At 54.3% G+C, this 141,497-nt stretch overlaps 2 protein-coding genes across 2 annotated transcripts; one reads left to right on the top strand and one right to left on the bottom strand.

Annotated features, from left to right (window-relative positions):
• Positions 1-43,410: 43,410 nt before the first annotated feature.
• Positions 43,411-118,278, bottom strand: RAP1GAP2 (RAP1 GTPase activating protein 2). The gene is made up of 25 exons (XM_050714823.1): positions 118,187-118,278; positions 115,834-115,950; positions 99,967-100,002; positions 66,912-66,996; positions 57,976-58,011; positions 57,719-57,763; positions 57,160-57,192; positions 56,639-56,848; positions 56,288-56,391; positions 55,663-55,741; positions 55,169-55,222; positions 54,121-54,204; positions 53,052-53,152; positions 52,324-52,453; positions 51,937-52,092; positions 51,134-51,205; positions 50,736-50,822; positions 50,331-50,465; positions 46,931-47,068; positions 46,419-46,537; positions 45,976-46,089; positions 45,415-45,532; positions 45,040-45,166; positions 43,826-43,902; positions 43,411-43,419 (listed from the first exon to the last, which is right to left on the bottom strand). Exons 1-25 carry the CDS (start codon positions 118,234-118,236, stop codon positions 43,411-43,413), a joined length of 2,316 nt encoding a protein of 771 aa, XP_050570780.1. The 5' UTR covers positions 118,237-118,278.
• Positions 118,279-121,622: 3,344 nt separating this feature from the next.
• CCDC92B (coiled-coil domain containing 92B) lies at positions 121,623-135,856 on the top strand. Its single transcript, XM_050714822.1, has 4 exons — positions 121,623-121,707; positions 128,065-128,218; positions 132,354-132,401; positions 135,447-135,856. The coding sequence occupies exons 1-4, from the start codon at positions 121,636-121,638 to the stop codon at positions 135,854-135,856; spliced, it is 684 nt and encodes a 227-aa protein (XP_050570779.1). The 5' UTR covers positions 121,623-121,635.
• Positions 135,857-141,497: the final 5,641 nt, after the last annotated feature.

The following is a 141,497-nucleotide window of genomic DNA, read 5'->3' as shown; positions in this document are numbered from 1 at the left end:
GATTTTTTTTTCTTATTTAAAAAAAAAAAAAAGCAATCTGTCCTTCACTGTTCAGAAAGCTGCTTCCTACAAACTGGGTCACGGTTTTGATGAGCCAAACCTGCAGCTGCCCGTCAGCTCCTTGCTCCTCAGCAAAGTTCTCGGTGCAGCACCCAGCGCACCGTGGTCAGGGGTGGCCCTCGGTGCCCTCCAGGGCCAGGCAGGTTTTTCATCTACTCCAGAGCCCATTTCTGGAAAACACGTTTCAGCTTCAAAACCAGATTTTTGGAGCATGAGTCTGTGCACTACCAGTGCCAGTGTCTGTCCTGGGTCCATAACAGTGCAAATTCTTCTGATGATTTGTAATCCCAATTATCTGAAACTAATTCCGTCTGAGAGCCAAGAATACATCTGGAGGAGTTTAGCTCAGGTTCTTAGCCAGACAAACTAATCTCTCCTGAAATCCTGCTGGTTGCCAGGCTCTCTGCAGTGCCGGTACAGACAGAGGTGAGTACTGTTTGACCCACAAAGGAGATTTAGATAGGCTGGACAGAATAGGAGCTTTCTCTTCAGGCTTTGAAACATTTTGGTAGCTTCTAGAGGTGCTCAGGAATGAAAAAGCCGCAAGCTGAAGCTCGTAAGAAAAATGGTCAGCTACCTGTAATTGTCAGTGTCAGCTAAAAAAAATAGAATTGGCTCTTTTTATAGAGCTGTGCAGATCCAGCAGTAATAAATCCCTGCTGCAGACTGGTCCTCGGGATGGTGGTGACCTGTCACCAAGAGTAAGTGACTTTGTGAAAGGATGAGAAGCGAGCAGAAAGTAAACCTGGGGGCTGTTTGGAGGGGTAGCATCCTGCCAGGGGGGCTGACCTCAGCATCCCCCCGTGCCTGTGCAGGAGGCAGCCATCTGCACACAGGAGGAGGAGGTGGCACCTGCCCCGAGAGAGCGTCCTGCACGCACCTTGCAGCTGCTGTGCCCAGCTGCTGGCTGCCGGGGGGGCTAAGGCGAGCTCACACACAGACTAGAAACTGGTTTGGTGAAACAGAGGGCTGAAAAGCTTTGTTTGTTGCCAGATCTGCTAAGATTTCAGTGCTTGCATCACTGACAGAGGCAGGAGCCGTTGGTGGGTCTTGGTGCAAGGATGGCAGGCCTGGTTTTGGATTAGACAAATAAAGGTTTGGATTGGGACTGAATTTTATAAAAGAGAAGCTGAAGTATCCAAGCATTTTGTGCTTTTCAAAGTAGCTGAAACCGTCCTGTCCACTCCAGTGCTTGTCCAGAAGTGGTGGGAACATATGTCATCTAGGGGAGAGAGCAGGGGACCAGGAAGGGTGGGGAGCAGCCGTTCTGAAATGACTATGCCTTAGGTTTTAAAATCACACACACAGTAGTCGTTTCCCACTCAGTTCCAACTGGCTTTAAGCATCAGCTCATCAGGGCAATTCAATTTGATGTAACAAGTAATAAACATGATGTATTCCCTCTTTTATCTGTGGCATAGTCTTTTATGGATGTCCCATGCCTTCATTAAAACGTGTGCTGTGCTCGAGTTGTCCAGCACAACTACGATGGAAATCGTTTTGAAAAGAAAAAAAAGGAAGAGCCCATTAGAAAGAGCCACGGCACCAGAGGCAGAGCGCCGGCAGTCGCACAGGCAGCAGCGTGCCCGGCCCCGTGCTGCTGCGGGGCAGTGGCGCCTCGCACGTCCCAGGCACCTCCTGCCCAGAGAGCTCCGGGCGCACAGCAGCAGTTATTTAAGCGATGGCACCAACACGTCCCTGCCAGGTGGCAGAACAATGACGCTTAGTGCTTCTGGAGCGCATTTTCATCCTACAAGAGTTTTGCAAACAATTGCACCTCACAGATGAGTAAGTGGCAAAATTCCCTTGGACAGGATGATTTTTCCTTTATTTAAGGAAGGCCTGGAGCCCCAGCAGCACACCGGTGCCCACATGCCAGCCTGGCTCCGTGCCCTGCTGTGGCCCCACTCAGTGCCCACATGCCCCCCCTGTGATGGGACGAGCCCGCGGCCACCAGCACCGGCCCGGGGCTGACCGCACGTGGGAGGCAGCTGGGGCTTCGGTGGGGCCGGGATGTCTTGCTGAAACGGCTTCGGTGTTTCCTTCCGAGGGACAATTTTCAGCAGAGGGTGGAAATCCCTGCTTGCCAGAGCCAGCTTTTTATCTCCCTAGTTGATGAAGAAATTACATTTGTTCATATTTTAAAACCGGTCAAAGAATTATGTGTGTATTTTCCACCCGATGGCTTAAAAGCCCTTATCTACATTTTTTTCTGTGCTCATTCTAAAATGTGTTGGCCTTGGCAGTTGATTACTTTAATTTCCCCAGGCAGGCATTCATTATACTGCAGCACTCACATCTTTATGAAATAAGATGTTTTATGCAGCAAAATGACTCTGGTACAATTAGCAAGATATTGTTTCTAAAGAAGCCCTACACTTCTACTTAGGTAAAAGGGCATCCAGGGTAATCATTTAAAATAAAAGCAGATAAATCACTGAGGATTCAGTGCCTTGTCCCATAATATTTGCTTCTTGGCACTGATGATCCCAAGTGTTAAAAAACATGAGTCAGGCTTTAAAGACTAGCCGTGAGCCTTCCTTCACAGCAGTGAGCATGGACAGCCGCCGTCAGCAGTGCCGTGAGCCCCAGCTGGGCTCGGTGCCCTCACCTTGGTGCGCTCAGCCAGGGCCATGGGTTCTGCACCCCCATCGGGCTCCCGGGGAGCCAGCCCTTTGGTTGTCTGCTTGCTACTGAGGAACAGAAAAGGAAGAAAAACCTTTTATTTTTCCTCTTTTTTTTTTTCTGCAAAAGCAAGAGACATTAATCATAGGAATGCTAAATACAGAGGTTGGTCTGTGTCATGCAAGGATTATTATGTAGCAACTGATTAAGGCAAGTCATTTTCTCTTATACAGCCTGTAATGGATAAGGGCCAGCACAGGGCTGTTGCAGCCCCCGTTTTTCAGTGTGTGCAGCCTGTAAGGAAAGCCACCCCACAGGGCTGTCTGCAGGCAGGGACCCGGCATTGCAGCCTCCTGGAGGCGGTGCTTTGTCTGCAGGTGCCCACGCATTTCCCCAGTCGCATTTCTCAGGTGTGACTTGCAGCACCCTCACCCACAGGTGAGGTAGAAAAGTCCAGTTGTTTGATCTTCACTGCTCGAAGCCCACCTGTTGGTGAAAGCTCCCTGTTCACTCTGGCTCGGGGGACGGTGCCCTTTCCCCCCACCCAGGAGGGAAGTGAGCACTGACCGCGGTCACCGACAGCCGCAAGCAGCAGCCGCCACCGTGGTGCTCTGTGAGCTGGGGACAGCCCGCTTCTGAGTCTCTTCTAACAACAGCAACAAAAAGAGGTTTGCAAGTCAAAATAAAAATTCAGAAGCAGGTTTGACAGCTTGTGTCAGCAGTGACTGTGGTGCATGCAAACCAGCAGAAAGTCGCCAGCACCCTGCATGTGTCGCCACGCCAGCACCATCCCTGCTCCCCCCCAGCAGCCAGGGACAAACCCACAGCCCCGCAGGCTGCTGGCAGAGCCCTGTCGCTCCCACCGAGGGGCTCTCTGTGTGCTCTGGGTTGTATATTTAGGATTTTTTCTGCTGATACTGCCGTAACTAAATGTTTGCCAAATGGAAGCTTTTTTTCCCCAATAAAGATTTATTTTCTTACTAGCCGATAAGTGTGCCGTAGCCTTTGTTCTGGTAGTCCCAGTGCTCAAAACCAGTGCCTGCTGCTGGGGCCTGGGGACAAGGAGTGGTGGCTGTGGGGTGAGGGGACAGCTGCCCCAGCTCAGCCACAGGTTTCCCATCTGCTGGGTTTCATGGCAGGGCTCAACAGCAGTGGGGGGGCTTGATCGTGCCAGGCAGTATGTATAACCTGTGTGCATATTTATATAGTGTCTGTGTATACATACACTGTGTGTGAGATGTTTGGTGTATATATAGATGCACGTTTTTGTGTATGTGTATATATTGTGTGCATATATGGTGTGAGCGTACTGTGTGTGTATGTATATATAGTACATGTATACTTACACTGTGAGACTGTGTGTATATGCATGTACATCTGTGCGTACCTGTCTCTGTATATATTGCATATTGTTCGTGTATGTATATACACTATATATAATTTAGACTATATTATATATAACTATATCCATAAAACTATATTTTTTTTAAATATATGTACATTTCTACAGCATATGTAAGCACGTCCGTCTGTCTCTCTGTGTGTACAGAAGTGTAGCTGTACCTGTCTCTGCAGTTGGTGCACGTGCCCGCTCACTCGCCCCGTGCTCGCAGGGCCATGCAGGACACCCGCCGCATGGGAAAACCCACGGCTCGGCACGGCTGGTGCCCGGCCAGCAGCACGCTTCTCGCTGCTGGCTGTCCGCTTGTCCCCGTGCACGGTGACAGTGACAGGACATCACCTCACCACTGCCACGGTGCTGGTGGGGTCGGCAGGCTGGCAAAAACACATATCACTCCTGCAAGACTGTGCTCTCTGGCCTTGTTACGCTACCCTGCTTAAGAAATTTCACATGCTTAGTCATTCTTTTTTGTGTAAATATCATGGTAAAAAGGCATGACATTTTCTGGGCCGTTCTTCAGTATTAATAAGATTCCAAGTAGAGGGTGACCTTTTCACAAAGGATTTGTAAATGCCAAAAACTGCATAAAAATCTCTTTCTGAGGCAGAGTGAGGCTTCATAATTTTGCATTTATTTCTTAAATGGTGTTTTCTTGCCTTTCCCCTTTGGTTTTTATCATCCCTTTCCACCAAATGGCTGTGATGAAACCTGTACCTCCAATAACAGCCACAAAAGACTGAGAAAATCCAGCAGTAAAACAACAGCTCACCAAGGAAATCATTTTGCTGCGGAGCAGAACAAATTAAAGCAAAGAAACGGGAAAAGGACGGGGCGCAGTGGGGAGGGTCCCACGGGGCTGCACGCCCCTGGGGGAGGGACTGAGCACCACACGGTGCAGCAGGGACCAGCGCCACCACAACTCCTGTTGTGCGTTCAGGACTGCATCAGCCGTGCCTGCAGGAGGGAAGATTTGGCTATGGCTTGGGGGAGGTTGGATGCAGCATGCAGCATGTGTAGAAAGAAGGCATATACTGCTTTTTAATCACTGAACTATTTACAGAGAGCACAGAAAACAGGCACAAAGCAAAGACTTGAGGGTTTTGTATTTCACTAAGGATACTTTATTTTTTCCTGCCTTTACAGAACACTTTGTTAATCTCTTTACACATATTTCCAACAGGCCACAGCAGAGCTAAATATGTCTAATTAAAAAAAAGGGTTGGTTTGTATTTCACCAGCAGCCAAGGCCTCACGCCAGCACCATGCAGCGATCTGTGAGCTGTGCTCAACACAGCACAGCCCCAGGACCACAGGGCTGTAGCTGGAGGCTTGGGGTGTTCCTCATTCCAGCAGCCCCGGGAAGACATTTGCAGAGTGCCTCCTTACAGGTTTCATGCCCACATCATCTTTTTTTTTTTTCTGGTACTTGCAGCAAAATACAGACCTTTTTGTAAACCTCAGTTCCTTTGAAGATGGACTCCAGGGGGCAGTCCTCCATGGCCTCTTGGGACAACTTGAGTCAGCCTGGAAATTGTGTGAAGCTGGAGGACATGTGAAGTATCTGTATTGCTATTTTGTAAGTTCAAGACCCTCACATTAGAGCTAGTCTATGCAGCAAACTGAGGGATGAATTTTTCCTTCACATCCACTTTTTTTCTCGAAAAAGAGAATGGGATCTCGAAATCGTTATGTCCCCCCAGCTGGTGTGGCAGCAGGACCACCTAAGCCAAAGCTGCACTGTTGAGAATTTAGCTCTTCTGAAAGGCTGACTCTGTCAGAGAAACGTTTGTAGGTGTCAGCGGGAGCCTATCAAAATGAATTCATTATCAAAGAGGCTATAGCCGTCCCACTGCTTCCTCCTTGCTCAGTGACCCACTGCAGCAAGGATAGCTACAACTACATCGCCTTAATTAACGTGTCATGTAAGTAGGCTTGCCTGCCGTTTTGTTTCAGCTACACTGCCACCTTCCCTGTCCTTTGACTTGTTTCAGCGTTTTTCATTTCATCAAAATGTCACTGAGAAGCCCAACACCAGCACCATCAAATTTATTCTCTTCTCCCTCTTGCAATATCCCAAAGACTTCACTCGTTACTGGCATAGAATCAGGATTTTCATAAGCTACAGCTTAAAAAGGGAAAATTAAGTCTGGATCTGACTCAAATGCAAGTTCCATATTTTAATGTTTTATCACCTCAAAATATCATCCTCCTTTTAATTTCCTGAGTAATTCTTGTGCCCAGCTCACCAAATGCTAATGCACTACATAGGATTCCTACCAAGATCTTCCAAAGGCTTCCACATTTTCACTTCCATTTCAGTGAGATGTCAGGTTTCTGATCAGAAGCAGCAGGAGCAACAGGCTGTAGCTTGGTGTCTAACATGTCACTTGCATGTAATGAGGACGTATACAAGAACAAGAAAAATTTCCATAGTTGAATAGGAATCACCAGGTATACATGAACCCAGCAAAAAATTACCTCTAATGTACTGGTAAATTATCTGGAGTCTGGCCAGATGCTTACATTTTCCAGTTGTCTGAACTTTCCCAGGTTCTTCAGTCAAGGCCACTGAAATCTGAATAGATGCTTGCTTGGTAGGCTTATCATGTAATGATGCTTGGCAGGTTTAATTTTCTTCTTAAAAGCTCCATATTATGGCAAAAGAAACACCATACAGTTGTGACACAAGTTAATTGCTCAGTTATCAGACAACAAAAATGTTCTACTGGTTGGTTTTCAAAGGTGCTAAGGGCATTTTCAGCCCTGCGATGGTCCAGTAGCAGCCAGTCTCGGTATTGCTTAAGGCTCACGTTAGCACTACTTCACTGGGATCCATAGCACGACTTCAGAGGCAGAGCTGGCAGCTCTTCCTCACAGACAGGGTGCCTAGGCACCAGCAGATCCTCTGCTGGCGATGGGAGTTGCCTTCCCACCTAATGCAGCTGCGGGCCTCTGGCAGACTTCATCCTTTCTCCACCGCAGAGCTCACAGCTGCAGAGCAGGACCCACGAAGTGGCCCTTCCTCCCCGAAACTGCCTGACCCGTCTGCACCTGGGCACTGCCAGCCCCTGCGTACTGCAGGTAACGAAGGCAAACAACAAAACTTGAAGCTTTTCTGCACCAGCACTAGGAAAAGAAGGAAAGGGAGCATTTAGCATTCGGAACCACATTTCCAAAATATTCAGCATCAACCTACAGATGCAAGGCCACTCTCTCACATTGGTTTCTGTGCAAGTCGGGCATCCAACATGCATGGCCACCGGAGAGCTCTCCAGGGAATGAGCCACCTCCAGAAAACCTCCTGGTGCAGCCTCAGGGAGGCAGGACCGATAACTCCCCTTGGCAGCTCGTTCTGTGGTGTTATCCTTACAACTTTTCTGTCATAATCTACACTTAGCTTCTGCAGGGTAAACCATTACTTCTCGTTCAGTTCTCATTGACTAATGAAAGTAATTGGTCCCTGTCTTCTTTATTATGTCCCTCTAAGTATTTGTAAAGAGCTATCATGGCTCCCTTTAGTCCTCTTTTCTCTTCACTTGGAGAGTCCCAATTCACTTTAATCTGTCCTCCCTGACCCTCACTCCCACTCCCACCTTATACATCAAATAACAAAGCCTAATTACTTTGCAGATGTGTCACATCAGGATGATAAAATTAAGGGGGGAACAGCAAAGTGCATTGTAAAAACAATCGTTTGTATTCCCTGCAGACCAAGAGCTTTCCCAGAGGGGTAACCACAGCTCGGGTAGGGGCAGTGAAGCTCTGCAGCCATGTTCCACATCCGCCAGATCCCACCCGGGACGGCAGCTTGCGCCAGGCATCGCCCAGCTGCGCCAGGCAGAGACGGGACGTGCCGGGTGGGGGGCGAGGCAGAGATGCAAGCAGAGGCTCAGCGTTCCCTCTCATGCTCTATAGCATTAAGTCAGGGGTTAATTTGGATTTACAAAGTGAAAATGTCAAGCTTCATTTATATTCTGGCACCCAGCATTAATTACCTTTCCCTTTTTTAGCAACCATTCTTGTATTCTGTTTCTTCACTTAAAGCTGATAATAAGCTGTCCGTCTATATAACCATTCTGCTGACACAAATCATGATGGATATGAAAAGCAATAAAAAGCAAGTCTAATGAGACATTGCTCAGAATGAGAGAAAAAAAATTGAACCACGTTCTTTAATCATCAATGTGCAAAGCCAACTGGAATAAATTTGTTTCAAGGAGGCTTCATTTCTATTTAAATGTAAAATACACTGAAGTGTTTTAAGAACCACAGAAAACTATGGATTTCTGATAAAGCATTATCCTTGTAATCCCAGCCAAATCAAAAAGAAAAGACAAACCAAAACAACCCTCCGGGCATTACAAAGAGGCCAGTGGCTTCTCCTGCTTAGAGTTTCCAGAGTGAACCATAGAAAATTGCAGGTAAAATGAGGTCGCTGAAAACTTGAGTCACTCGTTTCCTCTGGAAGACAAAGGAAGCACTTCCTTACCGTGCAGGCGATGGGAGCCCTGGCACAGGTAGTGGAGTCTCCCTCTTCGGAGAGCTCCAAAAGCCACCTGGGCACCCTGCTCTGGTGTTTGGCTGGAGCAGGGCTTGGGCCAGATGGACCCAGAGATCCCTGCCAGCCTCAGCCCGTGATTCTGTGACTCGTAAAACTGCCGGCATCATCACAAACCTTGGTAGAAAAACCCTAGCGCTGAGCTGACATTATAAATACGAATATCACCACATAAAATCACGGAAAGATCACAAGCAGTTCAAAAGGTTCAGTCCTGTGCCCTCCCTCTGCAAAAGCAAACAAAAGATGAGATTTCAAACCACGAGCAAAGGGGGGGGGGCATGAGGAAAGCCCCTCATTAGCCTCCCCCAGGCCCCCTGTGGTCCTGAGCCCCCTGCAGCCCCAGCAGTGACCCCGGGGCAGCTGCAGCCCTTCTCAGAGCCAGGGAGCAGTGGGCGTCAGAGGGAGAGGACGAGCAGCCCTCTGGCAAAATGTTGGGGCAAGGGGAGTGGGGGACTGGTCCTTCTGGCTCGAGGTTCTCTGCCTGCGGTCGTACTCATCTATTTACCTTTGCAAAGACGTTAAGCAGAACTCACGGCACCAGCCTATCCGCACAGCCTTGGAGCCGGCCACCACGACAGATCAAACCCCTGTGCAAAGCCAATGTGATCAGTTCTGCACCTTCCCACAGTGGGTACATGTGAAATGTGTGTATGCCACAGAGCTAGCATGCCCTGAAGATTTCTGCTAGGCCTGCTGGAGGCAGTGAGCAAATTCCTCATGATTTTGGCAATCCAATAAAAACTGATAATGGGCAGCAGTCCAATGTAATGAAGAGGGAGGCTACAGGGACACAGACGAATGTGAGGAGTCTGCTACAGCAGCCAAACCAAAGGATGTGGTAATTCAGTCTCGCTCGAAGCCCCCATCAGCAGTGAGCTCCTCACGAAGAGCACCTTTGCCTTCCCAGAGGCCGCAGCCTGGATTTGGAGCCTGCTTTTTCCTTCCTGGAGCTGTGGCAAAGCCAAGTCATCCCTGTGACTGCAACCAGCTGACAGGGATGGGCTCAGAGCAGCCCATGCTGCAATCTGTCTGCAAACCCCCTTCACCTTCAGCAGCCGCCCAGCCTGCCCCGGCTCCCCGCAGCACGGTGCCAGCAGCTCTGCTTCCCGCACCCTGCCCTGGTGCCTCTGGACCTGGGCACGGCTCCTGCTGAGCTCCAGACCAAGGCCCCAGCTGGAGGCCAAAGCAAAACCCCGCAGTGCCATTGCTGCCAGGCATTGCCCTCCTGAGGCTGCTGCCCGCATGGCTCTTCAGTCCTGCTTGCTGAGTCCTGAAGGGGCTCTGAGCAGCAGCTCGCGCTGCTGTATTGCAGCAAGCACTGTCCTAAAAGCGCCCCAGACAGACAGAACGCCCCATCTGGTGCACTCCAGATTTCATACTGATGAATTAGCCATCAGTCTTTTTCTTCTTAGACAAGCAGGCTCAGCTTCTAGTCAGTACTTTTTCTCTCCTCCCTCTTACCCTCCCAATACTCATATTTTCCCACGTCTAACTCTGAAGCTGTATCTCTAATTGCACCCATTGCAGAGTAAAACATAATGGCTAGCTATAACACCCAGCTCCACTGCAATGATCCAAATGTTTCAGTGCAATATTCCAAATGCTGTGATCTTGAAGTGAGCTGTATATTAGGAAGAATTATGAAATTTAGAGTAATAATGCCGATCTTAGAGAAGAAAAAGTCAATTATACAGCTTAAGGCTTTTCCAATGATACCTTAAAATAAATCAAGATGCCAAAGTTTGTTCTATTTGCTCCTCCCCACACACCCACTCAGCACAGCATATATCAAACCACTTTTACGTATCTGGCACCCGCTTGTGTGGGCTGGGCAGAACTGGAATCTGCCCCTCAGGAGTTTCTCATTGCCATCGCCACAGCGGTCAAAGCACTGTTTGCAAACTGCTGTCACTGCAAGCTGTGCCTTGTGTCAATGTCACCCCTCTAATCTGCGTACTGTTGCAGCTCGGGGTGTGCAGCTACTAAGGTCAGGCCCGTGTAGGAGCAAACAGGTGGGCACTCCCCTCCTGAGCTCCCGCTACCCCAACTTTGTTAGGAACTGTTACACACTTCACCAATATAGAGGAACTGTAATATACATAATAGTTCATAATCCCCCCTTCATACAGAGTTCTCCCGTAACAAGTGACATCCCAAGCTTTTTAAACATGAAGCAGTTGGAACAATCACCAGCCCTACAGTGTGCTTCTGCGCTGGAGCTTAGCAGAGCCCCCACCCTGCTCTACCTCCACTAGCTCTGGTTTACCTTCCACTAAACATGCAGTGCTTCAGTGAACCACTCCCTCCCTGCTGCCAAACTGTGTGAGATTAGCTTAAGAGTTGTAGGACTTGAGAACAGAAATTCACTTGAGAGTCTTTGTTTACCTTCTAGATAGATCTTTTGGAACATGTTCTGATCTCATTCTCACCTGCTTTATGCACTAATAAAACCATTAAGAAAAAGAAACGAGATTCCTGACCAACATCTTCAGAAATCAAGGCATTAATAAGCATCAGATGTTGCAGGAACCTGCAGTGAGATTTTTGGATAAATGGTGTGAAGAAGGTGAGACTACGAATGGCTGTTTCTTATGCTCAGTACAATAGGAACAGGGCACCCAGTTAAATCATCAGGCACTGTGTAATTAAACTGTAAGAGGCATGACAGCCAGAAGGATAAATGGCTTCAAAAAGGGATTCAATTAATTCAGAGAGGAGAAACCTATCTGTGGCTATTAAGCCCCTCAGTCCCAGTGCAACTTCTGGCTCAGGAAGTCACTAATCTGCTAATTACTAGAAACTAGGAGGCTTGTTTGCAGGCAGGGGGGTCACTTGGTATTTGCCCAGTTCCTGCTGGAGACAGGGTACTGGCTAGATGATTTTGGATGCCCCAACATGCTTCGTCTCTCATGTGGGTCTTTTAACACCTTCTCACAAAATGTGCTGTGGTGCCCCCAGCACCCCTCGTCCCAGAGGTGGCACTCGCGGGGAGCTGGGGGCCACCAGCTCGGTGCCAGGGACGCCCCCACGGCCGGGCCCTGCGGCTTCAGCTGCGCTCCCTCGGGGCAGCGGCCGGGCGTGCTGCAGGGCCCAGGCACGGGGTGCTCCGGCAGCCTGGCCCCCGCCGCTGGGCCATCGCTCACAGCCGCCGGCCCTGCAGCAGGCGCGGAGCACGGCCAGCACACCACCCGCAGCGCTGCTCCCCACAGCACTGCAGACTACGGGCAAAGCAGGCGTTTCTGTAGAGCTTTCAGTAGGTCTGCAAGCCCTGTCTCGGGGGGCAGCCCGTGCCTCAGGAGCAGCAGCAGTCAGCACGTCAGAGCCACGATGGGACCGGCGAAGGGCAAGCCCTGGCACTGGCTTCTGTGTCTGATGCCACCAGAGCAGGATGAGAATAACCCCCTCCTGGAAGTGATGGCCTGAAACTCCCTCCGTGCCTGCACCACACTGGGTGCTCCATGTGCCCCAGTTCAGTTCTGAGTGGTTATGAATACAAAGCATCCCATGATGACACCACAGAGACCCCCTGCTCCACTGCAGCCACAGCCACGAACCCACAACCTCCTGTAAAAAGCAGGCATTCGTACTGTGGATACTTGAAATGCCACCCCTGAGCACTGTGCACTTGCAGACCCCCCCAGGAGCCTCCCCAGGACGTCCCCTGCTGCCCACGTCCCCGTGGTGCCACCCCCGCGCCCAGCGTCTGCCCTGCAGACACCCGGAGTATGCCAGCAGCATCCAGCACAGCTGCCCCTTCAGTGCTGTGGGCTCTTTTTCCCTTTGCATTCCTTAAATTTAGGTAATATTTTACTGTTCTAATAAAGTAACTGCATTGGCACAAGAACAACATTAACATTTGCAGTGGGGGTTGAGAAAAAAACACCATCTTTAAACCTCCACACAGAAAATGATCCTGATCAACAAACGGTGGTATCACAGCCACAGTTCCCTCTGCAGCACATATCATTGCTTCTCCTTCAGGTCTTCTGAACTTGAATGCCTCCGCTGCAAACAATAACAAACAACAAAATCAAACATTTTTCCCCAACAAACACCCAGTCTTTGTGATTTCAGATGTTTTTGTTTCCTTGTTTTATCTGCATGAACAGTTTGAATGGTTTTATAATTTGCCTGCACTTCCATTTTATTATATCTGTCTTCCATCTGTTATTTTTATGGCTTATGTTACCATTCTCCTCTCTCTAATGCCAGCGGCTCTACTGTAAAATCGATGTTGCATCCTACAAACTTATCACCTCACTCCAAAAATATATCTTGTGCAAGAACTGCCTGGAGAAAAATGAATGGATCTTTTATTAATGATTTTCTTGTAGGAAGAGTTTATGCAATAGCTGTACTTGGTGCAAATACGTCTTCTCACTGCACTTTGCAAAATTCCCACTGAATGATACAGAGCTCATTCACCAAATGTGAAGAAAAATTCGGCTACATGGGAGTGTCTAGGCTTTAGATGACAATGCTTTCCACATTTTTAGTGTAAGCTCTTCACATGGAGGGAAAACCCTCTCCAAACAACACACCCTGGAAGCCCCAGCATTCCTGACACTGCTGTCACAGCAGGACATGCACACCAATGCCAAGTTAGCATCAGATGGGAGAATCAATATACATATAAATATAGATACCCTTAATATTGCCTCCAGTACTAAAAGTTCTCAACTTCAACGAGATAATACAAGTACCTGCAGTGTCATAGTATATGACCAGTTCAAATTCTCACTTATTTATGGGCAACACACTGTTTTTCTCCTTGTTTCATAATTTTCCAAGCACAGGTATAATTGACTCTGGCTTGCTACCAGGAGGTTTATTAAAACGGCAAAGGATTAAACTAATGATTGTTAGGAAGATCTAATTTCAAGTTGTTCATTACACATTTATGGCTACTAACCAGCAGAGCTCAAATAAAGGCCTGTGGGTTTGTTTACCTTGCCAAGGCACTAAGATGCATCCAGTCATGAGAATTCAAAAGTTGAGAGCTACTACACACCTTGCTATGGAGCTGGAAGAGACTAAAATGACGATGAACCTGCAAGTCCAATAAATACATGCGTAATTTAAAATGTATTAAAAAACAAAAACTACTAAAACATTAATATTTAAATTCCATCCCCTGCAGTGTCACCACAGATCTTGCTGGCAGAGCAGATATTTCTGAAGATGAAAGTGATGAAGTCACAAGAACTGCCTGAAACACTTCTTTGGCCAAATTCCTGACATGGATTGGAATAAAACTGTCACAGGCATAAATCTGGCCCCAGGTGTTCTCTCTCTCTCTCAATGTTAAGAAATACAGCAGTATGAGTTTCTAGACCCCATGCAGGTGAAGTGGAACTCAGATGAATGCAGGGAATTAATTTCCGTTGGAGACCTCAGCAAGCAGTTCATGCTGCTGCAAGCACCAGGAATGGCCTCGGAGCTGCAGCCAGTGGACACGAGGTTGGGTACCGCTTTGTGCTGCTGGATTATGGTCAGATAGGAATATCCTGCAGCAGGTCTTCCAAGCACCCAGCTGTGGGCTGTGGGGCAGAAGACTCAGGATTTAACAGTCAGTGGAGGGAGGCTGATTTGCCCTCTGGAACTTACCTTTTCCAGTGGGACTCCTACTCAGAGCCTGAAGGTGAGGAGGTGAGGGATGCTCAGACCACTTCAAACGCACAAGTCACATCTAAACAGACTCAGGACTAGGTCACCTGAGTGACTCCGGAAGCTCCTGTGCCTGCTGATGGTCATATGTCAGTTCAAACACTGCTGGAGGGAACTGAAGGCTGCTTGAGAGTGGGCTGTCAGTGGTCATTCCTAAATCATTTGCTTTTCAGCGTCACTTCATGCAAATTACTCCAAAACATCAGGATTACTGACAATGCAAAAGAAAATCCTGTGCATGGTCGCACCAGGAAACAGATGCTATGGCTGAGGAGTGTGTAGGGACAGCGTGAGCCTGAGTGCACGCAGAACTCCCACCTGCGATTTAGGGGGAGAGAGGCAGGTTTGCTTCTTATGAGGCTGGTTCACACAGAACAGAGCTCCATGGACAGCAAGGGACTGAGGCTGGTGTTTTACTGACCGAGGACTTGGTTGAGGCATTCTCTGTTTTAGACACTAGAACGCCGATCCTGCATAGCTCCCTAATCACCTCTTCCAAAGCAGTCTTCCCTTCCAAAGGGGCACAGAGACCTCTTCCTAATGCTGCCAGGAAGCACAGGAGGGTCAGCGAGCACAAGTGCAAGCAGCAGAGCTGTATGCAAATGTTTTAACACACACCCCCCCCCCCCCCCCCCCCCAAACACACCAAGTAGCAGCGCTCGTGGAGAACCGGATGCAGCAGTAAGCTTGCCAAGAGCTGGCTCTGCAAAAGTGAAGATCTCAGTTCCCCATCTATTGATGATCCTGGGCTAAAGCACTTAGACACCAAGCACTTGTGCTGCCTCTGGCTAATTTGCACTTTAACTAGCTTACTGTTAGAGCGATCCTTGCATTAGTTAATCCAGAGGCCATCTGCTGAGGATAATGCATTTATTACCAAGAATCTACCTATCTCTGTTGTACTAAGCACGCACATGGTGAACCTCAATCATTTTAACTTAGACACTCTATTATACATACCATGAAATTTAACAAGGTATGTCCTATATGGGGCTGTAACATTGCAGCTGTGTGGACTAATTAGATAACACTCATTATTGTTCATTCAATTTGCGTTTGCAGATGCAGGGAGCTGAGTGCTGACTGCTCTCGAGTCTGATTGATTGCTCCCACTTTGCATTCATTAGGAAGGTGGCCTCAGCACAGTAGTTTTACAACATGTGTTTGCTACCACTTAACTGGTTGTGCCAGTCAAAAGCCTTGAACTGTGTCTCTTGATTAACAATATTTTGCAAATATGGTGCGGTCTATTTTAGCAGCTTGACAGGCAGACAGCGGAGCCAGCGTGCCTGGCGCACGCTACTCCCTGCAAAGCCTTCCCCTTCCCGCACGCCGAGTGGGAAGAAATACAGCTGTGACAGTAAAGGCTCGTGACAGCTAGCCGATACATCAGGTTCATAGGTGGCAGTGTCCATTGCTCATCTCCTCCAGTAGGACGTGAATTAAAGAAATAAATGGGCTTGTCAGAAGGTTTGACTTTGTCAGACAAGTACCAAACCCATAAAACTAGGACAAACATGGTTCACATTGACTGCTGCACCTTTTCCCTGATGTCTCTTCGCAGCCATAGGCTGGGCTTTTTGCTCTGCTTCTTCTCAGCTCCTCCTGGCCGCTGCCAGGCGCTGCTCAGGTGGACCAGCTCTCGCATGGCTCTGGCGCTGGCCAGCCCCACAGCACCCTGTGGTCCCCAGCCCAGGGAGCCTGAACCCAGCCCCAGGGGCTGACAGCCTCCAGCCCTCCCCTGCTCAGCCCTTTGCCTGGCTGGGAGCAGTGCTGTGTCACTGCTGGGAGCAAGGAGCTCCCAGTCCAGGCCTTCCTTCAGATCATATTTTATATCAACCAGGCAACCAAAGCTCTTTATGGAATCCTAAGTGTTCCATAGGGCTGAGATTCAGATTATGCCTAGCTGTAAATTGGTCAAGATTAGACTACATTTTTGTCCAAGCCCATGATAAAGAAACAGTGCAAAAAGCAAATGACATTTGCTGAAAGTAAGTATCGTCAGACTACCCCCACATCCAGGTGAAGCAGCAGACCAAGCAGTCAGACGAGAGCACCCCTGAGTGCCCACCCAGCCAGAAGAGCCCACCTCAGCAGCAGGCTGGCAGCGCTGCCGGAGGTTGCACCAGCCCGCACGGCACCATCAGTGGTGATACCGTGTGCACCCTCCCCTGCCCTTCTGGGAGGCCATGGTGAAGATGCTCCAAACGCAGGCCATCGCTGACTCCGTGCACTGATTCCTTGCAGGAAGCTTTCACAGTTGTGCCTGCCAACCAGCCCTGCAGTGCACGGGGTGAATTCCAGAACAGCCTCAGCACGCAGTGCACAGGAGCAATCGATCTGCTGTTATCCCTCTACTTCTTTTGAAAACATTTATTCCAACTTTGCAGACATTAGTTTAGAGGGTAGAAGAAACTGGTTCAGAAGCATTTCATGCAGCCCAGGGGGCTTGGTTTCCTGGGTATCTCCAGAGCAATTCATCAGCTCCATACACCGGCCCCACTCCAGTGACTTCCAGCACCAGGCATGAGGATCACTGCAGTGTTCTCCCACACATCAGGTGAGGGACTTAGGCATATGGTGGAGCATTGTGAAGTGGTGAATTTAGTGTGCTGCTGAAGAGGTAGGACTGGGTCAGCCCCGTTTCCAACTGGGTCAGCAATGGAGTACACTTCCCCGAGGACCCAGCTCCCCACCGACCTGCTGCACTGCTAGCTCTAAAGCCTAAACCTGCCTTCAGCCCAAGTGTTAAGCCTTGCTGAACATGCAGGCAGTTCTCAGCCCCCAGGGGCCTCATGCTTTCTTTTTCAAAACAATGTAAACCAAAACCCAGGAAATATTTTTTTCTTGCAATAAAAGCTCCCCTGGCCCAGGGAGCTGCACAGCCCGCTGGTGCCTGGCCTCGGGGAACACCACGAGTGCCCTCACCAGAGCTGTTCGTCTAGACGATGCAAGCAAAGCTGGCAAGGTGTCTGTGAGCTGATGCCTCACAGGCGCTAGGAGTGGTAAAAGCACAGGGAGAAGAGAGGAACCCCACTGGGGATGGCTAAGAAACTTTAGCAGCCCTTTGTTAGGACCTTGGATGCCCACACGGAAGGGCACTGGCATCCTCCTGCACCTGCTGTGCCTCCCCCAGCCAGCACACAGCTGGTCACCGCCGTCCCCTAGCTGCACACTCCTGCGCCTGCTCCCAGGAGCTGCTCGGAGCGAGAGGCTTTGGTCCAACCTCACCACACTTCTGCCTCAACCAAGAGACTTGTTCAATGTCACCTCAAAACCAGGCACGGGCTCTAAGTGGCAAGAGCATTGTCACATTTGTTAGCTGCAAAACCTGGATGTGACAGCACCTTTACACTGACGAGGTTTGACTTTACTACCCTTTTCTCTCAATTTACCTAATTAGTAACTAAATTAACTCTTTACCTGTCTTTACCTTGAAGTTTTCTGTCTCTTTTAGATGCTGAAGAATGGCACCTGTCTGACAGCTTGTATTTCTCTTTCATGCATTGTATCAATCTGTCTTAATGTAAAAAAGAAAAGCTTTGCACACCATACACCATCTTCCCTGAAAGCTTGTTTCAACTTCTGAGTGGAATAAAGCCTCCTTGGTGCAAACAAAAGCATTTAAAGATGTTCCTGCAAGAAGTCACATATTACTACGAACAAACACAAGCGATGTCGGGAGATATTGGCATTTCCTCGACCAAATTAAGATTGTGACTATGTGTTTTACAGTCCAAAACGTGCTGCATGTCTCCTTGTATTTACAGCTTTGAAGGAGAGGCGCTTTGTATTTAAGATTTTGGATCAGTGTGTAATGGTCTTGAGTCAACGCCCTCTGAAACAAATTGGGAACTTGTCAACAGAGGTGGGAGGGTGGGCTTGGGATCAGAGCCACGTACCCCAAGCTAACTTCAAGGCTTTCACCGTGGGACCATCTAGGGGAGCAAGACAGACCAAGAACAAGTAGTCCTGCCCAAGGACCACCCCCGCTGCCAGCCCACAGCAGGGCTCTGCCCCAGATCTGCAGAGGAGCGGCACGAGGTGCGGATGGAGGCTGGGGCACTGTGGGGCAGGGATGCTGCACCCCACGCAGGAGAGGGACGGATGCCTGCCAACAAAAGGAGGATGCTCCATTCAGAGGGGAATCTCTCTATTGACACATCCCACATGACGTTTCACAGCTGGCTTCCCAGCCCAGGCAAGTGCACTTTAACAGCAAGATGCTGCCATTCAGAGCTGAACTGATTCCAGAGGATTTTTTCATCAAACTCAGTGTTGCTAGGCTGCTAACACAAGGCAGCTCCGCTGCCATCATGTTAGCCAGATGATCTGTCACTTCAGCTCATTTCAGTGTGAAACACTGTCACTTTTTTCCTCTTTGCATATGCAATACTCACTGGATAGTTCAGGTCTACACATAACATATTTATTCAACAGTAATCGTTGCATTTCTGCAAAGGAAATATGTTCCACTATTCCTGCAGCTGATGGGCTTTGGCATAAGTAGGGAGCCAAGGTTCCAAAAGGAGGGAGAATATGTTTATAGGATGAACCACAGCTGTTTGCAGTATTCTTCTGCCCTAGCAGGTATTTTAATAGGAAGAATTCCTGGAGGGTTATTTGGCTTCTGCACAGCGCATGCTGTGTTCACAGTCTCTAGTTAGGGTATTAGACAAGTGAACCTCTGAAGGCACTCCTGTTCTTGTAAAGCATTTTTAAAAGGGAACAGGGTTCAATTCTGCAGCCTGCTCACACACCAGAAAATACTTGCTCCCATGGTAGCACAAGAAATGGTAGGAAAAATGGTACATTTACATAATCTGCATGATCACAATGCTCTTCATTAGCATTGCTGAACTGCCCCAACTCCCCCAAGGTACAAGAAGAAATTACCGCCCAGCTTAAAGATGCGGAGCAATGTGAGTAAGACACTTTCCTATAGACAGGGTGAATTGTCTGCCTTCATAGGTATTTACCTGAGGATGAAAAGCTGGAACACCTTGATCCCCTTGATCTCCATGTTGCACTGGGACTTTTGTATGTGCATGCTCACACTGAGCCACAGAGCGGTTTCTGGAGGCAGCAGCCCTGGCCAGGCTTTCTGCTGTGGTGCAACAGGGACTGTTTGGTCCATTGCCATACTTCAATAATAAACTGAAGTCTATTAAAAATTCAGCAGCTCCCTGTGAATCTGTTGCTGCTTTGCCTCAGAAATAGTCACTGTCAGGACAGTCCTCAGACAACACTGCTCACTAAATGCAAAACAAAACAAAACAAAAAAAGGACAAAAATTCCTTGCTGATGGGGAAAACCCCCTGGGGACTAGAATTATTTTAGCCTGCTTGTCACCCAAGGGTTTCAGAATGCTTATGAAGCATGTCTCATGACATGCCTATAGAGCAGAGGCTGTGTGTTTACAGAGCAGCAGGTAGCACCAGCACCTGCAGGCCCGTGGGGCTGCTGATGCTTTGGATCAGGTCTCTGTCAGCGCCAGCACAAGAGAGAAGGAAGCCCCCAGACCCCAAGGCTCCTGCAGCAGCCCTGGCTCCAGGCGATGCTGGCAACATGACAGAGCAGTGACAGCCTCATCTGCCAGCAGAGGAGCAGCAGGTCCAGCCCACACTGGCCTCGGCCGCATCCTTGTCACCCAGCCAGAGCCAGGAGCCCCAGCCCGTGCTGCTTTGGTTGGAGCTGGCAAATGTTTGTGTCCGTCCCTGCAAGCCTCTTGCACAGCCATTGTGATTTGCTCTAGGTAGCTTAATGAGAAAATGAGTAAATCCCTCCCTGCATTTTTACTTTCAATTCAGCTGTCCAAAACACTGAATATTTGAATTTCTTATAACTTAAAATGTTATGCTCTCATTTTTATTTTAAGAGGCACATGTGCTTCTATGGCATAGCAAATCTGTAGCAGTGCTTCCACCAAGAGGGCTTTATTCACAAACTTATGAATATGTATCACTGACTATTCATTTGGGGAGACTCATTTAATAGCCCTAGTTAGAAATGAAATCGAAGGGCAACAGAAGGACAGTGTCACGATGCAGCATTTGGCATGGCTCAGGCCTCTGCGGAAGGAGTGGCCCGGCTGCAGCCCCAGCTGAGCAGCCTACCTTGAGCCTGCTCGTCCTGCCTGAAAGATCGGCCTCCAGACCAGCTCCCGCTCAGGGCTGCCGATGGCAAACCATCAGTCTCACCTCACCCAGCCACTGCTGCGTGCCCTATGAAGTTTGTTACTCTTGACCTTTCAGTTAATAATTGGCTATTTTGTAGAGATACTCCCTGTCATTTCTAACAGTTAATATGCTTGGGAAATCCACTACCATGCACAGACATCAAATGGCTTCTCTTATCCCAAAATTGCCCTGCACCCTCCTGTAAGAAAGCCGAGGTAGACAGATGTGGCTTTTTTTTCCACAGACACTGTCGGGCAGTTCCCAACTTTAAGCACCAGCTATGGCATGTTCATCTTCAGCCAGAACCATCAGCTTTGCCACTTTTGCAGAGAATTTGTTTTGCAAAGGTCTAGTTCATTTGCATGACGCAGAGGAAAATCACCTGTTCTCACCCTCTCAAAGACTGCAAACCATTTCATAACCGTGGCAACAATGACACCATGTTCTCAGGATGCTTCTTATCTTCCTTGGGAAGAAAGTGCACATTGCTAACGGGGAAATCACAATGAGAAGAACTCCCCAGACTTTACCCCCCAAATGAAACTTTTAGATTGCCACGCAATGGAAGAAAACAGGTGCAAACACAACCAGGCCTGTAATTATAAACTCTAGATTACTATCTGGATGTTCCTAAATATCATGATTTGTGCATGTCATGTTTAAGAAAGCTTAGAGCATCTGACAAGAGTTAAGTGATTTACACGCCTTGAAAATCTAAGCTTTTATGATCACACAACATAAAAATCAAGTCTCACCTCACATCCAACCCCATTTCTGGAAAAAGGTTGGATCCAACTTTTGACCGTGCTTCATCTCTCCAAAAGTGTTTGCTTGGGTAGATTTGCAAATCACATTCCAGATCAGAGGTTTCAGGTTTGGCACTCTTAGAGCCAGAAACTGCTGAAAAGCATCGCTGCCTGTCAGAGCTGAATTGTGCTGCAAACACGCTGTGCAGTAACCACAGTGCTGCAAGGATCAGCACAGAGACTCAGATCCTCCTAGGTATCCAGACGTGTTATTTCTAGCTGAAAGTAATGGAAAATCAGTGGCCTAAATGAAAGTTAAATGCCTTAATACTTCTGTGGAAAAAGATGTAAGAGACCAAAGCTTCGCTAAATAACATCTGCCAAATCGTGTTTCAGAAAGCTGGCCAGAAAAAAAAAAAAGAAAAACCTAACAAATATCCTGTTACCCACACAGAAAAACAGATAACAGTTTGCTATCACCAAATAATGTTTCTCACACACAGAAATGCCATCTTTTATCTAGATATTTAGATGAGAACAGAACTTCAGTGTTTTTTGTCAGTGCCATTAGTTTCTCTGGAGAGAATATTAGAGTGCTGCTACTGACAGAACATCAATAACATGGAGATAAATTCTTCTGAAGCATTAATTTTCTCAGCATTGTGAAATCTAACTTATGCATCATCACTATACATCAGTGAGGGGATAATATGAGAATGCACTGTAAGCACCCTGCTACAAATAAAACAATATAATTCAAGTGGAATTTGTTTTTGAAAGAGGTTTATGTTTGGTGCCAGACCCTGGGTTTCAACAGCTTCCAATTGTAATTCTGCAGCCTGACACACTCATTGCTGCCTGTATGTGCCCATTTCACAAAAACCTCTGCAATAAACACAAGTTAAAACAAGGGCCAGATCTGCTAGCTCTAAATCAGCACAGCCCTATGAATCCAGCAGTCCTGTAAGTGCCAGAAAGATAAAGAAAGGAACAAGTGGGGAAACTAAATGTAATTTCATTATTATGGACAGTTACATGAAAATTCACCTTTAGTTGTGTTGAGTGCAATACCACGTGAAAGATCATTTTCCCTGCATTTCTCATGCAGGCTTGATCTTTTTCTCATCTGGATGCCCCAATCATTTGGACTCTGAATATTTAACTCCCACATAGCTGATTCAGTGGCCAGCAGTTCTTCTCTTACTGTTTTCTGCACCCTGCAATGAGGTTTAAGAGAGAAAAGGACCTCTTGGACCATCAGTTGGCGTTCCTGTGAGCAAAGGACACAGGCTCCCTGTCAGGATAACACAGCTGGGTTTTGGCTCTGACAAGAACTGTGTATGAGATTGTGCCACTCTTTCCTTTTATCTGGTTTCCCTTGTGTTTACTTTATCTAGGCCATTACTAGCACCAGACAAATACTGCAAACATTTATGCATAAGTGTTCCTTAGACTTTTTTAATTAGTCTCAACCATTTTCTCACTCCTTTTCTATGCTGTTCCTGTGACTTTATTCTAATAGATCTGTTTACTATCAGAGTATTCACCGAAGCAGCAAATTGCACATGATTATTGGAGATTGTTCACTGAGAGTGAAGTGATAAATTCATTATTAATTCTTATTATTACCTTTGCTGTCCTGCTGCCTAGGGGCCTCACTGAAACCAGGACCCCATGCTTCTGGTGCTGTAGGAGCATATTTTAGGAGGCCTGGGTTTTAATGTCACCATCTGCAAATGTAAAAAAAAAAAAAAAAAAAAAAAAGTACACTTTTCCACTCCCTAGGGGTCAACTCTAGGAATGAAATAACATCCATACAACACGTGAGTGTGTTCAAAAAAAGTGCTGCCACTTAAGCTCCTGACATCCTTTGCTAATGGCCAACTGTTTTTTTGTTGTTTTTTGTTTGTTTTCCCTTCTAATACTAATCTTGAAATAAAAATGAAACCTGCTGTCTGCTCCTTTGCTACAACCCTTTAATGGTTTGCTTCTGTACTACAGACAGGCCTGGACTGAAGATGTTGCGTCTTTGTACACGTACCTTAAATAGATGCTAGTGTATGTTCAGGCTAGGGGAGCATTTCAAAGCCTAGAAGATTCTGCAATGAAAAGGTAGCCACAAGTTTCCTCATTTATTGTGTTAGCTGAGTTGGAAGAATACTTCCTGGACACCTGGAGAACACACCATCCCTTCTTCAGTGCTCCTAAAATTACAACACCCAAATGACCACTCCTGATATTTCTGTCAGTAATGAACACCTCTTACAGCTCTATAGATTTAGGAGTGGTCATTTTATTTCTTTGGTATGTTCTGATCATTAGCTTAGAGGTTTTTTTGAGGTTCGTCTCCAACTTCCAGATCTGGAACCTGGAAAGCAGATGCTGAAACTGCTGAGGAAAGGGTAGGAAAGGAAAAAAGTACCGCAGAGGAACAGCTTCTAACACATCCACAGACTGCAGTTTGTAAAAATGGGATCAATACAATGTAAAAGTGCCAAAAAAACACCATGCACGCAAAAACAAAACAAAAAGGTGCTGTAAAATATGTTGGGTCAGGAAAATGAATGATCTCTGTCAGCTATTTAAAAGCAATCCAGTAATGTGAACAATCAGAAGTGAAGAAAAATCAATACATTTGTCATGGTGCAGAAATGGAAAACAAGCTGGATTTTGCAAGAGCAAAATCCATGCAAACAAAAAAAAAACAATAGATTAATTTTTCTTGTCAGTAGTGTGGTCATTTCTTCAGAGACAGAACAGCACTGTTTAGATGCAATAACGCGTTTATTGATGTCAGTCAAAATCCCCACTGGGGTCAGTGGTACACAACCAAGTCTTTATACAGTAATTATGAATTATGAATAATTGTTTTATTCCCATCACATTTAACTGAAAGTCCACTAGGAAGACCTCAAGCAAAGAGAGGAGAGAGCATGCCAAATTCAACCCACTCTCCACTCCTCTGCCTAATTTTCAGAAAGAGCAGGAGAGCAAAGAAAAGTAATACTACTCCTATTAGAGAAGCCAGACAATTAGGGGAATGATTGGAGTGTCCCAAAGCGGCCATTTCTATATTCCAAACTGTAGCCAACTTCTAGCTTCAAGTAACAGAGGGAAAATTGCATCAGGAGGTGCAAGGAAGAAATTTCTGTAGGAATTGAGGTGATTGGCGGGGGAGCGGGGCAAGAAGGAGCTTGATTGAAACTGCAGAAGGGACTTTTTAATACAAGGGGAAAAACTCAAAGGGGAAACGGATTGGTGGACAAAGCAGAATGTAGCAGTCCAATTTTTCATGCTGTCCAGCACTCTACAGAGCTACACAATTTATCTCACAGGTCTCAGCACCATGTGTGCACAGAAAGACAGATCTATTAATTTTCCTTTCCAAACTTTCTTCTCCTATTGGACATACAGCTAGAAACATCATGGAAATTAAAGACTACAGAACTGTCTCTAAGACAATGGGAACTGCCAGACTTTAAGTCAGCTCTTGAACTTCAGCCAAACCTTTGTTTGTCATTATTGGAGGTACACGATTATTCAAAGCTCTTCTCTCTGTATCTTTTGGTTGCAAATGCAGTGGCCAGCACTGCTTTTAATTCCTCTAGGCTTCTGAATGTGATCACAGGCAGCCACCCTTGCCAGCAGAATTCAGGAAATCTGTACTTTTAGCAATCCAGGTTATATTTGGCCAGGACACCTAGCCCAGGCAGTGCAGATGTCAAGTCCTCTAAAACGAGGAGGCAGCCTCTGTACATGACCCATACACCGTTTCCATTTGGTAACCCAACACAAGTTTGCAAGCACAAAGACTGGGGATTTCTTGTCCCCTGCAGTTATCCCTGCACAGCACGTTTACTTGTACGCTGGTTTCCTGCGGGTAGGTTACAGTTGAGTGACCTCGTCTATCCCGGTGTGTTCGTTATTGCAACAGACGCTCCCACTTACTAACCTAAGTGATATTAACTTCAAGAACAGCCCAGAACAGCTCCGTGCAACACAGGCCTTTGCAACACCCTCCACACTTCTGTGGTAGTGCTGCAACAGAGACTTTCCTTCCTTTCCTAACAGCTTACGTACAAACACTTTTCTGGAAGGCGACAGAGCCGCAGCCCCATGGTGGGCAGGGATGGCAGGGCCCCAGCTGACACAGCATGACCGTGGACTCCCAGAACCCAAGCTCTTCCCTGAACAGATTGTTTAAAAGAGTGACACAGAGGAATGGGTCTCACTGACATTAAAGTGCAACACAGGACATGAACGAGGGCCAGAGGGTATGCAAGCACTACAGGAACCAACCAAGGAACAAAATCACTACTGCCAAAGGGAATAAACTGGTCACTGCTCCCGTTCCTGACCATGAAGGCACCATGTGTGCTGCTGGCAGATGCTCCCTCACTGCCCTGATTCTTCTGTACCTCAGGTGGGCCAGGGCATCCCTAGGAGAGCTGCAGGAAAGTTATCTGCCATACCAGCACTCAGCACAGCCCTTAGTCAGCACCACAGGATGACCCTGTTGTCCAGAATCTCAGCTCTCACTAACTCATTGGTTGCTGAAGTGGCAGAATAAAACTCCCCAAAAGGCCCATTTTGTCTTCATCACATGGTGCACAGGCACACAGGGCACCTGGATGCAAGCACAGAGCTCTTACTAGGAGAAAAGCATGGCTCTTGCCACAGTGTTACACAGGAAACTATGAAGCCGTAAGGATCTCAACCACAATAAATACCTATCTTTTACAGGAAATATGTTCCCAAGGTCCACTCTTCTGACCTCGCCCCCATCACCCTTCCATTTTGCTGAGCTGCTTATGGGATTAGCCTCTAAATCAAACTCTTCAGAAAAAAAAAAAAAAATCTAAGTTCACACAAATCTGTCATCAATCTTATTCCAAACTGTGTGGGGGTGAAATGCTTCATGAAACTACAAAGAGTTCTGCTCAGTTAATTGGCAGACAATGAAAAGAAATGCAAGGGGAGAAGGCTCTGGAAAGCTGTTTCAAAAAAAAAAAAAAAAGTGAGATCAGAGCTTTAATCTTCACAGCACCACAGATGTTACACTCAAGAGTTAAGGCAGCTTTGCTGGTTTTTTTTCTACAGTGGTTTAGGATGGCGTTGGCTCCAGTGGCCAAAGCAACCCCTTCGCCAGCAGACAGCTTCTCCAGGGCTCAGGGTGGCCCCCTTCAACCCCCTGACTTCAGCAAAGACTCCAGGTCTTACCCAGCTAAGGGTGGGTGCAGGCACAGTCCCGCTCTTGGCCCTGCCGCCCTGGTCCCACCACCAGGACAGAGATGCCACCGTGCTCCACACTGCCACCCCAACACAAATAGTTTCTTGATCCCTTCAGCCTAACTCAAACTGAGGCTGCCATCATAGGAAAACATCAAGGATGGGCTTCCAAAAGCTCCCGGGTGCATAGAGAGGATGCAGGAACACCCCCCCACACACAAGCAGTTGTGGCTAGCTGTCCAGACACCTTTGAAAACCTGCCTTCCCTCTTCCAAAAGAGTCCTGGGAATGTCAGAACTTGCTTGACTCTAGCTGATTCTCAGCCCTAATTCACTCCTGAGGATTTAAGGCACTTCTGATAATACAGATCAAGTCATGAAAGTGCTTTTGCAAACACTGTGCCTTGTCCCCTGCTGTGGCAGGAGAGCAGAATTACTCCTTCACTTCTCTTCTGCAAGAGCACAGGGAAGGAATATGCATCACGAGCATGGTCACCATGGTGATAGCAGGGAAACAGTAGGAGCTTTCCTAGAAAACATTGGTTTGGGTCAGAATAAATGCAGGAAATGAAGCAGCTGCAGAAAAACCTTTTAAATTATTCAGCTGGAAGAAATTGTCAAAAGTGGTGTTTCTAAACCACCAGGCAGCAATCAGATCTTCCCTGGAAATCTCAGATAAGACACTGTCTCCTGAGGGCTGGCAGTGCCATAAGCAGTAGGGACCTGATTCTCTTTTAACGTAAAGACAACTTGTCCTTATGCTAATGACACAAACTGAAAGTACTAAGACTTCCACAAGTGTGCCATTTCCAAACCCACTTCGCTTTCTGATGTCACACCTCTCCACATATCCGCATCTTAATGTCATTCTGGAGCAGCAGAGACAGCAAAAATGGCAAGCACCATTTCTAGGAATAGAGCCAAACTCATTAAACTAAAAAAGTAGTGTAAATGGCATAACTACTGCTTTTTCTGCATATAACACCGAACTCCATAGCAACTCATCAATAACTATAAAACTGTCCTGCTTAGGACCTGTAAAGATGCAGTGTTATGGCACTGGAAACCTCACTTCAATTAAAGATAAAAAATTCTTTATCCAAGTATAGTTGCTAGCAGTACAACAGAATGAAAGCCATTATTTATCTCTTTCCTCACATTGCTGAAATCATTCAATGTATTATCAATTTTAATTTTATAGGAACTTCCTGCAGAAGGAACCCTACATCATGCCACAAAAACATAATGCATATGGAAAGCACAGGGAAGACAATTGATGCACCGCAGGAGAGACATCAAATTACCACTTAAATGTTGCCCATGCAGACACATCAGGAGGTACTGTTGAACCACAGTCACTTTTGAACGTCTTTTCTCCTGAACTTTCAGAGCTATAACAATTTACATTATATCTAAATTCATCTCTAGAGCTCAGACGTGTTTTTAAGATGCTGCGGTAATTTCCATTATTTTGTATTCATTCTAAAGCTCTGTGCACATAGACTGGAGAAAAACAACCTTCCTTTTCACAAAACAAGTCAGCTGTGCCGCTGCCTGAATGATCTGTGCAGATCACGCCAAATAAAAGTACTAAGCCTAGAGCGAGTTGGGTGAGCCAGTCCCCGGCGACCTATTTCCAGGTCGGGACCCAAAGCGCATCCTCTCCATTTTAAGTCTCTCTGAAGTCAGTACAAGTCAAATTATAGATTGCGCCTTTGCAAGAGGCTGAAGTGGACGCTTAACAGCCGGGAAGGGGACAACGCTCTCTTTCTGAAGGTGAGAATCGCTCTCCAACTCGTTATGCAAATACGAGACTTGCAAAAGAAACCAGAGGATTGTGCTTTCATGCCCGTGCTTCCAGTGCCACCTGCTGTACAGAAGAGGCAGATTCAGAAGCTCCAAGGAAAGCCGGAAAATTCTTCCCCGCCCACCTGGGAGCACAGTAACTACCGAAATTAAACACTGAGACATTTACATTTTCAGTAGTTCAACAGCATACCGAGTTGTGTGTTAAAGACACCCACACGTGCCAAACACTTCTAATTTTACAAAGAAAGTACATCAGCTTCACTTTGAGTTTTCCATAAATTCATACAGCTTCTGGGATGACATTTAATGGATGAGAAAAACATCCATTGTTACAAAAAAAAAAAAAAACAATGGAAGTATAAAACAGGCTATAAATTTCAAAACATCTCATTAGATGAATTCACTGGACAATAATTAAAGTATTTGACCAGGCAAGTTATTCTTTTGTGTCATCCCAAACTCTTACCTAGGAAAGGTTTGATGGGATTTCCAGTTCCATTGGCCACCCTGCACTACAGTGCCACATGTCATGGCCACACCGCATGTGCCTGGGGGATGTACACCTTGCTCCCAAATAACTCTACTTTATCCAATAACATGTACAAATGACCGCTACAGACTCTTGCCAGGACTGTTTTTCTCATATTGTTTCAAGAGTTCACCAGATATAAAATTCATAAATTGGATTTTCTTGTCCATAGGTCCAAACTCAAATGTTAAGACTAAATCTGCTTTTAATTAGCAGTCACCTTGATGGCTGCCGAAGTTACACAAAGCCATTGATCAGAGCTGAATTGGAACTGTTGACCTAGAAGAGATGCCTGGATTTCATTCTTCATTCTGTTTTCCAGCTATGGCTAGAAAGTTACTTGATAAATTTCAGTTAGGGGGTTTCCAAGGGCTGCAAATCAGCATGATTATCTGGTACACGCAGACTCTCATTAGGCAGACAGACAAGGCCTTATCAGCATCCCTAATAGATGTACAGTGCTGTTCTGCCAGATCTGATAAGCACTGCGGTGACAGAGAGGGGCCTCAAGTTTCAAGCAGCTTCCCCCTGCCGATGCCCGCACTGCTGGCTCCGACCTGTGCACGTGGAGAGCAGCTGCACCGAGCCAGGCCGGGCGGCCCTGCCGACCTTGCAGGCAGCTCTGGAAGGAGCCTTTGTCTAGCTCAATGGAAAATCGTGTTCCCAGGAAGGAGACGGTGCTCTGGTTTATCCCAGTCACATCCAGCAGCTGATCTGTGCTCCCTTCCCCGCTGTACCAGAGGCCAGCTGGAGCAGCACAGCTGTTCTTCTGCTGGCTCTGCCACTTCCCCTCATTGCACGTTCAGGTTTTGCTTAATTGTTTAGGTCAGGAGTTTCAAGCCAGGAGAAGCAGAATGCCAGCGGGGTGAGTTATGCTTGGTTATGGGCTCACCACAGTCAGCTGGCAGCCTGGAGGGCTGGCGGCTGTTTGCTTCTGCATTTGTGGTCAACCTGATTCAAAGTTTTAGGTATGACCTTGTGCTGCGGGTGTAGCATCAAAGCCAGCTTCCCATCTGCAGCTGCTTCTGTAACTGATCTCATTATTCTCTTCTGTGATCAGAACTAGAAGTCCATGACATAGTGAGCATACCTACAAGAAGCAGTGAAGGTGCTTGGACAGAAAAAATCCTTGATCATCTTTCCATCATTCCAGTCCTGCAACCAGGTGAGCAGCCCCGCAAAAGCCACGGTGTTCTCAGCTGTCTTTGTGCATCTGTACAGCTCAAAGGCAAGTCAAGTAACATGTCTTTGTTCTGCAGTCTGAGTTTCAAGGAACTTGTTAAAACTGAATTTTTCAACAAAATTTTCCTATTTGATGGAGATTGCTGATAAGAATTTTTTGACAGGTATTCACCAAGAGAAGTTAAGATAATCAGGCTAGCTTTCTGTTTTTCTTCAAATGAAACTATCTTTGAAACTAGGGAGATTAACAGGGAAGCTACCAAGGAATGAGATAAATTATTCATTGCATTCCTGATGTTTAATTTCAGTCTTCCTGGCTGATTTTCTCATATCAAACCCAAATCACTCGAGTCCATACAGGAACCCTTATGATGCTCTGTAGACTTTGTGGATAGTCACTCAAAGACAAAAATCTCACACATGGTTACATGAAATTTGTCTGCCTAGTGGCTGTGCATGAGAGATTCCTATGTTTGGAGTAGTATAAGGAGATTTCTTGACTGATGCTGTTGATGAGCTGTGTTATAGCAGCAAGGGAGAGCTGGAACCAAATGAATTAAAGACCCAAGCAAACCATTTATGCCTTCTGAAGAAGAGAAAAGGAAAGATCACTTCCAGGTGAGAAAATTAGCCAAGCCTATAAGCAGTTACATATGTAAAAAAAAATAGCTTAATTTAGCAAGAAATCTAGTAATAAACTTCTAGGCGATAAAATGCTCTAATTACTATTTTTATTTTCCTCTTGTGCCTAGATTCATGTTTGATTAGATTTTCTGTAGTTCATAAGAAAAGGAAGAGCAACACAGTTTCCAAGTGCCATTCATCCTGTGCATCTCTGTCTATAGAGCCTAGAAAATTAGGATCCTGATTTGAGCAACTCAAGTTCAAAATTATATGGAATAAGACTGAGCTGTAAATTTGTGTACGCAGCCTATCATAATTGCAGCTACTTCTGGAATAAATTATGGCGAGTGTCTTAAACATGCTACAGCTGAACTGAAGAAGGTTCTTCAGCTAAAACTGGAAGAGCTTCCTGTCCAGAAAACACAACCCAAACTCGAGATCAGACTTAATGGCCTCTTGGGAAAAGGATTTGCAGTATTTGGTTTTACATTTCACATGATGAGCAAGGCTTCCAGCAGTTGAACACTATGAAGCACACCATTTAAAGATTTGGTCAGTCTCAGCTGTAAAAGTGAACAATTTAGCTCAATTGCTGCCCTCCAAATCCTGGACTTAAATGGTTGTTTCTACAGCCCTCACATTTTGAGCTATAAGAACTAGGGAAGCAGTTCTTGCAATGAGGTCTGTTATGAGAAGTTTTTCAAAGCTGTCTGGAAGTTGTTTCTCTCCCAACAGATTTTAGAGTCCAGATTCTTTGGGCAAGTTTCCAGATTCTGGCTGGAATATTCCTCTGTTAATTCAAAACTCACCCATCTGCTAGGTATAAAAAATATTTATATACATCTTTAAAAGGTATACCTAAATTGCTTGTTTATCTTTAACTGTCATCATTGTCTCACACTACTTAAACTTTAACTTTAAATCTCTTGGGGTTGCTACTTCTCTGTATGTGAGGAACTGTCAAGGATTTCACACTTCATGAAAGACCTGTGCATAGATGGTGGGCTGCTTTTGCTGCACACTTATTTTGGTCAGGACCATAACAAATCCATGCAAGTGTTTTCATACAGAATCCTCAGTGGATATTCTGCAGCACACAAATAGGATATCAACAAGTTCTACTGTGGAATCAGCCCTTACTTTACAGAAAACACTCAGACCGTCCACCCTGGGAGAGAAATCAGAGCCCATACCTTGGTGTCCTGGTTCACTTGCACCATAAAACACACAGCTGAGAAACACACAGCTACTGCCTTCCTTGTACAATGCCGTGAAGAGAGCAAGACAAAAATCCATGACAGCTTTCTCAGGGCATCTCAGAGCAGTCTCATTTTAGGTAACAGAAAAAGAAACATTCTGCTAGGGAATCTCCTACGTCCCAGACGAAGCACAGAGGGGACAAGCAACAGTCAGGGTGCAGCTGCTGTCCAAAAAGGTAATTGGTGAGCAACTATCACTGTGATGTTCCAGTTGTGTCCCAAACCACAGCCCAAGCTTCAAGTCTGGATATTTAAAAAAAAAAAAAACAAAACACATCTCCAGCTGTGCTAGAGTGCTATGAGTTCACAATTTGGTTTTGTGTTGCACCAGTTGCTGCTTCATGTCACTTCCCAAATACTCATGAATTTGCAGATAGCTTAAACTAACTTTTTATCATACTGTAAGACAAAATGCTTTTATTGAAAAGCATACATTCTCCCTTGTGTTGAAGGCTATGCATACATTGCAGAAAGCAGTAACTTCAAGCTTCTCAAAAGCATAATTGTTTTCTGTTTACCTAGTTCTGTGTTATCATCACTAAAAGCCCTAACAGCAAATACTTAAATCACCCAGGCTTTAATATAGCCACACACATTAAGACTTATCTCAGCTTTTCAGCAGGCGGAGCACTTGCACAGTATTTGCACTGAAGGGAAGCACCACAGCGTATGCTGCCTTTTTAAGGTCAGGGAGCAGTTTCAGGTGAAGAAACTGAAAGCAGTTGGTTAGCTGGCATCTGCAAGAATGCTACAAGCCAGCACCAGGTCAAGAAAATAAGTCTCCAGTTCCTGTCCGCAGGCCACAAACTTCTGTTACTGAATCCACAGCCCCGCCAGAACCTTGCCTTAGCTAATGAGAAATACGCAGCTGCAGTGCTTAAAAATAGCAGGACCAGGGCTCCACGGTCACGCAGATGGGGCTGTGACTGCAGGGTACTGCAGGAAGGAGCAGGTACCCCCGCAGGGCTGGTGACACCAGAGCAGGCAGCACCACACGTGTTAGAGGGAGCTGAGAGCACATCACAGGCAGCCACGTTCCCAACATACACACCATGCTTACCAGGTTCTCCCACTGTCCTTGGCCTATATCAGCCTTCCCCCATCCCATTTTATGTTTATTGCTCACACTATCAGAAGGACTTCTCTGACACTGCTTCATCCAAGCAAATAAAATGCATGAGAAACTCAGTTTGGAAACCATGCAATCATTTGAGAAACAGCCCAACATAGCTCTTTCTTTCAGTCCAGCCTTTCTTCTGGCACCCGTCTGCCTCTTCTAGCCTCCCCAGCAGGTTAATCAGGCCATTCAGCTGACTTTGATTTGCCACCCAAAGCATGCAGAGACTCCTTAGCTCTTCCCAGCTGGTGGCTGCCTTGTAGCCTATGTTGAGGTCACACAGTCCTATGTACACATTCCCTCTGCAGCTTTGAGGTTTGCAATGATTTCCAAAGCAACAGTCAGTGTGGTGGGAGAAGAAGCTGCTCCATTATATCTCCTGTCACAGTGAGAGTGACGGAGGGATTATGACTTCTGCGCTGTCACATAAGGCAAGGCGAGAACAGAGCTTACTACAACAATGGCTCAGAAGAAACGGAAGTTACAAAAAGGCCTGTTAGGCAGTAACAGAGCGCGACCTTCCCGACCCAGCGGGCCCACAGGGTGACAGCCCAGGGCCCTGCGGCTGCACTGCGGGAGGGGCGCGGGGCTGCTGGGGGGAGGACACAGCTCAGCGCCCCCCGCCCCGTCCCGGTGGTGGCAGCGGGGCTGTGAGGCCGGCACCCGCTCGTGGCGGGTGGCACAGGCTGGGGGCATTGGGTGGCAGCCGGCACCCACTTGTGCCCCCCCCCACCATTGGCAGGGGGAATGGTGGGGAGTGCTCAGCCACCTAGCATACAGAACTGTGTTTAGTTGTATTTGATGCTGGAGACAGAACTTATGCGTTGAGGAACTTAGCAGTGTAATAAATCTTCCCTCACCAGAAAAACAGCCAGCGGTGTGTCACCATCAGTCCCCATCCCTAGTGGAAGGAGAGCAGCAGAAGCTGCTCTGTGGTGCCTGAAACTGGTACCCCCGGACATCCAGGCTTAGTGGCTTCAGGGGCCGGAGGGCTGAAAGGGCCCTGTGTCATAACGCTGTCTGGGGCAGCTGCCAGCCGGGCAGCCGTGGCACGTTCAGCTCCTCCAGACGCTTCCTGCTCGCCACGTTCCCGAAGGACGCTGGCCACAAACACACAGCTGGGTGAGCTACCAGAGCCCACAGTCCTCCGGCAGGAGAGGTGTGACCGTGGCACAGAGGCACGCCACTTACCCTGGGGGGTAGTGCTGTCCCCTGAGGACCTAACCCCGAGGGAGAGCTGGTGGGAGGATTTCCCACTGATCCTTTTTCCTTTCTGTTTTCCCTTACACTGCTCCAACCAAAAAACAATCAATCAAACAAACAAAAATTAAATACAAATCAATATTAATTTTTATCAGAATTTTTAACATCTTGATGAAAAATAACAAAATAGATTCCTTGGCCCAAAATTGAATAAATGAGGCCACATTTTTTGACCAGAATATTGATCTACCAGGGAAGAAATTTCTTGGCCAGTCCTAGCCCGTAACTAACGGTCTCTTTCCATACACAAAAGCAGTGTCCCTTTTGAAGCATCTGCCAGATGCCCTTAGCAAAACACAGAGAACTCCCTCAAGAAAGCAAATTTGAAATGTGATACTTTTTTTTGTCTTGGGCAACAGAGGAGACAGTCTTTGCAGGGGAGGTGGAATGAGGACATCATTTCAGACCAGGTGTTGATGGAAGCCTCGTGCTGGGGTGTTTGGGGGTAAATCCAGCTTTGTCCTGTAACAGCTGTTGGCGAGCTCAAGGCGCGGTGGCTGCAGGATGGCTGCACACCCTTTTATTCAGTCTTTTTGTTTGTTTGTTTTTGTTTTATCATTATTATTTATTTATTTTGCTTTTATTTTTTCCTCCTTTTTTGCCTGGCCTAGTGAGGAGCTCTACTAAAAGGCGGCTGTGCTTTATGCTTCCCATTTTTCATGCGTGGCCATTAGGAGCTTTCCATCACACTCCGCACTAACTCGTTGCTCTGTGCCTCCAGCCCAGACGTTGCTGGGGACAGAACCAGCTGCTGAAGCCAGGCGAGGAGCAGCACTGCCAGTCCCAGTGGGGCTCCGGGGGCAGCTGCAGGCTGCCAGGAGCCAGGTCAAGCCAGTGCAGCATATCCTGCAGTGCCAGCACTGCTGGTCTCTTCTGGCACACTAAAGCTTTCATGACTCTGAGCAAGTCTCCACGTCCCCGTGGCACCCGAGGAGAAGAGTGTGTGCCTGCACCTCCAGCTGCAGTGAGCTTCCACACAAAGCAGCTCCCAGGAGCTTTCTGCTTCAGGCTATTTCCAGCTACTGTTAATAGAAGAGCAGGGAAATAGTTGCTTCTCCCATTATGCTTTAATTTTCTGCTAGTCAGGTGATAATTTCACCTGCATTTTATGGACTAGATGCATATATGGTCTCTGTGTATGTAGTAATGTAGGGAACATGTAAGAGGGGCTGTGTGGCCAAACCTCTGTTCACAGGAACCTCAATAAATGTTTCATGCTCATTCATAACAACCCCCCTCTCTTTTCTGTTAAATGCACTTGAGTTTAGTTCTCATTTGATTTCCCTGCTGTGAAAGCCCTCTGATTTCAAAAGCAGGTTGAGGAAATATTTGGGGAGAGGCCAGATTCTTGCCCACATTCCTCATGCTGAGCTGTTCAGGATGATGCTCGTGAGCCCCGAGATGCTGGCCAGGGACTGTGGGCAGACCGAGGCACCACTGGTGGCTGCTCCAGTTTGTGCTGGGCATGGCATGTTGTCCTTGGCCAAAAATAGGCTAAGTGGGAGGAATGAAATAGCATCTGTCTGACACGTGGAGAATGTCAACGGTTGCTCCCTGAGCTCAAAGCCGGGGCAGATCTGTCCCCTCTCCCGATTTGGGCGGACACTGGGGGCAGTGCACAGAGGTCTCCCTGGCACTGACCCCCAAAGCCTCTTGCTCTCCCCAGTGACTTTGCAAAGTCATGCAAATTGCTCAGTTGTCATGTATTTAAATTCTGGCAGGAGGGAACCAAACCAAACTTGAGCTTGTCTTGAAAAACATACATTTCATCACTTTTTTTTTATAACAAACATAGATTTTTAGAAGGAAGGAAGAAGGAAGTGACCTCACCTTGGACTGCACATTGTTTCAACCAGAGATGGGCTTTGGTGACACAGATACTGACTCAGGGCTGGCTCACTGTTTGCTGGATGAGAGCAGAATTTCGGTCTGGTAGCTGCTGTGCACACTTCACAGCTGGCAGCAACCACCGTGGGGCGGGGGGAGGGGGGGGGGCGCACATGTTTAACCAGACAGCTGGCCGTTCTTGCGTGTTTTGCACAGATTTATTTCTTTTCAGTGGTGATGTGAAATAATAATCAGAGCTAACAACACTGCATGTACTCTGGTCCAGTTAAAGCCATATAATGCATGTAGACAAAATCAGGAGAGAATCTGCCCTGTGACCAGAGTGCCTTACTGCCCCGAATGTCATGTAATCACCTTTACCAGCAAACACAACTGTTCCCAGTGTCACCAGGGAGCTTCCTGGTGCTTGCTTCCCCGTGGCTCAGCTATGCTGCACCCAGAGCAGCTCAGTGCCCGTGTCAGTGCTGCAGCCCTGGGGGCTGCCAGGCGCTCACCCAGCCCCAGCAGCCGTGGGCAGCCTCAGGCAGCCCCCCGGGGAGCACCGCTGTGCGTGCGTTGCTCCGGCTGTCCCTGCATCCTCCCCCCCCCCCCACACCGGCTTTACGTCACCTTGTGATACCGTTCCTTAGGACACTTGGCACGTGGGCAGGAGCCGCTCATGTTCTGTGGTGCTTTGCCATACGGTGCCTGCTTTTTGTGCTGGTAGGAGGTTGTTCTCAATGCATTGCTGTGAGGTTTTGGTGCTGTTGGGGATGGGGGCAGTGGAGAGGAAGGAAGGAAGAAGCTGGGAGGAATTAGTTTAGTAGTTATGCTGTTCAATAGCCTGTGGAGTACAACCACTGTCTTTGCAGCTATCCCAGATTTAAATGCCACGAGACCCCACAGCCGTGGTCAGAACGTGGCAGTTGTTTGGCCTCACATAGCAAGTCCAGTTGGCGTCCCACCTCCTGCAGCACAGATTCTCAGATCCCCACTTAATGCAGGCTCACCTGATGGTTTTGGATCTGGAAACTTTGCCTCGCTCCAAAGCAGCAAATGGCCGTGGCTGAGGCTGGCTGCGGGGCTTTGGCTGGAGCTCGGGGCGCTGCACGAGATATGGCCGGTGGCTGTGCACCCAGCAGCGCCACAGCTGTAACACAACCAAGCAGGACAAAAGCAGGCTGCCAGGGTCCAGGCACTTTGCTGGTCATGCACGGAAAGTCCTGGTGGGCAAGGGGACACTCGAAGGTCCGAGGTTAGGGGGTGGGCAGAGAGAAGGGGCTTGAGCTGTGTCCACCTTGGTTCTCTGGAAATAGGCTCAGAGCATGGGGCTATCATTTCATGCCAAAGTAAATGAAACTTGCCTTCCAGACTTCTTACTCTTGTTACTGACAAAGTGGGGAGCTGTGAGAATAATTTTTACAACAGTAAAGATGCATTAAGAGAACCTGAACTTTGTATACTTTGTTTTGTTGCTCCTCTGCCACTCCTGGTGGAAGCAGGGGAGTCTGAGGAACAGCGCCTACGCTGCTCACCCATCGCTCCGGGGACCCCGCGCCCCTCTGCTGTGCTTGTTCCCCCCCCAGGACAAGCATTTTGTTCTCACGCGTGTCTGTTGATGGGTTTTCTCCCCTCATCACAAAATGTTAGAAAAATAACACTGGCGAATAGCTTTGTTTGTCATTCAGCCTGAGCTGTGGGGAAAAATGCACCAGACAGGCTTCCTCTGAACAATAATGGCTTTTTCTTAGTGTCCTGGGAGGAAGAGAGCTGGGAAATTAGAGGGATTTGAAATGGTGCCTGAGGAACTTGAGAGAGAAAATCCAATTTCATAGTTCACTCAGAGAGGATGTCCGTAAGGCAGCCAAGATGCCGGAGACTGAAGCTCTGTGGTAAACTAAGCTGTTTTAGAGAAACCAAATTGCTGCTTGTTCATTTTCATTTTATGAAATTGTTTATTTTCCACACCACACGTGGTCTGCAACTGACAGGAACAGGTTTTAGTTCTAACTCTGTCACTGCATGGCTTATAGTAGGCATACACTGACTCCAGCTCAGGCAGCACAGGTCACTTGATGGAAACTCCGATGTGTGGGGAACAGATGCTGGATCCTTGCCTGTTGACCTGGTCCTAGCGTCACTAAGACCAGCAGAGATGTCCTGATCTGCACCTTCTTACATTCTGGTACTCTTCTGCTTTGGATCATAACTTTATTTGATCTTACCCAACTCAGTAACAGCTCAGCCCCAGTCTATGCCATTGCGTGGTTTTCACAGGGACATAAAGACCCCAGACTGTCCCCAAGGAGCTCAGCTAAAGCTGTCCCTTCATGGACATACACAACATAGTACACATACAGACACAAAATATGTTATTTATTGTGAATTTTGCAAAGACACATTTAAGCAACAAAATATACATTTGTGAACCTTTAGTTTTATACATAACAAATACAATCTGCTACCATAGCAATAAATTAAATGTACATTATTTACAACAGACATAGGCCACCAGGAACTACAAAGCACCGCCTCTCTACATAAAAAATAAACTTTTGTCAGATACATTTCTTCAAGATTTTTTTTTCACTCTATAAACTCTCTTCACATTCTAATGATATAAATTCAGCATTTTCCTTTGCAGGGTATACGCAGTGCTACATTCATTAAAACATAATGAAAGCATGCTCTAAGATTCAGAAATGAGAGCTTCTTGACCAGCTCTAGTGGACAGAGTTGGAACATAAGCAAAGCAGCATGAGTGCAAGGTGTGATCTGCAGAGGTGCTGAGCTCTGACACCAGCCACTGCCTTTAAGAGCAGTTATCAGTGCTAACCACCTCTTGCAGTCAAGACAAAGACAGCCGAGAAACCTCTGAGCCAGATCCTCAGTCAGGGTTAACAAGCCCAGTTATGTCAAGGAAGTAACCTGGCCCCTTCAGCTGCCATTCCTGAAGACCCCCAAAACCCTGGAAAGAAACTGACTCTGTGCTTAGCACCCTCACTCTTCACCCAGAAAAAAAAGCACTTTCACTTTGTGCTTGAGCATAACCCTGTGCTTGGCTTGGGGGAGCCCTCAAGGAGGCCGGTGGTGCTGGCGCCTCCCGCGCACCCTTGCCCTTAGGACAGGCCCTGCAGTGCCCCGGGGGGCTGCGGGGTGGGCAGGGATGCACACGAGGGACTGCGACACATCCCCGCAGGCTTGTGGCGTGCATGGCACAGCCCCGAGCCCTGACACTGGTCCTGGGAGGCAGAACTGGGCCTGGGCCTGGGCCTGCCCCTCAGCAGGGTAGCCAGCAAGTCTGTGCCAAGCAGGAGGCAGGGTGCAGCAGGAGTAACCAGGGCACCGAAACCCAGGGAAAAAGGGAAGCAAACAGCCGGACAGCAGAGACCTGTCCTACAGAGCCGGGAACTCCCTCTGAGCCTCCCCGAGCTGCGGTCCTACCTCCGGTGTTTGCTGTGCAGCATCATTTCTGAGTTTGGTATGAGCTGCGTGCATGTAAACAGTGCAGACGGGACAGGCAAACCGCTGCCCCGAGGCTCAGACACTGGGCATCCCCGCTGCAGCCCTGAGCCCTGGGCTGCGACTGCTGAGCCTGCGGAGCAGCGGCCCCGAGGCCTCCTGGGCAGCCCCCAGCAGCCCCATGCTGGGCTCCTCCGTGCCGCAGAGCACCAGCACCAGCAGTAGGCAGGAGCTGCCGAGCTCTGACGTGCACTGCCCCACCAGTTAGTGTCAGCAAGAGATCCTTTCTGTTATATATATATATATATATGTATATGTATGTGTGTGTGTCACATATAAGCACAAAACATTTTGCAATATATATGCAGGAACATCTTCACCCCGTGCTGGAGTGCAAATGCCTCCGAGGTTGAACACAACTGCTCAGCAGTCCCCAGCGCTGCTGCAGGGTGACCTAGGACAATCCCAGAACTGAAAGGGATGCTGCACAGGGCTGCAGGGCAGGGCAGATAGGCAGAAGCTGCACTAGAGCTTGGCTAGGACAGGAGCTTTAAAAGCCCATTGTTATTTAGGATCTTGCAGCTGGTTTTACAGCCAGTCCTGAGCAGCACTTTTGAAACTGCCCCAGGAAGAATAGGAGCAGCTGGCAGACCTTGTCTGCCCGGCCCTGCTGCCATCCCAGCCGGTTGGAACGGCTCAGGACACATCTAACACGTTGCATCTCTCTCCCTGGAGCTTCAAACTGTCCTGCGTGCCTTTTAACCACCTTCTAATAATTCTACAAATTGACCTAGGTCAAAAAGGAAAGTCACAGTTTCAAGTGAGAAAAAAGAAAAAAAAAAACTCAGAAATGAAAAACCCAGACAAGAGTAGCCACTGCATCTTCTGCTGAAAGATCTCACAGAGATCAACACCCATGCGAATGATGACATCTATAGAATCAAGCAACTTCATAGGAGAAAAACAAATGAACAAACAAAAACAGACCCTCAAAACAAGGTTTTGCACCAGTCAGTATTTCACTGCAGGGCATAAGAAAACCAGACCAAGTTTCTAAGAGGAAGAACTGGGGATGGGCTTAAAAGTGCTACTGAAGCATCATCAGACAGCAGAACTGAACAGCAAAGTATCTGGAACCTGAGACATCCAGAGCTAGCTGCAGACCGGGCTAAATGTGTTGTGCTTTTCCTCTTCCAAAGAAAATCTCAAGATTTAAATGTTATTTAAAAGCAACTCACTGAAAGCATGAGGGAGTGTCGCCATTGCTGGTTATTTGTATTTACTGATCCTCCACAGCACACTCAATGCCCGCGAAAGCATTCTCTGCTTTTTCCGCAATGTGGTTCCTTCTTTAACCTGATTCCTCTCCCATGAGGGCTACAGCCTTTTCTATTCAAATGTGCAAATCACACGCACAAGTGGGAGCACCCATTTGGAGCACACATTCCAGTTGTTTCCCAGTACCACGCAGAGCCTCATTCAGCACAGCCGGTTCGGATCAGCTTGGTTTTGCTCTGGCCCAGGTGGGAGGAGGTGGGGCAGGGGCAGTGGGTTTCTGCCACAAGCCCTCGCCCTGCGCATCACCGCAGCCACCAGGCCAGCTGCTCAGACACACTTGTGCCCCTCTGAGCTCCTGCTGTTTAAGATTAACTTTGGCACTCAAAGTTTTGTTTTCATTGGGAATCGTGAACTGACAAAACAGTTTTCACTTGAAATCAAGAACCTTATTTCATGGGGTGTTTTTTGCAAAGATTATGGATTATGGCAAGATGCAGTGCTGCACTTCTGCAGCACTGCAGTGTATTATTTAAAAAAATCCATAAGGGAAATCTATGAGCATCCTGAAATTAGCGGACAGACTTCAGTAAACTTTAGACAAAGCTCCATAAGAGCAAAGGGACTTCTGTGGCATGATTAGAGAGGTATTTTTTGGAAAAGGGCGTTATAGGGAAGTCACCTTCCAGAACTCATAATCCTCTTCTTTTAAAGTAAACAAAAGCGTGTTCAAAAGCAGAGGGACAAATTCTGCAAGGGGTAAAGCCCAATGCCATCAAAAATCACTGGCGCTTTATACATGTTTGCCTGGCAAGCTAACACACAGGATAAGGCAGAGCCCACAGGATAAATCCACTCCAAGTGCCAGTTTTAGTATTTTGTTATAGTACAGCTTTAGCTTTGGTTAATCTTTTCCAGGCCCATGCTTGGAGTTTTGGTCAGGGAAAAAACACAGAGGCCACCTAAGCCATCTCCTGAGCTGCCAAGAGAGGACAAGTCAACCCCGGCTGCCTCCTGTGCCAGCACCTGAGGAGGCACGGGACACGAGGCTGCATTTGCCTTGAAAATTTGCAACCCAAGGAGCAGAGCTGGTCGGGAGGAGAAGAGAAGGCAGCTCATGAGGTCCTGTGCTGCTGCCCCGCCAGCCCTGTGCCAGGCAGCATTGCCCTGCTGCCTCCCGACCCTTGGCAGAGGAGAGCAACAATGGGGGGAAAGCCACCGCAACCGGCCGCCACTGAAACCCCTAACTGTGCCCTGACCGCCTGCCCTTCCAAAAGGAAAAATACAAAAAGAAAGTGTTTCCGCACTGATACTACACATACAGGGAGGAGACCCCCAAACCTCGTGGGGGGTCTGCCTGGCCTCCCTCCCGCACCCTGGGATGGGCAGGCCAGCCTCAGGGGGAGGCTAGTGCTGGTGCCCCAGCCGCAGGGTGCTGGTCTCCCACTGGGGCAGAGGCATGGCACTCACCTGGCCCCAGCGCCGCAGCACGCCCGGCACTGCAGGGGGGACGTGGGGTACGTGGGCAGGAGTCTCCTGGGGCAGGGGGCAGGGTGCCCTTGAGCTAGCAATGCCATCGGCTGGGGCAGGATGGCTGGGTCTCTGCCAGAGGACAGGAGCGGCTGCACGGTGATGGTGACAGTGACGGCTTCCTCCCGGCGCAGGGTTCAGCTGCAGCGGCGAGGGGACCTCGCTGTTAGTGCAGGGCGTGCGTGTTCCCCCTGGGTGGTGAATAGTTTTCCCTTTACTGGAACAAAAATTCTCTGAAAACAAAGAAAAAGGATAAAAGCGTCAGAGGTTTTGAATATTCTCACTCCTAAAGATATCCCTGAAGTGGTGGCTATGATGTGCCAGCCCCAGGGAAGGAGCTAAAGCCATACGGTGGGGTACCGGTGTGGCAGTGGCGTGGCAGTGCCCATCCTCTCAGAGGCACTAAGTGACCCCAGGCAGGGAGAGGAGGAGACTCAGGTGATGGGTGAAAACTGGGGCTTTTTGAAACCAGTGCTTTTGGAAATGGAATTTCCTCTCCTTTTAAGTTTTGTGGGCACTTCTGCTCAGCTACGAACTTCCTAACAAATACCATGAATTGCATGACAAGACAGACTGCAGGAACTCAAGCCTGTGGGAGAACCAGGAAACAAACTTGTAAATGCCTCCAGGCACGAAAACTCGCACGGGCACTGGTAGAGCTACAGGGTGGAAGCAAGGGTCTGGCTGCCCCTGTCCCCGGCAGGACTCAGGGCAGCCGCTGCGGCCATGCAGCAACGTCCCTGAAAACAGGTGGCAGAACTGCCATGGGGAACCAGAAGCACCCCAGAAAGAAACACATACTGCTACGTGGTGGCACTGAGGGGCACCAACCATTCCCATCATTAAACACTGCTGTTTTTCTCAGTCAGTGCTGCCTTCATCTTACAAAAGCATTTAGGATGCTTTAAGACATATTATTGATCACTTATTTAATAGTAAACACTGCAATTGGTCAATGTGGGCTATCACTAAAGGATACACATTTGACCACAGATGAGATGAATCACTGTGCACAACAGTGTTAGAAACACTTACCGCTGAAAAGTTCTTGACTTCTTTCTCCTGCTAGTGGCTCTAAATGAAAAACCAGAATACGGCTGAGTTGCAAAAAAAGGCACCAGAAGTCACCAAGCCCTCCTCCCCGCATCTCCTGTATTTATTCTCAGCAGGACCCACAGCAGCACCAGCGCTGCAGCAGGGGCAGGGGAGGTGGGACGCACCACACCAGGGGCTGCCACCGGCCGTGCCCTGCGCTGCACCCTGCCAGCACGGAGAGGCTGCCCCGTGCTGCACAGCTGTGCCCTACCGGCCTGGAGGAGCAGGGCTGTTCCTCCAGGGATGTCCCATCTCTGTCACCCTCAGTGTTCCCATGCAGACCTGCACGAGCCCGGCCCTGCCCCAGGCGGGCTCTGCCCCCGCCCCACGGCCGGGCAGGGCAGGATGCGGCCCTGCACACCCCCCTGGGAGCCGCCGCACCTACCGTGCTGGAGCTGCCGTGGCTGAGCTTGTCGAAGCGGAACTTCAGATTTGACCTTGGAGAGTTTCTGTTCTTTATATCTGCTGAAGGGTGGGGGAAAGCAAAAATAGTACTAATCCACGAGCAAGCCCGTTTGTTGAAGCTGTAGTGCTGACTGCTGTGCTACCAGCACAGCAGCCAGGCACTTTAATAGATTGTCACCAATGTTACAATATTTAGTCTATCTTGGCTGAATGTTTGGCAAAATCTGTACATTAAGTGCTTTTGATGGAATAAATTGAGGCTTAATTACATTTCACAGTGTTTCTACTGGAAATGCCACTGAAAAGGCTACAACAAATGACTGATCCATATAAGTATGGGTGGATTTCAATGCTCTTGGCAGGAAAAATGCAAAATAAACACTTTAAGCATTAAAAGAGGCTGTTTTACCCATTCAGAAATTCGCTAATAAAATAAGGAGGAGGACTTGTGGGGTGCTGGGATACAAAAAGCAAGCAAGCCAGACTGCATTTTCCAGCTTAGTTTTTCTCCTGAGCTGTTCCCAGTTACAGAGCTGTTAACAGTGGATTTGCAGCTCTGTCTATTTCGCAAAGAGCTCCTAAGTTCATGATGTGCGTTTTCCTTTGAATCGTGGTTCCTTCCGGCAGGACCACAGTGCAGGGGGAAATTAAAGGGTTGTGATGCACAGGCGAGGAGCAGACGAGACGCTGCAGACACCCCAGGGCTCCCGGAGCAGAGCGGTGTCGTCACCGCCGCGCTGCACTAACAAAGGGCCTGATTTTGCTCATGTCGACCTGTGCCTCACTTTGCTAATTGTCTGACTAAAATGGATGGAATTAGTGCAGAGTTAAGTTAGCAGCAGGGGCAATAGAGCCAGGCCCAAGGAATGCTGTTCGTTTATTAAATAATTTGTGAGTCACAGCTCATTCCTTGGAGACAGCGAGTTTCCAAGACTACTGCAAATGTCTGTCAGGAGGGAGCGGAGTAAACAGAGCCACCGCAGAAGCCACCTCTGACTTAGCAGGGAAGCGAACTCCCCATGGAAGCACAGCACCAGCACCACAGCCATGTCCCCTGGCATACCGGGCCAGGCTGCAGCCTTGGGGTGCTCAGCCACCCCTCGGTGTCCCGCAGCCGCTCCTGCTGCCCCTGCCCGGCAGCCGCTGCGATTCTGGGGCTGCCTCCCCACCCGGGGGGATGGCCCCCACACCCACCTGTGGGGCTCCTGCTCATGATGACTGGGGTGGCCGCGGCCCCCATGCTCGGGCTCTCGCTGCCAGGCGATGCGCTGTAGACAAACACGTCCTGCTTGAAGGGCGATGCCGTGGATGGCTGGCTTCCCTGCATGGGAGAGAGCGAGGCACAGCTCCATCTCCTGCAGCAAGCTTTTGTCCCAGGGCTCTGCTCACGTCTCGTTACAGCCGTGCTCATCAGAGAGCCCCCAGGAAGGCTTGTGCTCCGGAGCAGACCTCCTGCACGCCAGCCTCCTGCCCTGCCAGGCAGCACCCAGGGACCCAGGGCTGCCGAGGAACCCGCAGAGCTCCGGCTGTGTGAGCCCAGGAGCAGGAGGCGCAGGGGCTGGTGCCTACCACGCTGTCGTACTCCTCCAGCGTCTCGCTCTCCCCCGCCGTGCTGCTGAAGCTGCTGGTGCTCGAGGAGGAGCGCGAGATGTTTGACCTCCCATTCTCCTTCAGCTTGATGAATGGCCTAGGAGACAAAGCGATGCGGAAGGAAATGACATGGCTGCTGCAGGCAGAGCTGAGCGCCTCGTGGGCACCGCAGGGACCAGCTGCTCGGGGTGCTGCTAAGAGCAAACCCCCCAGACGGTGGGACAAAGCAGCTGGCCAGTGTCACCAGCAGAAACACGAGGGCCTGGCTAACTCCACACCATGTGCCTGCTCCCGTGCCTGGTTTTGGACAACTCCTGTCAAATACCGTTCCTTGCTGCTGTTCTTTTTTAAAGATGGCTATTTTCAGACCATAAAGGAGCTGTGTGCATGAATCACCAGAATCTTTTTTTTATCCCTTAATATCAAACTTATTTATACTAAGACCTGAAGATTTTGTTCAACAGTCCCTGATGGCTGTTAGCTACACAGGGGCTTGCAGGAATTTGAGCTCAGAGGAGGACTGAGCTCTGTTCTGCTCACCTGTCTTTGTTGGGGCATATTTCAGGGGAGCTGGGGTTGGATGAGGTTTCAGATTTCATCTCTTGTGATGAATGTCCCACATCTGGTGTCTTCTGGGCTCCGGAAACACTGTCACTGAGGGCACAAAAAAACAGGCTGCGTGAGTTACACAAGAGACTTAAAATGGATGGTCAAATTATATTCCTAGCACCAAATGCTAAGCTGTAAGAGTAACAGATGCTCTTTGGATACCACTGCTTTGATATAAAGCAGAAAGAAGGCATCCATGACACCATAGCTTTGAACACGGCAGAAGAAGCCCTTGTGGCTGGCTGGTGTGGAAAAGGGGGGTTACAACACCCCAGACACACTGCAAGACCTCCAGCACCAGCCAACAGCTCCTGCAATGTTTAACACGTACTGGGCATTTCTGACCTCAGCAACTAGGACAATGTCGAACTTACCACCTTGTCCTGCTCTCCGACTGGCTCTCAGACCCCGTGTGCAGGCGGGGGAACAGCCCCGACCGGCGCTTGATGGGACTCCTTGACTGGTTCTTGGCTGTGGCTGCTGGAACGGGGGGCTGAAAGAAGGAAACAGCCCACGTTCAGGGAGCAGAGCTCCGTCCTGGGAACTCCAGAGCCCAAACATCCTACTAGGAATTATGCTGCTCACAATTCTCAGCCTGCACATCTAGAAAATGTGTAATACCAGAATTTCTTTTACATCTTCTATGTACTTTGGGGCTAAAAAATAACAGGAAGCCAATCTTCTGGTTCTTCCACAAAACAAACCTGATTTGAACAACACACACAAACGCATGCTGTGCCCAGATCCTCTCCTTGCCCTTTTGTTCTCTGCCTGCTCAGGCGACTGCCACACGACACCAGCAGGGTGCAGCGCCCTGCTGGGACAGGGAGGGAGGGATGGACAGACAGAGGGACAGCAGGACGTAGGGCCACGCGGCCATGCTCACCGAGAAGGTGGTCTTGGTCACCTCGCCGCTGTTGTGCGCGATGCCCCCACTCAGGCTGCCCGGGATGCCACTGCCGTGGTGCTTCTTTTGGCTGCCCACCATCGTCTCCATGGAGTGGCTGCGCACCCGGATGGCTCTCTGTGGCCGCGAGGGACAGGGGACAGCGGGTCACCACCACATGGGGACCTGCTGCAGCCCAAAGCCTCCCCAGCCCCAGGCCCTGCCCCAGCAGAGGCACACCGGCATGCAGCCTGCCTTCTGCTTCACCCCGCAGTGCCAGCACTGCCCGCAGTGCTGCCACGTGCCAGCAGCGGCTGCTCCGGCAGCGGCAGGAGCTGTGCGGGCACCGCGGTGGGGTTCATCCCGCAGTCACGGGGTGCCAGGGCTGAGTGCGGCGGCAGGGCCAGGACAAGCCCCGGAGCCCTGGCTCCTGCCCCACGTGTGCACAACCTTCCAAAACTCCCCGAGGAACGGCAGCTGCAGCCCAGCTGTACAGCTGCATTCGGGTGCACACCCCAGCACCTCTCCCTGGATTCGGAGCAGAAGGGTCTGCAAGGAGCCCCCAGCCCTCCCTGCTGCCTGCACTGCTGACAGGTCCGTCTACCAGCCCCTAAACATCACAGCGGTGGAGGCTTCACATCCTCATCAGCACAAGTGTTCCTGGTCTTCAGCACGCTTATGCTTGATAAACACATCCCGCCCAAAGTGCTTCTGCTGCTCATTTGGCCCGCTTGTCTCTGCAGTGGTCATGGAGGAGAGCTGAGCCGTGTCCCTGTGGCAGCTGCCAGCAGCTGCAGCCTGTGGCTGCTCCTCAGCCTTCATCCCTCCAGACCCAGCAGTGCCCTTTCTGCGCTCCTTGCTCCCTGCAGCTCCAGACATGCTTTCTCCAGACATGCTTTCTCCAGACATGCTTTTTAACCCACTCTCAAAGCTGGGAGGCTGGCTGCATGATGATTCCCATGCAGCCTTTGGCACCATGCTATTCAGCAAACCACAGCCTTCTCCCAGCAGGCCTGAGACATCTGTGCCGATTTTGGTGTAGGCTGGTTATCAGGAAGAAGTTCCCAGGACAAGGTCTGGTGCCCTTGCTCTCTCCAGACCAGGTGCTGGCTCCAATCCGCTGACAGAGACCAGAGTGGTGCTGTGCTTGGTGTGAACACAAAGGGATGTGTAGTGTTCCAAGTCCGCCAGAAAAAGGACCAAAGGCACGGCTCTGTGAGCATGAATTGCACAAGCAGGGAATGAGGACAACTTTAATGTGTTTTGACTCAAAACTGTGGTAACCAGAGCTGCGCATACTGGAGGCAGAGACCTTTTGTAAATCTGAACACTCATTTTGGATGCTTAAACAGGACCTGAGCTATTTTTAAAGCCTTCTCTCAGTTGTTGTCCTGAGCACTTACAAATAAGACCACGAGATCTTTTGAAAGTCTGGCACACACTATGAAAAGCAACAGTGAAATGCACAAGTTAAAAAAAAATCTATACACTTATTTTAATTACTGTAGTCACCATAGTAACTGGAGACCAAACTGGACTATGATACCAGTGTGCCAATTACATTGCAGCTATTACCTTCTGAATTTCTGCTGTGCTATCTACCATGCCATGGCTACATTCTTCTCCAACCCATTCAATGACAGCTCAAGGTAAAGAGATGTCAGAGGGAACTAGCCAGCAAGGGGCATATTTCTGAAGGCATCCAGCACTGCATCCCATGGTGCACGGGCACCGCTTTGCTGCCAGCTTCAGCCAGTTGTAAAACCCCACAGGTACTGAACTCTGCTGCACCCTGCAGAGCCCAGCTTGCACAGGGACCACGGTGTCCCCAGCAGCCCCGCGCTCAGCCCCTCCTGCCCCTCGAGTAACGAACTGCAAGCAAGCGTCCATCAGACCGGATTTATTAGGATCAGCAACTCATACAAAATTTGTCAGTCTCTGCAAGTGAAAGCAGCAGGTCGTTCTGCTGCCAGCCGCCCTGGCTGCCCACGACATGCAGGGAGGAAGGTCCCTTCTTGGCACTGCTGAAGCCACAGAGCCCTGTGGTGCTCCCAGCACCCACCTGCCGCCCGGCACAGCCCCTCGCCCCGGCACCGCTTCGTGTACGGCATGTCCCCGAGGGCCAGCACTCCGAGAGCCACGGTGCCCACGGAGAGGCCAGGAGGGAGCAGGCCAAGGGCTGGCTCACCGATGTGGTGCAACGGGCAAACAGAAATGGAGCAGATCTCGTCTTGCCCTGCTCCCAGCCCTCCGTGCTTGCCACTTCCCTGCCCCATGTTTACTCCAGGAACAAACTGCGCAGGAGGTAAGCTAGCAAGCAGCCCAGCAGTGCGGTCCCGAGGTGGCAGGGCAAGCACAAGCCAGCTCCAGAAGCTGGATGCACCACACGCCCCAGGACACCCTGAAATGCCAAGAAAGCAAAGTGCACCTTCTCATACACAAAGGTGTATGAGAAAACAATCATTTAACATCGATGTCTCAGACTGGGAAGTATGCTGTGACAGACGACTGCATGGTACCCCTGGTTCTGCAGCCCATCTCGTACCTACACGGGACACAGCTGAGCCTCCACCCCCCTCCTCAGTGAGGGACCAGAAAAAACCCCTCAGCACTGCTCATCCCACCTCCACAGCTGCCTGCGGTACGGTGAGGTTCACCTCATTCAAGTGCCTCTTTCTCTATGATAAAGAGAAAGCTGTGCCTATAGCACAGCTCCAGGAGTTGTCTCCAGCACTGCACCTGTGCAATCCTCCCTGCCCACTGCAGCAAGGGACACCACGGCACCAGCGGCCATCCCTGCCACAGCTGTGGCCAAAGCCACCTGGAGCGGGACAGGGAGAGGTGCGGAGGAGATGTGTGCCCAGAGCCAGGGCATAGGCGTCACCCACCATGGGGATGGGGAGCCCCAGCCGGGCGCTCCATGCATCACCCCCTGTACACAGCCGGTTCAGGGGGCAAGTCCTTCCCAGCGACTCCCCATCACTATCTTACAGAAGCCCTTGCAAGAGGCTTCTGGCCATGGCTGCTGCCCAGGGACATTGTCCAAAAGCCTTCCCTCCTTTACCAGGGCTGTTCCCTGCTAACTCACAGATCGGTGTCCGTACCTGGAACGGTCACCCAGAATTTCCTCCAGGTCGTTCATTTCTTTCTTCTCCTTTTTCCCAGTTCACTCTTCTGCTGTCCCCACTTACACCCATCCTACACCTTCACCCTGGCATGGCAGCACCTTCCCTCCCTCGACACCCAGCACCTCTCACTGCAGCTCCTGTTGTGCTTGACACCAGCTGCCTCCCACCAGCCGCCCACCCGCAGCGCAGCACGCCCGGTGCTCAGCCCCGAAGATGTTTTGCCCACCCCCGGCACGTTTTAACCTTGCTTTTGGCTAGGGACTGGGGCTTACCTTGAATGATTCCAGAAAGCCTCCATGCCCTCCATTCTCCAGTTTGTCCTCCTCGGGCCCCAGCCCCAGCATGGTCTGGGTGTGCCCGTGGAGCTCGTCGTGCAGGTTGTCCAGCAAGGCGGCACGCGTTCGGTCCTGGGGAGTGACAGCCGGCTCAGCCGGGGACCGGCCTCGGGCGCGAGGACGCCCGCCTGCTTGCGCTGCTGGCGAGTGCTGGCCTGGCTCAGTGCCAGGAAGAGCAGTTTGGGAGGAGAAATGGAGAGCCCTCTGCACCCTGCCGCACACCTCCCAGCCCTCGCACAGAGCACCGCGGGGTGGTAGGGGGTGGTTCGGGGTGGTACGGGGTGTTGCAGGGTGCTATAGGGCAGTTTGGGGTGGCACGAGGCAGAAGGCAGTGAGCGTTACCTCCAGCTTTGCAAACTTGTCTGACTTGCAGCAGGCGTTCTCAGCATTGATGAGCTTGGTCAGCAGGAACTCCCTGAACTCGGGGCTCTGGGGGAGCAAGAGAGGCAAGGCTGAATACCAGCCATCGTACTGCTCCTGGCAATTCTGGTAGCATAACCCTACGGACGCGACAACGAGCAGTGCCCCGGGGAGCCGCAGCTGCCACCCTGCAGGGGTGATGCTGCACGATGATGCACCGTGCACAGCCTCCTGCCTTGCCACAGACCCACGGTCCTCCCTACCAATAATGTGTAAAACTCACAAATCACGTTTCCCCCAACAGGGCATGCTTTGAAGCATCCTGGGCACACACATATATTCCTGGTGACTTGGCACACGCTTTCGGACCCGTGTCTCACCTTCTGAAACACCGGCGGGCTTGGCAGTGGCGGGCCAAAGGAGGGGACGTCCTCGCGGGCTGTGACGGAGACCTGCAGGGCCAGGAGGAGCCGGTGGGGCAGGGGCACGAGGGCAGCACCCAGTGCGGCCCCTGCGCCCCGGGCGATGCTCCCAGCCTGGCAGAGGTGCCCCCGCTCACCGACAGTGGCACCCAGAGCTGACGGGGCAGGACTGACTACAGTGCTGTTTACATTTACTTCCTATGAATTTTGTTTTCATTCATGGCCCTAAGTGGTGTGCTTTCAGCTTGAAATATGATGTTCTACTGACCTCCTGATGGAAAGCGGAGGGAGAGCAGGGTTTTTGCTACCCACACTTGAGTGCTGTGTTTAGGAGGGCATGAGCTGTCCTGAGGTTTATTCAAGTATTTAGTCAAAAAATCCTTAGTAAAAAGTCCAAAATTCTTAATAAATGAGCATGCTACTACATGTGCATATATTTTATACATGCACTTGAGTATGTATACACACGCTATGTAATAGTACATACATATATACACACAAATATTTATATGTACATTCAATATATACATACTCCAGTTATGTATATATCACTGAGCACACATAAGTGAATGTGAAATTTGGAATTTAAATCTGTCCTACTACACAGTTACATACAAACAACACACATACAAGTGAGCTGGGCGTGAAGTGCCTGCAGAGGAAACAAAGACATCCGTGACAGTGAGCAGAGCTCCACGGGCAGCATCTCATGCCTGGGGCCAAAGCAAACATCAACACGTGCAAGTTGAGATTCCCCCTACCTTGTAGGATGTGTTATCTGTCTCGGGGTTTTCCACCTGTACAACAATGTAGGCGTGCAAGAAATTGGAGGCAATCATGTCTGGGACGAACGGCGTGTTCTCTTCTTGAAAGATAATTGCCACAATGTCATTGCCAATGTGTCTCTTCCTCTGCAGCTGAGCGGAAAGGGAAAACGTGGTTGGTAAAAGCAGGCAGCTCTGCCACATCAGTGTCGTGTGTGCAGGCTCCTGCAAATCGGGAGCACAGGCAGCCGCAGCCTTCACCAGGGGTCAGGGTGCTCTGGAGCATGGACTTCTGCGGTTCTGGCACTGGGTAGATCACAGCTCCCACACGGCTGGGTGTAGCACTGGCACATGACTGCTGGAAGGCGTCTGTACATCTCTTACCTGCTGCGTATCTCCTTCAGTAAAAGGCAGCTTTGTAGAGACGTGAAACATGATCTCCCTGTCCCTGAACATGGTGTACACAGACTCGGCCCCGGTCTGCCCGTGGCTGACATCCAGGCCTCCTCGAAAACTAGAAACGAAGAGAAAGTCAGGGAGAAATGAAGAAATATTAATTGAAAGCTTACCAAAGCCTACAGGCGGTTGTCAGGGACAAGGTGATAGAACAAACCAGCTCATTTATCTTTATCTAGTAGCTAGCAAATGGGAAAGAACAAATCACGTGTCATATATTGTAACCGAGCATCCTGGTACCAGTCTGGAGCTCAGGGCAGGCAACGCGGTAACAGCGATGGGCTCAGAGCTGGCACCAGCCGTGGGCATCCGCAGCGGCCATGAGGCTGAGCACCGTACAGCTGCTCCCAGCCCAAATCTGCTGAACCCGACCCCGCGGCACAGCGCTCAACACGGCGTGTGCTTCCATGGAAGTCTCTCATTTACAGCTGAGTATCACCAGATATCGCCTCCAAACTGCAGGAAAGGAAGATCTCTCTTGGCAGTTCCAATTTTTCTGAAAAACTCCGCCAATTTTGAAAAACAAGCCAAGGCTATATTTGCTTCTTCTTTGTGCTGCTCATGAATAAGATGACTTCTGTTCTCGTATGAGAGGTACTTTACATACTATATGGTGTCCTGTTAAATTTATTTATAAAATCATTCTTTTTACTTACCCTTTAAAGTCCTGCAGCGTTATGGTGTCTCCCAACAAATTCAAGAAGTTCTTGAAGGCAGCGCTCTCCTCATTATTGCCAAACAACTCTTCCTCCTGGGTCTACGGGACACATGAGCCCATCTCAGGAGGGCAGCCAACGCAAAAGGGCTGCGCCGCTCCCGGCAGCCTGCACCTCCCAGCGAGGCAGGACAGGGCCGGGCTGCAGCCACACCGAGAGGGCTCCAGGGGCTGGGGACGCTCCCACGCTGCCAGCACCCGCTCTGCACCACCAAACGTGCTGTGCACCACCACAACGTGCTCAGCACCCGCTCTGCACCACCGAACGTGCCTCCCAGCTGCCAGCGCAGCATAAGCCACAGCGTGGGAAGGTTCAAAGCCCTTTCAGCCACCAAGAAATTCCAGCAGTAAAGCTGCTGAGAACAACTTCTGACCAAAAGAAAGAGACGTGACGATAAAGCAGGGGTAATACTGGAACACAGATTAATATTTCATTGGAAAAATCTGTCTTAATCATCCTTTGTGTGGTATATTTCAAAACAACAAGACCGTAATTATGGTCTTCCATGAGTTACTCAATCCAAAATAAAATGCAATATATAAGGATAATTAGGGTGCCTGTCAGAATAATCTTTGGTAAATTATAAGACTCAGCTGTCTCCGTGCTTCGCATCCAGTGTTCCTAGGCTAATGAAAGCATTTTCAGCAAACGCATGTCTGCATAGCCTACAGCCTTCCAAAACAAATGTAACGGTCTCACTGTCTAAACATACATCTGATTAAAACACCACGGCTGCTAAAATGCATTTTCACATCCATTTTTCCCTACAGCCGCTTGCAGGCTGATTTTCATATTGATTTTTCTTCAGCCACATCATATTTTGAGTCAGGGAAACATCCAAGTAGTAAGAAATGCATTATTCGTAAGGACACCAGTGACGCGGTGTGTCACACGTGCCAAAATTAACTACAGGGCCAAATTTCAGGCTCAGGGGTCCCACACGTCTCCTGACAAAGAAGCCCTGGTGCCGCAGGACATGCTCCTTGAGCACGATGCGGGGATTACTCACCTGCCTGAACTTCTGGTAGATCACACCAAACTTGAATGTGTTGTTGACTTCGTGTTCATCGTAAGACACTATCATCTGGGACGCCTGGAGTGAAACAAACCACAATTTCATTCAGTGGTCCAAACCAGCGACCACCACAGGGGCCCTGCCGCCATGAGCGCCGGCCCTGCCATGGCCGCAGCAGGCAGCAACCCCGCTCTGCTGAACCAGTGCTTGCCGTGTGGGCACGCCTCTGAGGCGTCTGTCAGCCTGAAGTGGGCAGCGGCTGCTCTCAGACTTCCAGGTGATGGTTTGGTAGCAACATGAGTAATGAAAATGGATGAATGAATTGCCTTCATCTCGGCTACATCAAAGGGCGGTGAAACTGCCTCGTAACACACTGCTGGGCCTGCCACATAAAAAGTCTGCCACATAAAAGGTAGTTGAAAATGATGGATTTGCTCTATAACTTCCCCATAATGGGTTTCTGTGGCAGCACAAGAGCACGCTCTAGGCCAAGCGATCCCGGAGTGGGGGGACAAGCTAGTCCCGGCCCTGTCACCAGCAAGGACAACCTGCTGTGCCCTGCAGGGACTGCTGATAAAACACCGTGCTGGTAAAACACCGCGTCCTGCCACGGAGCCAACCGTCCATCGCGGCTTCCCTTCCCACACAGCTTCTCAAGCACAAGCTCAACACTTTTCTCTGGGTTTCAAGTCAACCTTAAGGCATCAAACCAAGGCTGTTTCACACCTCACAGCCTTTCCCTCCTTCTCCATGGCCTGGGGCAGGTGCTGTGATGCCTGGGAGGACAGCTCCCAAACAAGACCATGGTGGGTGCACGCAGGTCCTACCCCAGATCCTATAATGCTGAGCCCAGATAAAAACAGTATCTTACACCCTGCATCTATACAAAGCACTGAGGGGAACTTTCTCAAAGGGACAGAGCTAGGAAGATGCAGTACAAGTGCCTATGCTCTGTATCAGAGCTTCTGGGTCATGGGAGAAAGGGAGAATTAACCCTACCTGTCCTTGGTGAATGTGCAACCAACTTGGGTAAGATCCTCACCTTGGGATACAGAACTGGGTTAAACTTCAGTCCGGAGGCATCATCGCAGAAGGCCTGAGAGCAAGGGAAAAGTGTCATCAGCCCCCGCAGGAGCGCTGGGACCCTGCCTGGAGCCTTGCCAGCAGGCAGCCACAGGCAGCCCGGCTTGGGAAATCCAAAGGAATGGCTGCAAGTGTCTCATCAGGGAGCCAAACCCTGCACCAGACTGTGGGAGCTCCCCCTCTGCATCCCCCCTGCTTTGGGATGCCCTGTGGCCCGTCGGCTGCCAAACTGCAGAAGTAGCAAGACAGCTCGCAGGTCTCCCCACGGGTGCTGCTTCTTCCTCCCCTTCCCCCTGAAATCACCCAGCCACCTGCCCGGGATCAGGCAGGAGCCAGGGGCAGGGCCGGCAGCACACCCCAGCAGCAGAACCCAGGCCCCACAGGCCCAGCACCAGTGGCACAGGCTTCGCCGAACGCTCCACGTCCGCACAGCAGGCACCCCGTGCCGGTTACCTTTGCAATCTGTGGGATGCTAGGCAGCTTGCTAAATCCTGCCAGAGGGATCCTTTCATGCAATGTCTTCACTTTGGACCTGGCAAAGAAAAAGAAATGAACGGATGCTCGGGAGGATCCTGCGATACCAGATGCACCGGAGCTTCCCCGCATGCCAGCCATGGCTGGCTCTGTGGCGTGCTCGCCGCAGGAGGCTCTGCCGGGCCCTGGGAGATGTTCTGCTGGACTTGCTGGGCTGGGTTAACAAGCAAAGGCTCATTTTTTCTTTTAATCTCTGCAGATCTTAAAATATTCATAGTTTGGAGGAGAAATGAGACAACAGTTCAGCCACCCTGGGCCTTGTCAGATTACAGGAAGGACAGTGACAGATATGACAGATATTACCCAGTGTCACGGAGAGTTCCACACTCAGTTTCAGCAGCATATCAAAGCCTTGTGTTCATTATCAGAAGTCAGGCAGTCACAACACAGGACGATGCCTCTGGCTTCCCACCCAACCCAAGCCCTTCCACGCAGGTGACACGTGTGTGCTGCCAGCACACCTACAGTATTTAGAGCGGAAACAAAGCAAGAGCCTTCCAAAGAGAAAACACTTTGCTAAGCACTGTGCTTCTTTTCTCCATACCTGAGTATAATCCTTAAGTATTCAGTGCCATCTGCCTCCTCACACTTAATAGAAAGAATCAGATTTCCCAGGCTGCTGGCCGTACAGTAAAAATTTAAATGGTCCTACAAATAGAGAAAGCAGGTTAAGGTGGCTCACCTTGCACACAGCAGGAGACTGCCATGCACCCCCCCGGGCTCCTGCAGGTGTCTGGGCACGGTAGCCGTTGCTGCACACCAGCCATCCCTTCTCCTTGCAAGAAGGCAAATTGTAAAATTTGCCTATTTTGCTCACAACTGTAGGATTACTTTTTTTCTCCTGGGCAGGGTGGGAGCATTTTTCAGCTGCCTCCTTGCTGCCTCTGGCACCTACCTTCCCCAGAAAATGCTTCCTGTAGGCTCTGGCCTCTCCTTTGCACTCCAGCTTGTACCCGTAGGTGCTGGGGCTGAGGTTTTCTTCCTCCTCCTCGCAGATGCTGCTGTCGGACGAGGTGGGCGTGCCAAGGTTTTCCGGGTCTTCGATCCAGTATCCCCCAAACTGAGGCAGGATGATCAGTGGGTAGGGGCTGCCCTTCTCAAGGATCTGGGGAGGAATGGGGAAGCTGGGCAGCGCCGGGGTGCAGCCGTGTGGCCTCGTTGCCCCCACCCTGGCTGCCCCTCCCGCAGCAGCCCCCAGCCCTGCACCGCAGGGCAGATCCTGCCCCTCTCCAGTGCCTCTTCCCTCCCCTTGAAGAGGGCTCATGTGCTGCCCAGGAAAAGCTCAGCCACAGAGATGGAGCAAGGTGAGAGGAAATGGGGTTTGTACAGCTCCTGCTGGGAACAGGCTCTCTGCACACTCCCCTTCTGTCAGCACTTCTGGAAAGGCATTGCCCCAGCGTGTTTCACAGCACCCACCTCATCGATGCTGGGGTACGGGATGTAGTCTTCCTGGAAAAAGGAATCACAACACCACCTATGAGTATTTGCTCCCTGCTAGCCGTCCCTTAAAACCACAGCCTTTCCCAGCACAATCGGGGAGTGCTGCCCAGTGAGCTGGTCCTGCCAATCCGCGCCCCAAACCTGACCCAGGCGCTGAGCGGCGAGGTCGGGAGAGGCGGCTGAGCCCCCGGCACGGCCCGGATCTGGCCTGTGAGCCCCCAGCATCCTGTCCTGCTGCACCCCGCTCCCCCGACCAGTTAGTGGTACAAGCTTCTCCATGCCTCATACAAAACCCAACGATTTTAAATCACTCTCCACTGAAGTACACAGGTTTGGACACAAAGCTGGATTAGAGATTTACATGCACCACTCTCTTATCTTTGCAATTCAATCAGCACCTTGCTTTTAGATAACACTTAAATCCTCTTTAGTCCTTACAGTGACTGTCTCTGGCTACAAACATTAAAGCCCAGATTTGTAGAGATAGGGGGGGGTGCTTGAAAAGATCCATGCAAGAAAAAAAAATTCAACAAACCTTATGCTTTTGGCTTCCAGTCCTCTGTTCTTCAAGTTTTGGTGCCTGTTTGGAACAAAACCAACAGACAGAATAACAAAGATGTTTTCAGCAGTGCAGGGGGTGCCGGCAGGGCAGGGCAGGACGTTTCACGACAGTCACCCTGAGGCAGCGGCAGGAGCGGAGCCGACTGCGGGGAGCCGGCACACCGCGAAACAGGGACGGACATGGGGAGGGCAAGCCTGGGAAACAGACCTCACTGACACACCGCTGCTCACCTGCATTTTCTCCAGCATTTCGAAGAATTCTGCAGACTGAAAAAGAAAAGAGAGAAATCGCCTGTCCGACTGAAGCGGGCACGAGGTCAGGCAGCCCCAGCCCAGGCCGCAGCCGGGCGCTCCTCCCGCTGGCGGCCGGCAGCCCCGGCGGTGCCCGGTGCCTTGGCGTGCCTCAGAGCCTGCCCTGCTCTCGTGCAGTTCAACCTGCAAATAACACTCACCCCGGACAATTTCCCAGCCTGCCTTGTGTAAAGTTTGATAAAGGCTCTTTAGTTATTTCTTTTTCTAATCACATCAGTGCTGGCACCGTAGTTTGGACAACCTCTTTGGGTCCCTTTTGTTCCCAGTTTTTTCTCAGGCCATTCAGTCCCACGTTTCTAGCTCCCTGCAGTGCTGACACGGGCTGGAGGCATGGTCCGGAGCGGCTCAGCTGTCCTGACCCCATGGCCAGGCAGCATATCCCGCTCTCACAGCCTGTCACCAGCCCTGCCGCTGCCAGGGGCTTCCACATCCCGCCAGCATCCCGGCCCCCCGGCACCTCTGGATGGGCTGAGAGTTTGGGGCAGGCTCGCGGGTGCACGACCACAGACAAGAGGGGGGATCGGAGGAAATGCTGCTCCTGTCTCGCCCTACCTGCACTTCCCAGAGCCCCTCACTCCTGTGCTGGTGCTGCCGGGGTAGCTGGGGCACAGCAGGCAAGGGCAGGACCAGGGCAAGGGCATGGGAAAACCCGCTCTCTGCGGCCAGCGCCGGCTCCTCAACACACCAGCACCTGCAGGGCTGTCCCCTTGGCAGTACAGCCGCTGGGGACATCAGCTGCATGGTCCCCCACCCTCACATGGCCTGTCCTGCTCCTGGGTACGTGCAAATAGATTATCTAGGCAGACTCCAGCTGTCAACACTGGGGCACTCCCAGTAAACCAATATGTGGCTTTGCTGGAGATATGGTGAAGCAGCTTCTTTCCTCCTCTCCCCAACCTCCTTTAATCTGCATTTGCTCTGGCTATCCATCGCTGCGTCTGCAGGAGGCTGGATGATGGTTCACACTGCTGAGAAGAGGCTGGGGGTACAGCCTCCCTTCGGTCTGGGCAGGGAGAGCAGGAAGCAGGACCGGTAGCACCGGCACTGTTGGTTCTCAGAAGCTCTGTGCAGAAGAGGTCTGCAGGACATAGGGCAGGACATAGGGCAGGGGCGTCACGGCACCGCGCCAAAGAGCACGGCACTGGGGTAAGTAACAGTGAACTCTAGACTAAACTGAATTTTTCAAAAGACAGAAAAGAGAGAAAAAGGAGAGAAAGAGGTGAAGAAATGAAAAACACTGGTTTTCTTTCCAATAAACATAGCAAGCCAAAGTGAGGCTTGCTGCATGAGCAGCCCAGTGGCTGCTCCAGTTCACAGCAGCTGTGGTGGAAGGAAGACACAGCAGCACAGCCAGGGACTAGCACACCCCAGAAGCAGCCTTGGCCATATTTCTACCCTTAGACTATGCCCCTTTTTTATCTCCTGCACCTGCAGCAGGAAAAAAATGAACCCAGGGTTCAAAAGAGCTCTGTGCCCAAACTAGTAGCACTTTAAAAAGGCTTTTCCTTATTTCAAGCTCCTTTTAAGGTCCACTTTATCTTCAGGTCTCTACAATGGACACATGCTCTTTGAGACAATTAAAATAGTTTTCAGGTCCCACTGCCAGCAGCTAGGACCAGGCAGGCAAAACCACAGGGCTAAACTTGATCCAACTTCTAAAGTGAGTTCCGGTAGAAAATGTGTACACACATTTAATAAACCAAACAGCAGTCTGTACCCATTAGGAATTTATGCATACTTGAAGCTAAGCTTTACTGGGCCACAAATATTTTGGTAATTACAGTTAAGACAATTATACCTTTGTGTCGCTCAGTCGGAAGTTATGTCACCTGCAGTGGATTTAGCCAACACAGAGTTTATCCTTACTCCAGTTGAGTCACCGAGCCTATCTGCTCCGAATTGCCATGACTGCATCTGCTTTTTAAATGCAAGCAAAGGCAACACGAGTGTGGAAAGTCATTACCCCTGCCTCCTTAGGCAGGGCAAACCTGTCCAGTAGCTTGTACTAATGACCTCAGGAACGCAAAATACTCAAGCCGAAAATGGTAGAGTTGTTATTCCCTTCCTGCTCACATGTCCATCCTCCCTCACAGCTAAATGTGTTACCCTGACAGCACAGAGAAGGGATGCACAGCATCACATCCCAGCATTCCAGTACAGAAAAGTACATTTATTCCTCTCCTTCAGCACAGAGTCTGGCCCAAAGGCAGGTTAGCTGGGGCAGTGTCTGCAGAACCCCGCAGCACCCTGGAGGCACGTTTCAGCAATCAGGTGCCTGTGGACTAGGAGCGACTCAGCAGAAGCAGCAGCACAGCCAGTAAATGCCCACGTTGAAGGTTTCCAAAGAAAATGACACCCAGAAAGAAAACTGAAAGAGATAAGTAAGAAGTTAGACTGCGCCAGGAGAGCGCGGCTGAGGACCAAGCACACGGAGGTGCTCGCAGCCAGGCGCCTGCCCTGCACCTTCTCCCCGCGCTCCCTGGGGGCGGCACGGCACTCACCAGCAGGCCCCGTAGGAAATCCATCATCTTCCCCACATCGCCCCTGCCGCATCAGCCAGGACAGCTGTCTTCACGCCCCGGGAGCTGCTGCTGCTATCACACGTCCTGACGGGAGCCCAGTGTGGAGCGGCAGAGGCTGAGTGCCAGCCTGGACACCATCCCCAGCCCCGACACCTCCCCTCGTTAATGTTTCTCCAAGCCAGAGGCACTGCAGGACTGCTGCTTTGTTATTTAAAAGGGTGGCTCCGCGGGGAAATGCCTGAAACAGGTTGGGCAGGAAGCAGGCAAAGGTTTGAACACTGGTGTGGCTCCAGGAGGGCGGCGGGCACGCAAGAGATGCAGCAGGGGAGCCAAGGGGAGGGCAGGAGGTGATGGGAAGGGGAACGCTGGGTTTGCTCCCACCAAGCCCACGTCCCCATCTCCCCAGTCCTGCTGCACAGCTACACCTGGCCCGTCTGGGCAACAGAGCAAGAAGAGCCCGGCACAGCCGGAGTTACCAGGCAGCAGGTACCGTGTCCCAACCACTGCTGTGGGGTCTGCCCCTCGCAGGGACCCCCCTCACCCTGTAACAGCCACACTGTGATGCAGGGTCCTGGCGAGACCCCTCCGTGAGGCCACCGGGGCCGTGCCCCCAGGCTGCAGGATCAGCGCCAACGCTGCACGCACATCGAGCCACCACGGCCAAGAGCCATAAATAGCTTGGAGCAGCCTGAGCTGCAAGTGCAGATGAGCGGAGGACATTTTGCTTTTTCTTCCTCACCATTATTTATTTTCAAGCTGGCAAAGTTGCCACAGGCTGTCCCTTTGGAAGTGGGGTGCCCAAGCCATGCTCCTACGGGCTCACAGCTCAGGACCCTCACCCCTTCCTGCAAAGCACTGGGTCTTTATCATTTAAATAAGCCAGGAGAGCATGTGACCACTGGAGAAGGGTAGAGGGCTGCACAGATAAGGCAGAACAGGCTGAAACACATAACTGCATGCTAAGGATTCAGGAAAACCAACTCCGGTGACACTGCAGCCTCTGCAGGCAGCAAGGATGGCATCTCCACACCGCCCTGCATGATGCAGCACGTGCCCTGGTGACCAGGGCACCGGGAGCCATCAGGCTCTGGCACACCTTGGTGCCTCCTGGGGGCAGCTGGCTCCACGTGCATGCAGCTGCATTTGAGGAGGCTCAGCAGGTATTCACATCAGTCCGGGACCAATTGGGTCTGGCATCTGGAGGAGAACCACGCGGTATTTAACAGTCTCTGCAATTAGCTCGTATGTCCATAATTAGCGCAGGCAGCCGTGGTGTCGCAGGGCCCCTCTGGCACTCCGCAGCTCCTCGACCGGCAGCCCCGGCAATTTGCTGACAGCGAACGCCGCTGCCTGCGAGGCACGGCGCGAAGCAGGAGACTGCTGCCCCCCTGACCCAGTGCCGAGGGGGCAACGTGTGTGGCAAGTCCTTGTGGTGCGCGGTCAAAGAGGGAAACAGGGACACCAGTGAAGGGGCTGGCAGGGGAAAAGGCCAAGGGAACACCAGAAAAAAAGTAATCCACCGGTTTTACACCGTCCACCAGGAAAACTGGTTTTGCAGGAGGAGCGAGCTATTGCTCACTGCCTCTGGGTGGCCAGCACCCAGCTGGACGGGCTCTGCCTGTGCCCAAATGGGTTTCAAATGCATTCCAAATACTTCCAAAACCCAAGCCCTCCTTTTAATGCTTACTCGAAGGAAGGTGACCCACAAAGTCTCAGGACACCCAGGACAAGTCAGGCCCATCGGTGCCTCGTCACTCACATGCCTTTTCCCCTGTCCCCGATGGGAAGCAGCAAATGCCTGATGCAGAACACCCAGCCTCCCCAGCTGGAACCACTTGGCATCTGCAAGCACAAAAAAGCCACAGCTCTTCCAAGGGAGACAAACAAATCCCAACCATAAAACCTCACAGAATCAGCTCCGGGCAACCCAGACTGCTGACCCAGGAGCTGCGGACTGGGCACCAGCACCAGCAGGGCTTTCCTGCCCCAGAACTGCCTGGGGAGGAGGTAGCATGCCACTGCTTTGGCCTAAACGCCCTTGTGGTTCTGCCAAAGAATGGACGTCTCAGCCACCAGGGACTTGCTCCTGTCCCTGCTCCCACCCCCTGCGTGCCCCTTATCCCCCGCTGTGACAGGGGACATCAGGTCTCACACAGCTCTCTGGGAAGCACCTTAAAATCCCTGAGGAACAGTGCCAGACCAGGATGAGCACTGAGGACACTGACTTGACTTACTCCTGCTTCCTAGCTTCTCAGCAGCAGCACAGCTAGATCAGCCCTGAGCGGCTGCCCGGCACCCCCTGTGCTGACCGTGGCGGTCACGGCACCAAGCAAACATCTCTGGAAGGGCTGGGTGTCTGGCTCCCAGACATGGAGTTACCCCACATTTCCCTTCCATAAGCTGAGGGCTCCCCAAATCTCTGGTATCTCCTCTCCCAAGCGTCTCCCGTTCCATCTCTTAATTTTAAGCAAACACAGGTTCCAGCTCATGCCTTTCAGGCGCGAATGGCAGCTGAGACCAAAGCAGCAGCAGGGCCAGAGGCAAGTTCCAAACAGACACGTGCAGCCAGAACTCGGAGGCCCATGCACAGCCCCACAGCACAGACCTGAGGACAATATGGTTTTTATTCATGTTTGGCAACTCAGGGGCTCCCCCACACTTGGCAAAGTATCATCCATAGAAGAGCCCCAGCTCCACCTCACCTTTCCAAAAGGACAATTTGTGCCACCTGTAAAAGATTTTGCAGCCCTTTAATCCTGCCATAGAGCAGAACAAGTCAGTAATCACCTTTTAATTGCTTTAATTACGTGATTATAAAGACGAAGAACAAGCAGTGAAGCAGGTGCTGCCAGCCTTGCCTGTGGAGCCTGGTCCCACAGACCGTCCTTCTCCAGCACCAGCCTCGTCCCCAAGGCCAGCATGAGCCAGGGCTGCGAGGTCCTGCGTGATGGAAGAAGGAACCCCCCACTGTCGAGATGCTGCCCCCATAGCCCCCAGTGCAGCTCTGCTGGGAGGAGCAGACCCCTGCCAGCAGGCACCCCGCATCACCACAAGACAGCATTTCCATGTGGAACACCATGAGGACAGAGCCAAAGGCAGAAGCTCTTCAGGACACAGGTGGTCCTGCACAGCGTGTGGATGCTCATGGCCCATCTGCCCCATGGCTCCAAAATTAGGAAGCTGTGAGGGAGCACTGCAGCAGAACAAGCACAAGGAGGCAGCAGGGGCTGCACGCTCACTGTCAGAGCATCCAACCTGAACTTCAGCAGCTGCTACCAGGCAGCTTAACACCTTTCTGCAAAACAACACAAACTGCACCAGCTCACTTCCCTGGCAGGGCAGAGGCCTGGCAGGACCGCGATGGAGCGGCAGCGCTGCCCGAGCATGGCACATGCAGGAAGCAGTCGCACGCTGCTGCCCATGGCACGGCTGGGCCCCTGGGTGCAGCAGGGCCAGGCTGTGGTTTGTCAGCTATGCAGTGGGTTTTAGTTTTGAGATAAGGTTCAATATGCTGAGGTCCTTCCACACGTGGCAAGGCTGCAGTGGGGTCTCCATCTGTACCTGGCTGGTTTGTCAGGACAGAGAAAGCTGCTCCCTCTTGCTGCCTGACCTCTGAGGATCCCCTGCGAGGAACCATCAGGGCTCGAGTCGGGGGCTCATTTCACAGTAAATGTCAAATATCTGAGAGCAGATAGGGAAATGGAGCAAACAGGTTTGGTCCCTTAGACAGTCCACTCTCCTCTCACAAAAAGGTGAGAGAAAAGGAAAAGCACTGCCACTAAAAAGCTACCGAATTTAAAAAATAAACACTGGTAGATTTACAAAGAGAGTTAATTCCAGAAAGTTTAGGCAAAACTTCAGTACATCACCTGCAGTTTCCATGCTCAAATATCCATGCTGACCCTTCAAGCCTGCCTTCAGAGCCCCTATGTAAGAAAGCTCCCAGCCTTTCCTTTCCTTCTCCAGAAGGAAAGCAGCCCTCATCCCTCAGAAGCCACATGATATTTTTTCTCCCTTAATTGCTCTGACATTCACTGGCCTCAGTTAAAACCTGGGATCAATACCTTACCCCTGTGGGACCAGCTGCTGCTGAGCCCAGGGTGAGCTCCTGCACAGCCACGCGGCAGGGCCAGGCACACGGGGCTGCCCTCAGCCGGGACCCACAGGGCACCACTGCTGCTGGAAACCCCCAAAACAGGACCGCTGCACTGCTCAGCGTCGAGCCACCCGGGGAAACGTGGTGTCCTCCGCGGATGGTAAACAACGCGGGGGCTTTGGCTTCCCCTTGCCGGGTGCCAGCCGAAGTCCAGCCAGGAAATCTGCTGGCTGTTCCTCTGCCTCGCTGGCACGAGGATGGGATGCACGCTCTGCTGCTGGCACGCGGCTCGGAGCGCGGGCGTTGAGCCGGCTGCACCCTGGGGGACGGCTGCCCCGTGCTGTGCCCCCACCTGTCCCAACATGCTGGAAATGCCCAGCACGGCCACGGGGAGCAGGGCAGTGTCCTGGCCACACGGGAGAGCCAGGGAGAGATGTGCAGAGGGGACGCGGAGTTGGCTGCGGGGCTGCATCCCTGCCCGCTCCAGCTGGAGGGGACAAATACAGCACTGCAAACACTGAGCCCAGCAGCTGGAGCTGCATGCACTGCCCCTCTCCTCTCCCCTCGAGACTCCAGGACCGACATCGGTGGAACAGGGAGAGCAGCAGGAGAGTCCCAGGAACAGATGGATTGCTTACCCCACAGCCGCTCAGTGCTGTGCCCTGCTGGCTCGGTCTGCACGCAGTTTTGCTGCACAGCTATGCTGATTATGAGTGCAAGACAAATTCCTCCCTCCGAAGACTGATGGGAGGCAATCCTGACCATAGAATTACACCAGCAAAGGAGGTTTTTGCCGTTGTAGCCTGCCTCATTCAGGGAATTTAAGCTACAACAGGAAAACACATTTTTGTTGGCAGAGCTTCCATGCTCTTAAGAGGAGTTTGCTCACACAGCTGCATTAGCAACGCATTGTACTGCAGGAAGACAGCATCTCCAGCAAGCTGTCTGCAGCCTGTGCCTGAAATTAAGCAGAAAGTACAAAGTGCACATAAGGATGAACCTTCTCGCACTGTACAGCTCAGCTGTGAAACTCGCAGCCGGGGGATGCTGCAGAGGCCTGAGGTGTCTCTGCCCTCGGGGAGGAGCAAGGAGAGCTGCCCCAGCTCTGCTCCCACCCGGCTCCAGACAGGACCCAGCTGCCAGGTCTCCGCCATGCTGACGCCGGGCAAGCCAGTGCGAGGAGCAGCAGCACAAGGCACGTGCATTGTGCTCTGCCTCCCTGTGCCTCTGCTGCGCCGTGGGCAGGGTCATGCCTCCGCCCCACGCCCTGAGGCCAATGTGACCCACTGCCGTACCCCCATGTCCCGCTCCCCCCTATCTCCCAGCGCTGAGTCCTCTCCTCCTCTGCAATACCATCGAGGTGCCACACCTCGTGTCACCAGTGAACTTTGTCAGCTCGCTCCAACTTTGTGCACCCAGGTCATCAACAAAAGTACAAATGAACCAAAACTTGAGAAACTCTGGTAATAAGCTCCTCCAGCTCAATATTCTATTTCCAAGCCCCCTTGCTCTTGACAACCATTTAACCAGGTTCTTAGCCATCACATAATCCTCTCATCGATCTCATCTTCTCCAGCTTAATGAGTAATTTCCCGGGTGGCGGCATATTGAATACTTTGCAGCAACCCAGGGAGAAGAGCTACCATTTCCTTTGTCTGGAAACTCTGTTATTGCACAGATTACTCAGGTTACTCCGACAGCAGCAGCAGAGTTGAGTCCCTTAACCCACCGGCTCCACTGCGGCCAAAGATCAGGGGCCAGCAGCCACACCGGCCGGGTCCTGCAGGCACAGAGCTGGTGGTGGGCACGAAGCCAGCGGTGGGCACGCCACCAGCCCTGCCGTAGGGCCACGTGGTCCGCCTGGGCAAGCGGCCACTCGAGCAGCACAGGGGAGCTTGGGGGGCTGATCAGAGGGGTAACAGCACTCAGGCTTTGCCCCCTGCCTGGCATCACTGCTCGGGATTGCATAACGTAACAGGCAGCGCAGGATCAGGCCCATTGGCACGCACGCCCCTCTGTAGCTGATGGTGTCTGAACATGCTGCAGGCTGATCTCCAGAAACCACCTACTTCTGCTCCGCTCAGAACAGCCCAGGCTGGTACAGTTGCTGCGTTGGAAGTGCTGCTCTTCACTGGCTTCAGTTTCCAAAACCAGCACCCCGCCTGGACGGCACACCCACGCGCCGGGGCCGCCAGCAGGAGGGTGCAGCGGCCCCCACGCAGCGCCCGCGCACTCACCTTCATGGTGGGGGGGGCGGTGAGCGGGGGGGACAGCGGCCGGTCCGGGAGGGTCACATCCGAGCTGTTCAGCAGCTCCTGTTTCCTGCAAAACAGAACAAGTGCCGGTCAGCTCTCCCTGCACCCAAAGTTTTGGGAGGCAAGTGAGCAGCGGAGGCAGGAGATAAGGAAACGCAGGGGACATTTTTGTTAAACCAAGAGGCCATAATGCTCTCTTTGAAAAATAATCTCACATCTGAGAAAAAAAGGCGACTGCACAAAAAGGTGATACAAAAGTTCTCTGAAGAGCCCCATGCCCTGCACGGGCTGAGCTCCTCACACACATCCCCACATCTCAGCACCACAGACCCCACGGACGGCGGAGCGGGTGCTCAGCTCCGCGGCGCTGGCATAAACCCGCCAGGTTCTGTGAGACTGGGGCTTGGCGAGGGCCCATTGAAGGGACTGCCACAAAAGAGCGGCACCAGGGCACAGGTGCTGCACTTTGGGGGGGTCTCACAAGGACTTGAGACACTGGGAAAGGCAGGGGAGAAGTACCTGTACCAAGATCCTGCCAAGAAATGCAACCCAAAACCCTCTTCAGCCTTGGTAAGGTGGACCCAAAGCGTTCCACTGATTATTTGATAAAAATACACTGTGCCTTTTAAAAAAAAATCACTTCCCAGGCAGACAATCAAATCGTCACACGCAGTGGTAGTGCCAGATGCTACTCTGGGAGTCAGAAAATCTGAGATTTAATTTAGTTTCCTCTCATCCCTGCCAGGTTAGTCCTGCAGAAACTGGGCCAAAATGTCCAACTGTTTATCTCACAGTAACGAGGTTTGTTCCCATGGCAGCCCGCCCCGGGATGGCAGAGCGCGGCGCGTGGGGCGATGCTGCGTGGCGCCAGGCACCAGTGCACACCAGGCCCCTCCAAAACGCGACGGGGTGCCTGCACCCAGCACCGGTACATCAGCAGAGCCTCTTGGAAAAAAAAAATGCTCAGAGACCGCTCTGCAGTAGCTGTGCTTCACTCCCGGTGAAGAGCTGGAAGGGCAGGCCCTGCCCTGCGCTCCTGGCACAGCCGTGCCAGCCGGGGCATGGACAGGGCACCCCGCACCCACAGAAGGTCCTGCTGGGGGTGAGGGCCCTGGAACAGCAGCTGCATTGCAGAAAGGGCGCTTTTACCAAATCAGAACACGCTCACAGGTCGTTTGCAGGGTGCTACCAAATTGCTCCCTGAGCAGACCTGGTTTTCTACCAGACCACTGAGGCAACAGCGAGTGCAAAGCCCTGCTGCCGCTACGCGAGCACAGAGTGGCTGTCCAGATGTGTCCCTGCTAGTGAAAGAGACTGAGCCAGAGCTTGACGAGGGCTGCTTTTTGCTCTTTCTGCCTGTATGTACAATAGCTTTTGCTAATAGACTTCTCCCAGTCTCGATGGACTTTAACTCCATCTGTTAAGACACATACATGTACACACGCACACACAAACGTGCACACAGACAAGCGTTTAGCACCCAGCCTGTGCGTGCAGGAGTGGCAGGAAGGACCACCTGCCTCCCCCTGGCCCAGCCCCGTGCCTCGGCATCGCCAGCACCCACAGCGGGCTTTGCCCCGGCCCTGCCAGCACCCGGCCCTGCCAGCTGCCCCGCGCCTCCCTGCACCTGGGTCACGGCCCACACCTTTTTGCCCCCGTCACAACATAAATTAAAAGCCTCCACTCCAAATCTCCCATGCAAAAGACAAAGAGAAGCAAAGGATGCAAGGCAGTGGGTGAAGGCCTGTCCCTTGCGAGGCGAGCCGGAGCCCTCCGCCTGCCCTCCTATGCCCAGGTGGAGAAAGGGGAGCCAAGGAGCTGGAGTTACAGTGGCTGTGAACAGAGAGAGCGAGGGCACTAACAGGACGCAGATCAATAGTTCCCATTAGTTAACAACCAAGGAACAAGAAATAATGGACTTAAATTATAGCCAGGGACACGGCGGCTGGATATCAGGGGAAATTCAGGGCTCAGGTTCGAGCCCATAGCCCCATCCCTGGAGGGGGTGGCACGGCCATGGACCATCACCACGCGAGGCAGGGCAATGCTCGGCTGTGCCGGGGCAGTACTGCAGCCCAGCCCGGCCACCAGCACACGGGTACAGGGCTAGCTGAGCCCTATGGGCCGGGGGACCAACCTCTGACACGTCTAATTAATTGCTGGTTGCAGTCCTCAGAGCTCTTCCAAGAGCACCAGGTACCAGTGGCTGTGCCCAGGCTCACCCCGCAGCCCCAGGTGGGATGCGCAGAGGCAAAGTGCCCCCCAGCAGGCTGCAGCAGAGCAGGGGCCCTCCTGCCCCTGGTGGCCGCTGCGAGATCAAGGCACAGCCCATCCCCATCTCTGCTGTGCTGCACAGCCATGTCTCTAGGCTGTTGGAGATCGTTTTAAAAAGAAAATAACATTTTCCAGATTTGCAGTGCAAGAAATGAATTGAAATGCTGTAGGACTACATAGGGGCACCAGCAGAATTTATTCTCTGACCGCCCATATTGTCCATTGAGCTCCTTCCTTGTCTCCTCTCCAAAAACCCACCATGACTCCACCGCTGAAAAAACACCCAGGATGACAGATTTTTACTATTTGCTCTTTGACTTTCTAGGGCACTACAGTACAGGCTGATCTGGAGGCAACCACTCATCTTTGCTCTCCTTCCTTTGAACCCTGTTCTCTGGCTGATTGCACCAATCTGTACAGTGGCCTCAAAGGCATAAAACGTATCAGACCTCAAAAAGATTAAAGTTACGGGGATGCATACAAATAATTTGACCTGATCTGGAATTTGTAACAGGTTGCCATAGCATCACATTTTAAGTATTATAAAATCACTCACACAACTTAACAACGTGTTCTTCTATCACATGTCGATTTCTTCTCTGGGGCCAAACTGCTGGAACTGCTATTGCACTTCCAGGGAGAGCAAAACAAACCCATTCACCAGCAGGCGCTTGTAATTAGCCTTGATGCACTGGAAATACGTTATATTAAATTGCAACCATCGTCCCATGATTCACTCTTCTGTCAGCTACAGGGTCAAGGGCCATCAGCCTAATTCCCGGGGAGATTACCCTCCGGGGATGACAAACGAACCATGAGGAAGATCAGCATGTCTTTATCTGTGCAGGGCGCACCTGCATGTCGAAGCAGCCCCCAGGAGCTCACATGAAGACTGCACCAGAGCGAGCGGGTGCTCGCCGTGGCCCTGCCACAGCTGGCTGGGGGCTGGCAAAGGGCTCAGGTCCCTGCGGAGCCCCAGCTGCAGCACGGCCGGACCTGGACGAGGGATGCTGGGCAGCACACCAGCGCCCCGCAACCACCCAGGATGCTCATCCCCCAGGGATCCCTGCAGAGCTGGAGACCACAGGGTGGCCGGGGGATGCTGGCAGCCCCCCTGCCCCTGGGTGCTGCCTCACAGCCGGGCCCCGTGCGCCCCCGAGCCCGGAGGGGCCAGGAGCCCCCCGCAGCACAGCACAGCCCGCTGCCACCTGGTTCTGCTCCAGGCCAGCATGAGAAAACATCTCCTGCCTGAAGCGCCTGCAGTCTGCAGCTGCAATTAGCAAACCGTGCAAGGATGGGGTGGGGAAGGACACAGTGATATGATTATGAGCTGAAGCCTGGGCTTGGCACGTCATGGCTGGAACAAATGGCCTCTGCAATCACTGCTGACCTGTCTCTCCTTCGCACAACGGGCACGCGCACCCCGAGGGTCGAAGGTCGGTCACGCAACACGAGGTCTTGGAGGCAGCACCCAACGGGGGGGGGGGGGCAGCGTGCGCCTCGCCCCGGCCTGGCACCCCTTGGCACTGGCATCATCACAGGGTGGACGAAAGCATCCTCCAGAGCAGCACCTCCTGGACACGGGCTCCTCTGAGCCAGGCAGGCACAAGCTGAAGGACAGCCTGGGCGCCCCACAGAGGGACAGCCTGCTGCAGGATGTGTTCCACCAGGGTGGCCCCGCGCCACTTGCTGCAGGGCGCACAGCGGGCAGGGCCTTGGCCATGCCGCTCACTGGCACCCTGCAGGGGCCGGGGCAAGCACCAGGCACAGCAGAGGCTTCCCGGAAAGCAATGCAGGCATGAGTTTAGTAATTCTATTTCTTCATTTTCCTCATTAGGCAAATTAAGAGAGAAAGCAAAAAGAAAAAAAAAAAAGAATCCTACGTACTTAGTAAATCTAATTAAGGAAATACCTTAATGCAGTTACACAGGCGCAACGGCAGGGATTCCTGACGAAGACGGGGAGATGAGCCCTGCCGCGCAGCACTGGCCCCCTCCAGCTGGGGGTGCCAAGAGGGAGCAGGTGGGGACTTTTCCCCTCGTTCTGAGTGTTTGTGTATCGGCAACTTCCTGGAGCAGTGATGACAGGTGAAGTCTCGCTGATCTTCAGAGCACTCCTTGTCACAGCCCTAAAGCACCTACAAATTCAGGTCATGAACTTTGTAAACCCTGCTGATGCTCTGAAATTATGATAAAAATGTCCCATTCAGTGCCTCGATGTGTTGTGCTACCAATAAAACAACCGCCCAGCAGTAGCCAAGCAGCCTGCGGTGCTGTGCCGTGAAGAGCTCTCTGGGAATCAAGCAGTCGGGAGGCCAGGCACAGAGCTTCACACGGCTTCTCTGCTGAGAAGAGCCCACAGCGTCTGTAAGGGGAAGAGCCCAGGAGCTCTACACCCTACATCTGTTTTGTCAGCTCCTAGTTAAAGACATCTCCACCCCACAGGGCAGCCAGGCACCCCTGCGGCGATGCTCTCCACCTCTCTGCGCCCTCCTGCAGCACCCCAAAGCACCTCGGAGCACAGGCTGACCGCTGGGCTGGAGCCCCCGGCTTGGGGCCAGGGGACGCGAGCACCCTGCAGAGGAGCAGCGGCCGAGCCAGGGCTGTGCGCACCCCGGCCCCACGCTGTGCTGGCCTCAGCATGCACGTTTCCTCTCATCTTCTCACTCTGAAGTGTAATGAAAACTTGTAAATGCATCCCGCCTTTTTGTTTTGTTCTTCTGATTTACCAGACAGGTCCTAAACTGACACAGTGCATTCGTACGAATTACCCGTGGGAAGGGGAGATGTCAACATATTATCTGACACCGCACTGTTCCGCGCTAAGTGGTGAGCTCTACCTTTTGTTATTCTGTGTAAACTAAACACTCGGAGCATCGCAGGTTACGTTTGTGCCTACGCTTAATTTTGCAGAAGAAACCTGGCCCAAGGAGACACAAATCTCTTGCAGCACACCCACTTGCAACAAGTTCAGCTGTCTAGATGCTTTATCCTTGAGAAGGACAGCAAAGATGTCCCGTAAATTAACAGCCTCTATATTTGGAACCATCGTTTTTTGTCCTTGATGGGCATCACCTTGCCAGCTGCTCCCTGTTTCATTTATTTAATATTCAGTGCCCAGTGTCTGAAGTTTTCACAGGGGCCGGGCTCCTCTATTGCCTCTCATGCCCGCCCCAGCCCAACGCTCCCGGCAGTGCAGGCGCAGGCGCAGGCAGGGCTCCTGCAGCCGGGGGGTGCCGGGCAGCCCCAGCCCCTGCCCCCTGCGCCGCACAGGAGCTGAGCCACCCGCACGGGCTGGGAACCCAGCACAGCGAACACATGAGGTGGAGCTGCAGTCCTGTACGTGAAAACTCCCCAGCATTTCAGCAGTAACTAAGGTCTGCGTTCCCACCTTAGGTTTGAGCCTCCCCTTTGTCAGGTCACAGAGGAGACACGGGGGAGCTCAGCACCCTCCAGCACAGGGCATGACCCTGCCCAAGTCCAGCTCCCAAGATGCTGGGGAGCTCCTGGCCTTGCCCGGACCTGTGGCCCTCAGTCACCTGCTCACAAGTCACCAAAAAGAAAAAAAGAAAAAAAAAAAAAAAAGCTTTTTTTTGCAACAGCTGCAAGGACAATTCACTAAGATGTCACACCTGGAAATCGTCAGCAAGAGCTTAAGTGAGGCCCTGTAGCCTGACTGAACCATGCTCCATCCGTAGCCAGTGACCTGGTAGGGGTCCCCACTGTGTCACTGCTCCCTGGGAGGGGACGGCCGCAAGCACGGCCGCTGTGGGGCTGCCTGGGCCCAGCTGCCACCCCAGGCACTCCTGCCACGTGCACACAGCTCTGCAAAGCTGCGGGTGCTCCGGGGCCTAGACCAGGTGCAGGCAGAGCCCCTGCAGTGCAACGCTTTCCCCAATAACCTGATTTACCGTGGCTGTGTCCTGGGCTAAGACTGGCCCTGACCTGAAACATTACTTTCTTTCACTGAAGTCTGAGAGTCAGCAAAGAAAAAGAACAGCATTTTCTGGTCTAGATTTCTTGCAATTAATTATGTATTTGTAAATTACCAGCCCGCATCTGCGTGCACACAGAGGCTTCCTGACTGCACAGCTCACACAAGCAGGAACCAAAGCCCTGCTAAGAGCAAGGTGACATTTAACTGCAAATGAGTTTAACTTTAATTACTCCTCTGCACCAAGAATAAATATTGTTGGGAGTGGTTCAGGGCGTCCCGCACTGGTGCGGGTGCTGCCGTTGTGCTTGTTTCAGTAGGTCACAGCACACTCCGCGCACCCGCCCGTCCTGCTCTGCGCTAAGGGAGAAGAGCGACCTCCTGCCTGCAGCTGGATGGAATCTGGATCCTTTCCAACCCACCAAGGACTTCCCAATTTGTCTCATTAGGAAAGTAACGCTTGATATGCAAATAATGGTGGAAAGAGATTTTTATTGCTTACAAATTTTGTTCTCTGATCTCACTTCCAGGAGCAGAGAGGAAGCAGTGATTTCCAGCAGCAGTTGGATAAATGAGCCAAGGGACTCGTGGACTTTTTAAGACCAGAAGGATTGTCTGATCTGATTCCTGAAAACACACAAGCCAAGGAACCTTGGGCAGCCATTTCTGAGCTGATTCAATAAGTTGTAAATTAAACAGAACAGCTCCCAGAAACCAGAGCCTCCAACCGCATGCAGAACCAGCTCCCAACAGCGGAGGGACACTGCTTCCGCCCGGGCGTCTGTGCCATGGGCGCACAGGGGACAGGAGTGCTTCTGAAGGTGGGGAGAGGCCAAAAACATGCGAGCTGCTGTCTTTGTGAACCCAAGCCCTGCTACCACCCAAAAATACGGGAATTTTAAAATTGACTTCACCAGTGCGAAGATTTCACTCCAAATGACTTCAGAGGAGGGAGTACCTACAAGTATCCCTTGCTGAACTACACAGTGAGCTGACAGCTGTGATAGCAAGCCTTTGCCTTATTTCTGGCTGCCTCTAACACCAGCAAAGGAGCGTCAGGGTGCACCCCGGCCTGAGGCTCCCAGCCCCGCCGGCTTTGCCCAGCGGGAGGGAACCACCGCGGCATCACCTCGCTGGCAGGGGAGCAGCTATGGGACCTGATCGGGTACGAGTGCCCTGAGCCGAGCCCGAGACTTCTGGAGCAGGGCTGGTGTCAGGAGCAGCCCCATGCCCAGCGGGAGCTGCAGCCCCGCGCGCACCAGCTGTTGGTGCACACTGCTGCTCATTCGCTTCAGCTCGAGCGAGCAGGGCAGGCGTGGAGAGATTGATTGCCTGGGAAGGCTTGCGGAGGGAACAAGGTAAGCATCACCCTGCTCCTGCAAGGGGAGCTCGCTGAAGTCAATTTGTTGTGCTGCACTTTGCTGGGTTGCTAATAAGAAAGGGACATGGACCACCAGGGACTCTGCAGCTGCCACTGATCCTGCCAGACTTGCATATGGCTCATGTAAAGCAAAATTCAATTGCAAACACAGAACAAAGACTGAATGTAGGAGGAAAAAAAGAAAATAAGAGCAGGTGGAGGAACAGAGTCCCTTTTGACTATACCGCTAACAGTCCCTTCCTTTTCCCTCAGATTATGTCACTTTGATGGTCCTGGCAGCTTGCATAAGATGAAGCAGTCACCGTAAAGCACTGCCTGAATTCTCACAATCGCTCCCATGAAGGCTCCTCAGTCCACAGCAGACAGGAAAAAAAATTCCTCAGGGTCTCATTCTCCCCTTAAGATATCTATATGACTCTCACTGTCCTGAATAAACCCCACAGCAAGAACTACACTGGGAGGGTTTCTGCTCAACATGATGGTGGGGAAAGAAAAAAATCAGGCTCCCACATTACAGGCCAAATTCTGTGAGAGTTCGGAGCCAGAATTTTTCTCAGCCTTCAAGTGTCATGCTGAGCTCATTCACAGAAATCTGGTACCTGGTGGAAAGGAGTCTCTTTGGGAAAAGCCTTCTCTGTATGACTGGTAAAGCACTATCTCCTTTTCCTGCCATATTTTGAAGTGAATGCAGGAATCACCAATGAGTTCCAGCAGAGACAGCCTTCAGAGGAGCAGTTCAGGACCCGGGTCCCTCCAGACCCCCACTTGGGGACATCCCTGCTACAGGATGCTCAGGGGCTGGCATTGCCTCTTCCTGCAGATAGCACAGCAAACACCCCTCAATCCCTCACCACTGTGGAGGCGATGGGTTTGCTCCTCTTGCAAACAGCCCCGCTCCAGCCAGCAGGGCCCTCCTGCCTGCCGGGGGCCAGAGAGCTGGGGCTGGGCCATGCTGGGGTGGGCACTGCTTGCCTCGCAGGGCGCCCATGCCCCGCGCACCCGGTGCATGGCACAGCCTGCTGGAGGGCTCGGACCTCTCCTGCACAGGCATGGAAAAGCAGGAGAAGGGGCTCCAGAGCGCGGCAGCCCTGCAGCCCTGCTCCATGGCCAGGGCCTTCCACTGGTGACAGGCCAGTGCTCGGGAGGGCATGGGGACCCCGAGCCCACCAGCCCCTCCAGGACAGACAGCGAAGGCCTTTGGCCAACTGAGCCCAAACCCAAGAGGTGACCGTGGGAATGGGAAGCCAGCACCCGAAGGGGGCGGTTGGGCTGCTCACAGGGTTCAAATCCCATGATCCTGGCCCAAACTGACTCCGACACCCCTGACACAGCCAGCGCAGATGCCCACAGGACTCAGCTGAGCTCAGCAGAGCCCCTGTAAGCACACTTTTCAAACCACCCCACTACAGCATGTGGCTTCACCGCCGCCTCGCAGGGCAGCGAGGGGCCCCCACCAGGGGCAGGGACGGAGGGACGGGAGGGGGAGGATGGGGACTACACCTGCTCCATGGCTCAGTTCTGGCGAGCACCCTCCTGGGCTGTTCATTCACCACCAAAACCAGTGGGTTGTTTATTTCCATCCATTCAGCTTTGATGGTCTTCCTAAGGCCCCAGCAATGGAGAAGAAAACATCCTTGAACAGCAGCAACCACACAAGCTACGCAGAAAGCCCACCTGCAAAAGCATCATTGAAATCCTGCTCTCAGTGCACCTGTTGTCCGAGGCAAAGCAACTACAGCAGCAGCACCAGAAAATGGGCCCCTGTGACCCAAAACTTATGGGTGAGACAGGGAACAACCAGGGCTTCTTGTTATGGGCTGTGTAGTTTACAATGAAGACCCCAAATAATCAATTCTTCGTTCATATGATTTTGTTACAAAATCACAACTTGAAAAAAATAAACAAAGAGAAGGAAGCCATCAACCTGCAGCAGTGCCCATGTTGTCTCCATCCCAAATCAGAAGTATGTATGCCACTGAGATTTGGATGCATATTTCTTACTATTTTTAACAACAAAGTTGCCAGAGCAGCACAGTCCTGGAGGAGAGAGAAGTCCCTGACTGAGAACGCACAGAATCAATCAGAGCACGGTAAACCTTTGAAGCAAAGAGCCACTCACACTAATAGGTGGGGGGAGAAAGCAGGAGCCATGCAGAGCAGATGCCAGCTAACACAATATTGCAAACAGGCTATTTCCTCCAAACACAAAGTTGAACATAAAGTACAATCCGCGGCTTAGTCAATGAAAGATGAAACCATTTGTCAGCTGTTCCTCAGCAAAGAGACAAAGCTGTTAAGCTGAGTTAAAGCAGTTCTGTGAACACCACGATCTCCGAAAGAAACGGTCTTCCTCGGTCTGTGCCGCCACAGGAACGGGTGGTCAGGGTTAAGCGGCGCGGTGGCGGCAGGAGCACAAGCCGTGCGCTCGTCTCTGCGCCCGGAGCGGCTCGAGAAGCGCCGCGAGCAGGCTGCGGTCACCCTGTGCCCGCCGGCCGGCTTCGGGGGAACCCTGCGGGCGCACCCCCCGGATCTGTCCCAGGAACGGCAACGCGAAGGGCACAGCCGACGCCCGCCCCGGCTCGCCCGCAGCCCTCTCCCCAGCGCCGGCACCTCGGCAGCGAGCGGCGAGGGCAGGGCGCGCTCCTCAGCCCCTCCGCGGAGAGCGGGAGGCACCGAGCCCGGGCTCTACCTTTTCTCCTTGTTCTGCCTCCTGGACTTGTGCAGCAGCCCGATGAGCACCACGGCCGCCCGGATCCCGGCCCGCCTGGAGTGCATCCTGCCGGCCGCCCGGGACATCGCCGCCCGCCGCCCGGCTCCCGGCCCCGCCGCGGCACCTGCGGGACGGCGGCGCGCCCGCGCCCGTGCCCGCGCCTCCCCGTGCCCGCGCCTCCCCGCGCGCTCCCCGCCCGCCGCGCCGCCCCCAGCGTCGGGCACGGCTGCGGGCGGCGGGTGCCGGCGGCCGCTGCCCGCTTTTCTCCTTTTTCCCCCTTTCCCCCTTTTTCCCCCTTTCCCCCTTTCCCCTTTTTCCCCCGGCCTGCCCGAGGCCACAGGCACGGGACGAGCGCCCAAGGCAGCGGGGCGGGGACGCGCCGGGGGCGGCCCGGAGATGCCCCGAGGGACGGCGCTCGCTCGGCAGAGCGGCGCTCGGGGACCGCTGCCATCGGGGCTCGGGAACACGCGGCGAGCGGGGAGCTGTTTTCCGGGGGCTGAGCTCTAATGTCACAACTAGGCTGGATTATGCTGCTGCTGAGGTTTTGCTGAAAACAGCCCGTGTGGTCACCTGTACCGCGGGTTCCTCAGAATTTAGGGGGATGGAGTTATGTTACGGCCCCTTCAAAATCTGAATTGTGCGAAGGATTTTTTTCCTGCCTTACAAACTTTTCCTTCTGCCTTTTGCAGACATTATGTAGCCTTTCCCATATGGGACAGCTTCAGGCTGGTCCAAGCCAGGCTCCAGCCGTGCTCGTGCCAGGGATGATGGTCCCTCTGCTGCAGAGCTGCTCAGAGCCAGGGCTGGGAGCAGTGCGACAGAGCCAGAGCCCTCCAGCCTGTCTCTTATGTGGGGGAGCCGGCACACCACTTCTTCCAGGCAATACACATATATTTTTTTATTAAGTAAACTGTCGATGATCTACTTCACAAGCTCAGCACCTTTCCCTGGAAGTCTCTGTCACCATGGTGATGAAGCAGCTGGGTCTCTCTGCCCTCCTCCCCTTCACCTCCCGCCTCACCTTCCTCCTCACTAGTGGGATTTTCATGGGAATTAGATGCAGGACCAGATACAGCACTCTGAACGTGTTCCTTCTCAGAGGGATGAAAATGCAGTCCATGCTTTAGGCATATAGGGTATGAGAACACAGACACAAAACTCTAGTCCTCCACAGGACTGAAATATCAGCATCTGCCCAAAACCCACCGGTGCTCTGCATCTCTGCAGCCAGCCTCAGAGAAGTCATAATAATCCCATTGCACATGTGGCCAAGCCCATGAAATCGTTCCTCTGGGTCTGTTCCTCAGCCTGGCCTTAAAGCAGGGAGAGCACAAATCTCCTGGTACCAGGGAGACCCGGACCCCTGGAGAGGAGTTCAGCAAATTGTCCCCAGCACAGGTCAGCACTTCTGCAGGGACCCTGCCACGGGCAGGCACAGCGTCCGATGGCCACCTCGACCAGGACACGGAGCACGAGCTGCCTGCAAACCCTCTCGGATGGGCAGTCAATTATTAACAGCACGTGGGGCTCTCCTGGAAGAGCCCCTGACAAATGTGTTTGCTCAGGAGCAAACAGCTCGCAAAGGCCATGGAGCACATCTGCCACTCTCGCTGCCTCCTCCTGCCTGCCACCTCCCTACCGCTGTGCTCGAGGTGATCAATACCACCTTAGCTCTGGCCTTTTCTATCTAAATGTTTCTGCACAATCTCTAATCAGATGCGTTCTTTAAATTCAACAAAAATCCCCAACATCTTCATAGCCATTTCTTTATGCATTCCACTCTAAGGCAGATAAAAAGTACGTGGAACAATATTTCTGTCAGTATGCCACATCAGTTCAACCCCAGAACAACCTGACTGCAGTACAGTCATGGCCACCCCATCTGTATTCACCTACACAGCACATAGCTCTGCAAAGCATTGAGATCTAAACTTATAGCTAAGATTAATATTTGAATATTTTAACAGATCTTGGGTGGGTCCCTGGGAAGTCTGGGGCAGCAGAATGGCCTCTCCTGCAGCAGCTGGAGAGGCAGTGATTTCAACAGGTGTAGAGTTGTCCACTTTCCCAAAATGAAAAATCCAACCAGTTCTCAAAGCACCCCGGAACGTGCGCCTCCTTGGGACAGCATCAGATGATGCCAAACCACGTGCAGTGGGTGAGAGGATGTGCATGGATAGGAGGAAAAAGGTACATTAAACCAGGATGCTACCTTCATTCTCACTGAAAGAGCACTTAACTCACACTGTGAAGCCTTTTAATAAAGTTTTTGTTGGACCAACAAATCCCTTTGTTCTTACAGAAGATATCTGTCTGCTTCCTTTCAAGCAGAATCATCAGTCTGACAAGTTTCTGAGACATAGTAAAAAAAAAAAAAAGAAAAAGAAAGAAAAGAAAATAGAACCCATTTCCCGTGCCAAATTATATCAATTCTGCCGCACCTCATTAGCTTTCATTTAATGGAGGGGGAGGGGTTTTAATTTTAAACCTTTTACCTCTCGCATTAAACAAGCAGCTTCAAATTTCATTGAGTCTCTCTCTGTCTCTGGAGACATCTTCCACCGTCTCTCTTCCTCATTTCCAGACAAGTTAAGTATTAATCTTCTCTTGTTTTATGCTGAAGTGGCTTTGTATTGATTTTTAAAGATGTTCAATTCTCTCATATTTGGAAATAGAGAATCACTTTAAGTAGACACACTTAGCCATATTTTCTTCTCCACCCAAATACTGCAAACGAGTCTTTGTTGTAATCAATTTCTTCTGGACTTTGTTTGCATCTGATCTGTAATTTATAGGAAAAGGGCAGGATAATTAATGGCAAGGGGCTAGACGGGGCTGCCTGGGGCAAAGGCTCGGGCAGGGAGGCAGCAGCTCACACCACAGCTTTGGATGTGCCGGGGACTTGCGCTCCCTTGCGCAGCAGCAGCTGGGATGGAGACCCTGGAGCCCCCCTTGCTGCCCTGCTACCCCAGGCAAAACAAGCTGCCAGTTAAAAGGTTAAAAAAGGTTAAACATTTTATTTCTAACTGGTTCTACCCTAAGAGCAGCAAAGGACCGGATCAGGAAGCAGCAGGTGCCACAAAGCCCCTTCCCGTGCCCGCAGCACAGAGCACAGCTCCAGCCAGGCCAGCCCCCGCACCAGGAGGCGAAGGCACCCCCAGCCAGCAGATTTATCTCCAAGAACAGCTTCTTTTACAAGGCTGAGTGAGCAAATGCCACAGTAAGCATCTTTAGGATGTGTCCTTGTGACCACAGCCAGGGGCAAAATATTAGCAAGGAAAAAGCAGCAGCACAGGCTCCTGACAGGAGCCAGGCAGCAAGTGAGCTGGACACAGCCCCTGGGCTCCGATTCACCTCCAGCTCCATTCCCCAAAAGGACTTCAAGTCATCCCCCCGGGCAGTGCACAGCACTTCACCTGCACAGTGCCTGGGATGCGCGTCCTTGGTAGTGATGGCCAGGGAAGTGAGACTGATGCACTCTCAGTGCTGCTCAGCCACGTGGATGATGCAGGTAAATGGGGACCAGGGAACTTCTCCCAAGAACATCGCTTGTCCCTGTGGTGGCTGCGAAGCTGCCCTATATGTCTTATATTCTGCTGTCTGATAAAAGGCTTCAGGACAGATTAGGGCAGGATAGCAGGGAAGCCTTCCTTCCCTAGTGCCTGCTGTTCTCACCCATCACCCCCGGCAGGTTGTCCTTGCAAAGAAATGGCACATCATGCACCCAGAGAACGGTTTCTGCTTGGCAAATGGGGGAGCAGCGGCAGGACCAGCATGGTGAGCCACGAGCACGGTGAGCTGCATGGCACGGGAGCCCCGGGGCACCCTGACCTGGGAGCAGAGCCAAGTCTCCTGCTGCCTCCAAAGCAGGAGCGTAGGCTCCTGCAGAGTACGGATGTGCTGTGTGTCCTCAGTTCATCCTTTACTCTTTTTAAGAGAGGATCCTATCAAACTGCCCTGATGGTGCTTCGGCCAGAGCTGCAGCAAGGGGCAAGTGCTCTGCCTGCATCCCGGTGAGATGCAGAAGCACTGCCTGCAGCTGGGGGCTCTATGGGGCTGGAGTGACTCTGGACACCTCTGTTTTATGTGCTGATGCAAAGACAGCATCACCCCCCTGAGGGTTTGGGACACCCAATCAGGGCCAGCACCCAGAGAATACCCTCCAGCTGGTGTCTACACTACAACGAACAGACATCTTATAAAATGGGATGCTGCAGCTTGAGAGGCTTAGACTGGAAATTAGGAAAAGTGAGGAGGTTGCTTCAGCCCTGGAGCAGTCCTCAGGGAGGCTGCCAGCTCCCACCCACGGAGCTCCCCGGCCTCGGGTGGATGGAGCCGTGGCCGAGCCGACCTGGTGCTGGAGCTTGGAGCAGGGAGCTCGGGGATGCCTCCCAGCCCCAGCCGGCCGTTCTGGGCTCCCCTGAGCCTTTGTCCTTCCTGTAAGCATTCAATGCTACCTCGACAGCGACTAAATAACCTTTGAGTTAAGCAGCTGCCACTGTTTTATGAAGAAATAAATCTCTCTCTAAAATTGCCCTGACGTTTTTGCTTCAGAGAAAACAGTTTTGCAGCTAACTACAAAACTGAATCCCAAGGGGCTGGAGAGAACTCATTTCAGGTTGGAACAATTATACGCCGTGATTAATAAATCACCTGGGTGGCCAGATCATTTATGCAACGCTTGGCATTTTATTCTGGACACTTTGCTAAGAAAGAAGAATCTGAAAATACCAGACTGTGACAAGATCAAGCCTTCATTCCCAATATTACAGAACGTCCCCCTGAATAAATTATATGATTAATATTATTGAAAAGCTGTACATTTACGGAATAGCTTTGGCTTTTGTGTTAATTCTTCAGTGAGATTGAATAGCCCAGGCTGCCCAGAGCCTCCTATCGACCTCCCGCAGCTGCTGATGAGCGCATTTGCAGTGGGGAACGCCGGCCAGAGCCCCAGCACCCGCGGCCTGAGCAGCCCAGCCCCGGTGACTCAGGGCTTCTGCAGGCAGGCCCGCGGCCAGGCGCTGCCCCGCCAGGCGACGCAGGATGCGGCCCGCGAGCCCTCTGCACCTCCCCTGGTGAGGGATTTACGGCCGCCTCGCTCACGAGAGGCAGCGCCATAAATACACGAGATGTGCCAAGCAGTGGTGGTGCCGCAGGAGGGCTGGGGGTCCCGGGCCCGAGCCTCCCCAGCACCCGCTGAGCCCCCAGCTGGGTGCTCGCCCCTGCCCATCGCGGGGAGCTGAGCGGGGGGTTGGAGAGCCAGGGAGGGGAGCGGTGCAGCAGCAGATGCCTGAGATCCTCACTGCCACACAGCTGCTACCCCTCAGCAAACAAGGCGGCTTCATTTTACATCACGGTGTCAGAGCCTTCCCTTCCTCAAATGCAAAGCACAGCCTCTGCAAGCAAAGCCCTCAGCATCCCGGCCAGACCCTGCAAACACCCCCCTGCCCAGAACCCCCCGGCCAGCCCTGCCCCGCACTCCCGGCTGAGCTGCCCCGGAGCACGGCCACACAGCCAGGGTGCAGGACAGGGACCATGCACTGCCCCTGCCCTGCCCGCACCTCCAGCACCACGGAGCAGAGGGACAAAAGGAGAGCACCAGCAGCGCAGACCGAAAGACAGGAATAGTAATCAATCTTCTGCAAAAGGGGCAGTCACATTCCTATTTTCCTGGCATAAGAAGAAAAGATTTTGGAGCTTGCAAACTAGGGGGAAGGCGATTATAGCATTTCAAAATGTGCTGCAGAAAGAGGATAAGAGTGCATCCACGTTTAAGAGAAGTATCATGAGAAACAGAGCTTTAGATTATGTTACATCCAGCCCTAAGTAATCTGATTAGAGATTTATTTTATGGCTTCAGTTAGAAAGACATAGGGAAAATACCAAGAAAACAGGAGGCAGATATATATATTTTTCCCTTCAGATGAAGCATCCCTATGCATCCGGAGCTGACAAATCCCCAGAGCAACCATTCACGCACTGACATATGCATCGAGAGCAGTAAAAGGTGACTTTGGGAAAGCTTAATTACTTTTCAAATTACAGCTGGATACAGAAAACCCACCAATTAGACAAGAAAACTTCCAACCTGTTTTTGTTCTGGGTATAGTCCCTGCCATTCTGATGCTCAATACCCTCTTCAAAAACCAGACACGCATTGTTACACGAGGATCAAGGTCATCGAAGATCAAGACTTTTGCTGCAGCAGTCTTAGGCTGGCTGGAGTGTTTCACATAGACCCCGCGGCTGTAAATGCACAGCCCCAGGATCTGCAAAGCAGCCCACGGGACTGGGGCAGCCGGACGGCATTGCATGGGGCACCGCGCGGCTTTTACCGCGATTTTCCACCACTGGGGAAAAGATCTGCCCCAGTCCCTGGAGCAGGCGCAGGTGAGGCGTGGCCCAGATGAAGGCAAGGAGCTCCCCTTTGGCTCGTGCCAGCTGATGGAGCCCAACGCCATGGTGCAGCCTGCACGCGAGTGTGACCAGCACCCACCCAGCCCCTCAGGGGGTCCTGGGCACCCGCCGCTCACAGCAGCCTGCACCGGAGACCGAGGCAGTGCCATCTGGGAGTCACTGCTGAGCTCTGGGCCTGCGGACGGCTCGGGGCGAGGCCTGCACCACCACCACACACCAGCCAGGTCGGTGTGCACCAGGCACATCAAAACGCTGCCAAGTCTGCACAGCTCCTCGGCTCCCGGGGGAAGGCCGCTGTGCCCAACACCCAGCTGAGAGCCCTCTCCGAATGGACAGATTTAATAAAAGCAGAAAACACAATTCAGTTTTTTTCTTGACACAAGGTCACCTGGTTAAAAGCAAGCAAACAAAGCTGTGAGGGAGGGACCGCAGCCTCCGCGCCCTCCACTGCCTGCCGGTGAAGGCAGCCCAGGTGAAGACAAGGTGGCCCCAGCATTTCAGCACGTGTGGTGCAAGCGAGCGTTTGCCCAGCTCAGAGCAGGGGACAGCCCGTGGCACCGGCAGCAGCCTGGGCCCGAGGGGCTGAGATGCCACCCGGCCCCCCTGTTCCACGGCTCCTGCACCGGGGCACCAGAGTGACGGGGAAACCAAACGCATCCGCCTGGCTGCAGCGGGAGCCGCGGGCAGCCCCCCCCGTTACACGCGCACACGCGTTGACCTTTTGCCTGACTTCAGCCGAGCGGGACCCACGGTGTTTCATCTCCCCAGCGCAATTATCAGCCTTCCCAGGAAATAAACAGGGAAAGCAATCAAAGCTGCAATGAAAGAACAAAAATTCATTACAAACGAATGACCTCTCATCTTGCAGGGAAGCCAAAGCCCATTCAGATATCGGTACCCATTAAAAATAGAACAGGACTCGCATGAGCACAGCGGCGGTGTTTGAAGATCAACAGAACTTCAGATAAGCTGTGCGTAAGTGCTAGGAAGCAGACAGGAGGCTAGATGGGCAGATAGCGACGCTGGTGCACACGGGCACCCGTTTGGCGGTTGCAGAGGCTTGGAGAGAAGAGACCTCAGTGGGAAAAGCAATTGCAAAAGACCTAAAACCAACGTGGGGATTAGAAGGACCCAGAGCTGGCATCGCTTTGCCCACACACCTCTGCACGCAAGCCACAGTTTCTCTAGATGTGGTGTACTTCTTTCACTGCATCTCATGAGACTCCTCTCTGTATTTGCAGGGCAAACAGGTGAGATGAGTGGTTGGTAGCACTGAAAGCACCTTCCTAACACCTCAGATCAGGCATCAGTTAAATAAATATAACAACAACAACAATAATAATAAAGAGCCATAGCAATAGCCAGCCCGCAGAGGACTGCAACACCTGCATTTCCCTACCCTGGCCATCCGCGCAGACTGGCTGGGCCCCAGCAGTGTCTGCCTGTCCCACAGCTGTGCAGCAGCCGGCCCGCGGAGGTGAGCTGAGCACCGCAGAGGAGGGTGCTGCTCCCGGCCGGGCACAGTGTGTTCCCATGCTGGCAGACACCCGAACTCACGCACAGACCCTTTGTGCCCTGCGGAGCAGAGTCAAGAAGCAATTTAAGCTTCAGCAAAGGACAGGAAATGGCACTTGATTAACCACAGGGGTGCAAATTGGTCCTTTCTGGGAACCCAGACGTTCAGCCCTCCTGGAAGTGCTGCTTTGTCTTTGTTTCTGCTCCACACAGAGAGCCAGGCAAGTCACTCGTTGGTGCTTTACTCAAGGCAATTAGCTGTCTTCTACTGCTTGCAAACAGACCCCAGCTCTTGCAAATCATGTAGCCATTTCCATGTGACCAGAGCAGGCACAGAGGAGCGGCAGCTGACAGCAGTGTCAGCAGCATCTCTGCCCTGTCCCATCCCTGCTCACGCCTGTACAACCCCCAGCGCATCACGAGGAAGCGGATAATCGCTGCAGTGCGCAGAAGATTAGCAGCACCGAGCCACCGCTGCTACACTGCGCTATTAATCTGACTTTAAAATGCACCTGAAATGGGCTGTCATCTGCTGGAGCACTCAAACTGAGATAATCAGAACTCCTGGAACATGGGCTTGTATGCCAGGATGAGGTCCGACTGCCAGCACCGGGCAGGCTGGAAGGGGGATCAGCAGTTACGAAACCCAGCTGGATGCTTTCCCACAGGGGTGATCCCATGAGCTCTGTATGGTGGCTGCATATCACAAAGGCATGCAAAATACAAACTGAGATATATCTGTGTTAGCACAGCGATAAAAAATGAATTTGTCTTATCACCTTGGAATAAACTTTGAGCACAAAGGACAGGAAGTGGATTTCACAGCGTGTGGCTATCCATGCCCAAGTAACACAACCCGTACCAGAGCCAGCAGGAGGTCGACTCGGTGGCTATTTGCCCAAGCACCGAGGTCGGTTCTGCGCCTGCTGCTCCAGTGCCAGCCACAACATGCCACCTCCTGCTGTGCCACCCGCCAGCACCACGCTGCCAGGACACGTGCCAGGCCACGAGCAAATGCACCTCACTCGGTGCCGTGCTCTGATCGCCCCGCTCGGACGCAGCTGCTGGCCACAGCAGCCAGTGGGGCCAGGGAGGCACCCGAGAAGCGAAAGCCGAGCGAGAAGGGCGATGGCTGCCAGCCCCCCCGGGCAGCCACGGCCCATGCAATTAGTCCTGCGCAGGACGGAGCGACACCCCAGGCACACGTTTTGCCTTTCTGGGGACTCATTAGTCACACGCAGCTGTTGCCTCTGCCCCAGGAGCCTCAGTGGCCTGTGGCGTGACAGGTTTATGCTGCCCAGGAAGATTACCCAAATTACAATCATGACTTGCAAAGACAACCCTGCAGACTGAGCGAGGCCAAGCCAACGAGGGCAGAACTCTTCATCCATAGCTACTGCAGCGACACTCTCCAGATCTGAACACCTCAGGGCTGGATGGGAGCATTCAGTTCCCCGGTCTGCCTTCAGTATAAAACCGTCCCTCAGAGCCCAGAGGCTGACAGCGGCGTCCGCTTTTATGGGAGAAGATCTATAGATAACTTTATATATGTGCAGATACCTGTATATTTTTATATATCTGCAGGTTCTCGTGACACTATTTTTGTAACCATTCCCTCTTCAGCAGCCTCCAGAAAGACACGGCTTTCCTAAGAAGCTTTCAGAAGGCACCTTCCCACCACACATCCCAGGACCTGTGTTCTGGTGCCGAGGCCGCCTTCCAGCCTCTGTGAGCAGAGCCGAGCGCTGGCGCTGACTCCTCGGCACGTTGCAGTGCCAACCGGCACATCATAAATCAAAGCCACTCAGCGGACAGGGAAACGGCAGCACAGGGTGACAAAGCGAATTGCTGAGGGCCAGGCAGAGGATCAGCAGCAGAGAGGAGAAGGACCAGGTGCACAACGCGGGCTGGAGCCGAGACCCCGGGGCAGCGCCAGCCCCTGCCCGCTGCAGTGCCCGTGTGAGCGTGCTGTGTTAGCTCGGTGAAACGCAGCACAGCGTAGTCATCCCCACAACAGCAGCGCAATTAAATGGAAATCATATTCTTGATAATTTGGGGTATTTTTTGCTATGAATGAAGGCTTTCTGAATAAACAAGTTTCAAGATTTCAGCGTTAAATTAAATTAGATCAGATTAGCAGAGGAAACAAGTCCTTACAGTACGAGCAGTTCCTTTGAATTTCACTACCAAATCAGTGAACTAAATGCCATCATTTATCATTAACATCATTAATAAAGCCAGATTCAGGATGCACAGCAAACAAACACCAGTAACGTGCCCAATGCTTCCAGAGCCACCAGCACCCCTAGCCCTCGCGGCAGCCCTAGCCCTCTGGGCAGGACACACACCCACCCTGGAGTCATTTTTCAGTCCCATCCCCACAGCCCACGGCGGACCCTGGGAGACATGCGGGTGCTTGGTGATGGGGGGATTGCACCATGGGGAACGCAGCCAGCCCGAGCAGCACTCCCCACTCCTCTGCACCCCCCAAGGATCCCAGTAACTCAGTTACTGTCTCCATCTGACAATTTGTTTGATGTGAGTAAGTGAAAAGACATAATTTGTGGAGTTAAAACACAGGTATTATTTCAATGACACATCCCCACAACAGGGAGCGTGCTCAAGTCAATCATGTTCAGAAACTGGTTTCTGTTGCTCTATGGCTTTTTCCTTGTCTCTTGCTCTGGATCAAAAAAAAATATAGAATATGATGTAGGCAGTAGCTAGAAAACTGCCATTTTCCTTGTTAAATGCCCTCACACTGCTCGACCTCATCAAACGGGAACAAGAGGCCTGGAGGAGGCGTACTCGGAGCACTGGGGGCAGCCCCAGGCACAGCCATACATGGCAGGAGCTGCCCTTTCCCAAAGGAAGGAGCACGACTGCTGTACACCATTTCCCAGCCCGAGCACTGCCAGGGAGAGGAAAACGGACACAGACCCCTGGTTTGATCCTGGACTTGTTATCACCGCACCTCATTTCTCTTGCCTGGCAGTAAACCTCCCTCTTGCTTAACACGCAGGTGAGGAGCAAACCATTCAGCTGGTACAGCTGCACTTGATTTTTGGAGCGCTGCTGAAGACCTGATGGACACTTCCCACTCCCGAGCTCCCAGTCAAGCCAAGACATTATTAACACGTCACCAAGAAGTACAACCCACGTCATCTCAGTGAAAAGAACATCGAGCTCAGCTTTCCAAATTGGAGAGGATTAACACCAAATTGCTTCTATGAGGAAGGAGCTGTCATAGTCCTTGGTGTGTGACACCGGTAACATTTGAGAGGAATAAGAGAGGACTGTGTTTGAAAGGAGTGACCTTTGAGTCTTCACAGAGGTTTCATAATACAACCCTAACCTATTCAAGTACCTGGCAAGCCTCTACATCTCTTCTAGGTAGGAGCCTGAGATGCCCCAGCCTTTTACAACAGGCTTTAAAGATGTGAGGATCTCAAATATCATATGGGCTCAGCTGGCTGTTGCCTGTTTGCTAACTGAGGATAACACTGCACATTATGAGCCCCGCTGGAAATAAAGCTCTGGAGATAGACATTTCCTGGCGTGGTGGCCACGGGGCCAGGCCCTGCGGGCTGCCAGAGGCTGGGATCCCACTCAGCAGAGGGAAAAGCAGCGACCAGTGGGAGCAGTGCAGCAATTAACAAAATAATCATCAGGAATAAGCCACACCTGCGTTCCCACAGCCAATGCTGCCCTAATCCTGCTCAGGACGCTGGGCACAGGAGGGCACCAGGCTTCCCGAAGTGCACCCACCCCAGCAGCCAAGCAGGCGTGGGGGCACGGCCGCGGGGGCATGGCTGCGGGGGCATGGGGACACCGATGGTGGTGCGAGGAAGCGGCGCCCCTGAGCCATGGGTGCAGAGCAGCAGGGCGAGGGTCCCTGCAGCACGCTGGGCAGGGTGCTCAGCTCCTGCAGAACACCCTGTCCTTGTGCAAACCAGGACGCCTGGGAGCACACATCCGTAGCCAGATGGTGCCTTTATCACTCCAGCCATTAAACATCCCTCCCTCCGTTACAACAATATTTGCTTTTAAAAGGCTGATACTCTTTCAATCCTTCTGATTGTCTGCAAACAGCTCCTATTTTGACAAGTTATAAATATAGCAGGAGGAAAGAGATATATAAACCAGCATGGTTTATTACTTCTGAAGCAGAGCTAAAAATAGACCCACGTGGGGCTGCTAAGTCCTCTGGGCAGATGTAATTGTGGATAATCTAGCTTTAAATATGTGAAGGTTGTTTTGATAGCAACAACAACATTTTAACATATGGGACTCGGCAGCACGCAGCAGCAGAGCACGCCGCTGCGCCACGTCCAATGTCTCCTGCAAGCCGCGTTCACATCGCAGAATCCCAGCTGACTGCCTCCACGTTATAGCTTGGGTTTTTGCATTAATAAACCCAAAAATAAACCCAAATATCTATGGAAAGCCATCAACAGGAACACATCTAACCAAACACCAAGCCAAGCCTCAGGAGCATCAGTGGAGCGGCACTGGTTTCCCCACAGAAGACCTGCCCCTAACGTTTTATACAAATTCGGCTTACCAGATTGAACAGCTGAAAAACCCCAAGTCCTTACAGCTGACAGCACCTCTCTCTTCCTGGGAAAGGCTCCTCCGTCCCGAGCACGCTCTGAAACGTGCTCGGAGGATTGCCACGCGGGCGCAGGGCTGGGTGTCTCCGGGGGAGGCCAGCAGCGATAACCACCCTTCCCCGAAGGGGCGCGCGGAGCCACGTGCGCACCGCAGATAGGGAGCGGCACTGGGGCCGGCTGGATTTGGTAAATCCGCTGCCAGCTCCGGGACCAGCCTGGCTGGCTTGTGCCCCGCTGCCGCCCTCCCCTGGGATGGCCCTGGGGTGAGCACCCCCTGGCTCGGCAGCACCCGCTCGCTGCCCACCCACCCCCGGCTTGCCACCTCCCAGCCTCAGCAGTGCCACCCGCACAAGGCGTGTTGTGCAACACGGCGCACAGCCCGCGGCTCTGCGATGCTGCTCGAGGCAGGGGACCCCGAGTCAAGCATCCAGCCCACGGAGAGATGATGAGCAACGACCGACCCCTCCAGCCCGTCCTGCCCTGCAGCACCCACGCACCAGCTGCTGGTCTCTGGCTGGCACAGGTTGGGACCATCCGGCTACCAAGCAATGGTGGCAGCCCTGGGGCCAAGGGTGCAGCTCCCCACCTGCAAACACTTTGCTCTTGCACACGAAGTTGGTGCCCCCAGCCCAGGGGCAGCCCCCGCAGCCTTGCCCCATCCTCACCGCAGGGGTGAGGAGGACAAGGGGAGCACCGACCTCCGCCGAGCTGTGCCTCACCAACGCCCCTCAGACCTGTCTCGACTTTTCTTAAATTATATGGTACCTCAGCAAGAAAGCAGCTCTTGTGCCCATTAGGAGTCATTTCTGTCCATAAAGAAAATAGGATATCATTAAGGCTCCCATCTCCCAGGTTGTTTTTCCCCTTTAGAAAATGGATGTGATTTTTGACGGCGGCTCTGCTCTCAAACACAGTGTCAGCCAACGTGCCCACGTCCTCCCCGTGCTCCGTGGCATCGCGTGCTGGGCTCTGGCCGGGGGGGACATGCTGCCACGTTGAGCTGCCCCTGTCTGTCCCAGAGCCAGAGGTGAGGGCAGACACTGCCTGCTCCAGCACAGGCCCTGCTCTGCCTTACCTTTAGGCACAAAAGAGAGAGAGCAAAGAAACAAACACACACAATCCAAATCTATTTCTGGCTAAGGACATCCCGAGCAATCCCGAGCACTGCTGGTGCTCGGACTCAGTGCAGCCCACCTGGGGCACCTGCTCGCCATCCCACCCGGCGCCGTGTGTGGAGTGGGCTTGTCAGCAGCGCCCAGCACAGCCCCAGCACGGCCACGGGGAGCTGCAGCACCCTGCTGGGTGACGGGGCTGTCCCTATCTCAGCCCTGCAGCCAGCGCTGCCGCGAGGGCAAAGCCCAGATTTCAGAGAAGCGACGGGCGGCTGGGACGGGCCATTTCCAACAACTGGCCCGCACAGCACGGGACCTGCACCCACCCAGGCACGGCGCTGCCCTTTCCCTTTCCACAGATCAGGGCACCCAAACTGGCAAGGAAAATGCAGCCGATAATAATTTCTTTGCATGAAAAGCAAATAAAGCAGCAGAAGTGAGAGTTGACTGATGATTCATTCGAGCCACCAGACGCTCTGTCCTACTTTCACCCCATTTTCACTGCTTTCTGCATTCCTCCCTTTAGATTACCAGCTCCCATCTTTGCTTCCTGGTGCTACAGGAGCACTCCTCACCCTCGGAGGCAGGGCTGTGTGCACGCAGATACAGCCTGGCAGCACAGGGGCAGCGCTGGCCAGAAGGACAGGCAGGACCCTCAGCAGGAGCCGGAGCAAAGCCCCCACCTGGCTTCTCTTCTCCTAGAGGCCAAGGTGCTCATCCCCACCCGCCCTCTGCTAACATCCCAGAGCAGCCAGGACAGCGAGTGCTGGTGCACATAGCAGCGCAGGATGCACAGCTGCCGGCTCCCGATGGGCAGAGATCCCCTGCGTGAGGAGGGACCCGGGTGGCCAAGCAGCAGCACCACCCACTGCCCAAGCTCACTTTGCTTTTATCCGCTCACAGTCGGAATAAACAGCACAGAAAAGCCAAATGTTCATGTGTCTGCTGCTGGCCACACACAAGAGGAGGCACCAGGCATGGGCAGAGAGCCACGGCCTGGCCAAGCCTCACGGGCTCCTGTGGCTGGGCTCAGCCAACACTGCAGCAACCGCTGCATCTGGCTCTGCGTGCACCACGCACTGGGCAAGTAAAGAAGGACATGCAAACATTTTCACACATGCCTATCTCCTCCCAGAATAAGAGGATTGAATCATATTGCTTGGTTTTGGATACAAGCCCAGACCTGTTCAGAGTGGAGCTTTTTTTTTTTCTCTTCAAAGTTTTGGTGGGTTTTTTGAAATCACTCTGATTCAGCAAAGGATCCTGACCCTAATGCAGCCTCCCAGGAGCAAAGGCAGAGCAGCTTCTCCAGGGAAGTGTTAAATCAGACACTGACAGCCAGGATGCTCAGAGCACGTTGCACCCACTCCCCCACAGACAGCTATGGGCTGGAGCTGGACTCCGGGCCAGCACTTCACGTGCTGTGTCCTGAGGAAACGTGCAGGAGGGGAAGAGGGGAAGCAGAAAGCTTGACAGAAAGCATCCACCTCAGAAACCAGCTCCATCCTTTTTCCACAATCCTCATTAGAAAAAGATTCATTCAGATGCCACAATCCCGAACACTTGGTTCCCAGTGACCAGACACCATCCCCAAAGGTCCCAGATCTCACTTGTCAGCCGCTGTTAGCCCCGCAGGGGCCAGACCTGCTCGCAGCGGAGGACAGCAACACACAAGGGCTCCGACCCTGGGACTTGGGCAGCAGGTGCCGCAGGCAGGGGCTGGCTCTGCCACCGACCCCATGCAGCCACAGCCCAGGGGTGGGCGAGGGGACAGGCAGGTGTCTCGCCCACCCCGCAAGAGCAGGATGCGGCCCCTCCGCCGAGTTCCTCAGATTCAGCAGCAGCAATGGAAAGCAGTGATGCTGCATTCCCCCCAAGGTTTACGCTGACATTTTTAAGGGATTGCTCCATTTCAGAGTGAAATCTGCTTCCTCATCCCTCACTGCCATATGAGGGCACATGAAACGCTGCGAGAACCAAACCAAACAATCGCAAGGGAAAACACAGATGATTTATGACTGCCGCAGATGGTTTAAGTTTCCAGTGAGACTTTACAAAAAATCAGGGGCAAGATTACAGTCAGGTGACCAAAAAAGACGGCCCAGGAAAAAAGCTCAGAAAAACTTGCCGCGATTAGACGAGCCACGCGCACACCAATAACAACTGAAATAACTGCAGCGGAGCCGTCAGCAATGGGGCGGCGTCGCTCGAGGGTGAGACGAGCGCCCCGGCGGGACGGGGTGGCGCACAGCGAACCGCCTCCGCCTCGCCGGGTGCCCGGTACCCGCCCTGCCTGCTCTCAGCGGGGAAGCTTGAGCCCCCCCGCCCCAGCACGGGCGGGAATCCCGGTCGCCGCCGCTGCCCCCGGGCCAGCAGCGGGGGCGGCGCGGGGGGGGCAGAGCCGGGGAGCGCCTGCACCGGGCGGCGGGGGGGGGCCGGCCCGGCGGAGCCCGGCGGAGCCCGGCCCGGCGGAGCGGGGCCCGGCGCCACCTGGCGGCCGCTGCGGGCAGCGCCGCGGGACGGCCGCGGCTGAGCGCCCCCGGCCGGGCCCGGCCTCCCCCCGCCGCCCCTCTCGGAGCGCGCAGCGGCGCTGCCCGGCTCGGGGCCCGTCCCCCAGCCGCAGGCAGGGCCGGGGAGAGGCCGAAGAGCGAGCCCCGTGAGATTCCCGTGGAAATCCTAGCGATGTGGCGCTGAGGAGGACAGATTTTTAAAACTACGGATCCGTCTGCAGCCGCCCCGCGACGCACGGGCACCTGCCCCGGGTGGCCCAGGCTGCGCCGCCCCAGCACCGCCAGCACGGCCGCTCTCCTCTCAGCAGGCCACAACAGAACCAGAAGCCGCAGCAAACGCTCGGCAGCACGCCCGTGTGCGGAGCACCCCAGCTGCTCCCCCCCGGGCTGGTGGGACCAAGGCGCCCGTCCCGCAGCGTGCCGCGAGCCCCGGCGGGTGCTGCGCAAACACGGCGAGTCGGGGACGTGTCCCCTTTACCTCGAGGCAGGGAAGAAGAAGATGTAAAAGGACAACTGACAAGTCGCAGAGGAGAGGAGGGCAGCAAAGCCAAGCCCTCGCGTGGCTCCTCGCCAGCCCTGGTGGCTGCTGCTGGCCCCGGCTGCCTGCCCGGCTCGGGGCAGGGTCCCCCCGTGGCCACCCGCGGGGACACCCGGCGGGGCCATCACCTCCTGCCAGGAGCCCGGCGGCCGGCTCCTGGATGCGAGACCTCGGTCCTGCGAGCAGGGACAGCAACGTGTGGGGAAGGGGACGGGAAGGAACAGCAAAATGCAGAACAGAAATCACCGGCAGCCTTTAAAGTCTGCCGCAAGCCCGAGGCGCTGTCGGCCCCAGAGCCCCCAGCAATACCAGCTTCCCCCAGCTGGGACCCGGCCCCGGCTTCCAAAGACGTGGAACCTCCGGCAGAGCCCAGAGGAGCAGCACGGAGCTCATCCAGCGCCTTCCACAAGTGCTCACCCCGGGAGCTGCAGAAACTCTTCGCGCACGCAAGTCGCACACCAGCCCCACGTGATCGGTTTCTTCTCTTTCATTTCCGCACCGCAGCTTTAATAATTTACCTAGCAGCCAGGCTGCTGAGGCGATCACCTCTGGAAGCTTCACTCGGCAGATTCTGCAGCCCAGAAGATACGCAGTTACAAAACAAAATGAAAAACAAAGCCTGCCTCCGTCTGCTGGAGACAGCTGCTTTTCAGGCACTGCTGGTAGCGTTTTTTTGCAGCGGAGTTGAGGCCCAGCTGTAACGCATGTACTACTACAGCCAGGGTATAATTGCAAAGCATACATTTGCATGCAATTACCCATCTTAAAGGTGGTAGTAAAATCAAGGGAATTTACTTGGACACAACCTGCTCTCCAGACCTTGTCCTCACAGGACCTAAGCACATACCTACAAGATTATTGCAATCATCAGTGCAGCTCCTGCCAAGAAACTAAATCACTGCCACATCTCCCCATTAACACAGCTCTGGCCCATCAAATATTAAAGAGCCTCAAGCTCGGACACAGCTCATTTTACGAAGGTCAGGGCAATCTCATCTCTTTGCACCTTCATATTCTGCCACCATTCCCACTATCAGATGAGCATCACATGCTCTTCCATGTGAGTTTTAGCTGTGCACGTGCTAACTTGCAGTGGTTGGTGTACAAGGCTCCTCTGTTCCACACAGACATGATTGCATTGTGATTTTTGCTTTATAAGGATAAAGCAAGAAGTGATTCTTTGCCTGAAGGTGTAACTTATTTTATAGATTTTTTTTTAAATACTTGCTGGTTTCTCTTTACTGGTGATACCAAAGAAAAACTAATCAGAACCCAGAGGGCTGAGGAGAAACCAGCAGACGAAGGGTCTCTGAGTGAAGGACAGCCCCTGAGCAGCTCGTTGCTGCAGCCTTGGGAAGAACTGATGCTCATCCTCATCCCACCGCAGCTCCCCACCCTGTGCTGGCCCCAGGATGTCCTGGTCCAGGGCAGCACCCAGACAAGGAGCTCGGGAGCCCTGGGGCTGGGGGGCATCCGCAGGAACCTGCCTGGCCCCTGGGAACCCTGCATTTAACCTGCACCTCAGGTGAGAGTGCAAATCAGCTGAGTAAGATCACCAGGCCCAGGGCTGCTTTTGGATATGCAAAGTTCCTTTGATATGATTATTTTTTTGCCTGGGGTTACATTCAGGCTTCAGAAGTGGATTTATCTGCAGTCTGGCTCCGCTCTCCCCTTCCTGGGAAGCATGACCTGCGCCATGGAGCCTGAGTGTGTCCTACAAGCTCTGCTGGCAGCCGTACCCTGAGGGGCACCGACAGCACCGCGGGTCTGGGAGCTGCTGCCTGCCCTCTGCAGGTACTGCAGGTGGCACGAGAAGAAAGAGCAGCAGCGAGCCGACACACGGAGGGCTTCTTCTGGGCTCGACGCCCCTTTTGAGCTTTAACATGGAGTAAGTAAAGAGTAAAGAAAAAAAAATACAGAAAGAAAAGAGTGTGGTGGAATTGGCCTGTGCCAGAATCCTACACCTGCACTTGTCAAATCCTGCTCCCAGTCTCCATTTCACAGCTCCTTGGTGCTGGTGCCGCTGCTGGCAGCCCCAGGCCCCGTCTCAGGCTCCCAGCAGCGCTCCCCTCCCCACGCTCCCCAACCCACACCCCAACACCTCCACAGCCCGCTCCTGCCCGCCGCCAGGGCCACCTCGCTCCCGCGCAGACTTCGCAGCACTTTGCAGACTTCCCGAGAGTCCCTGGCCACGCACGGTGGGAATCCGAGCATCTGAGCTCCCTCCAGAGCAGCCCCCTGCTCGCCACACAGCCACAAACCCCGCTCCTCCTTTCCCCACCACGCTGAGCAGCCTTCGCAGAGCTGGGGCCCCACTGCCAGGTGCGCTTTGCAGCGGGACCGTGGCACAAGGCGGGGGCACGGCGCGAGCTGAGCTGCCGGCCAGGAGGGCACAGCCAGCCGGGCACGGCGAGACCCGGACTCACCAGAGCTTCCTGGGCATTGCGGAGGCCGAGCAGCAAAGGCGGCAGCTCAGAGCCCCCCCGCTGCACAGAGATGCTCAGTCTTCTGCGGCGCGTTTGCTCGCCAGTTGTACCTGCAGGTACGTCCCGGCGCTTCCTTCACCAGAATTAGGACGAGCGAATCCCTGGCCGAGATGCCAGGGCTATCAGTCTCCCTCCTCCTCCGATGCTCCCCCTCTGCAATGTCTACTCATTCTCTCCAGTTTCAAGTCCCTCAGACATATTCATGGTTGCCATAGGAACTAATGAAAACCAAATTAAAAAAAAATAAAAGGGAGAGAGATAGAGGGAAGAACTGCTTTGAAGCTGCGGTGCCACCTGTGCATTTGAGTTCGTTATCACGACCAGCAGACACAGCAGGCAGGCAGCAGCCCCGCAGCCCTGCTCCTTGCTCGCACCCTCCTGCTGCCGCACTCGGTTTCACCAGACACCGGCACCGCGGGGATGCAGGGACACGCAGCCGCCCTGGTGCTCCCCATGGGAGGCTCACTGCCCCAGGAAGGCTGCCCGGGAGCCAGCAGTGAGGGAACCACGGTGGGGACCCTGCAGCGGCCCGCTGCACCGGGGTCCCCTCTGCAGCCAAAGGCTCCGGGCCACAACCAGCAGCCACTCGCTGTTCCGCCTCCGCCAGCTTTCCACAAGTCAATATTGATGTTTGCAGCACGCACGAGGCTTCTTGAAGTGCTCCTTGGCTTGTAGGAAGCAGCTTGTCTTTTTGTTAACAAGTTATAGAGCAGAGAAAATTGCCTACGCCTGGTATCCTAGCCAGAAGGCTGCAGTAATAAAAAGAGGGCGTTAGAAACCAAAACTACTTTTTTTTTTTTATTTTAAGGGCTTTTACAAATATCTAATGTGGCTCTGGCTGGGCCCCAATTACAGAAACATTTAATGATGCAATCTGTCCACAAAGCAGAAGCGTTAAGAGGTTGTGGAAAGCATCAGCTGCAAATGCCGGGGATGGAACAACTCCAGGGGACGCTCAGCTGAGCAAACGCGCGGCTCGGGCTGGCAGGCGAGGCCGGGCAGCTGGCAGCCCTGCTCGCGACAGGGACCGGAGATGGGGGAAAGGAGCTCCTGCTCCACGGAAAAGCTTATCGCTTGGAGGGGTCACTGGTTTTGTGTAAGTGACAGCACTGGGAGCAGAAGGGAAAACACAGCAGCCCAGGGCACGGCTCCTGGCTGCAAACTCACCCTTGCAGCAGGAGGCCAGGCCGAGCCGGGCCGTGCTGGGCCGGGCTGTGGCTCCCTCTGCAGCCACAGGCACCCCCCGCTCCCCAGGAGCTGCAGCTCAGCACGGCTCTGGCAGCATTTCATGAGCGTTTAAAATCATCTCTCAGCCCTGCCTTTGAAGTAAGCGTTTTCATTCCTCTATTGTGCTCTGAGAGGCTTTGCAGACATGCAAAAATCAATTTCCCCATGAGAAATTCATCTCCCCGCACGCCTGGGGGAGGAGAGAAGCACAGCTCCCAGGTCCTCTCCCCGCCGACAGCAGGAGCTGATGTGACCCCGGCCATAACTGAAGGCACCAGGAGAGGGGACGCCGGGCAGATGTCGCATTGCCAAGCATGGAAAACAAAGCGAGTACTCGAGCCTGGACAGCCTTGTGTTATGTCATATCCGTGTTTGGGGGCAGGTGACACATTTCAGCAGCAAAGATCTTCCGCTATCACCAAAAATGCATTATGTAGGGAAAAGACTCAACATCAGCAGCTGCCCCAGATACCTGCTGTCCTCAGGCAGGAGCAATGCCGGTGGGGAGCAGCCGGGGCTGAGCATCACTGAGCTCACCGCGAGCTGCCAAGGCACAGCTCGCGGCGCAGCCCCAGCCCTGCAGCCCCCGAGAGCCATGGGTGCCCCCCAGCACCCCACACCTCGCCACCTCTCCCAGGGTTGGACCCCAGCACTCGCTGCGGGCAGAAGCTGCGGTGCACCACAGTCTGAGCAGGCAGCCATGCATGGGCATTAATTGCCCCACACGGTTGGCAAAGAAGTTTAAACACATTTCTGCAGCAGAACTGCTGCACAGGCCCTGAAAAATAAATAACAAATAAATAAAACAGGGCAGAAGTGTTCATAGCACAGCTAAATCCTTCCCAGCACCATGGGAAAAAGAAAACTCACCAAGATGCCCCCCCCCATGCTCCTGAAAGCTGTAAACGTCGATTTAAACTTCTCATTAGTTCGGTGAAAACCTGAGCAATGAGCTTAGTAACAGCATTTCTGTTGTGCTATTTACAAAGGGCATTTTACAGGCTTATTCAAGCAGCAGGTTCCCCGAAGGCTTTCTGTATACTTTTCCATTAATGAATAATTTGCACAAGTAATGATTATAAAGGGAAACTGCATGAGCAGTTACCCACACGTATTACCTTGAACTCAAGGGAGGCTTGGCCAGAATATTTCTATATTAGCACACAGTAGCGTTAACAGTGCTGGGAGCCACAGGAGTGCTTGCAATGGAAAATCCCTGGCTCGGGAAGCAGGAGGGAGGCACAGCATGGGCAGGGCCCGGCGTGAGAGGCATCCCTGGTGCCACAGGAGGAGGTTGTTTCCTTTAATGCTGAAACCTCCAGGAAAGCCACGGCTGCACTGATAAAAGACAATTCCCCGGCAAAGCATCAAGTCACTGGGATGCTCAGGGGCTGTCTGGGTGGAGCTGGCTCAGACCCCCTGCTCTGAACAAATTCCATCTTCAAGCTTATTTTCTGGAACAAGCACAGCTTTCGCAGCCACATTGCCCACTGCCCTCACACCAGCCGAGGGGATGGGCAGCAGCCCCCTGCCGGGCAGGGGGTCCCGCACGCCTCAGCCCACCTCCCTGCAGGCACGGGATCTGCCCCGCAGCCGCTGTCCTGGGCAGCGCCACCCTCGTGCCATCAGATCTCAGCGGGTCTGCGGCAAGCCCGAGGCAGCCCCGTGGAGCGGCACCACCACCCCGGGGACCCCCACGGACAGGGACAGCCGGCGCTCCGCCAGCAGCCCACGGGGGACAGCAGGGTAAGGGGCACCGCACACCCTATATCCCACCGGGAGCTGCCCCCTCCCAAAACTGTGAGATCCAAATCCCAACCAGAGCGAACCCAGACCTTGCTGACGTTACAGCCAGCAGCCTGCCCTGCCAGCTCCCATTCCCACCCCTCCAAGTCCAACGTCCTGTGAATTCCACCATGCGTGCCTTAAACCCGCTAAAAATACAGCATTCATATCATCCTGTTCACCATAACCACTCGCTGCATGCATCACCTTGGACTTCAAGGAGCAGGGGCTGTGTGACGTGCACAGAAACAGCTCCACGAGCAGGCAGACAGGGAGGGGACAGACACACTGCCCTGCACGGCTCCGCTCTGCCCAGGCCGGTGCCGCAGGGATGGGCACAGGCACAGCGCGGGGCTAGCACCAAGAGCCCCCGGCTGTGGTACAGCCACCCTGACCTGCCCTGTGTATGGGGGTGGGTTCGGTTGGCTGCTTGGTTTTTAAGGGCAGGGCATCCTCCCTCTGCTCTAGGCCATCACTGGCCACCATGCATGTCACAGGAGAGTGGCTTTATAAGAGAAAAGCGTGGTACTCACTTCATCTTCAGGCTGGCGAGCATTGTCTTGTCGATCCTGGGGAGAGAGCAGAGCAGTGCGTTACTGGTGATGGTACAGAGACACGGGCTGTCCAGCCTTGGGACCCATCCTCCTCAGGTGTCCACATTCACCTGAGGACCCGAGGAATGAAGCCTGTCCCCTTGCCTCCCCGGCCAGCTTGTTCCTGTATTTCCCCCTTAGCTCTACTCAAGGTCTGGCTCTCCCATCACACCCTCAAATTCATTTATCCACGTCCAAGCCCTTCCATGTAGCCCTGATCCCAAGCCTCCCAGAAAGCACGGATTTAATGAAGACAGACCCGAGACAACGCAGGTGCACCAGAACATCGCCCCAGACCCCGCAGCTCAGCCCTGCAGCCTTACAAGAAGCACGGTCCCACGGGTGAGGACTCCAGGTGCAGCAAGGCGCATGACCTTTAGAGCTGGCTGGGCTGCCCCACTGCGTGAGCACGGGTCCGTCCCTGGCCCCGCAGCGCTGCCCCGGCCCCGCACCTCGCCCAGCCCAGCTGCCCGCACTCGCTGCGAGCACCCACAGCCGCCCCGAGCCCTGGAGCTGGAGCAGCGCAGGGCCACCCCGCCGGCTGCTGCGGGGCTGGGATCCCGAGCCACATCGCTTCTGTATTTAGCACTGGTAATAAGCGCCTGTCTCCACAGAATTATTATGGTTAAAAACCATATTAATATTAATGCAAATCATAATAATGTCTCAAATGCAAAATTATGTCTTTTGGCAGTAACTGCAAATTCTGTGTTGTCTGCTACATGGTGCACCAAAAAAAAAAACAAAAAACCAACAAACAAAACCAAACCAAACCAACAGAACACTACTGGTTTCTGCGTTGCGATCACAGAAAATGCTGCAAGGCCGCAGAAATGCGTTTTCCCCTGCACCAGCAGCCGTACCTCCCCCTGCTCCCGGGCTGGGCGGGTGGCGCAGTGGGGCCAGGTCCCGCGCGCCCTGCCACAGGCTGGGCTGTGCCAGCACCGGGGGTCCCGCCTGGCACGTTCCTGCTGCCCGTGGGCAAAGCCACTGCGCTCCCCGCGCCTCCTGGCCCCTGCCCTGCTCTGTCTGCTGCAGGAGCAGAGCCCCAAACCTGCGGGAGCTCCTCTGTGGCTGAGGAGCACCGGGTGAGCCCGGAGGCACCCAGGTCAGCGGGAGGCTCCCGGCCCGCAGCACAGGCTGAAGCTGTCGCCCCTTCCATCCTTGCAAGCCCCCCACCAGCATCTGCCTGTGCTCACAGCTTCCAGAGACCTGGCACACTGCCGCTCGTACACAGACCGAGGTCAGCTGCTACTAGTGCTTCATATTTAACCAGCCTGCCTACAGATCTTGTTGAATATTAAGTCGGGTTGAACACTGAAGCATGCTGCTGTGAGATATCTGCTGCTGAGCTCTGTAACGGGGCCAGCGAGCTGGGGGACAGGGGCAGTGGGGACGGCTCCTGCAGGGCCCGTGCTGGCAGCAGGGCTGTGCCCAGCGGTTTGGGTTCCGTCAGGAAGGAAGCATGAGAAGAAAAATCAGTTGCTGTTATTTTGACTCACGGAGAGAGAAGAAAAAAAAAAAAGAAAAAAAAAGAAGAAGAAAGAATACAAGAAAGAAAACCCTCAGCTGGGGAAACCGCAGTTGCGAGATGACTAAACTGAGCGAGCAGCGTGGTCAGGCCCTTCGCAGCGCTCCCCTCCCGAGGTGGGGCAATGTGAAACAGCGCACGCCCCCGGCTCTCCTCCCAACAGCACAGATCTCGGGGCGTCTCTGCCCCCCCGGGACCCAGGAGCAGCACCCAGGAGGACGGAGCTGCCGATGCAGCTGGGCCTCCCCACAGAGGGGCTGAGGCCGTGCCGTGGCTGGGCACAGGGCCCGATGGCAGCTCCCCGGAGGCTCTGCGCTCCCCGGCGGCAGCCCCAGCCAGCGGCCCGGCACCTACCGGGGTGACACCGACCGCGGCACCACACCCCTGGATGCCCATCGCCACGTCCGCGCTGCATTCAGCCCCAGCCACCCCGGGACAGGCATGCTGCTCCTGCGGCCCCGTGGGAACGGATGCAGCCGGCAGAGAGAAAAATAACAACAACTCACACACAGCTCAGGGCTGGAAATAGCAACTACAGCCCATAGAAAGAGGTGCCTGGGTGTGCCCGGCCACCCCTCGTGCTTATTCACCAGGTTTCCACAGGAAGGGCGTGTCGGCCGCAAACCCAAAATGACTGTGAGAAGATGAAGAGATGCAGGTACACGGCTGCCGCAGACTGCTGCCTTGCCAGTAAAACTCCAGAAGGGCTGTGGGATGGCGCGGAGCTGGGGGACGTTGCAAGGAGAGGCTGGCACAGGCACACAGCATCCCCCTGCCACGGCTGCAGGCCCTGCACGCACTGAGGACAGCAGCACTGCACGCACTCCGAGCTGGCCAGCTCCAGGCACGGCACGGGCACTCTGCAGGGAACACACAGCTGCGAGGGGCATCTTCCTGAGGGGACCCCTGGGAATTTGTTTGCCAGCCTCACTTGGGACCTTCCCAGCAGCACATGGGGAATAATAGGGCTTCTCCCATACCCATAAACCTTTATTTATCACGACACAGAACCTGATCCTGATATTTTTTTTAAAAAAGTCAGCACCCTGCTTCCCCCATCAGCCAGCCCTCAGTACTCCAGCGGCAGCACAGCCGTGTAACAGCCAGCAGATGACACTTTTCCTGTGTTACTCTCTGGTTAGCTGTTATCTCTTCCCTGCAACTGCCAAAGCAGAGAAGGAGAACAAATAAGCAAAGCCTGGATTATACCAAACTCCCTGCAAAGGTGAAGGTAAGGGCTCCAGTCTGCACTTGTGCCACTTGATTGCAGCTGAGGAAGTGGTCAGCAAACAGCAGCTCAAGGGATGAGCCCAGCGTGGTCAGGGCCCCAGAGCCAGCGCTCCGAAAAGCAGTGGCAAGGGGCCAGGCATCCCCGAAGCTGACGTTTCTTTGCACCACAAAACAAGCCCAAATTTTACAAAACTGATTTACAAACAATTAGCGTGCTTTCTTCCAATCTTTATATCAAGGAAAAAAATCCAGCAAAATGCTCGACTTAAGGCACACACATTGCCAGAAGACTTTGCCAACACTTGACAAGCTTGCTGCCGTCCCACATCACATCTCAGTTACTCAGCATTTCCCCCAGAACGTTTCGAGCAGCTCAGCTCAAAAGCCACCGGCACCAGCGCTCCTCCCAAAACCGCCGGTGCCTATCGGGCTGCCCAGCCCCGGAGCCAGCAGCAGCGGGCAGCCGCCAAACATAGCCTGCAGAGCCGCCGGGCACGGTGAGGTAGAACGTCCTCCTGCCCGACTGCAAACATCTAAATAACCTCCACGTTGTCAGCGCATCCTTCAGTTCCCAGGCCTGATCATAAAGTGAAAAAGTGAAGGAAGGGCAGAGGAAGAAAAGTGCCATTTTTTTAAAATCTTTCCCTGTAGATCAACACATCTCTGAGAAAAAGGGACACAAACACCAAACAGCCCTGCTGAGCTCAGGGTGCAGGTGACCGCCACGGTGCTCTGTGCAAGGACAGAAGGTGCGGGGATGACCCAGGGAGGCACCGACAGCCCCGGCACCTGCTGTATGCCGGGTGAGAGCACTCCATGGGCTGCAAGGTGCCAGAGGTGGCTGCAAGCACCGCTGCCCGGGCAGGGCAGAGTGGGCAGCGCGTCCCACGCAGCAAGGCAGGAGGAGAGGGAAGATCCCCGGGGTGCCCGTGGGGGTGCCGTGCCCACTGGCGCTCACCCACCACGAGCCCCACGGGTGCATCCCCAGGCACCGCAGCACCCTCCCCTTGGCACCGCGCTGGGCTCCCCGAGGGCACCAGGAGAAGCGCATCCTGCCCGGCGTTCACGTGGTGTGCTCGGCCCCGCGCAGCGAGCAGGGCTGTGCCAGCAGGGCCCCGCAGTGCTTCCTCACCCGAATGGCCCCGGACAAGCCAAAGAGGGAAGAAAAGCCGCGAGCAAGCAGGGTGCTGAAGCGAAAGCCACCCACCAGCCATAGCCGCCGAAGGAGACGCTGCGCTTTCTGTGGAACATGGTGGCTGCTTGGCGCCGCTGGGTGCCGCGGGCAGGGGGACACAGCAGGGCCAGCAGCACGCCCGCACGGCACGGCCACCGCGGCGCTTCCCGGCAGCGCCTGCTGCGCCGGGGCGGGGGACCCCGACACCTCCAGGTCAGCCGCCTCTTGCAGAGGCGCATGCACACACACACCAGAAAAAGTCATTTCCTTTTTTTTTTTTTGTTTTTGGCCTCAGGCTTTTCACAACCTTACGCTGCAAATATCGTATTTCTCCTAACAGCAGGAGCCGCACGGCATCACGCGGTGGGCCCCGGTGCAGGGCGTCCCGCTCACAGGCACCAACCAACGTCTCCCGACCACAGGCGGCTTTCACACCTGCTGCCCCTGGAGCTGTAGGGCTGTCTCACCAGGGGATCCTGACCCACCTGTGCAGTTCATGGGAAATCCCACCAAAAACACTGAATCTGAAGAATTAAAAACCCCACTGCCTCTTCTCTTGCAGAGAAGAACTCCCCGGCAAATTCTGCTGCAGCTCCCACCGCCCAGCCTGGGACTCCTGCCCTGCGGCAGCACCACCCATGGGGGCTGTCCCAGCCCGTTCCACCTGGCCACCAGGCAGCTGCCACCTGGGTTTTCTCTCCTTGGGCTGCTCACCAGCTCTGGTACAACTGCAGCGTCCGTCTGCAGCCTGACCACTACCAAAAAAACACAGTCCTTGAACAAACAGGCTTCGGAAAAGCCATTTAAATGCAAATGCTGACCTCTAGCTGGGTCGGAGCTTCCATAAATTACAAAGTCCCAAGAAAACAAGTGGCTGTCCTGCAACAGCACTTGGGCACGGCGGGCGCAGCACAGCCCATGCTGGAGGCAAGACGGGTGGCTGTGCCACGGCCCCTGGGCACCCACAGCCCGCACGGTTGACGTGAGCACCCACCAAGTACTGCAGTGAGGCAGCACACCCCGATGCTCACAGAGAGCATCCCCTCGGCCTGGGGCGGCCGGGCAGTGGGGGCTGGCGTAGCTCCCAGGGACTGCCAGCAGTCAGGCTCTCCTCCGAGCACCCAAGAGCGTTACATCAAGAGGCATTTGGATTCTGTCTGATGTGTGAAAAAAGGGGGGAACCAGAGGGCTGGAGAGAGAAATAACATCCAGGGAAAAAGCTATGATTGAAATCCAGCCATTCCAACTCCCACTTTCCTGCCCACAGCAATCTCTTCTGAGGGGCATGAAATATGATGGAAATCCTTTGCATTTTAGAGCTCTTAAGGACATTTACAAAAAAAAAAAATACAAAATATGCTGCTTGCTTGAATGCTGCAATTTAGGTACCATGAAGCATTTGGAGAACACATTTGTGGGGAGCACATTTGCTTCCAACCTCATACTCCACATTAAACCTTTGCAACAGCAGCAGCACAACGTTATCTGTTCCCTTCAGCTTCCCCTAGGTCACGTCTCTTACACACACACCAGTGGATTTCTGCCCAGCTCTCCTCAGCTGCTCACAATTTCCACGCCTGAATATAACAGCAGGGAGCTTCTCCGCATGGCTGAGCTCTGCAGTGCATCACAACAACACAGCTGCAGCAGCTCCAGCACACCCTGCAAATACCGGTGCAGCGGCAGGTAGTGACAGCAGCAGTAGGAAGCATCAACCTATAGCCACGTCACACCAGAAACAGCTTGGAAAGCAAGGGAAAGCAGGCAGCTCTTCATTTAAAAGCATGCTCTTGCAGTGCTGTAAGCACCAATTAGTGCATCTCGTCCTGCCACTTCAGTCCCCGTGTGAACTCGCTGGCTCAGAGCCGTAGGAGGCATCGCGTAAACAGCGAGGGCTGCAGGGAAGCGGCGCAGCGAGCGCCGGGCAGCCCAGGGGGGCCTGCAGCAGCCACACATCATTTTTTTTGAATATTAGTTTAGAGGCCTCTACATTCAGCAGTCAAACCAACTCCAGCAGGTCTTCGCCACACCTCCTCTGTGGGACAGCGCTCCCCATGCCCCCTGGCACCGTGTCAGCCCCGGCCAGTGAGGACAGGGACAAGGAGAGTTCTGTGCAGGGCCCACCCCACCCTGCCTGCAGGGAGCCCCAGATCCCATGCTCCCACCCCAGGAGTCCTGTGAAAAATACAGATCCACGGAAATGGGCATTTGGGCCAAGCAGAGCTCAGAGTCATCCCAGCAAGGCAATCCAAGCTGGCAGGGCTGCGCCAGCCGCCCTGTTCCAGCCACATCGCATCAGACCTGCGAGCATCCTGCGTCCCCACGGCACGCTACCCGCGCACGGAGCGGGACCGCAGCAGCGCCTGCCCCAGGCAGGAGGCCACGAGGCACCTGCCAGCGCCGTGTCGCCTGCTGGAGCACGGCCAGAGCAGTTTGTCTGCAGTGACATTCATTCTCTTGCTTTGCCTCTTCCCTCCAAGGTATTTCACACAGTTGGGCTCAAACACCAGAGGAAAAGAAGGAAAACTCCTCCTTTCAGAGCAGATGCAGCCAAATCATAGTTGATCAGCCAAATCTAGGAAACAAAAGCCTGGGGGAAGATGCCTCCTTGGTACCATCTGCATGAGACAAAATTAAAATTTCCCAAGGGGTCTCTGACAAAACCAGGAGAGCACATCGCGCCTGACTCACCACTGAGACCCAGATCTGCTCCGCTCCAGACTTGAGGCCGTGAGCGCTGCGTCCCTGCCCCCTGCCTTTGGAGAGGACGAGGGAGGTGCTGTGCAGCTGGCAGCAGTGAATCAAGTTGTTAACAAGCACACGAATAAAGCCAAGCTCTCCTGGCACACCAGGCATCGCAGCTACCTGGCACGCACCCCGTCCTGCCCCCCCCGAGCTGCTGCCATCTGTTCGGTGCCGCGGGGGCCTCACAGGCAGGAGGTGCCCGAGGTCTGGGTGGCTCCATCGTGCACACCAAGCGTGCACAACAAAGGAGCAAGACAGGGGAGGGAGCAAGAGGCTGCGGTAATAACAGCATGCTGACAAGTGCGTGGCATTAAAGCTTTATGAGCACAAACTGCAGGGTTGCGGTGCTGTTTACAAGAGGCAGTACGCTGCCAGCGCACACTGGAGCTGATGGCCGCAGCAGGCAGCCCTCCCCGGGGCCATGGAGCCGTGCCCCCCGTGCCCAGCTGCGGGCGATGACATGGAGGGGCCACGCCGTTGAGGCTGAGCCACGTGGAGGGGGCAGCTCAGAGTGACACCAGCCCCAAAACCTTCATGGATGGAGAGCCTGGGTCTGAGGGGCCTGGGGACAGCAGCACGGGGGCGCAGCAGCCAGGCCGCCTGGTTCCAGCGCGGCTGCAGCCTGCAGGGTGCTTTGCAGCGTGGGGCACAAACCCCACCAGCTGCTCCAGGCCCACAGAGAGGTGATCCGGTGGCTGCTGCAGGCTAGAGGCAGACCAGATTTTAGATACAAAAAATAGAAAAATAGGAACTGCAACTGCTGGTGAGATGCTCGGGAGGCAGCACAGGATGCTCGTAAGGCTCCTCAGCACGGACGGCGCTACCCGGGCGAGGGATGAGCACCCGGCGCGGGCAGGGCAGGGCTGGCACCGTGTCCCTGCAGGCATCGTCTCGGCAGCAAACAGACCGTGCAGCCAGAGGCGAGTTCTGCCCAGGAAGGGCAGCATAATCCTTTCCTTTGTTGTTCGGGCTAAGAGAGACTGATTGCATCATTAGTGTTTTAATATTGTATGCGGTGCACTGAGGGTATTCATCTTTCTATTATGATTCTAAGGAAGGTTGTGGGCACCCAGAAATATTAGATTGTGTCCTGGCAGGAAGAACACGCTGTGCATATCATCAGCCTCGACACACAGCAAAGGAAAACAGAGTCCGAATTAATTCTGACTCAGTACATGGAGTATTTTTAACAGTGTTTTCTCTCCTTTGTGATAAAGTAAAATGAAGAGAGGAACTCAAAGCCTAGAAAAGCAGCTTCCCACAAGCCAGGGTTTTAAACCTTGCTTTCCAAGGTAGCTGTTTCCTGCTCGATAGCCCACAAGTCTGCACCATTAACCAGCTGCCACGGTGCTCTCGCTGCTACTGAAACCAATGGCAAGCGGGGGGGGAGCACTGCTCGTCCCCCCAAGGCGACCTCTGGTACCCGGCAGCCAGACACGGAGACCCCCGGGGGAGCACCGGCACCTGCGGCAGCCACGGGGCCGCTCGCTGCAGCCGTCAGGCGGAGCTGCCCTGTGTTCGTCGGGAACAGAAGGCAGTGACCGGGGAGGGACGGAGCCGCACAGCCTGTTTATCTAAAACCCGTTTGTTAAACTCATTAGAGAAGGCTCATTACATCTGGGGTTTAACTGGGAGGACCAGCCTGCAAAACAGAGCAACAACTGCACACGCACGCACACAGGAATGGAGGGCCGATTCCCAGCAAAATGCTCAACTGGCCAGAAAACAAAGAGGAAGTTCAGCATGTAAATTATTGGCTGCCTTTCTTACACGCTTAAAAGGCTGCTCTGTTTCGAGTACCCCCAGCCTAAGGAATAGACAACAGGGAGAAAACACCCGCTGGAAGTGCCCGGGGGGGGAGATGGAGGCCGTGCAGCTGGGGCCGCGCGGGCGTGCGAGCGGCGTGGCACAGGGCACCAGCCCCGGCAGGGACGGAGGTGCCGAGGGCCGGGTTCGCGGATCTCATTTTCCACCTGCACCATTCCCGTGTGGACAGCAGATGGAGTGCAGGGTGAGGCCCACGGGTCTCGCCCCTGCAGGCACTGAGGCCCCACACAACTCGGCACAGCCCACGCTCCAGCACAGCTTCCACGTTTTTGAGGCCATTCACTGCAGCTGACAGCTCAGAGGCTCGTCCCTGCACCCCGAGCGATGCAATTGCCTGTCGTCCATTCTATCAAAGTGGCTTTGAAGTGCTCTTCGAAGCAGCCACCACCCAACGCATCACTCTGCAGGCAGCTGCAGCAGCAGTGAGCTTGCCTTAGCCCAGAGCTTGCCCCAGGCACGTTCCCAGTGGCCCGGGCAGCTCCCCGGGCACTTGGCCGGTGCACATCAGCAGCTGGTGTGTCCCAGCATCACCCGGCCCCACTCTTCACTGCAGACGGGCGCTGCTCACAGCACTGTGATCAGATGAGACCCACGCCATCGCACAGACCTCCGGTCTCTCAGTAATTATTCCTGGTCCGCTATGAATTTGAACCTCTTGGCGCACGGAATAGCTGGTTTTCTCAGGCTCATGCATTTCAGATCTCCATCTTGCTTGCAAGGAGATGAAATTCCCCACAGAAAGTCTCCCTTTAGGAAGAACCAGTTCAAGCACACGGACGTGCTGCGTGTCCGTCCCTACCCCCCAGCTGCTGCACCCCCCGCCCATCCCAGCCCCCAGGAGGATGCCTCAGACAAGCAGCAGCCCCCTGCGCCCACCGGCAGCGCCTCCCCGGGGCACCCAGCACAAAGCTTTCTGCACCCGCACACGCAAGCATCGTGCGAGGGAAGCCCACGTGCAGGCTGCTGCCGGCGCCCGCTGGTCCCCGTGTAGGGCAGGGCAGGGCAGGCACCGCTGCCACCACGTCCCTGCCGTGCAGCCCGGTGCCCAGCACCACCCCCGCGGCCACCCCCACGTCTGCCACACGGCCACACTGTGGCCCCAGTGCCACAAGGAGCAGAGCTCGTCTGTTTGCCCAGCGGTTCGTGGCCTTGCTGAGGGAGGACGTGTTAGGGCAAAACCTGACAGACCCCAATTCCTGCTGTTCTCCCCCAAATTGTCCTGGTGCCCATAGCATGGGGAGGGGCCGCGCAGCAGCACGAGAGCCAGCCAAGGGAAACCGTGAGTGTTCGGCCCAGTTCAGACAGCCGGCTAGGAGGGGGTGCGCCACCAGTCTGTGAAGAAACTGTGGCAAGACAGAAAACTGCTTACACTGAAAACCAGGACTGGCAAAATGCGGGGTGGGAGGGAGGCACAGGCTTAGATAGACCCAAGCACGTTTTGGCTAGGAACAAGGAGGTTTATGAGCTTTAACACAAAGAACCTCTGGAACAGCTCCCTGCTAACAGAACTAAGGGAACAGCCCGCAGCGACACTCAGCACCCTCACGAAGCCGTCCCACGGGGCGCTGCCACAGCAGCGGGGAGTCCGTGGGTGCCCTCGCTCTGCACCGCCGGCCCTCGCAGCAGCCCCACGCCTGCCCCGCTCCCCAAACCCCCGGAGCAGATGGTTAAGGAGCGACTGCCTGGAGCCAAGATGCGCTGGCACCGGGTCAGGTGTAGGCAGCAATCAGCACTCAGATTCAAGGCCAAACTTGTGCAGGGCTCCATCTAAACACTGCAAACAAGACGCACCAGATTTGGACACAAGCTTGTCAAAACCTTGCTAGATCTTGCCAACATCACCTGTATTTTTCCACCATTTTGGGTGGGTTTTGCAATATCTGGGCTAGATTCAAATCAGAACCAAGAAACAGCTCTTTCCGGCTTGGCATCCAACTTGGAGGCAGATGTTAAGTCTGAGCAGGGATTCATCTACTCCCGTGAAACTGCAGAGAGGTCTGGGGAGAAGGAGCTGTTTTTAGCTCCTGGAAAAAATTCCTCTTGGTAGTGTTGCTGTTGAAGTCCTGTTCCTGCTTCCACAGCAGCCACTAATGACAAACAGAGCAGCCCGACGCCAGGTAGAAGAGAGGCAGCAGAAGCAGATGGACTCTGAGCAGCCCCCAGGACCCTGCTACCACACAGACAGGCTTAGTGGTGAAGGAGGAAGGAAGGAAGGAAGGATGATAAAACAGATATCAGCAAAGGGGAGCAGCTTTGCTGCTATGGGCATCATATGGGCCCTTTGGGAAGAATCAGCAGCAAAGGGAGAAAGAAATATTTGTTAAAGCTGGTGCACGCCAAGAGTGAGCCTGCCGTCTGGAATCACACTTCTTGTTGAATCTGAATTTAGACTCACTGGCTCGTTTCCAACCCTCAATACATCACTCCATGTGGACAGATATTATGTCCCTTGTGCTGCTAAAGCAACAAGCAATCTTTAATAAAACAGCAGAGGCTGGAACCTGCAAAAGATGAGGAAATAAGACAGTAGCCAGCAGGATTCATCTCATGTCCTGCGTACACCAGGGATGCAAACGACAGGCTCGCGCAGCCCTTATCAGCCCCGCTGTCAGCTCCCACACTGGGCTGCCACTCGCGCTCTGCCTGCAGAGATGAGCAGGATAAAGAGAAACGCGGTGCTCTGCCCCTGCCTGCTGAGCAGACATGGTGCTTTCTTGTCTGGCAGAGATAAGCAAGAGATCTTGCTCAAAAGCAGAGGGGAGGAGGGTTACCCCAGCAAAGGGTGCCCTGGGCTAACGAAGGTACGCGGTCAGAACAATCTCTTCCCATGTCCTATTTCTGTCAAATGTACAGAATATCGCAGGCTCCTTTGCAAATGAGGTGCCCTGCTGAAGGCAGGAGTGCAACCTTCCCCCCCCAGCCCCACCAGCAGTGGGGCAAACACCAGCCATCACAATCCCCCGAAGACAGATACAAGCAGGGCACTGAAAAGCTCTCTGGAGTTGCCTCCTTTGAATTTTCAGTATTTAACAAAAGCACTGGCAGTCACCCCGCCGAGACACTGCCACACGCGGGCACACAGCTCGCACGTTCCTGACGAGCAGGATATTCCCGTCCCCATGCCTGACACAGAAAGTCTACATGCCTGAAGTAGTCCTTACATATTTAAATGCAAACAGAAACCAAGAATTGTAAGGCATTTTAACAATAGATCTCCCAGCTGTGCCTCACATTTACATCCAGGCAAGCCCATCCAGGGTAAAAACAAGGACAAATACAGATTTAAATATTTTCTGTTACAGGCTCACCATACTTGCCTATATTCCAGTCCCCACACGCTATTTAAATATTGCTGTACATTGTGATGGCAGTTCAGATTTAGAGAGATTCAGAAGCATCTTACCTTGATTTTCTGGCTGGTCTCTCTGTGCAAGATTAACACGGCAAGCATCAGCGCCGGATAAACGCAGGGAAAGGGAATTTCTCCACCCCACGGCAGCCCCGAAGCGCAGCTGCAGCTATTGCAGCGCTGTTGCTGAGGACTGCGCCCGGCTCCGCTCACCTCGCGGCGAGGCACGGCCGCGGCCACGACCAGGAGGGGCTGGCGGCCGCGCTGCGCAGAGCGGGGTGTGGGGCACAGCTGCGCTCCTGCAGCCCCCCGGTGCCGAGCAGTGCCGCACGCCTCGCCCCCGCGGCACTGAGCTCGGGGCTGGGGCCTGGGGCCACGTCCCTGCCCCACGGGGAGGACGAGGTCCAGAGGCAGCGGGCTCTCGGCAGGGTTTGCAGCTGGCGCTCACCGGGAGCTTCTGCAGCGCCGCTGGGGTGACAGCCACCAGCGAAAGCTGGGGATCGTACCCATCCAGCCTCCCTGGGGCTTTCAGGGCAAAAGGGCTGGTGGGGGCGAGGTAGGGAGGTTACTGGAGAGGGAAGAAAAAAAAAAAAAAAAAGGAGAAAAAAATCTTTGGATTCAACTGCAAAACAGACTTCAGCCTTTATGTGTGAGCCCTTTCATCTGTTACGGCTGAATTGAAGACAGACACAGGCTGGGACCAGGCAAGAGTTTCCAGGGCTAAAATCTGGATCCACTGAACTGGAAGGCAGAATTCCTATTCCAGCCAATGGGGACAGGTTTAGGGCCACCCTTCCTGCTTCACAGGGCACTTGCCACAGCACCACGTTCCTGTTATCCAGCAGAACCCATAGGATGCCCCTGGACCATCATCACACGCTGCGTCACTTTGGTTCCACTGGGTTCTAAAGAGATTTAGTGAAGCCAATGGAAGTCCCATTTCTGGCACCACTGACATCTGTTTAACAGCAATAAATCCCAAGGAAGTGATTTCAGCTATGAGGCCGCTCAGCGCGGGACTCGCAGCTCCCTGTGCCACGTCCTGCCCACGCCCCCCACCCCCAGACGTGCCGGTTCCCACCGGGGCACAGCAGCGACGTGTTGGGGGAGGCCCCTGCTGGCATCAGGTCAGCGAGAACCACGCCGCTCGTGAAAACCACAGCGGCCTCTGCCACCCAGCTCTGCTCTCCGTTGCGAGCCCCATACCCAGCATGGTGCTCCCCAGCAGCGGGCACAGGAACACTTCCAGCATCCCGGCCCAAATGAGCGCAAAAGATACAAGAGCGTGATATCAAAGCACAGCGTGGGCGTCCCGCAGCGTGCTGTAAGAGCAAAATGTCCCACAGGAACTGCCTGCAGGGCGCTGTGCTGCTGCTGCCCCACACGGCGGTGCGTTTGTGGTACCAGGACAAGAAAAAAGCCCACAGGGAACGGGCTGCATGCTCTCACCCCTCCTTAAGTGCTGCTCGAGTGAGACCGAGGAGCACACTAATTTGTATAAATAATAAAAATAATGAAACACCTGTTACATTAAGCCTTCCAATGGATCACCCATCCTCTCGTTCAGCTGTGCCACTACCATCATGCACAGAAAAAGAAGCAAACGCGACATAAAGACCCGGATCCGACTGACATGACAATAACTAATGTGACAGCCCGCAATGCGGCTGAGCACCCCGGCACCACTGTGCCACCTGGGGCACTGAAACACTCCCTGAGTGACGCCTCCACAGCAGTGCGTGGTGCACCGAGGTGAGCATCTTGCTCCTGCCCACCAAAGAGGATGGCGGTGCCATCAGGCTTCAGCCATGTTACAACCTCCCTCCCCTTTGGGGCGCTTTGCATGGCACTGCTGACTGCGCAACCTCAAACAAAACTTCTATTTCATCCTGCCAGAAACATCTCTAATCAGTAGCAGGCCTAAAGACATCCCCAATAGGCAGCTGACTCCTCACTCTTGCCCCAGAGCAGGCTCGCTGGGGCCACACCGTAAGCACTGCCCCGAAGCAGGCTCAGGGTGGCCGCGGAGCAGCGCGGGATGCAGCGCAGTGAGCGGGCAGGTGGGTGGCAGAGTCCGGCACAAATGCTTTGGTACATTGCCTCAGCCACCATGGGAGCTCAGGCCAACGGGACGGGTATTTTGATTGTCAGTGTAATTGTTCGTTAACTGCTTATCGCTGGTGGGAACCTGCCTAAAACACTGCTCTAAGGGAGGAGCGCTGGACACGCTGTGCGTGGTTACCCTGCCCACCATGGGCAGCCACCACCTCCTGCATTTCTCTGCCTTCCAACAGACGTGACAGAGGAGAAGGTGACAGCAAGCCCGAGCCCCACGGCCGGGTCACACTGGTGCCAGGGCAGCTCTGGCACCTGCTGCCCACGGCCCCCGCCCTGTACCCCCCACTCACCTCGCTGCCAGGGTGACGCTTTCCCTTGACAGGGATGCAGCCACCACTTAGAGCTGGCCACTGGTGTCACAGCCACGGAATACCCCGAGCTGGAAGGGAGCCCCAAGGTTCATCGAGTCCAACTCCTGGCTCCACGCAGCACCACCCAAAAATCAGACCCTGTGTCTGAGAGCGCTGTCCTAACACCTCCTGCACTCTGGCAGCTCGGGGCTGTGCCCACCGCCCTGGGGAGCCTGTCCCAGACCTGACCACCTCTGGGTGCAGAACCTCTCCCCAACACCAGCCTGACCCTCCCCTGTCCCAGTTCCATGCCGTCCCCTCGGGTCCTGTCCCCAGAGAGCAGAGCTCAGCGCCTGCCCCTCCTGCACCTCCTGAGCTCTCCAGGTGACTTCCCAGCCCACTGGGAAAATGAAACGCATCCGGTGGAATCAACTCCAGTAGCACTTAACAGTAATTATAAATCACATTACATGCATTTAAGTTCCGCATGATATACACACCTCAATGGTGAGATTAATGTGAACTTTGACAGCAATTTGCAAAAAAAAACAGTTAAAAATCGATAGCCAGCACGGTAATTTGGATTTTTTTCACAAAGCAAGGAATCACCACCTCAGGAGCCAGCTGGCAGCAGCAGCTCGCGCTGAGAGCCAGGCACCTCCTGCACCCCGTGCCCTGCTACGGAAGGGCCCAGCCCTGCGAGGGGCCGAGGGAGCGGAGCCTGGGGGGCACCCATGGCCCCCCCCCGCTCCCCTCCAGCTGCTCTGGGCAGGTAAGTGCTTCGAGGCTCTTAAGGGCTCTCGTAGCAGAACTGCTGCTCAATACAGAGGGAAAAGCTTTCAGCCACGTAGCCACCTGGGGAGGTGGGTTTGATTTTTGTTTTTTTTTGTGTGTTTTCCAGTGCTCTTAATGAGCAGCAAAATAGGTGCTGCACTATACGTTTCTGGAGGCCCACGAGGCTTTTATGTTAATGACGTTTTATCACCAAACACTCGGATCTAAAACGACAGCAATGCATATGCATCAGAGGCAGAAAAAGCCTTAGCACATACCCACAATGTGGCTCCAAGCCATATTTTCAATGAGTTTTGGAGGAAAGAGTTTAAGCACTGAATGAAATCGTGGTATCAGAACTGACATTTTTCAGAGGGGTCACTTACAGTTCAGAGCCCCTGGCTCCCAGTTGGTTTGTACAGTAACACCCAAGTGTGCTACATGCATAAAGCAGGTGCTCAGAAGGTGATGTGTCCGACCAAAGGCACGGGATTTGCAGAAGGGAGCCTGGGGAGGCAGTCAGCAGTTTGTCCTTTCCGCTGCTCTGACCCAGAGGTGTGCTCACACCAGGTTCCTAGCTCCTGTCTGCAACCACCGCTCCCAGAGCCTTGTTTTGAAGCAGGCCGCAGAACATTCAGACACTTGCAGAGCCCCAGAACAGAGGCTGAGACCCAGGAGACCTCCGGCCGCGCTGCAGGAGCTTGCGGTGAGGGCCGGGGCCAGCCCCACGGGGCCAGGGCCGTGCCCGTGCTTCCCACACCCCCGTTACCTGCTGGGCGAGCCCAGGTCCGCCCGGCTGACGATGCGGTGCTGCTGCGGCGAGTACAGCCACTGGAAAGCCGTCAGCGTCCTCTCCTCGATCCGAAACCGGCCCTCTCTCACGTACCTAAAAATAACAACAAGACAGACTGAAATATTCATTAGCGCAGGATGGTTGGGAGAGGGAGATGCAGGACACAGGGAGCAACTGGCTCAGAAATGCTATTTAAGGATGCAAGTGAGACAATAATAGTAATAATTGTGTGTTCCTTAATGAAAGCAGCAAAATTACTGCCCGTTTGACCACCTCCCTGTGGTGTCCCCCCCCAGCCCAGCAGCCGCTGTTCCCACGGGCACGCTGCCACGGCTCGGGCAGGGCTCTCCTCCCAGGCACCTTCAGGGACAGGGACCCCCCGGCCACCCTCGCTCCTGGCCCTGCTGCCACCAGGAGCAGTGGCCCCAAGGGAAGTGGGGGCAGATGCAGCACAGGGCCTCGCAGGAGTTCCTGTGCCCCAAGCCAGGTGCCCGTGGAGCTGCTGCCAGCTGCGCCCCTCCCCCCAGCGCCCCCCAGCCAGACCCCAGGCACGCCTAACAGCCACGCACAGAAAAACAAAGAGCAAACAGTTCCAGAGCGGTGCAGGACATTTCACTAGGAAACCCTGGGAGGCCGAGGTGGTCTCAGCTCTCTCAGTGCTGCTCAGAGCCACCCGGCGCGGGGGCACGGCCGGCCGCCGCGGTACCATGCGTCCCCCCCGCCCCGCCCGCAGGCATGCCAAGCCCCCAGCGCCGTTACCAGCTCCCAGAGCAGACTAATGCCTTTCTAACATTGTTTTGAATGTCAGGCCAGATGTTGAAGCTTATTAAATAGTATTCAAGCGATGAATCAATGGTTATTATTTCGATTAAAGAAGTGTGGGTTCTCCATTACGTGAGCAAGATGTCTGTAACTGCAGTTGTTCCCATCTTTCAGTGGGAAACTCTGCTGCCTGCATCCCCACAGCCAGCTGCACTTCACACGCCTGCCTCTGAATATGAAATTTCATCAGCAAGTGATTAATTATTTAGAACCTCTGTAGCACTGGTTGGAGACACACACACACACACTTGGAATTTCATTTCCTGTGCCCATTAATTGGGACAAACAGAAGCCGAGAGGAAAGGGCAATCAGGAGGGCGCAGCCCCAGCAGAAATAAGCCAGGGAGGCTCCTGGCGAGTCTCCAGGACAAGCTGACCTGCCGGGTTTCTTGGTATAAGGAACCAAGGGCAGTGCAGTCCCAGTGCTCCCTGACAGCTCTTGCATGTAATAGTGCTGCAAAAAGCACTGACAGGAAAGCCAGAGGGATTTGGGGGAAGGAAGGAGAAGAAAAAGAGGGATGGCAGAACAGCCAAGCAAAGCAGCCATTACAATACTTTGTGTCTAAGTGTGCAAGAAAAGGTGTTCTGGACTGCCAAGGGGAGGAGAAAAAAGAAAAAAAAAAAAAACACTTTAGAACAACCCTGCAATGACTCCCACTCTGGCTGTTGCCCAGGCTCGCGGGGCTCCCAGCCACAGCTGGGACGTGGGGACAAGCCCTGGGCCCGCTCCCAGCTCCTGCGTCACCAGCAGGGCATTGTCACCCGAAGCCACTCCATTCACAGCCTGGCATGGCTACAGCGCCCTGCTCAAAAGTCACACGCTTTGGACGTCACAAACTACACAATTAAAAACAAAAAGATACAGAGAAAGCTTGTTTCCAATGTCAGCCTGTCCCAGCTGCTCCGAGCGCTCCATCCCCAGCGGGAAGGAGTGGGGACCCACGCACCACGGCTGCCTCAGCACCCCTTCAGCCCCACGACAGCAGCCACGATGCTTCCCAAACACCCCTGTGTGTCCCGAGACATCCCGCTGGCAGCCACAACGGCCCGGTGTGCGTGGGACCAGGACGCTGCCGGTGTCCCCCACCTCTCCCGTGCCGGGCTGGGACGTTTCCCCAGACAGCAAACCTCTCCGGGGTGCGGCGGGTCCCCGACCCTCTTCTGCCTCCGCTGCGCCCCAAACGCCGAACGCCCCCCGCTGCAGCCCGGGGCTGCCCCTTTCCTGCCGGGGACGTGTCCCCGCCCCGAGCACCCGGTGCCCCCCGCTCCTGGGGCTGCCCCGCGACCCTCGGCGTGCCGGGAGGGGCTGGGTGCCCCCCTCCCAGCGGAGCGCCGGCCTGCCCCGCCCGTCCCAGCCCCAGGAGCTGCCCCGCACACCCAAGTTGGGACCACCGCGCAAAGTGCCCCCCCGCCGGGCGCGGGGACCCCCGACCCGACCCGGCCCTGCGGGGGCCCCCGGGCACCTCCCGCGGCCCCCAGCGCCCGGCCCCCCCCGGCCCCCACTCACCAGCGCACCAGCTCCCAGCGCCGCTCCCCCGCCGCCTTGCCCGAGGCCATGCCGCCGCCGGGCCGCCCCGCGGGGCTCGGGGCTCGGCGCCGCACGGCGAGGCGGGGCGGGGAGCGGAGCCCCGGGGCGGTCCCGGTGCGGGTCCCGGCTGCGGACAGCGCGGAGGCAGCGCCGCGGCTCGGCTCGGCTGGGCTGGGCGGTGCGGAGCGGAGCGGAGCGGAGCGGCCGGGCCCTGCGCGCTCCCCCTGGCGCCGCTCCCGCACCCCGCGCCCGGCCCGGTGCCCCGGCGGGCGGCCCCGTTACGTAAAGCAGCCGCAGGGCCGCTCCCCGCCGGCCGCCCCGGGGCCGTGCGGGCACCTCGCGGTACCGGCAGCGGGGGCGCGCACACGTCCCGCCGCGGGTCCTGCCCTGCGCACCCAGCCATGGTCCCCAGGGAACGGCTGCGTCCCGGCCGCGGCACTCAGCGAGTCCCCAGCGAGCGCTGCAAAGCCCCGGGGGTCCCGGCTCTGCCCCCCCTCCCGGCCCCCCGAGCCCCCCGAGGAAGGGCTCCGTTCCTCTCCTAGTTCATCCTCGGAAACAAACGTGTAACCGACGCAATTTGCATGTGTGAAGCCTGGGAACGTCAAGAGAAAATTTTCCTCCCATGTAATCAAGGCTAAAACCTGCCCTTTGTCTGGTCCTGACGTGCTGTCTGAAGTCCCTGCGAGCTGCTGGGTTACGGATGGCCCCTGGTGCTTAGGAAACGAATTGGAACTATTTTTAGAGATTATTTCAAGAAGATTCAAATCACACTAAAAGTGGTTTCACAAAAGGAGAGTTCTGGCCCTAAATCCTAACTTTTCTGATTTGTAAGAACAAAATTTTGCAAGTTATCATTTGCCAGGTGTTGTACATGATCCAGCAACTTCATTTAAATTAAGTAACATTAGTAGCCCAAGTAAGTACCTTTTATTGGCAATTTCAGAGTCCCGCTCCTGCAGGAGCTGAGCCCACCTGGAACACATTAACACCTTTGTCTCGGCTGACCCTCACTAAAGCAGTGCGGCGCTCTGGTGGCTGCACAGGCTGTGGCTCTCCCAGTGTCACACATGGGGATTCAGCTGGGGTCTTGTGCACGTGGGCAGTGACCCTCCCTTGGGGGGAGCCCAGAAGCAGCGCCCCTGAGCAGGCTGCGTCCACCAGCCTGCAGTGACAGGACAGCATTCAGCAGCTGGCAGCCTGCTGGGCTGCAGGGAGCAGCATCTGTGGCAGGGCCAATAACTTTGTCCTGAGCTGGACGCTTTGGCTGAAATGATGACGAGGCAATTGTTTATACTGAAACCAGCAGATTTTAATGAGCCCGGGAGCAAGCGAGCCCACTCCCACTCCCTCTGGCCTACGCAGCCCCCAGCAGGGCAGGGCCGCAGCCTTCTCTGATCCCTTGGTGCTCCCTCGGCTTCTCTCCAATGCTCGCTCCCTGGCAGGGGCCAGGCGGGGAAGCAGTGACGGGGCCATGTGGGAACAGAACGGGTGCAGGAGAAGCCAAGGCTCTCCCTTCTGCCCTGGAGCCAGGGAACCGGCCTGTCCTGGTTCAGCACACCTGGTTCTGCAGGCCTGGGAGATTTAAAGAATTAAAACAAATTTTATTTTAGGAAAAAAAAATCATTCTAAAATAATGAGGTTTAAAAATAAATAAATGGCACGATCTCACAGGAACCACACACTAACGTATCAGGCATCTTCCATTTGCCCCCTTGTGGTGCCAGCACCGTGCTGACCACAGGCGGGTCTCCCTTTGGGGCCAGCACACCCACACGAGGCTGTTGGATTTAGCCCCGTTATTTCCCGGCCCGAGGCCACCCCAGGAAGCCCTGCTCAGCCCCGTGGCCATCCTCAGCGAGCGGTGCAGAGCAGGAGCTCCTTGAGGGACAGCAAATCGCATTACGTAGCTCGAGCAAATACCCCTGCAGGGGAGATATTTCCAAGCCCCTGTGGAAATGTTAAGCTAACGTTAAATGCACCGAAACCCTCTGGCTTTCAGCCCTCCGCCCCTTTGAGGAGCTCCTTGCTGGGTTGCTCCGAGCAGCAGGAGGCCCGTGGGTGCACGCAGGCGGCGCTGCGATGGGGCCGCAGGCAACAAGCACTGGGGGCAAGGGCAGCGCCGCGCCGGGAGGGAGGCGAAGCTCTCCCAGCGGGCCGCGCCGAGCCGCCGCCGCCCGCCGGGGAGCTCCCGGTGCCGGTGCCGCTAGGGGTCAGTGCAGGCCCGGCGCTGCCGCCGGCCGCCGCCCGCGGGGTCCGTCCCTGCCGCGGGGCCGGGGCTCGGCGCCCTCCTCGCCCCCGAGCGAGCGGAGGGGCCGGGGGCGTCCGGCGGGGGCGTCCCACGCTCCCTCCGCCCGGGGCCGGGGGGCTCGGTGCGGGCACGAGCGGGGGCTGCGCAGCCCGAGAGGTGAAACCCCCGCGGCGTGGCCGAGGAGGCGCTGGGCAGCCCGGCTCCCCGCTCCCCGCCGCTGCCCCCCCGCTGCGCCCCCAGCACCGAGCTCGGCCAAGCAGGAGCTGGCTGCCCCCGAGCGCCCGACCTTGGTCGTTTGCAGGCTTGCGTTTTATCCGGTGGAAAATCGATGAAAGCTGTACAAATCTGGTGCAACATGATGCGCGCAGAATCTGCCTCCCCGTCTGTAACTCGGTACTACCAAAGCAAGCACATGAGCCAGGGGAAGTCGCAGTGAAATGCACAAAGCAACCCTGCCACACAGAGCAAACCACGCTGAGGTGGACTAAGGACATCGGGGCAAGTACTGACCTGCGGTTACGAATGGGGGCGAGATGAACCCAGCGAGACAGCACTTCCCTGAGCAAGCAAGTCTGCCCTCCTCATCCAGACAAATATCCATCACCCCACAACAACCTGTCATTGCAGAATAACTCATTTTTTACAAGAAAAATTTAGAGGAGGCCCACAGCAGTCAGTGTGAACAGAGGAGTGCTAGGAAGCACCAAAGCTGTCAGCTGCACCTGCCGGGAGGCCTTAAGCAGAGATGTCTGAATAATTCATGGAAACCAGAAGCTTCTATGCACATTCATGTCTGCACGTGCAGACCTTTGGACCTCCCCAGTCACCTTTTCTCCTGATTTGACGATTTTGCTCTTGGTGTGAATTAAGCTCACTCTCCATAGACGAGTCCTAATTCCAAGCCCAGCCTCCCCCCGCTAGCAGCTAGCACCAAGCCAGGCTGTGCCACAGCACTTCGCACCAGGTAAGGATCTGGTCTTCTGTCTGCTACAGCATGGGGACGTTACAAACCCACCGTGTTGTACCTGGACTAGCATGTTTTCTGCCTGTGGGCAGCACGCAGGACTGTTTTCCGTGGCAGGAAGCAGGACTGTTTCCTGTGGCACACCCCTGATCGCAGCGTACGGCACAGACATTCGCTCAGAGGTCTGAAACATCCAAGGAGGAGAAAGGATGTGGGATGACAAAGCGACACGAGGCCATGTGCTGCGGGCTGCCTTACAACACGCGCGGTGCTGGCTGCGCGCTGCTGGTACGCTGAGGGCTCACCCGTGCGGAACAGCAGCAGGTTCAGTGGCAGCACGGCCCAGCCTAGGAGCACCGCGCTCCCTGTCGCGGCTTTCGGAGTGAGGGACCTGCGACCAGCAGACCGCCAGCTGGCGGGGAGGACGCTGCCACGTCCCTGCTCCTTCCCCGCCGTGTGACACGGACAGGCCGCACTTCGGCTGCGCTGCTGTGAGCGCAACGAGCTCAGCCGTCCCCGCCGGGGAGCCCCGGCTGCTCCGAACGCACAACGAGGGGCGCGAGGGGTCACCGACCGCACGAGCAGCCGGGGAGCCCTCCTGCGCCTTCCTGCCCCCGGGCCCCCCGCCGGGCCGCCCCACCTTCGACGTTCCCACCCCGGGCAGCCCGGGGGAGGCACGAACGCTGCCGGTGTTCGGGCAGAGCTCCGAGGTCCCCCGGCTGCGCGGCTCCGGTGCTCGGGGCCGGGGCCGGGCGGGCGCCGTCAGCACCGCGGACAGCGGCGGCGGGAGCGGGGCCGCGGCGGGGCCGGGGGGGGCCGGGCGGGGTCCCGGAGCCCGGTCCCGGCCGCGAGGGGCGGCCCCGGCGCTGGGTCCGGTCCCCGGGGACCCCGCGCGGCGCGGCCGGGCCCGGCGAGCCCCAGTTCCGGTCACGTTGCCGCCTGTTTACGGCGCGGCTGCGGGCGGGCGGCGGGGCCGGGCCGGGCCGGGCGAGGCGGGGCCGCCGCAGGCAGCGCGGGCAGCGCGGGGGAGCCCGGCGCGGCCCCGGCCCCGGCCCCGGCCCGGCGCGGCCGCCCCATGACGCCCAGCGGGCGCCCCGCGGGCGCCCCGCGGGCCCACGGCGCTCCCCAGAGGTAAGGCGGCGGCGGGGGCGGGGGGCGGGCGGGGGTCCCGGGACGCCTCCGGGGGGGGCGGCAGCGCGGAGCCGAGTGCCCGGGGGGGGCCCCGCGGAAACGCCGAGCGCGGCCCGCACCGCGGGGACCGCCCGCCCCGGAGCGCCGGCCGCGGGCCCGACCCCGCTGGTAGTCCCCCGGCGCCGCGGGGGCAAGCACGGCCTGGCTTCCAGCAGCCGAACGGGAACCGCCAGCGAACGCAGCGGTTTATAACCGCCGCTCGTGCTGGTTGCGTCTCGGCAGAGGTGCCGTTAGATAACGAGCAGCAGGGAGCGCTCGGTGTGGTTCTGCCTCCGCTGAGGTCGAGGAGAGCTTCCAGCGGCTTTCCCAAGGCCAGGATGTCACCTCCAGTTTCTGTTCCTGGCACCCTCACTCCTCTGCGACCTTCTGCAAGTTTCTTTGCTTCCCTTTGCCGTGTAGTCCTCACATTTACAGACACGCTGGCTTCACGGCATTATGGCAAAGTTTTATGTGCTGATATTGAGACCATAAATTATAAGCAGCATAGATGGCTGATATGTAGCAGTGAGCTTTCCTACGTACATCGTACGTGATGGAGAGGGGGTTGCTGGCAGCCACAGCAGGATAAATTATCGACCTGTTCCTGCAAACCTTGTTTGTGCCCTCAGCCTCCCTAGGTAATTTGCCCTTTATGAGGAAAAATGATGTGAGCAGAGACTGGATCTTTGTATGATCGTGTTTGTGCTGGGGTATGCATACATGCAAAACCACATCTGCCTTTGGAAGGCATCCTCAGGAGCTGAGGTTGCTTTCTTAGGTCACAGTTCTGGGATTCTGACTGACGTGCACAGACTTCAGCACAGTTTTGCCTTGGAAGCAAATCCTCAGACAAGCTGTCCGTGCGATGGAAATCAGTTCTGAGCAGACCGGCAACTGAGTCGGCCATTGTAGTTATTTCGAGAGGTTAACTCATTTTGTTTTGCAAGAAATAAGGATTCTGATAAATTGGGATGAAATTGCAAACCTCACCAAGGTTTTCCAGCACTACTTTGAAACACCCCGCTGAGATCAACATTCCCAATGCACTTTGTCCCAAAGACTGCAGCGTAATGTTGAGGGAAGGTAAAACACGCTCCATTTTGGAGGTGGAGGGCAGGACCACGAGAAGGCTCAGCACTCAAGACCATACCCAGCTTGAGAAACTGATTGGGACTGAGCCCAGAGCCGCCGCACTCCCTGTCACCACCTTGCCCGGGCTTGGAGAGCTTTCTGCAAAGGCACAGGTTTGAGGTCAGCAGGAAAGTTGTGGCAGGGTGGATGCACTCAAGTAGCACATTTTTCAGTGCAGTCCTGGGCACACATGGAGCTGACTCCCCAACAAACCAGGGACAGCTGCGCAGGCACAGCTCCGCGGGGAGAGGGACAGCTCAGGGGCAGCTGCCACTCCAGTGGGCTCAGCAGGTTGGCACCTCCTTTCCAGCTGTGCACATGCATACAGCTATCAGAAACGAGGCACCGAACATGCTTCAAACTAAAGGGGAGCATTGCCTACCCTTGGGCTTTTACAGCAAATGACTTTTGCTGGGGTTGCAACCTCTTACGTGACTCCTCCAAGCCCCGCAGTGCACAGCCCCACGAGGCCTCCCACCACCAGGTGCTTTGGCAGCTTAGACCCGGCCTGGAAACACAAAGTCATGCTGAAGCCACGAGGGAGGGATCAGAGCAGCTCGCTCCCGGTCCCTCGCATTGCTCGGAGCAGTGCAGCCATCCCGCGGGGAGCTGTGCTCGCGAGGCCGGGTGAGGAGCTGGTGCTCAGCACCCCCGGTGACCGCGCTGGTCGCCGCGCTCTGCCTCTCGTGTCAGGCGTGGGCTGAAGGCTCCTGCCTTGCTTCACCACACAGAGCCGTGGTCCTCAGCACTTCCTGGGACCTTCGAAACCGTCAGCGCAGGGAGCTGCAGGACCATCAGCTGGCAGACAGGATGGCTCTGTGGCACATTATTAAGTCAGCCAGCAGCAGCAGCAAATAACATTTATTAACTCCTAACACCTCCCAAGTGATTCTGGTGTGTGGAACGACCAAAGGCACTGCAAACTAAACACTCAAAATGCAGTTGCAATCTCCACTTAACTACAAAAGCAATGGAGGGAAAACAAGTTGCTGAGAGTTAGGTTTAGAAGTTCTTTTGGGTACTGAGTGGGGACCCCCCAGCAAGGCAAGGGTTCGTTCACAGCCAATAGCATTGGAAATACTTGAACAGCTTACAGATGCTACTGAAACTCCACAACTAAATTGCAGCTTCATTAATGGCTCTTGCATCATTACCTGTACCCTGCAGACACTGCGAGCTGCAGGGCAGCACCGTTGCTCCTCTCCATGGGGAGGCAGGGGCTGGAGGAGAGGCACCTCCTGCCCAGGGCACCAGCTCACGCCTCTTGTCTGCGCTGCCTGCTGATGGCAGCTGGGAGGGCCGCACGCACGTACCCCATGGCAGCCCCGCAGCTCCCCCAAGTCATGAAAGGGGAAGCATTTAGGTGGACGCTGAAGAAATCCCTGCCAAGGTGTGGGCTCTGAAAAGCTCTGTAACTGGGGAAAACAGTCCATGGGAATTAGGATTTTCAAAGTTCAGGGCACAAGATCCATGTGGAATGTTAAGTTAATAAAAGGATAATTTTCCACCTAAAGGAAGGGAGGAAAAGTTCAATGGAAAGATTCCACCCATTTCTACCAAACACATCTCAACCAGACAGAACAAAGTGCTTGAAAATAGCACTACGTATCCTCCAGGGCTTTGTCCAACCTACTTTCTGACACTTCCAGAGACAAGGTTCCACCGCTTCCTTAAAGGAACTGCTCCAAAGCGGGGGCACACCTTCCCCGGCCCCTCCCCGCCACCAGGGCTGCAGAAAGGCACGCTGCGATGGCGTGAGCTGTCCCCAGGTAACTTTGTCACCGGCACAAGTAAGCTCCCCCTCCACCATCAGCTCCTGTCATTGCCATCTCTCATCATAAAGAACAAATGCCAGCTCTCTTGGAAGTCATTAGGATACAGACCTTTTAACCTTGTCTATTAATTAAGATGTCATCAGGAAAAGTCAGATGACCTACAAGGCTCCAAAATCATCATCTTGCCATTCAGAAGAATGGGAATGATTAGGATGTTAAGTCTAGAGCAATATTTTTTTTTCCCCCAAAATCCACTTTGAAATGACAAATACTGAGGGACTACAAGTTCCCTGTGGTCCCAGGAAGGGCCCTGGTTGCTTTGAACAGAGCACATGAACCTTACATCCAGACAGGAACAGGAGGGCCAGTTCAGGGCAATTTCCACTTACATGACATTGTTCCACAAGGAAGCTTTAAGCTGGTATAAATCATACTGCTCACAATAAGTGCTTAAATAAGGAGCAGGACCTCTGTATCGGTTGCTTTTATGTATCACATCAGCCTTTTTGTGCTTTTCTATAGCATTCATGTGTTGAGTGTTTGGAGCGTTTCATTCCCTGAAGAGCAGATCCATCCTAAAACCAGGCATGTCATTATTGTGCCACTAGAAACATATCCCTGAGGCATAAAAATAGCCAATAACAATCCACCACGTATGCCAAAGCCAGTTCACATTACACAGTTTTCTTATTTCAGGCCTTAGCCAGATTCCTGCAGCCTCACAGACCACAGTGCAAGCCCCAACCCCTCACACAGCTCCAGGTTTGACACCCTTACCCCCAAGGCAGGAGACAGCCACAGGAGAACCCAGCTTGTGCCAGCTGCAGCCAGGTGTCGGAGCTGGCTCCAAGCACCCTGTCTGTACACCACCAGGACCCCGGCCCCACAGCAGGCGGAGCAGCGCCACCAGCGAGCAGAGGGCCAGCCGGATCCAGGCTGAGAAGCAGCTGGATACATGCAGGAGGTGCAGCACCCTGTGCAAGCAGAGCTTCCCCACCACAGCACCCCCAGGAACAAAGCAGCACTACTGTGCTGTGGGGTTTTTATACCAGGGCTGGGAGAAGGGGGCAGCTGCAGGACATCAGCACTGTTTCAAGCCCTGCAGCTGTTTCCTATAAATAAGGAATTTATAGGCCTGAATAAATTCAGCTTTAAATAAGCTGAAAATCCCATGTACCTCTTGGTGGCTGTAGCTCTGTGTGGTGGGCTGGCAGTACATCACCTTCCATGGGGGCAGGAGGAACAGGTCCCCCCCAGGGGGCTGGGGCTGCCGCAGGGCAATGCCCCAGCAGAAGGGGGCAGTGGGGAAGGTGCTCCCAGCGTGCTGGTATTGGAGCCTCACTGCGGCCCCTTCCCTTCTCAAGAAATATTGAGTGTGTGGAGACCTGATCCTAAGGTTTCCACAAACCTTTGGAGGCCTTGGCAAGACTAAGCTTTGAGCTAGGACCGCTGCTGAGATTGCTTACTTTAGAATCAAGCTTAAATGGGGTTTGATTTGGTTTAGGTTGTGGGAATTAGCTTAAAATGTGCTACATTAAAGGACTGGGTGTGCTTATAAACGTGAGCTAAAGCACTTGCTTAGTTCTCAAGTTTGTATTGAGAGAAACATGAAATCAGATGTGAGTGAACGAGGAAATGGAAGTAGCTTCCCAGTGGCAGGATGGTGCGTGCTGTCCTTAGGCTTCCTGGCAAAAAAATCCCAGCCTTTCCAGCAGCTTGCTGCACGTTCCCCTTCTCCTAGGCTCAGTGCATGGGCTAAGGACAGATTCCACATCCGCACAAAATGGTATTTCCCAGAATTAAGGATTCTTCCAGAGGTTTATTTTTATCTCCCCGGTGCAGTAGCACAGGTAGGAAGCTCACGCAGCTGCTTCACCAGAGCAATTACTGCCCGACGAACTCCTGCACCCCGGGGCCGAGCCTCCGGGCGCAGAGCTGGCAGCGGCACATCTGTCGGGTGAATTACCAGTGAAGGTGTTCCTTCTGCTATAAGACAACGCAAAGCTCCTTGCCACGTAACGCTGATTGGATTAGACTGAGCATATTGTATTTTTCATGTGCTAGATCTCCTGCCGCAGTTGCTGCTTTGTAATATGTGGCTTGTCAAGTGACAGCCGAAGTCAGCAGCTGGTGTGGCTCCCACCTGGGGACTGTGGGGGGAGCAGGAAGCAATCCTGTCCCAGATGTAATCCTGCTCAGCGATAAAACAGATTTCCTAGGGCCGAATTTAAAATAGAAACGAGCCGTTTCAACACACGCGTCTGTACAGCAGCGCTTTCTGTTTATGCAGTATCAGAGCTCTCCAGCCCCAGCCCGCAGCGAAGAGCTGGGACCAGGGATGGGGCAGTGCGGGGACTCGGGGGCTGCTCCCACGGGACCCCCGGTGGGGTCACGTCCCCTGCACAGAGCCGCCTTGCCTGCAGCAACGTCCCCGGGGAGGGACAGGGGAGAGCAGGCGCCCGCGGTGCCCGGTGGCTCTGCCTCCCGCAGGGGCTCCGGGACCGGCTCCGCTCCCGTGGTGCCGCGGTGCCGCTGCTGTCTGACAGCAGGCCGTCTCCTCTCCCCGCAGGCGTGGACCGCGAGCTCGGTTGCGATGGAGACCGTGTCCCTGGAGCACCAGATCCAGAGCGTGCAGCGGCACATCGCTTTCCTGAAGAAGGAGCAAATGGAGTTGCTCCACGACCTGCACCTGGAGATCCTCCGCTTGCAGAAGCACTGCGCAGGTGAGCGCCTGGTGCCCACGGGCAGGCAGCGAGCCCGGCACAGCCTCCCGTCCTGCCAGGCACCGTCTGCCCCCAGTGTCAGGAAAGCCCTGACCGCATCCCTCTGCCAATGGGCACCAGCAGCTTCCTGTAGCTGCAGCGCTCTGAAGAACTGGAGCAATTCTTATTCTGGCCATCAGCTGGACGAGCGGGCAATAGGAGAGCAGTCCGTGTTCATAATCCGTAATTAAGACCCTCTTCCTTAGTTTCAACTCGGTGCTTGGGGCAGGCTTCTGAAAGGGGATCAGCCCCACCAGCTCAGGACTCTCCCCAGGCAGTGTGCCCACACCCTGCAGTAGTTTGACTGCAGTAATCACTACCCTGGAGGGATTTACTGGTCTAAGGAAAGGGAAAAAAGCCCAAGCATCAGCCAGCAAGGTGGTCCTGCCTTTTCTTTCCATGATTTGTGCCCTCAAAGATATTTTGGTTATTAAAATGTACAAGTAGTTCATCCTTTCTCCCAGATGCTGGTAGATGAAGGGAGGGAAGAGGGCTGAACTCCACCGATGATGGGGATGCACGGGACTGTGCCAAAGTCACTTTCAGAACCAGGGGAATGTGATTTTCTTGTTTATATTCTGTTACTGTGCATTATTGTCTGTTATTTGGAGCTGCAAAATCCACTCTTTCCTGCCAGCCCGGCCCGGAGCAGCTCAGCACTGATGCTGTCGGTAGTGCCCGTGTCTGCTGCCCAGTGCTGTGTGAGCACTAAAGCCACGGCACCAGCACGTCCGCTCCCTGCCAGGAGCACGGCTCCATGCAGGGCTGCAGAGCCGCTGCCACCCTCCTGGCCCCCGGGGAGCCTGGGCTGGGGGCAGGTGCCCGCAGTGTGGGGGCTCTCCCATCACACCGCCTCGCCCAGCAGTGGCCCCGCTCTGCCTGCCACTGAAATCCATCCCGGCACTCTCATCAATAATTCAGCTGCAGCGAATTACTCATTGTCTTCCAGCGTCTCATCCTCACTGATTCCTGGGAAAGAGACATGACGGCATTTCTAAAATTGTCGGTTTATTCCCCGTCCTTTCCCAGCTTTTTCTGTTGTGTTTCGTTTCTTTTAATATCTGAAAGGCTGTAGATGAGGCAATGTGAGACAGCGGGGTTCTCAGGCTTGAATCACGCTGCGAGGTTCATGAGCCACCCGTGGCAGAGATGGCCCCGTCCGTGCTTGTTGTTTGCGATCAGCTCTTCCCAGCCGGGCCGACTGGCAGCACCGTGGGGCCAGATGAGTGTTGTGCCATTGGCACGGTGTGTAGTTCTGCGGTGCCTTTCTGCTAGGAGCGATGGGGGCAAACCTCCTATCCAGCTCTGGGATGACTTTGGTCATGTTTTCCGTGCCATCACCTGAGATGCTGTTTGCATGAGAGGTGAATTGGTCACTCAGCACTTCCCCGTCTGCTCCAGGTGCGTAGCTCATTGCTGCACCTGGGTCTGCTGCTTTAGACCTTGGATTTTTGCATTGTGACCTCAGGTGTCCGAGCAGCATCGCTGCCAGCCCATCCCCCTGTGGATTTCTGTGTTGCTGCTGCCCTCTGACAAAGCCCTGGCAGCGTCAGGGTGCTGGGGCCCTGGGGGTGCCTCATTGAGGAGGGAGCCGAGCGGTGCCACACGAGGTGGGGGTGCGCAGGGCACACAGCACCAGATCCGGGCTGGATCTGGCAGCAGAATGGCTGTCCTCATAAGGGACCTTCTCCGAGTAGATAAACCCACAGCATTTCTGCCCCAGGACCCAGGCTGGCACAGGCTGTGCTCTGTGTCCTCGGCAGCCTCCGCCACCCAGCACTGCTGCGGGGCAGCGGGACGAAGGCAAGCTGGGGAGGGGGCCCCGGCACCCGCTGAGCTCCGCACCGCTCCGCCAGCAGCACGGGCAGGAGGAAGGGGCCGGCAGGACCGTGAACATCGCAGCCTGTGCAGGGGGTCAGCTGGGAAGCTGGCCGTAGCGAAGCCCTGCAGTCCAACATCTACAGTTGTAGCGCTTACAGGAAGATAAATGCAGTGAAGAACAGTGTGGTATGATTCATTTATTGGAATAAACTTCACGTTACAGAGCAGAGTTGGCTTTCCTCCCACTCCCATTTTATTTGCGAAGCATAAACACAGCAGAAATAGCAATAGATTCTTTCAGACTCTTATGTTTCGCCTTTTACTGGAAGATGAGCTCAACTCTTGTGGCAATAATTAGCATGTTCCCCAGTGTTAGCAGAACAACAGGAGGGGAAGCTCGTGCAGGAAGCAGAGCCGGGTTTCCAGAAGGGAATCCGTGGAGGCAGCGTGATGGATCAGCAAAGTGCAGCAGAGAAGGTGCTGGCAGCCCCTCCGCTCTCCCCCGCGTCTGTTCGAGCGCAGGAGCAACCTCTTGTCCAGAGGGCAGCGGAGACCCTGTGGGCCCTGGCTGCTCCCGAGGGTGGGGATGGTGTCCCACTTCTGGGACCGCGTGGCCCCGGGTGCGGCGAGGGCGTCCTGGCCGCTGCAGAGCGCAACCGCAGTGCCCGGTGGGGTGCCAGGGCCCGGCCAGCCCAGGCGGCGGGGGGAGCCCCATGGAGATGTGCAAGGGGAGAGGAACACGGAGCTGGAGCGGGCTGCAGCCCCTCCGAGGCACGGCCACGTCCTGCTGTGGCAAGGCCAGGGCAGAGCAGCTGGGGCAGAGCTGCCACCGCACACATCCAGCCCGCAGCCAGCGGGGGGTTTGCAGCACCCCCGCGACTGGCACAGCAGCAAGGAGCCCGCTCTGCGCGTCATTCAGCAGAGCAACGCTGTCTTTCCAAACGGGAGACTGCTTTAGATTTCATTTGGAATATCTCTGAGACTCCAAACCCATTATTTTAGCTTCAGAAAAATAACACAGCTGCCATTGATTTCCAATGGGGCAGTCAGGAGTGCTGAAAGCTTTCCAGAAATTGCATTACGTTCTCAGTTACTTCTGCATTCTCACTACAGATTTGTTTTCTAAGACAGACGGGCAGAGGAGCCTGAGCCAAGCGTTTCGCTTCAGAAGGATGGCAGTGATGAGGATTAGAGTCAACACGAAAGCAGATTAAAAGAAAAATGTAGGGCAAAGATTAACCATTTGAATTCATATTCAGAAAAAAAAGAGCTCCAAAATGACTGACTACTGCCGTTAGCTCTTTCCTTCTCCTCTCTTAGCTGCTGGTAGTCTAGTAGTCTGTGGTATTAATTCAAAAGAAATTGTAAATGTTTGCAGGTTAAAGGCGAGCTCCAGTAGGTCCCTGAGCTCGCCCTGTCGCTGTCCCTGGCGGGCTCGGCAGGGTGCTGTGGGCGCACGGGGGCCGTGGCCACGCAGTGTGCGCATCCCCGTGAGGTGCTTCGGTGCCCATTTGTCCACGGGAACGCTCCGGCGGTTTGTTCCCGAGGTAGCGGGTGAAGTGCTTTCTGCACTGCAGCCGCCCCACTGTGGTGTCCCCTGGGGGCTGTCGGGGGCCCTCCCTGCTGCATGAGCCCTGAAGAGCTGGGAGCTGGGGGCCCTGGGGGAGCGCTCGGCCCTTTGGCAGGAGAGCCGTGGGCCACCCAGGCTGCGCACAGTGACAGGTTTGAAGAGGATTTTGTAGGGTACGTAGTGCTGCAACAGTGCAGCAGCGTCCTGCTCCAGGCACAGCGCAGGGACAAGGACGTCCCACTTGCGTAATGTGCAGAGGCAGAGAAAGCAGGCTGGAAGCAGTACATTATGAAATACTTCAGGCAGCAGTTTACACTTTGGTCTATTTTCAGTCCGTTGCTTTGCTCTTTGTCCTGATTTAAAGCACCGAAAATGGTTCCAAAAAAAAAAGTCCCCATGGGTGTGAGGGAGCCTCTCCTGCCTGCGGTGGGGCAGGACCTGCGACTGCACCAGTCACATCCCAGGGGCAGGGGCTGCTGCAGGTCCCGAGGCTGCCTAATAACTCACGGATTGCCAGGCACCGGGCTCTGGACCAGCCGCGGCTGGGAGCGCTGGGGCGGGCGCCGTGGCCAGGGCAGAGGAGCCAGGGCTCAGCCCCGGCAGGTGCCGGGCGAGCGGCAGCCTGGGCAGCAGGAAAGGGGAAGCAGCGAAGGTGCCGGGCAGGGGCAGGGGCTTGGGCTCATCCCTGTTTGATTTCTCTCCTAGAGCTGACCCGCGACCTTGAAATGAAAGAGCTGGAAGCCCGCCAGCAAGGTAGGATCTCGCGGTTTGCATGCGCTAAGTGGGGTGTGTGGGGTGCGGGCTGCCCGCACGGGGCCTGGGGGCACGGGGTCCCCTTGCCCTCAGGGGGTGGTGGGGCTGGGAAGCCCACGTGCACAGTTCACAGCCTCTTAGCACCGAGGTTAAACTGCCTCAAATGCCTGTGCAAAAAAAAAAGGGTTTTGCATGTGAAAGCAAGGATCCATAGGGTTTGCTTTGCTAATCCCCTTACGCAGAGCCTTAGGGGTAGTCCACGGACCCCCAGGGAGCATCTCAAAGCCTGCAAAGCCTTGAGCCACAGGAAAAAGCAAACAAGGGGGTTATCGGTTACCCCCTGAGCTCCTCTCACCCCTGCAGACCATCCTGAAGGCACCACCAGTTCCTTACTATGACCCGCAAAATAATCTTCCATGTTCCAAAATAAGGGGGAGAGAATTGCTGGTACACCCAGAATATCTGCAAGCTGCTGGCATGAGCCTTGTGGGCCGGGATCAGCGCTGCAGAGCTGGCCAAGGCGCATTTCTCAATGTGCTGACCCCCAGGTCCCGGTGTGGATCGGTGGTGAGGGAGGTGCCCGTGCTGCCCCTGCCCAGGCCCTGCAGAAATGCATCCCCTAGAACCACCCCGGGCTCGCCTTCCTGGCGTTACTGCCCCATCCTCATGGCCACCGCCTCTCCCAGGGCCTGGCCGCTGACCCGAGCCCAGCCCCGCGTCCCTGCCCGTGCTGCAGGGACCGTCTGCAGTGAGCACTGCCCGCAGGTCTCTGCCCATCATTCAGCCTTTTAACAGCTTAGAAGGAGTACGAGCACATTTGCTACATTTATGGGGCAACAACCTAAATTAAGATGCCATCAAATGATCGCTCTTCAAATGCCACTCATGTAATAATTACCGTGTGCAGCTGCCTCCCTTAAGATCTCATTAGAAAGCATTTTTCCTCTGCAGAAGACACTTAAGAGCTGAAGCTATAAAGTGGTTGCAAAGCGTATCATAAAAAGCAGAGCTTTTTCACAGCCACAGGAGCGCGCCTGGGCATGCCGTGTGCACTGTGCTGGTCCCCAGTGACGGGCGCTGCCCTCCTCGGCCCCACAGGAGGGTTGCGTGGAGGGGCTTGCGGCCCGGCCTGCCGGGGGCACCTCGCCTGGCACAGAGGTGGGTCCCCACGGGGACACACATGGCCGTGGGGCAGGACTTGTTCTCGTACTGGGCACCCAGCAGTGGGCCGGTGCGTTTCCACAGCAGGCCGAAGGCTGCCTGGAGGAGCCCCGAGAGATGGGCCGCTGTGGCTGCGGTGCTCCCCAAAGCCCTGTCCCCAGCCCCTCCGCCCTTTCAGGATCATTGGGCAGAAGGGAGTAGGGAAATGCAGTTTTGTTACCCAAATTGCTCTACAGATGGACAATTAAAAAGTGCAGTCTCTTGATGCTACTATGGCGGGGTAGAAGGCAGGATGGGTGTGTGGCTCGGTGGCCGGTGCTGTGCCCCCGCAGGCAGGTGAGGGAGCCGTGGCTGGAGCTGCCACAGGGCCCACGCAGGCTGGCTGGAGCGGTGCAGGGTGCTCGGGAGCAGCGTGCAGGGCTGGTGCGAAAATCACGCTTTTTTGAGTGCCACCAGCGTGACTCAGCAGGGCCGGGGCAGGGAGGGCACCCATCACTTGCGGGGTGTAGGGAGAGGTGGCGGGTGGGAGCCGCGGGGAACCTGCCACTCGGAGCAGCGCCTCTGCTTAAACAAGTCCTGTCAGCGCCCTGTCGCTGGCAGCCAGCTGCTGCCGGGAGCAGAAAGAAGACGAACAGGTCAGGCGTCAGCAACCAGGGGTGACGGCGTGGTGAGTACATCGCAGCCGCGAGAGGTGCTGGCTGCCTGCCTGCTGCGCTGGGTGGTGCTGCCGCAGCCCCGGCTCAGGAGCCCCGCTGCTGGGGGGCTGCCAAGGGGTGCCCCCGACCTCCGCGCCCCACCACAGCGGAGCCCAGCACACCCCAGAGGACGGGGAGCGGTGAGCCCGCGGCCCCTGTGGGGGGTGGGCAGCCAGAGGCGGCGCAGCAGTTCCCTCTGAGCACACGCCACCCTTCTTGGGAGCTCTTCTTGGAAAAAGTTTTCCTTCCTGAGAAAGGCTGCGACACGGGGAGGAACTGGGCATAGCACAGCAGCGGCAGGGTCCCTCTCCTCCTGTCCTCTGCCTCACGCCCAGCCTGGGGCTGCACCCCAGCTCCCGACCCCATGGCTGCCTGTGGGCAACTGCGGCCGCATCCTTGTGCTGCTGGTGCCAGCCAGCGCCGGGGTGCTGCGTGCCAGAGGGATCGCTGCTGCTCACGGGCGCTCTCACTCGCACCTGGAACCGGGCCGCCCCTGCAGGGCCCTGGCGTCACCAGGCGGAGGCCAAGCCGCACGGCTCAGGCGAGGGTGGGACAGCGAGGCGAGGCGCTGGGGACGCTGGGGCAGTGCCTGTGCGGGGAGCACCCGGGGCAGCCTGGTCGCACCCGCACCTGCACCGTGGTGCAACGAGAGCGGCTTCAGCTGCAGCACCTGGCTTCTCTTGGGTGTCCATAAATAAATGAACACATTTACGTGCCCCTAAATAAATAGCCACATGCATGTACGTCCGTTTCTCCCTAGGCCCTCAGCTGAGCATGGCTCGTCTGCCTGGTAATCCTGGATTAGTATTCTCTATCCTCTCTAATCTGGCTCTGCAGTCTCTTGGCATGAGGGCAGCAGCACTCGATAAATTGGGTTGATTGCTTTGCTGTTGGGTTTTTCTCCTCTGTCCCAGCCTGTACACTAGCCCCATCGAGAGGGGATCCCATGCCTTGCCCCAGAGCACAGGGAAGGGTTGCATGTGCTGGTGGGCAGCCCACGGGAAGTTTTTGGGCCACGGTTTCCAAAAGCACCTGAGCAGCCCGGTGGCACAGCATAGACGTGCCAGCATCCCGCTGAACCATGCCCCTGAGTCTGGTGTCCTCATGGTCACCTCCACACGGGGAACTGCTCTGTCTGCGGGGCAGAGCCACTCCTGCCTCTTCCTAACCCCCGTGCCTTGCCCTGCAGACGTGCTGGACCGGGAGCTGGAGGAGAGGTGCCGGGCGATGGAGGCCCAGCTGCAGGAGAAGGAGAAGGACAACCTGGAGCTGCGCAAGGAGCTGCGCCACAAGGAGACTCTGGTGGCCGCGCTGCGCTCCAGCCTCCGCAACAAGGAGCGCAGGTTCCTGGAGGAGCTGAAGCGGAGGAGCCACCGCGTCACCATCCTCGACACTGAGCTGCAGAAGCAGACAGAGGCAGCCGCCTACCTCTCCCTGCAGCTGCACGCCACTGCCCAGCGGCTGCCGGGACCCCGGGCCAGCGGGCGGCCACCTCCTGAGCAGCCCCCATCCGAGGGCAGGCCCCGGCGCCGTGGCCACCGGGCGCACCCACGGCGCCCACCCGGGGACAGGTGCCCGCCCCAGGGACCCCACATGTGAGGAGCATGACGCCATGCCCGACCCGGCCCTCTTCCTCTACACGGCACGGCCGCCCGTCCCGCAGCGCCCACCAGAGCCCCCCGCCGAGGCCCGGGGCACGCCCAGCACCGCTGCAGCCCCCCGGGCGCAGAGGTCCCCCCGGCCACCCCCACAGGAGCCCGCAGTCAGGGCCCGGCCACCCAAGGGCGAGCCCAGCAAGCGGCCAGGGTCTGGGCCCCACGGAGCCCGGGCCCGGGAGTAAAGTGGCCAGGGGTGGGCACGGCCCGAGCGGCCGGGAAGGCGCTGAGCCCGGTGGCACTGAGGTGGGCGCCAGGCCGAGGTTGCTGCCCCTGTCCCCCGGGAGGGGAAGGAGGCAGCGGAAGGTGGGTGCCCTGCCCGCACCCCCTCCCCGCTGAGCAGCCCGCAGTGCTGGGGCACGGAGAGCACGGTGTGGTGATGCTGCATGAGGCTTGCCAGGGGGGAACAGCTGAGCAGCTGTCCAGAGCTTCCAGAGGAAGAAAGGCAGAAAAATAGTGTTTCCAAGACGAGCAGATCCTCCTGTTCCTGCTGCTGCTGTTCCTTGGAGAAGACGCCGGTCATGTTCCCCAGGCCTGGGGTACCAGGTGCACAGCAGAAAGACCCGTGGCTTGGCACAGGGCTCAGCACAGCCCTGCCTCGGGCACCCCCGGCTGGGCTGGGCTGGGCTGGAGGGGCCCAGACACCACCAGCACAGTCCTCAGTGCCCAGGGGTTGCCAGCGGCCGAGTGACAGTCGGCCCAGTTGGCACCTGGAGGGGTTTTCCCCCTCCGCAGGGCGGTGCAGCTGTGCCAGCCATGTCCCAAGTCACCACTCCCTTCTGCAGGGATTTGTCGGGCTGTCACACGGATTTCCCCCCTGTTATATGCACATGGGAGGCTGGGACAAGGCCGATGGAGATGACCCACAAGCTGGAAGGCGCCCGCTCGCAGCACCCGGCGCTGCTCCTCACATGCTGCTGGAGCAGGTTCCTGACTCGCGTCACCCGTGATGGGCAGGCTCTGTCCATGCACCAGCATTGTATTTGTTGCTTGCACCCGTGGCCAGGTGTTGGTGTTTCACCACAGACAATAACCACGTCAGCAAGGCAGTGGTGAAGGTGGGATCTCATGCACCACCACCCTGCTGGGGCAGGACCAGCCGCAGGGGCGGCCCCACGAGGAGTGGAGGCTGCACAATCCGCTTCGCCCGTGTCCCTGGGGGTGCCGCAGCTCCCTGAGCTGGGCTCTGGGGAGCAGCTGGAAGAGGCACTGTGGGGCTGCCGACTGTCCTCCCACACTGCCCATCCCTCCCTCCCAGTACCACGGCTTGTGCCAGCGCCCAGCGTTGGCCCCTTCCGCCTTGCCTGACTTCAGACCAAACCAACGGCTTCAGCTGCTCTGAAGCAAAGATGTACCCAAAATGTTGTGGAAGAGCAGAAACTGGGACAGGAAGAAGCGGGGCAGGGGGCAGGTCTGGCCTGGGGGCTCCAGGGGAACTAAGGAGCCCCACAGGTAACCGGGAGCCAGGCGGTTTGGGTGCCAGCCCTCACTTCCCCCAAGCCTCCTGCTGTTGGGACACCAGGGCTGTGTCTGGGAGCAAAGCACCCCGAGGCTGCGCAGCCCCGCTGGGCCCAGGGCACAGCATGGCCCCACGTCCTACAGGGCGATGCCTGGTGCGGGCAGGAGGAAGCCGTGTGCCTGCCATCAGACCCCATCCCCTCTGAGTTCAGTTTGAAACCCCCAGGAAAGCACCACCATCCTGCAGCAGCCGGGCTGAACCTGCCTCAAGCTCGCCCGTGGAGCACTCACGCAGTCAGAGGTCTCTATTTTTGTAGTTCAGTGTTTATATATTAAAATGCTTTTACGAGATTCTCAGTAACAGTCCCCAGGCCAGCTCTTTGGATGGTAAAAACAACCCCCCAAGCATACTGTCTGCACCGGCAGGACAGAGATGAGCAGCTTTTGTACCTTTTCTTTGCCTGTGATGTGAACCCGCTCGGTGAAGCGCCAGGCTTCGGAGGCAAGGCACCCCCCAGCGCTGCCCCCCGGCCGTTACTGACCATGGCCTCTAAGCACACCCCCGAATTTGCGAGGAGCCCCCTGACACCTCAACTGCACAGCCCTGACGTGGGGACAGCTCAGGGCCGAGCCATGCCCGCGGGGTCTGTGCCCGGCCGGGTGGGACGGGGCAGCTGCTCCCCGGCGCTGGCAGCGGGGTGCCGCAGTGCGGCCTGCCCCGGGAGGCCGAGCGGGCAGCGCGGGTGTCGCGGTGAGGCGCCTCGTGGCCTTCCGACGTGGCTGCGTGCCGCAGGCTCAGGGAGGTTCTGCTGAGAGTACAGCTCGATTTTATTTTAATGTGAGAGAGGGTAAAGAAATCTCCGTGCCGTTCGGCCGAGCGTTACTTTGGCTGTGGTTTGCACAGCGGCTTTCCCCCTCGTTTCTAGACAATCCTGATACACAGAGTGTGTTGCGTTTTTATTATAAAATCATTGATAAAATCATGGTGGTCATGACTGACCTGAGCATTAAAAAGGGGAGGGAGTGTAAATACCTTCCTAGCAATCAGCATTTTTAGTGCCTAGCAATGTAAATGAAGCAACCCTGTGGGAGCTGCAGGATCCTTCCCTCTTCACCAGTAATTAGCAGCTCGCTGGAGGAGTTTATCTCATCTCATCCCAGTGCCCCCATGACTTCTGCCCTTCCCAGCACCCCAGCAGCGTGGATGAACAGGAGAAAGGCAGCGGGGCCCTGAGCGGGGCGCTGCGGGTCCCTGCCAGCAGCCCTTGGGTGCGCAGAGCCTCCCGGTCCCCCCACAGGCCTAAATGCGCCTGGAAGCGAGGTGATGGAGGTGTTTGGGGCTAGCCCTGCGCTTCCCACGGGATCCTCCCCTCTGAGCTTGGGGGGCCAGCTCTGTGTGCTGCACCTACTTCAGTCACTGCTGCTGCTACTGGTGGGGGGGAAGCTCTAGAGTACTATATATACACAAATATATATACATATATACATACATGCACTTGCTTTGAGGGGAAAACACTGTATGATTGTAATAGAAATTATGTTGAAATAAATTATTTTAATCTTTGTATTTATATAAAATGATCAAAGAGATCAAAAAAATGATCAAAAAAAGAAAAAAACAAGCAAGGAGGCAGTGTTCCTATTTTTAGTAAGTCGGCTGCTGTTAGATGCAGCGAGCCCAGGGGAGCAGCAGGGACACGGGCAGCCTCTTACCAACTCCCGGGTCCCTGGCTGGGGGACAAAGCAGCAACCTGCAGGCTGCATTTGTCCCGTGCTGTCAGTCTCCCTGGGAGTCAAAATGGTTAACGTAGCTTAAACCTGCGCTGTATAGCTCTGTGCATAGACACGTATAGACCGAGGAGTGTAACTGCTGACACCTACATGCTTTGTATGGAACAAGCGATGTGTAATGTTGACTCGTAAAGCTTAATGATTAGACTGGAAATGGATGCATAGCAATAACGCTCAGTTGTTAAACAATATCTTATATATATATAAAACACAATGTGCTGACAAGTCTCTGTGTGCAGACTAACAGCCGGGCACCGCTCCTGTACCCGCTGGTTTTGTTCTGCAGCTGTGCAAACCCTAATGGTTTTGATGCGTTGGATTTGTTAATCTCCTTTTCTTTGCATTATTACTCTTCCGAAATCTCTCTGAGGAAGGGATGCCTCGTGTTGCACAACCCCGCAGCACAGGCGGAGGAGCTGCGCTGAGCCCTGGCAGGCACAGCCAGTCCTGGTGACTCGCACGCTCCCCTCGTCTGGCTCTAGCCCCGGGCAGGCTGGTCGGGAAGCTCTCCCTCTTGACCCTGTTAATTAAAAAGCCATATTTTCTGAATGTGCTTGCTAGGGCTAATCTAAGCGCTCCTGGCTATATCCTTCCCCTCTCCGCTTTGAAGGTGTGGTTGTGAGGGCCCAAATAGCGCAGAGGCTCCCCGGCCCCCGGAGGCTGTGCTAGGCCAGGAGGAACCAGCACCTCGAGGGGGCCGGGACTGCCACCGGACTTGGGTGGGGGGGCTCAGTGCAGCCGAGAAAAATAATTAGGGGCAAAGCGGCTAGGGCAAGATGTGCATCAGCAGGGCTGTGCGGGTGGGCCGGCCGGCACTGAGGCCGCGCTGGGGACATGCCACCCACCAGTGGTGCCAGTGCCGTCCTGCGCAGCAAAGCCCAGCACACCTCCGCTGCCGGTGCCCTGCTTGCTCCCCGGTGAGGCAGTGAGCCTGCACGGGCTTGGCTCCTAACCTGCCGTGCTGCAAACCGCCTGGTAGAGCACTCCCTGACGACATCTGCCCCACTGGCTTGGGGACCTGCCCCTCTCCCGCACTGCACTGTGTGCAGAGCTGTGGTGGCTGGGCCTAATCCTATTGCCCTGGAGAATTTTCAGCCTGAGGCAGAGCTTGAGGCCTTCCACAAACTACCTGACTGCACAGGAAATCACACGCAGGGCATAGCTGATACATGAGGATCTGCAGTGTGGGAGCATGGGGATGACTTCTCCTGGTTGCCCCGAAAAGCTGAAGGCGCAGCAAGAAATGTGATCTCTGAAGAGAGAGCGATGGTCAGGGCTTTCTCTCCTCTGCACAACGCGTCTCAATGCACGAGTTACCCAAAACGAGCTGCCGGGAGGCAGAAGCGTGAAACTGTGGTGGTGCTGCCCTGGCTGACGCTCCCCACTGGGAAGATTAATGGGCAGCACACCAACAAACTTCCATTTTGGGGTGCAGGTGAATATCTCAGGGTCCCTGCTCTGCTCGGTGCCCACAGGCCACCCACCAGACGCGATGAGCCAATTTGGCAGTAATGACGCTGCCGCCTCCTCTCTGCACGCCTGCTCTTGTCGCTCCCCTGCGCTGCCTGTTGCTGAGCGCCGCTGGGGAGGTGAACAAGGGGAGAGAAAACCTCCTCCTGTCCGCAGGCTGCCTTGCTCCCACTGGGTGCCATCAGCCACGCCGGGCTGCGGGGCCTCCCCGCCGGGCCAAGCAGGAGCAGCCCCGAGCTGATCGGCGCGGAGCACTCACGTGCAGGCTCTCCTCCGCCCCATGCGCTCTGTAAAAGCACAGAGATGAAAGTGCCGCGTCTCCTCACCAGTTAAAACCTGCCCTTTGCTCCCAAACGCCAAGTTTCTGTGTTTGCTTCCTCTCCAATGGCGCTGCCCAGGGCTGGCGCTGCAGCGATGCCTGTCACACGCCAGCCGAGAGCCCCCGGCCCGGCGAAGCTGCCTGGAGCCCCCAGCAGTGCCCCGAGGGGCTGGTGCCCGTGGGCAGGGGACACAGAGCACGGCACTTCGTGTCTGCACCGTAACGAGTCCCCGCATCTCACCCCCTTCGTTCACCTTTGGGTAAGAAAGGGGCAGAAGAGCTGCAGGCGTGAGCATGGCGGTGCAACCAGCACAAAAACAAACATCATTTAAAATCCTAAGGGTGCAGTGAGGCCTCCTGCCTCTTTCCTAGGAATTTCAGCTTCCAAAACACGATCCACTTCCCTGTCCTTGCAATTAAAGCAGTAATGCGACCACAAAGCCCTGGGAGCCCCCTGGATCTCTCTGCGTCTGCGTACCCCGACACTTGCTCCCCCGGGGCAGGTGCTGAGCTGCAGCCCCAGCCCCGCTGGCCTCAGCGGGGGCAT

Source organism: Cygnus atratus, chromosome 20 (genome assembly GCF_013377495.2).
Source record: "Cygnus atratus isolate AKBS03 ecotype Queensland, Australia chromosome 20, CAtr_DNAZoo_HiC_assembly, whole genome shotgun sequence".
NCBI classification, from domain to species: Eukaryota; Metazoa; Chordata; class Aves; order Anseriformes; family Anatidae; genus Cygnus; species Cygnus atratus.
The sequence above is the reverse complement of the archived record's forward strand: the minus strand, read 5'-3'. Positions and strand labels throughout refer to the sequence as shown.

What these genes read in the sequence shown, in the direction of transcription:
- CCDC92B (XM_050714822.1), top strand. Translation starts at nt 121,636, where the DNA reads ATGACAAAGCGACACGAGGCCATGTGCTGCGGGCTGCCTTACAACACG. An exon ending in CTTGCAGAAGCACTGCGCAG is followed by an intron (nt 128,219 to 132,353) that starts GTGAGCGCCTGG and finishes TTTCTCTCCTAG; the next exon opens with AGCTGACCCGCGACCTTGAA. An exon ending in GCTGGAAGCCCGCCAGCAAG is followed by an intron (nt 132,402 to 135,446) that starts GTAGGATCTCGC and finishes CTTGCCCTGCAG; the next exon opens with ACGTGCTGGACCGGGAGCTG.
- RAP1GAP2 (XM_050714823.1), bottom strand. Translation starts at nt 118,236, where the DNA reads ATGGCCTCGGGCAAGGCGGCGGGGGAGCGGCGCTGGGAGCTGGTGCGC. An exon ending in CGCTGGGAGCTGGTGCGCTG is followed by an intron (nt 115,951 to 118,186) that starts GTGAGTGGGGGC and finishes TGTTATTTTTAG; the next exon opens with GTACGTGAGAGAGGGCCGGT. An exon ending in ACAAGTTTGCAAAGCTGGAG is followed by an intron (nt 50,466 to 50,735) that starts GTAACGCTCACT and finishes GTCACTCCCCAG; the next exon opens with GACCGAACGCGTGCCGCCTT.